The sequence below is a fragment of the Pelobates fuscus genome, chromosome 2 (assembly GCF_036172605.1).
Source record: "Pelobates fuscus isolate aPelFus1 chromosome 2, aPelFus1.pri, whole genome shotgun sequence".
Lineage (NCBI taxonomy): Eukaryota > Metazoa > Chordata > Amphibia > Anura > Pelobatidae > Pelobates > Pelobates fuscus.
In genome coordinates, this window is record NC_086318.1 from 31,981,626 (window position 1) to 32,125,804 (window position 144,179).

The 144,179-nt window shown below is 42.4% G+C and overlaps 4 protein-coding genes across 6 annotated transcripts in view; 2 read left to right on the forward strand and 2 right to left on the reverse strand.

Annotated features, from left to right (window-relative positions):
• Window positions 1–232: 232 nt before the first annotated feature.
• LOC134586121 (adhesion G-protein coupled receptor F3-like) lies at window positions 233–51,794 on the forward strand. Its single transcript, XM_063441631.1, has 17 exons — window positions 233–258; window positions 1,091–1,199; window positions 2,756–2,798; window positions 9,781–9,942; window positions 13,007–13,186; window positions 15,817–15,920; window positions 24,379–24,437; window positions 24,534–24,664; window positions 31,108–31,335; window positions 33,738–33,959; window positions 34,451–34,582; window positions 36,349–36,548; window positions 37,343–37,525; window positions 38,512–39,888; window positions 41,853–41,891; window positions 50,726–50,761; window positions 51,717–51,794. Exons 1-17 carry the CDS (start codon window positions 233–235, stop codon window positions 51,792–51,794), a joined length of 3,309 nt encoding a protein of 1,102 aa, XP_063297701.1.
• A 6,376-nt stretch (window positions 51,795–58,170) lies between these two features.
• Window positions 58,171–82,382, reverse strand: MEP1A (meprin A subunit alpha). The gene is made up of 14 exons (XM_063440834.1): window positions 82,222–82,382; window positions 81,604–81,628; window positions 81,379–81,432; window positions 76,593–76,633; window positions 76,438–76,516; window positions 76,197–76,314; window positions 70,547–70,722; window positions 69,419–69,640; window positions 68,229–68,378; window positions 64,037–64,252; window positions 60,161–60,634; window positions 59,654–59,827; window positions 59,059–59,281; window positions 58,171–58,425 (listed from the first exon to the last, which is right to left on the reverse strand). The coding sequence occupies exons 1-14, from the start codon at window positions 82,288–82,290 to the stop codon at window positions 58,278–58,280; spliced, it is 2,169 nt and encodes a 722-aa protein (XP_063296904.1). The 5' UTR covers window positions 82,291–82,382; the 3' UTR covers window positions 58,171–58,277.
• A 14,372-nt stretch (window positions 82,383–96,754) lies between these two features.
• On the reverse strand, window positions 96,755–103,136 carry ANKRD66 (ankyrin repeat domain 66). The gene is made up of 4 exons (XM_063440835.1): window positions 103,061–103,136; window positions 101,533–101,695; window positions 98,491–98,719; window positions 96,755–97,755 (listed from the first exon to the last, which is right to left on the reverse strand). Exons 2-4 carry the CDS (start codon window positions 101,678–101,680, stop codon window positions 97,509–97,511), a joined length of 624 nt encoding a protein of 207 aa, XP_063296905.1. The 5' UTR covers window positions 101,681–101,695; window positions 103,061–103,136; the 3' UTR covers window positions 96,755–97,508.
• A 10,036-nt stretch (window positions 103,137–113,172) lies between these two features.
• PLA2G7 (phospholipase A2 group VII) overlaps window positions 113,173–144,179 on the forward strand; it is a 43,814-nt gene continuing 12,807 nt past the window's right edge. Inside the window, exons 1-7 of one of the 3 annotated variants that reach the window (XM_063440836.1) lie at window positions 113,178–113,282; window positions 125,357–125,492; window positions 131,835–132,012; window positions 133,855–134,016; window positions 135,560–135,710; window positions 137,839–137,932; window positions 138,812–138,880. In XM_063440836.1, coding sequence (XP_063296906.1) covers window positions 131,950–132,012; window positions 133,855–134,016; window positions 135,560–135,710; window positions 137,839–137,932; window positions 138,812–138,880 — 539 coding nt within the window. In that variant the 5' untranslated portion in view covers window positions 113,178–113,282; window positions 125,357–125,492; window positions 131,835–131,949. Of the gene's footprint in view, window positions 113,283–125,356; window positions 125,493–131,834; window positions 132,013–133,854; window positions 134,017–135,559; window positions 135,711–137,838; window positions 137,933–138,811; window positions 138,881–144,179 lie in introns of all 3 variants that reach the window. The other 2 variants (XM_063440838.1, XM_063440837.1) reach the window with 2 other exon arrangements.

Below are 144,179 nucleotides of genomic sequence, written 5' to 3' on the forward strand. Positions count from 1 at the left end.
TAATTCACTGGGAAATTGTGAATGTCAGACTCAAATAGGCAACATTCTAAAATTCACCTATTTGTCTTCAAATCTGTAATTCGCTGGTTAATTCTTTACAACTTTCAGTTTAAGGAATAATTCTCCAACCCCTAATGTATCCCTAGAAAGGAAGCCAATTCCATCAAGTAACGATAGCAGTAAATATAGAATACTCTGGCTATATAGAAGAGAAGAGAATTTACTGGACACAATGAATTATCTTCCTGCTTCTGTAAGGTTTGTTATTCAAATCTAAATGGAAATTCTTTGTATACAATCCCTTGGCAAACAGTATTTAATATAGATGTAAACATACAGTTGTTTAACAAATCATTAGGATCAGTTTGCATGTCATAGTCCAGTAATTATGGTTTGAGTGCGCAGAGAACTCTCCCTGCACGCAACCTTCTATATGGAGTTCCATTTACCATCTTCGTTTGGAGGGAAGAGCTTCTAAAACAAGGTAAGACATTACTGAAAAATCTGCAGCCCACCAGCTGTTTCTTAGCTACATCCCCCAATAAAAGACATAGTGGTCTCTAAACACTCCAAGGTGAGGGGACTTGACTAAGTTTGGTCTAAATTTTCCAAAACCACTGATTAGATTTAGAAATGCAGCTCTTAAATAAAAACACTCTACTCCCACAGCTGTCTCTTTCTGAGTGCTGAAATTTAAGGGACTCTCAAAGAACTTACCCAACCGATGATCGCTCTGCTTTGATGTCACGGTGCCAAGTAATGCAGAGAGAAATTTAGCCTCGATTTAATATTTTTGGATAAGCTTTTTCAGGTGATCACAATCTGTTCACAATTTCCAAGAAAACAAATAGAAAAATTGCCGCAGACTTACACGATGACTTCTGTAGATAAAGCATTTGTATACAATGTATCTGTACGTGCACATTGTTCGACTGTTTTTCCTTTTTTGAAAAAAGTTCAATTAACAGAGCACTAGAGCACTAGATAAGAACTTCTTGGTAAACCCACTGTGCTGTAAGATATGATTGAAAATTTAAACAAATCTCAATATATGCTATATTGACTAACTGCACGTTGCATTGTACTTTAGGATGAAAATCTCCTTTCTAAACATATTGCTCTGTTTATCTTCGATTCGCTTGGGTCACTGTGTTTGGAGCATTGATGATGGCAACATTATATCCGATTCTCACTATGAGGTAAAACGCTTCTATAGATGGATATTTCATTAATATAGAACTTTGTGCTATATGTTGGTATGGGGAAAAAAGACCAATACATATTCACACATTACTTTAAAGTCCCAGTAATTACACAAATATTTTGATAACTAAAAACTAAGACAATAATTATGGTCTTTATATTTGAAGATATTTCTATTCAAATGCTGATTAGTCTTGAAGTTTTAAAATTAGTTTTATGCACAATAACCTCTAGCATTTCAACTGCTTTGGCTAGAAACTTGGCACAAAATTGATTTGTATAAAATGCCATCTACTTGAAGGTACACTCTAAGGTGCATCAGTGCATCACAGGTAACGTCAGGTTTACTTATAACACAGCATACATACATAGCAGCAGATTTGGCTGCAAACTCCAAATCTGTATCCATTCGGTTTGTAGAGCTCATTTGACATACTCTTTATGAACTAGCAGATAAATTGAAGTTAAAACAAATTAGGGCTCAGAAATGAGTGATCTATTGTCAAACTATCAAAATAAATAAATTGGCCCTAATTATTATTATTATTATTATTATTTTATTATTTATGTAGAGCCAACAAATTCTGTAGCGCTGAACTTGTGATGTGCTAGCAGACCTTACAGGCAAAAAAAACAGGCAGGGGTCTCGAGCATACCTTAATAATGTGGATGACTAATTTACTAAACAGTGAATTTTGGAAATTATAAACTGAATTGCAGAATTTTGGCCTGAATATTTTCCCCACAACTCACTGTTTAGTGAATCAACCCTGAAATATATATTTTTCTCAATACTTGTCAGTACAACATAAGTACCTATCAAGTAAAAAAATGCGTTAGTGTCTGCATATATATATATAAACTGATGCTCTCTACAGAGAAAAGCAAATGTGCCAAAACAGAAAACTATTCTCATTGTACTGTTAGAATTTTGTAGCGGAAGGTGTGTGCAAATAACAGTTTTTAACATTTTCTTTACCACTCCACCATGGACTCACAATTAGCCATCGTCTTTTTGGGGTGATTTCTTTAGTTGAGTTGACAATAAGTGTCAATGCAAGAATAAGTTCCAGTGTGAAAGTAATTTGTCTGAAAAATAATGATTCTTAAAAGATCAGGAATTCCCTTATATAAAAGGGTTTTTCTATTAGACAGTACACAGGTACGCAAGTAAATTGAAATGATTATGAAACTTGCTATTTATACATTTAGAAGTCCCGCATTCATAAAGAAAGACTACGTGAAATCAAAGCTGTATTCTGATTGGTTGTTTACTGTTTTCAGCCAATCAGAATAGAGCTGGGTTTCACTTCTAGGTCAGTGACTAACAACTGCGCAGATAATAATAAAATAATGTCAGATTGCTGTAAAAAGTTCAAAAAAGTTTTCGTATATGTCTAAAAGTCACAAAAAGGACTCTTCGATATAAACTGTATGTAGTCTAATAACAGTCTAATGCCAATTAATTCAACCAATGACCACTTTCTTGAAAAATTGAATGACACTACGTCCATCTTTTTAACGTTAATCTAAAATGCATCATTTTACCTAGGGACCAGATACAGAGAAGCAAAGGGAGAAAAGGCAATTGTTATGTAAGTAGTAAATTTCCATCTAAGCCAGCAATGGCTATCCCTTGACACTGCAGACACCCATGAATTAATGTACTTTACCTTCGCTTTGTGTCAAACTATTTAGCAGTTGGATAAAAAAAAAAACAATACTCCCACGGCATCCTTCATAACTATAAGAACTGTCATTAATAATTGTTATTATCATTATATGGATTTTCATTTCTCACATTAAAAGATCTTCGTAGGTCCGTACCTTTAGCTTGATACATGTGTTCGATAGACACCACCATAGCGATGCTATTTGTTTTAGTATTTAGTGGGCAGTTGACACAGACAGTTGACACAGTAAACTTTGCTTACAGGAGTGAGAAAATGTGAACTATTTTTTTTGTTAGTTTTTTTTTTTGCCCCCTACACCCTTCAAGCACAACACAGCCTCTCCATAAACACAATGGGCACATCAGGACTGCACAGACATATAGATACAGGAAGTATTTTAGAAGGGGAGAGGGGAAGCAGACAAGGCTGGGCTGCAGAATGCTATAATATGTATTTATTTGCCAAAACAAGTTATACAATAGAACAAAAAAATAAAAGAGGAATCTGTCCCTATAATCGAAAGTTACTAAAAATCTCGAAGATACTTTATTGATACCAAAAAATGTTACTATAGATACACTGCCCCTTTAAGTAACTGTATGACTAATACAGAAAAAATAACGGTATTTGATGCAAGGGGCGTACAAAAAGGGGATAAGGGGAGTAAGGAAAGACACAAGAAAAAGTGGTTCACATAAGTGGGTCACATAAGTCCAAACAAATGATCTGGAGCAAAGCTGAGAGTAGCGATTTCCAAAATCATGATGTAATAAAAAACAAAACAACAAACAAATCTAATTGGAAAAACACAGGCGCAAAAGTCGGAAGCCACAATCGGCGTTGAAACTATATGATAGAATCAAGTACTGCTGCCTGAGAGAGGATCTATTAGAGGTGTAGACGGCTGGCTCAATGTCATCTAAAATATATAAAGCTAAACAATGTCAAAAAAATAACATCATCGGAGCCTATACGAGCCTGACAAGCCTCTAAATCAGGCAAAACGTGCGTCGGGCTCGACACTCTCCTGACATTTTTCTGACACCTACAGTCAGGTCCATAAATATTGGGACATCAACACAATTCTAATCATTTTGGCTCTATACACCACCACAATGGATTTGAAATGAAATGTGCTTTAACTGCAGACTTTCAGCTTTAATGTGAGGGTATTTACATCCAAATCAGGTGAACGGTGTAGGAATTACAACAGTTTGTATATGTGCCTCCCACTTTTCAAGGGACCAAAATTAATGGGACAATTGGATTCTCAGCTGTTACATGGCCAGGTGTGTGTTATTCCCTCATTATCCCATTTACAAGGAGCAGATAAAAGGTCCAGAGTTCATTTCAAGTGTGCTATTTGCATTTGGAATCTGTTGCTGTCAACTCTCAATATGAGATCCAAAGAGCTGTCACTATCAGTGAAGCAAGTCATCATTAGGCTGAAGAAACAAAACAAACCCATCAGAGAGATAGCAAAAACATTAGGTGTGGCCAAATCAACTGTTTGGAACATCCTTAAAAAGAAAGAAAGCACTGGTGAGCTTAGCAGCACCAAAAGACCCGGAAGACCAAGGAAAACAACTGTGGTGGATGACCGAAGAATTCTTTCCCTGGTGAAAAAAACACCCTTCACAACAGTAGGCCAGATCAAGAACACCCTCCAGGAGATAGGTGTATGTGTGTCAAAGTCCACAATCAAGAGAAGACTTCACCAGAGTGAATACAGAGGATTCACCACAAGATGTAAACCATTGGTGAGCCTCAAAAACAGGAAGGCCAGATTAGAGTTTGCCAAACAACATCTAATAAAAACCTTCACCGTTCTTCAACAATATCTTATGGACAGATGAGACCAAGATCAACTTGTACCAGAGTGATGGGAAGAGAAGTGTATGGAGAAGGAAAGGAACTGCTCATGATCCAAAGCATACCACCTCATCAGTGAAGCATGGTGGTGGTAGTGTCATGGCGTGGGCATGTATGGCTGCCAATAGAACTGGTTCTCTTGTATTTATTGATGATGTGAATGCTGACAAAAGCAGCAGGATGAATTCTGAAGTGTTTCGGGGAATATTATCTGCTCATATTCAGCCAAATGCTTCAGAACTCATTGGACGGCGCTTCACAGTGCAGATGGACAATGACCCGAAGCATACTGCAAAAGCAACCAAAGTTTTTTAAGGGAAAGAAGTGGAATGTTATGCAATGGCCAAGTCAATCACCTGACCTGAATCCGATTGAGCATGCATTTCACTTGATGAAAACAAAACTGAAGGGAAAATGCCCCAAGAGCAAGCAGGAACTGATGCAGTAGACAGTTGCAGTAGAGGCCTGGCAGAGCATCACCAGGGATGAAACCAAGCGTCTGGTGATGTCTATGCATTCCAGACTTCAGGCTGTAATTGACTGCAAAGGATTTGCAACCATGTATTAAAAAAGTAAAAGTTTGATTTATGACTGTTAATCTGTCCCATTACTTTTGGTCCCTTAAAAGGTGGGAGGCACATATACAAACTGTTGTAATTCCAACACCGGTCAACTGATTTGGATGTAAATACCCTCAAATTAAAGCTGAAAGTCTGCAGTTAAAGCAAATCTTGTTTGTTTCATTTCAAACCCATTGTGTTGGTGTATAGAGCCAAAAAGATTAGAATTGTGTCGATATCCCAATATTTATGGACCTGACTGTACGTCTGCATCCCTCTCTTCTCTACGGTACCTTCGCTGTGGTCTAGATCCTATAGCCCGCAATAACCCAGTGATTATTTTGGGTAACCCTAGAATTTGGCTGATTGATAGCCACCTCTAGCTATTGGGAAGCAATATACTGATCAGGGTACTTTTTAAGCTTAGTCAATTGGCATTATACTTTATCATCACTAACTTTTGATCTTTTGGCTCTGTAAAGTCTTGTTCTTTCATAACTTATTACTTTACTGTTAAAGGTGTCCATGAAGGCACTGTTCCTTTCTATCTTATCTCTTTATATCCATCAGGTACTCTCTACTTAGTTATTTAGTCACTCTACAGGTTCACTATTTAGTAGATCCTGCCATATATTCAGTGACTGCACGGATCGAGTTGTATTTTGGTTGTGAGTGCTGCATGCTCTACCTAATTGCATCACTCTTAACATTATTTAGTCAGCTCAGCACTGTAGTATCTATCTGATGAATAAGTAATTTATCTTGTTGACTAGTTCTTACATTTCGAGCCAATATGTCTGTGCAGAACTAGACGTTATTCATATTGAGTCATACTAATTACGGCACCCCTTATTTAATTAAGCAGCCACCAAAGATTATATTAGGATATTTCAAGTCTCCAATTCTTAGTCTACACTGGCTTTATATTGCTCCGTGCTAGGCTCCTGACTATGAACCAACATGTTACTAAGTATCATATTACACATTGGACTCGTTTAGCGATACATTCTTGCAATATATCTAGCAAGCAGACTCTTACTTATCTGCAGCCAATTTGAGCATCCTGTAAACGAAAGTTAGTTTACACTATAACTATTGGGACGTTTTTGTGACCTTCAGTGTATAGGCTTCCGATGATGTTATATTTTTGACATTGTTTAGCTTTATATATTTTAGATGACATTGAGCCAGCCGTCTACACCTCTAATAGATCCTCTGTCAGGCAGCAGTACTTGATTCTATCATATAGTTTCAACGCCGATTGTGGCTCCCGACTTTTGCGCATGTCTTTTTCCAATTAGCTTTGTTTGTTGTTTTGTTTTATTACATCATGATTTTGGAGATCGCTACTATCAGCTTTGCTCCAGATCATTTGTTTCGACTTATGTGACCCACTTATGTGACCCTCTTTTTCTTGTGTCTTTCCTTACTCCCCTTATCCCCTATTTGTACGCCCCTTGCATCAAATACCGTTATTTTTTCTGTCTTAGTCAGACAGTTACTTAGAGGGGCAGTGTATCTATAGTAACCTTTTTTTGGTATCAATAAAGTATCTTCGAGATTTTTAGTAACTTTCTATTATAGAGACAGATTCCTCTTTTATTTTTTGTTCCATTACCCTAGGGTTACCCCCTTGTCTGTTCCCTTTATTTTTGGATAACCCTTCTGGCCAACTTTTCTTTGTGAAGTTATACAAAAGAGAGAAAAAAATCTATCTAATTATTTTGTCCAAAAGCTATTAAATGCGGTGTAACGGATCGACGGGCACCCCAAATGGGTACCTCCGTTAAAGGATGCTCCTAGCGTTTCCTGAGGACTCCAAGCACTGCAGCAGACACCACAACCACCGAATCGGAGAAGCATATGAATGCTCTCAAGGATATGAATGCTCTCAAGCATATGAATACTGTAAACAGCCGAATAGGAAAAACCCTGCGAATAGGTTTACACTCCTAGCAGTCAAACTGGAACAGCATACAATAAATCCTCCCCCAATAATGAGATGACACTTCACTTTGAGGGTTAAGCAGGAACTCAACTGTGCTGGCACACCCAGCCTGGTTTTTATTATAGTCTTGCACATACAGGACCGCCCACACGGAGGTATAAAATAACCAATAAAATAACAGTTACAACCCACAGTAAAGTCCTTCCCTCTGAGGCTGAGAAATACAGTTTTATAAAACATATCACAGCGACCCCAAAACATGCAATAACCCCATAAAACGTATAACCGGGGGATCTGGGTGAACCACATATCCAAAATTCACCCAGATCCGTTCAGTAGTTTGGAAGATACAGTTTAATGCAGATTCCGCAGAACATATACAGGCTATATGAAAAATAATTACTGTATAATATGTCCCCTGTTGTAAGCCCCTCACCCATCTGCGCTGGTGAGGGGCTTAGTGTCTCCCCTTGGTGGGCTATGTTTCCGCTGGGGAGAGGGAGTAACTAGCTCCTCTCCCTGAACCGTAGACTGCTGCTGGGAAGAGGGGGTAACAAGCTCCTCTCCCTGAACTGCAGACTGCCGCTGGGGAGAGGGGGTAACAAGCTCCTCTCACTGAACCGTAGACTGCCGCTGGGGAGAGGGGGTCAAGAGCTCCTCTCCCTGACACTCTCTCTGCTGGTGGAGAGGGGGACCAACTGTCTCCCCCTTTCAATATATTGTCATTGAAAGGGGAGACAGTTGGTCCCCCTCTCCACCAGCAGAGAGAGTGTCAGGGAGAGGAGCTGGTGACCCCCTCTCCCCAGCGGCAGTCTACGGTTCAGGGAGAGAAGCTTGTTACCCCCTCTCCCCAGCGGCAGTCTGCGGTTCAGGGAGAGGAGCTTGTTACGCCCTCTTCCCAGCAGCAGTCTATGGTTCAGGGAGAGGAGCTAGTTACTCCCTCTCCCCAGCGGAAACATAGCCCACCAAGGGGAGACACTATGCCCCTCACCAGCGCAGATGGGACCGTGGTCTCTGCGCCCAAGCTACAGGTAGTACGGACAGTCGGTCCTGCTCCCCTGCGGCAGAGTATTCTACCGGGAGGGGAGAGTCTTGTTTCCCCTCCCCAGCGGCAGCCTAGCCCACCAAAGGGAGACAGTAAGCCCCACAACAGCGCAGATGGGACCGTAGTCTCTGCACCTGCACCACTGGGGATATGGACAGTCTGTCCGGGTCCCCAACAACAGGACAATGTATTGGAAGGGGACCCAGTCTGTTTCCCCCTACAACCAGAGAGGGCGTCGCAGGGAGAGGAGTGTGTTACCCCTTCTCTCCAGCAACAGCTTTGTCCAACCAGGAGAGAGAGCACCCTGGTTACTTTTCCACCAGACTATGGATTTACAACTGGGCACATGTGACAGGAGAACACCGGGACAGCTACACCGGGTGAGAAAGGCCGACCGACTATCAGAGCCCCAGACCGATTGGAGGTCTGGAGTCTGGATAGTCTCTTTGGTAAAAGGGGAGAAATGTAGCAGACTGGGCCCTGTACCAGAGTCTGCCTCAGTTTCCTGGAGGGGACTGCTTGCTCGCCTCCTGCCCAGTGATTATGGTCCCGGGAAGATGGGACCCTTTATACCTATTGACTGGGCATAATGGATTATGTATGACCTGACTGGCCCTTTAAGAACCATCTGGGGACATACTGTGGAGTTACTGGGTGGCCACCATTTCATGTATCAGAGACACATGGTGAGAACAATGGATGAAGCACATGGTGAGAACAATGGATGGCGGCCATTTTAACTCACAGACACTGTTTGGACTTTTCTACACGATGCCATCTCGACGGTCTTTGGTGCACAAAGACATCGTGCAGTAGTTTTGGATATGTGGTTCACCCAGATCCCCCGGTTCCGAGGATATACATTTTATGGGATTATTGCATGTTTTGGGGTCCCTGTGATATGTTTTATAAAACTGTATTTCTCAGCCTGTGATAATTAGATTTCCCATTGTGTGAGATAATTGTATCACAGGCAGAGGGAAGGACTTTACTGTGGGTTGTAACAGTTATTTCATTGGTTATTTTATACCTCCCTGTGGGCGGTCCTGTATGTGCAAGACTATAATAAAAAACAGGCTGGGTGTGCCAGCACAGTTGAGTTCCTGCTCAACCCTCAAAGTGAAGTGTCGTCTCATAATTGGGGGAGGATTTATTGTTTGCTGTTCCAGTTTGACTGCTAGGAGTGTAAACCTATTCGTATAGTTTTTACTATTTGGCTGTTTACAGCATTCATATGCTTGAGAGCATTCATATGCTTCTCCGATTCGGTGGTTGTGGTGTCTGCTGCAGTGCTTGAAGTCCTCAGGAAATGCTAGGAGCATCCTTTAACGGAGGTACCCAGTCAGGGTGCCCGTCGATCCGTTACATGTGGAAAAGCCTACAAGCCTCTATCTTCTTTATTCTTATTAATGTAAGTGTTATATGCTGTAAGTAATGTATACAAAGAGCTGTGCAACATATTTCTTTGTTTTTTTCCAGCTGCATCGAACCCGTCTGAATATCTGTTATATACCGATATCCTGGTAGAAGGATACTCCGCAAATGCAGCTGAGAGCTATATCACAACACAAATAGTGCCCATAACCTTCGCCATCAATTCTACAACAAGCGTCAATATTATCCGGGTTAATATTACTACGGGTGAGTCATACAATTATGTCACATTCATACACTGACATAAGCATAAGTAATAATCCCACAACAAAAAAGGTATCCCACTTAAACAGAACACTCACAAAACAACTCCAAAAGTGATGAAAAAAATGGATACTTAACATTACAGGTTGTTTGTCTCAGAATCTCTCCTATACTAATATACCGGTAGTCAAAAAGTACAACAAACAATATATGGAGATGTAGCAAAACGACAAGAACAGCAAAGTGACGTAGTGTACTACTGCTATAGTAAATTAAATGTGAACACTTATTAATTCGCACTCGCAACAAGCCAAAAATAAATAGAACAGTGAATGTAAGTTCTGTAGAAATCACACAGGAGACAATAACAGTGCAGAGGAACGTTTCTCCACCAGTGTACGTATTGCACTATTCTTGTCTCCTGCTTGATTTATGGAAAATCAAGGCTGCTAATGGTTTGTTCCTGTTTGAGGATTTGTCCTGTCATGACTATAGAAAGCTTTCATTCGGTTTTGGCTTGTGAGTGCAACTAATAAGCATTCACGCTCAATTTACTATAGGAATACTACACTATGTCACATTGTTCCTTGTAGGTTTGTTGTACCTCCGTTTACCTTTCGTTGTATCAGTAATTATTTTTGAATGGTCTATGGTGTGCAGGACAGATACGTAAAAGAGATATCCCCAGATACTGTAGAAATACAGCTTATTAGCCAACCTTTAGCACAGAAAAGCATCATGGAAGTTTTAGTTCCAAAGTAGCTGGGTATCTACCTTGTGGGCACCCCTCCTGTGCTATATATGACTTAAAAAGGTCTTCTTATCTGAAAATATCAGAAGAAGTGATTTAAATATTTCTACACAAGTCAGCCGCAACATTAAAACCACCTTCCTAATATCATGTAGGCCCCCTCGTGCTACCAAAACAGCTATGATGCAGCAAAGCACAAGACCTCTGAATGTGTCCTGTGGTATCTGGCACCAAGACATAAGTGGCAGATGTGTTAAGTTCTACAAGTTGTTAGGTGGGGAATTTGGAGGCCAAGGCTCTTTGTCATGGACTCTTTGTCATGGTTCTTAAACCATTACTGAGCAATGATTGCAGTGAGGCAGGGTGCGTTATCCTACTGAAAGAGGCCACTGCCATCAGGGAACACCATTGCCATGAAGGGTGTATGTGGTCTGTAACACTCTCTATGTAGGTGGTACATGTCAAATTAACATCCACATGAATATCATGACCCAAGGATCCCCAGCAGAACATTGCCCAGAGCATAACACTTCCCATGGTGCATCCTGTTCCCATCACTTCCCCAGATAAACAACGGACACCTAGCCATTCACCTGATCTAAAATAAAATGTAAGTCATCATACCAGACTACCTGCTTCCATTGCTCTGTTGTCCAGTTCTGATGCTCACGTCCCCATTGGAGGCAGTTTCGGCAATTGACAGAAGTCATCATGGGCCCTCTGACTGGTCTGCGGCTACACAGCCCCATCCGCAGCAAATTGCAATGCACTGTGTGTTCTGACACCTTTCTTTCATAGCCAGCATTACATTTTTCAGCAATTTGAGCCACAGTTGTTATTCTGTGTAATCAGACCAGATGGGCTAGATTTGGTCCCCACATGCATCAAGAAACCTTGGGCGCCCATGACCCTGATGCTGGTTCACCCATGACACTGATGCCGGTTGTCCTTCTTAGCACCACTTGTTGTGGCTACTATCCACTGCATACTGGGAATACCATTTTTGAGATGTTCTGACCTATCATTATTTGGCCCTTGTCAAAGTCACACAGATCTTTTCACTTGCCCATTTTTCCTGCGTCCAACACACGAAATTTAAAGGGTCACTATAGTGTCAGGAAAACAAAGCGGTTTTCCTGACACTATAGTGTCCTGAGGGTGCCCCCACCCTCAGAGTCCCCCTCCTGTGGTGCTGAAGGGGTTAAAACCCCTTCAGCAGCTTACCTTTATCCAGTGCCGGGCTCCCTCGGCACTGGTGACCTCTCCTCCCCCACCGACATCAGCTCCCTCTGCCGACGCCAGCGGAGCCGAATGCGCATGTGCGGCAAGTGCTTTCCTATGTACGCTCTGCGCGATGGAGGCATAATATGCCTCCAGCATTGCAGATGCGCCTCTAGTGGCTGTCCGGAAAACAGCCACCAGAGGCTAGCTTAACCCCAAATGTGAACATAGCAGTTTCTCTGAAACTGCTATGTTTGCATATGAAGGGTTAAAACCTGAGGGACATTGCACCCAGACCACTTCATTGAGCTGAAGTGGTCTGGGTGACTATAGTGTCCCTTTAAGAATTGTTCACTTGCTGCCTAATGTATCCCACCCCTTGACAAGTGCCATTGTAACAATATAATCAATGTTATTTACTTCAGCTGTCAGTGGTTTTAATATTGTGATTGATGTTGTATATGTAAGTATATACAATGATACTGTACATATAATCAGACTCCTGTATTATGCTCAGGACAGCCCCAAGACTAATGGGTGCTGGGTGCAGAATCCTGCCTATAATCCTGTCATTTGTTCTGATTCTAACTTTGACTGCTAAAAAATCTTGCACCCGAAAATGTGTGGGATGGATATTCTCACCATACTGACACTTTTCAATTTTCTCAGTGCTAAAATATATTTACATATTCTCACCCTACGAGTCGTATATCTGTGTATTCATCATTCTCGAGTCCTCTACAAGAAGCCTGAGTTTCCTAGAACTGCACTCTTCTGGACAGAGATCAAATGTCCCACTTGAAATTTGCTGAAGCCACTCTCCCAACTAGGGACTGCTACTACTTTCACTTTCCACATCCTTTCTATCTCTTCTCGAGTCCTTGGTATTTGTCCATCTTCTCAAATTCCTTCTTCCTGATGTTATAGTCACTGGATAATGCTGCATCCACCACCGCTGCAGTCTTCTATTCCTTTACCACCATGATGTCTGGTCGGTTGGCCAATATTTGCCTGTCGATCTGGATCTATATATAATTAAATAAGTAAAAATTCATGTTAATCACCTTAGTTCTTGTTATTTCCATGTATTTTCAGAGTGCAATGTCACAGATACGGTTAAGTCTTGTGCTTGCAAACCAGGCTACAAATGGAATATTACAGTGTGCTATACATACCAAGCCTGTAACAACTCCAACTCCTTCTGCTCGTGTCTCATTGTTCTGGATGATAATATTCCCTTTTGTGAGCAGCAGATAATTGTAACTGCAAAGAATGGTAAGTCTTGATGATTGGAGTGATAATGTTTGGAAATCAGTGCTGCGGACCTAGCTGTGAAGTTCATATATTTTACCTTTAGGAGGGTAACTAACTTTCATCTTTATAATTTAGATTCTCTGTGTAACTTTGTGAATATTGAGAGTTCTCGTTACTGATACATTCATGTCTCTGTGATACACTAGTGCAAACTAGGCATGTGCATGGGGAAAATTTTTGGTTCGGCATTCCCGAAATTCGGGACTTTCGCAATTCGGGACTTCGGCAATTCGGCACGTCAACACTCGGAACTTCGGCAACTTCAGCACTTCAGCCCTTCGGAACTTCGGCACTTCGACACTTTGGAATTTCGGAACTTCGGCCTTTCGGAATTTCGGGACTTCGGGACTTCTCTTGCACCCGCTTAGTAGATAACTCCCTAATTCCCACGGTATTAGGGAGTTATCTACCAAAAGGCTGAAAGACCTAAATTGGTCTTTCAGCCAAATTAACTAATACTAAGTAAAAATTACTTAGTATTAGTAAATTTTGCTGAGCGGCGGGTGGGGGCCATAAAGTAAAATGATGGGGGGACCTATTGTCCTTCCCCCCGTCCCCCACCCCTGAGCGGTGGGTGGGGGCCCTAAATACTAATAAGGGGGGACCTAATGTCCTCCCCCCTGGCCCCCACCCCTGAGCGGCGGGTGGGGGCCCTACAGTAAAATAAGGGGCGGGACCTAATGTGCTCCCCCTGGCCCCCACCCCTGAGCAGTGGGTGGGGGCCCTAAATACTAATAAGGGGGGGACCTAATGTCCTTCCCCCTGGCCCTGGCCCCGACCCCTGAGCGGCGGGTGGGGGCCCTAAATTGGAATCAGGGGGGGAGCTAATTTCCTCCCCCCTGGCCCCCACCCCTGAGCGGTGGGCGGGGGCCCTAAATACTAATAAGGGGGGGGACCTAATGTCCTACAACTATGGCCCCACCCCTGAGCGGTGGGTGGGGGTCCTAAATACTAATAAGGGGGGGACCTAGTGTCCTCCCCCCTGGCCCCTGAGCAGTGGGTGGGGGCCCTAAATACTAATAAGGGGGACCTAATGTCCTCCCCCTGGCCCCCTCCCCTGAGCGCCGGGTGGGGGCCCTAAATACTAATAAGGGGGGACCTAATGTCCTCCCCCCTGAACCCCACCCGTGACCGGCGGGTTGGGGGCCCTAAATTGGAATAGGGGGGGCACCTAATGTCCTTCCCCCTGACCCCCACCCCTGAGCGGTGGGTGGGGGCCCTAAATACTAATAAGGGGGGACCTAATGTCCTCCCCCCTTATTCAAATTTAGGGCCCCCACCTGCTGCTCAGGGGTGTGGGCAAAGGGGGAGGACATTAGGTCCCCCCTTATTTTACTGTAGGGCCTCCACCCACAGCTCAGGGGTGGGGGCCAGGGGGAGGACATTAGGTCCCCCCTTATTAGTATTTAGGACCCCCACCCACAGCTCAGGGGTGGGGGCCAGGGGGGGAGAACATTAGGTCCCCCCCTTATTTTGATTCAGGGCCCCCATCTGCCACTCAGGGGTGGGGGCACGGAGGGAGGGCAATAGGTCCCCCCTTTAGTTTAAAAGCCCCCACTCGCGCGGCGTGGGTGGGGGCTCGGGAGAGGGGACCTTTTTTTTTTTACAGTGAGCAGCTACAGGGCATAATTTACTAATACTAAGTAATCTTTACTTAGTATTAGTAAATTTGGCTGAAATACCAGCCTTTTAGTAGATAACTCCCTAATACCCTGGGAATTAGGGAATTATCTACTTATTCATTCCTGTAATTACATGACTGGCCAAGTAACTTACATTTTATATGAATATGTGTTACTTGATTGTTGTAAGTGTTGCAAATGCTTACAGCTGAATCCTGGCTATGTTTGTATACTTTTTTATTTAAAATTGTATACAATGTAACATTCTTCTTCTTAAACTGGGTAAGTATATTAGTACTTAGGCAATACTGTGCTTCGGAACTTCAGCACTTCTGCACTTTGACACTTCGGAACTTCGGCAACTTCGGCATTTCAGCACTTCGGAACTTCGGCACTTCGACACTTCGGATATTCAGTAATTTTGGAACTTCGGGACCTCGGCAATTAGCCAGTTCGGAAATTTGGACATTCGGAAGTACCCGAATGTCCGAATTGCCCGAAATGCATCCGAATTCATATTCGGACCGAAAGGAATTGCACATGTCTAGTGCAAACACATTTAAAATGAAGTTTCTCTTTTAGCTAACAGGTCCATCACACTACCATAATTACGTAGAACTCTATGCATCTATTGATTTTGCATTATTATGGTATTTTGCTTATTTCATTAGTCATGCGAGTAAGTAATTGCAAAAGTTGGGGTTGTAAGGTCTAGCAAATAATGAAGACCCACAGAAACTAATAAATTCAGTTATTGCTACAGAAATATGAAATAATTATGGATCATATTAGCGAATTATTCTGTTGAAAAGTGAATTTGAATGTAAATCTAGCCCTTAGTCAGCAAGTAATACATTTTTTATGTGAAATGCATAGGGTAATCTTTGACCAGTGAATTGCTATATAGGAAAAATAATGTAATTTAAATAAAAACAATGTTGATCAGTGTAATTTCTTTTACATTTTCAGTTACCCTAAAAGGAGCATTTACTTTTAATAAAACATTTACAACAGATCTCCAAGACCCAACCAGCCAACTCTACAAAGCAATGGAATATAATATTACACTGGCCGTGAGTATGTAGCAGATATAATATATTCTGTAACATTGGAATATTAGGGAATAGTTATATATTAGTGACATGAAGTTCAAGATTCTTCCCATTGCAGTTAGCTGGGGATGGATATGTAGTTACACTTAAAGGGAAACTATAGTCACCAGAACAACTACAGCTTATTGAATTTGTTCTGGTGTGTAGAATCATTACCTTCAGGCTTTCTGCTGTAAACACTGTATTTTCAGAGAAAATGCAGTGTTTACATTACAGCCTAGTGATAACTTTACTGGCCACTCCTCAGATGGCTGTTAGAGATCCTTCCTGGGTCATGGCTGCCTAAAATGTATCCAAACATTCAGTATCTCCTCCCTCTGCATGCAGACACTGAACTTTAATCATAGAGATTCATTGATTCAATTCATCTCTATGAGGAGATGCTGATTGGCCAGGGCTGAGTTTGAATTGTGCTGGCTCTGCCCCTAATCTGCCTCCTTGTCAGTCTCAGTCAATCCTATGGGGAAGCATTGTGATTGGATCAGGCCACCACTGTCAGCAGACTGCTTGTTTTTCTGAGTCTAACAGCATGCAGAGTTACAGCTTCATGCTTGAATAGAGTAAGATTTTGCTATATTTATGGAGGCATGAGGGACCCAGGGGAGCTATATGGTGGTGTTAACACTATAGGGTCAGGGATACATGTTTTGTTTTCCTGACCCTATAGTGATCCTTTAATTTTCTGTCAAAGAGAAAAAGTAATCAGGTGGAGAATCCAGTAATAGACGTCATATTATATCATGTAGTGTTCTAACTCAATGTGTGATAAACTATCTGCAAAACGAGAACACGATAATATTTATTTGTACCCTCCTTTTATTCAGAGACCAGAGCACCCTACATTGCTATCAGATTGAACCCCCATATTAGTGGAGCTTGAGGGTTCACCCTCGTCTTCAATTCCATCTGACTGAAGCAAACATGTATAACTACTACAATAGATAGAAACAAAATATATAATGTTCTTGTCCAAATCAGCAAAGCCGATAATTTAGTGGTGCTTGATCCATCATTCTGTAATTTCCAGACGATATTCATAAGCCTTTATAGACCGCACTCAATGAGTGCTGTCAAATTCTTGCAGAACCTCAACCGAAGAAGGGAGAAATGCCCGCTAATGTGTGGATTAAAATAGCACAAAATAAGTTCACAAATTACATGGGGTTAGAGTGGGGAGAAAAGAAAAGACATTTGGATGTGTTTCAGATATACATTGAGCTTCCACAACAATCCAAAACTAAGACACTATATACCATGTAGTAAAGAAAAGAATAGAGAAACACCAATCTAAATTAGTAATAATGAACTCCCACAACCATAATATATAAAGTTCACATGTGTTTAAAACCATGGAAATACGGGATAATTGCATTAACTCTAACAACTTGTATGTAAAAATATGTATAACTGGAGGTGGCGGGGCCTGACTTGCAAGCTAGCCAGACGTGTTTTCTTGGAGCTCCTACCAGGGCACACTTTACCCCGACAAAATCTGCACAAAAACAGTGGCACACAGCTCAGAATCAAGAACAGAAGGCATCTCTGTCAAGGGGGACACGAGAACAGAGATAACACAGCTTTCCAGTGTGTTTTACTGTCTGGCCCTGCAGGCCTACAAGGGTTGCTGGCCCGTTGGTTGGGAGAGACAGCCGATCTCGCACTCGGGACCACAAGCCCTGAGCAGCATCTAATACTGCTCCGTTACCCCTATCCCCCTCCGCCCCCCGTCTGGACCGGTGGGAAATATCCTGATCCCCACTGGGATTTCTACCCACTCTGCAGTGGCTCACTTGCTCTCTATCACCCTAAAACCACATGGTACATCAAAATGGCAACCGAGTTGAGGCCTCCTCCACACTAAGCAAGTCAAAGAATGCATGGACTGAATGCAACGCTTTGAGGCCAGATTCAACAGGCTGTGTAGGGATTTCTAGGCTTGTCTGACAGGTCCTCCCTGCACCCTCACCCTACCAGCCTGAATCCACAGAAGATCGAAGTCTCGGGCTATGGCTGTGCTTAACCCACCACAAAGCAACACCAAGCTGAGACCAGTGGGGCAAAACCCTGACGCAATGCCGAGAAAGGTGAACCAGAGTAAGAAGCATCGAGCACTTCTTGGAAAACAACAGCCCGGTCCCACTGAAAGTCAATGCCCTCCTGGGCCACAGTTCCGCAGGGGACAACTCCACGCACACTGCTCACAATGTCAGAGAGGCCTTGCTCGATGCACTAAGCAGAAATCTGACCATGAGCTATGAGACCAAGCCCGGTTCACGGTACGGCAAGAGCCCGCCGAGATTGGCACACTGGACTGTGTTTCAATATGGGGTTGGTGGGCTACTGATAAGTGGAACTCCCATTCCTACTCTTATCAGGTCACTGTACATATCATAAGGGGCATAGGTTGAGCCTGGAGATGACGCTACGCAGCTTAATATAGGCAGAGATGCGGGTTATTGTCAGGATTACTGTTGATCCAGCACGCAGAATAGTATCACACCTAGGACTAAGGATAAAGTTTAACCGGACTTTAGAATGGCCGGATTTAATGTACCTGAGAATCATTTGTTCAGCATATTTAATTTTCTTTATCTTTAGTTCATACCACATGTCTCAGGAGAGGTTTACTTGCATACTAAATTAATTCTTGTTTTGTGTTTCATAATGTATGTCTTGCCTGATCTTATAGGATTCTATTGATTACTATGCATGCCTAGACAGTGTTTTAAATGTCCTGAAACCAGTGAGAAACAACCTCCTAGATATGTTAGTTTAGCATGATGTCAGTATTGTTATTCCTATTATTATTATATCATAAAATGTGCAAATTTTCTGCCTGCAACGACAAAGCTTTGTGAATTGAAATTTCTGGCATTTGCTTTTGGGGCATGCAAACTATCTGTATTTTCTTGCATTTTAAAAATAAAGAATATTAAACCAAAAAAAATATATATATATATATAAATGTATATATATATATATATTTGTGTACGGCACATTACGAGGACGTTAGGCTATGATAATAAAAGAAGCAGTATTAGTAATGGCAAGTCAGTTGAGGTGTGCCGAAACTGACGTGAGGTTAGGCCTGTAAAAGAGGGCCCACCTAGGAGAAATGATAAATTGAGGGTGCGGTGGGTGGGGCACTTCCGGGTTCGTCGCTGAGAGGTAGCTGGATTGTAGTACGTTATATAGGGCAAGTTGTGCCTCCCACAATTACAGGCCAAGCCTTCTATTTGTGTACGGCACATTACGAGGACGTTAGGCTATGATAATAAAAGAAGCAGTATTAGTAATGGCAAGTCAGTTGAGGTGTGCCGAAACTGACGTGAGGTTAGGCCTGTAAAAGAGGGCAAAAATGATTAGAAGCGATTTCTGATAGTACAAATACGCCTATTTATATACAAACATTATTTAGACATATATGGAAAGTCATTCTTATATCATTTCCAGGTTTAGGAATGTACCTATTGTATGCAGGTGACTTCCAACTTCCCGTGTTCTAATGATGTGTGTCGGTATGTGGGTACCTGAGGCAGCTGAAGCTGCACCAACGTGAAAGGAGTGACCAGTGAATGCGTGTGGGCTATGTCTGAACCTGAGAAAATAGAATACGAATGAAATGCGTAAATTGTTTGGTTGTTAGGGCTTCCCTTGAAAGGCCAACAGTGAACTGGCAGGTTGGAAGTGAATTTGGACATCATCAGACTATCTAAAAGTGGTACGGGACACTATTTGGTAAAGGTAGGATATTATTATAATTCCTACCGGAGGACCTGTTAGGCTTGTTTTGGTATAGGAAAATGGATAAGACACAGTGGTGTTTACTATTGGAGGCAAAGCTTAGAATGGTTGCTATTCCAGAAAACTTTAGGTCTCAAAACGCGTAGAAAGCCAAGTAAGCTGCTGATTTTATAACAAGGTTGTGGTGTATTCAAAAGGGGTTGTGTCGAGAATATGGTAGAAACTTTAAACAGTTACTGTCTCTTGGAAGTCTTTTAATGGGATTGTGTGCTGATAACCTGTGAACCCTCTTAATATGCTTTTAACTTTGTAAGACGTTGAAAATGGAATTTAGTTGGGATGTTGGTTAACATGTAGTGTTGTATGCCTGTTGAGTAGAGTTTGATAGTGTTGTATGCTAATTTAAGGTAAATATGGCCAAAGAAGTGAATGCAACAACAGTTCCAACAGAAAACATTTATTATGTGCTAATCACGAACAACAACTTTAAACCATTTGTAAGTTTTAGAGTAGCCTTACCTCGTAATAGTCGTCAGGCCTGCCTGAGCAAGAAATCTACTATGCTGTAAGAGAGAACTTATAACATAATTAGTACTGGGACGCTGGGAGACGCCCTGGGTTGCGGGCTTGCTGTTGGGTGATACTTGAAAAATTCCCTAAACGGTGTTCGTATTGTATTCTCTCCGAGCCTGTCCTGAGAGGGGTGCTGGTAACTGACAGAAGATCTCCTAGTATAGAAGCATTAGAGATGCTAAGGAAGAGAAGCAGATGCTTGGTCAGTATAGTACCATATAGACCTGCAGTGACCCAGCTTACTAACGTAGTGCCTACTGGCGAAATTGTATTAGCTAGCTTATGTTGGTGACAGGTGACGCCCTGACTACTTGCCAAGTGGCTTTGAGAGGCTCTACCTATGATTTGGCTCGTGGGGCCTTTGTGCCACTGAGGTGGGTGGCGGGGTGTTGGCCTCTCGGTGACCGTAAGAGAATGTAATATCGATTGGCCGTGACGGGTGAGGCCCTAACTATGACGTGATGCAAGGCTATAACTATGCGTTGGGCCGATTGGGCACGAACCTCCGAACGGAAGGGCTGACTGTATGCCTTGCGGGACCACTTTGACTAATAGGCGGAGAGGCCTACCGGACCATACCTAATTTGGCGAGAGTTTAACTTACTTCTGATCCCACCCGGATTTTTTAGTTCCCGCACCTGCTGATTGTCCTGAGCAACGTATACTGTAGTTGAAAACGAACCTACATGACCCGTATATGTGGCCTAATGTTACGAAGAATTGACTTGTCCTGATCACTAGAACTCTTACCTGCTGCATTTGTATTTAACCTAGAAGGAAGGAATATCTTATAACAGGAGAAAATAAACATAATTAATTGTCATCTTAAATATAAATGGCGTAGCTTAGTTAGCAATAATTAAAGCCCCAGACAGAAGCTGAGCATGGCATAACCACAGTTTATCATGTTTATATACACAAAACACACAATTGCTTTAAAGAAAAATACTTTAGTAAATAAAATTACCCTGTCCCAGTACAGGTTAAATATGTGTATGTCCAAGGACAAAAAGACCAGGAAAAGAACACGATGAAGGAATATATCAGCGCTGTTTAGGCGGAATAAACTACTACTGCTATGACAGAGCGTAAACCAGCGTGGTACTACCTGATATGATACCACAAGAACCTAACGATGAATGTTCACTTTAAAACAAACGACAGTTTGTATAAAATAACCGAGAAAACTGTATGAGAGTGTCTCCATTACCGGCTGCTGTAAGCATACAAATGGTTAACTATATGACTTTAAGTGGACGGACACTAGACGTTGAAAGAATGTAACTGCCGGTACTTCCTGTAACTAGTAACGTGCGCTGGGGTAACCCTATTAGGGCTTAGTCAGAAATGTTCATGAAAACGTAATAACACGCTATAAAGGCCAACGATAGACTGGCTGCCCGGCAAATGCTAAAATGGGAATACGGCAAGCTTCATTGGCACCCTAATCATTATGGCGTTAAGAAGAAGCGGGCTATAACTGAGCGCTTAATGTAGTACGATAAATAAACTGAAACCTCTAATAAAGTTTAACCAGAGGGAAGAAAAATCAACTTAAATTGACATCTAATATGAATACAGCCTAGTGTAATCAGGAACATGAGATGCAGGAGACAGAAGTGGGCGTAAAATAAACTTATTTAACAACCTTACATAAACCAAAACACCTAAGCAACGATTTAAGAAAAAAAACACCGTGAAAGTATGACCCCAATCGCTCTAAAACACCCTGATTAGGATTTTGCTGTTCGTATTAATTTAGACATAAATACAATGGAAGGCTGATTTTAAAGAAAGACACATAAGTATCGGAATAGAAAGCATAGAAATTAAGGCAAACTGACAACTAAACAGTCACAGATGGTACAGTTGCTGACGTCAGTTAACCGAAAGCCAGACCACATGAATCTGCAGTGGTACTTGACGACCGATTAACGTGAGTGTGATAGCATTAAATGAAAGTTTTAGACGAAGATGTGAATGACGATAAGTACAGGGAAACGTGCGAAAAGACAGAGTATAACTAATGGTGTAGCCGTACGATTGCTGGCTGTTTAGACATACTCCCCAGGCAGATTAGTATATTTTAAACGGCGTATACAAATAACTGTACTAAGAAAAACACAGTAGATGACAATAGTACAAACCTTCTAGACGGCTAAATGAAGAATCTTTGACAATTATAAACTATAAGATAATATCAAAAGCATACAGCTGCTGTTGTATGAAAGTACATAAGCGTATGGAGAGCGTGTGTGCATGCTTTTATTACCATAACTAAAAAAAAAAAAAAAACAAAAAAAAAAAAAAAAAAACCAGGGGTATACATTTGCAAATAATTGCCATACCATAAAAGACTAAATATACCCAGAACCATAAGAATAGCATGAAACGTAACTTTTAATGTATACTGAGCGTGAATGGCCACGGAATGGCCCGTACGTAAGTAGAGGGGTTAAATTAACGAAACGTATGATCGGCTGAACGAGGCCGGTAGGTGGCAATAATGAAAGAGGACCTTTACCGCCGCGTACCCTGTGAGTACGTAGGGGGCTAATATGCTTGTAACACGTTGCCGGGGACCCCGGAGAGTCATAAGGTTCCCCAGTTAATGGAACCCATGGCGTGTTTGCCGCCCCGACTGACAACTCACGGTTAACTCGGGGAGATAGCCTTGTGGAGCCGCCGCCAACCACCCGGTGGTGATAAAGCCGAAGCAACCCGGCTATGCCTGAAATACAGGAGTTTATACTAATTGACCTGTGAGAGAAAAGACAACATAGAACCAACAAGCGTTTAAAATTCATAAATTGCTAGGTATAAAATGTTAGACATGAAAAGGATAACAGAATTTAATATTACTAATGTTACTACTATTATTATAATTATTATCATCCTCATCATCAACATCATCATGATTATCGTGCTAAAGGAGTCTAATTTAACAGAGTATAACGTAGGAGAGGTTTAATTAACTGCCGGCAGGCGGGAAACAAAGTCAGGATAATACCGAGTTTGACCATAAAATAACCGACCATAATTAACCCCTTAAGGACCAAACTTCTGGAATAAAAGGGAAACATGACATGACACACATGTCATGTGTCCCCAAGGGGTTAAAGAATTAAAGTACAGAATTTAACAATGACTTATCTATAACTGGCGTGCGAGTGGAACAAGTAGCAGGATGAAAAGATATGCTGTTTTTTAAGTCATCTACAAATTAAAAACAGTTTTGCTGAAGTGTACCATCAGAAAAATTCATTGAGTGATATACTGACATTTAAAATGAATTAAATTTAACACATTTGAACACAGCCACAAGGTGGCGATATTCCGCCATACACACTGCCTGAATTACGGACGGACAGTAACACCAGCCTGCTTGCGGGAAAAGCAGTGCTAAGAATGACACATACTAAGACAGCCTGGAACCACTATGTAGGAACGAATGTAGGTATAATGGTAATTATGATTGCAGCGTTTGGTCGGAACCGCGAAGCCGGTATGCGGCAAGAATGCCAGAGGACCTTATGCGCCGTGCCCTGTGTGATTACGTGTGGGGGGGGTCCCTCTGAGCACAGCTCGAGAGCGGAGAGCCAGAGGGACGAAGGGGTTCCCTAACTGATTTACCACGTGGCGGTGGACGCGCCCGTGGGGTAGCTCACGGTTTTGCCAGCCTCGTGGAGAGGACAGGCTTCTGGTACCGGCCTGAGACTCGCAAGGAGAAGGAAACTCGCCCGTTGCCGCGTCTGGACCACGTGAACCGGAAGTAGACCGAGGCACTTCCGGGTTCGTCGCTGAGAGGTAGCTGGATTGTAGTACGTTATATAGGGCAAGTTGTGCCTCCCACAATTACAGGCCAAGCCTTCTATATATGTGTGTGTGAATAACTGGTAGACCAATGGTACCTTGGACATAACGTAAAAATATTTTTCAATATTTGAATGTTGTCGCTGATTAGTGTATACCCCCAATGAAAAATATATAATTAAATGCATCCATACTTGCATTGTGTTATATCTACTATATATTATTTGGTATTTTATGGTGGTGGATTGTCCCTTGAAATAATCTATTCTTGCATGTTCTCCTCAAACAGCTCCTCAATGCTTATGCAGCAAACTCTAATCTCTTGGAAGTGTCAGTGGCTGGATTCAGGTAACTCAGTTTTACTGATAACTTACCAATTGAAGTTATTTACTCATATATACTGTGACTCTTTATTTTTTATGTATTCATTATCCTGATTCTAAGCCCAGGAAGCATCATTGCAAACTATAAGATGATCGTAGCAGGTTCTATATCTTCTCAGCTACTTGCAGCAAATAATCTGGCAGCCACGCAGTCCATTCCCACTGTCGTTTCATCTCAAATGTCATCATCAGGTAACCACAGCATGTTTGCTATTACAGACTCTATACAATATGGTGGGAGGTTAGTGGTATGCTTGCAATGTTGTAGTCATTGATCTCAGCTCTTGGCATTCGTAAACAAGTGTGAAAAGCATTTAGGGGACACAGAGGAACCTGCCCTTTGATTTCTCTGCAGGGCAATCCAGCGACACTAGTATTAGACTACTACGCACCACACTTAATTTGGCCTGGATCATTGTTGTTATCAAGCTTTGACTCTCTTTCCTTTTCCTTTCCATCTAGACACTTGTCTCCTTTGGTTTCCCTGTTCATCTTTATTGCTGCTATTTGTACTTTCCCCCCTCAAACCTAGATTTTATTGTCCATTCTAACCTTTACTCCGAAATCCTACAGTGTCTTTTTTTTTCTCCATTCCAAAGTATTTTTTCTTATGTTAAACTCAATGGAAATTATTTATAATGAACAATTCAGGGGCAAAACTGAATACGTAGACCAATCACAAGGAATATCTCATTCATTCCTATCGTGATTATCCCAGATTTTATTAAAGACACGGAGGCTCCTATTATGCATATCTCTTTCTTTATTACTCTCAGCAGCAAAGATAGAGAAATATAAATATATCAAAATGAAAGAAAAAACTGCATAGGCACACAGGCAACCAATCACAAAACAGAGGAAGTGACTATAAAAGGCCTGTGTCACCCACAATCCCCCTCTTTCTTTGCTGCTCTCAGACCAGATAAGTACTCTTTGTTCACTCTCTGTCTAATGTGTTATTTATTGAATTTTTTTTATTGTTTTTTTCTGTGATTTATGTTTTTTCTGGGGCTTCTGCTTACCTTTGCCCCTTCCTGTGCCTGCGTGGTGTGCCCTGCTTAGTTTTTTCTCCCCTGCCAGCCGGTCGGTTTTTCACCGCCGTCCTCACCCTCTCCTACCCTCTCCTCTTCTCGTTGGGTGGCCTCCTGGTGGGTGGCCATGGGTGCTGCGGTCGGAGAGGAGTTTGCATGCCTCCGCTCCTCGCGACGGTGGCTCCCTGGGTGCAGACGGGTCGGACCGCATGTGTACCATACACGCGTCCCTCCCCTGCACTTTCTACTTTTCCCGAGGTGCTTCTACCTCGTGCGGCGGCCATCTTGGATCGCGGTTTTACCGCGATCTTCCTGCAGGCTTCCTGGGTTCCCTCTCCTCCTGCCCGGCCGTCCTCCCCTTGCTCTGTCGGCCTCTGAGGCTTCTTCTTTTCCTGGGCGCTCCACCATTCAGGTACTCTGTTTAGTGTTATGTTTAATGTTATATATTATGCCTAATTAACCGTTTTCTTTTCTCCTATGGGTTACTCAACCCTGTCCTGCTACGTTTACGCTTTTAGTTTTTTCTTAATGTGTATTTACAGATTTTCTCATACTACCTCCCTGTTTCTGACTTTGTATTTTGCCATATTTAATGATGGGAATTGCATGAATGTGTACAGATCACATGAGCCTTTACTTTACTAATTGTTTTTCTTCCCAGAGGGACCTGATCTTTCTGAATATTTATTTATTTAGTTTAAATGATTATGTATTCCCTTTATATATTATTTCAGTTTCTCAAGTCTGTTTTTATCTAATGGACAATACATTTTTCGTTTTACATAACAACCCTCTCCCTATGACGGCTGAGGGTGATTGGCCTGGGTGCCGTTTTAATGATTTTCCTCAGGGGCAGCAGAGCTGACTGTCAGACATTAATAGTCTCCTATATGGCGTATCCCATGCCTTGAATGTTATCTCTATCCTGGGTGCGGAGTCGTCTTCGCTTTCCCAGTATTTCTGACGCAACTCCCTTAATGCCCCCTGCGGCTACCTCTGCTCTACTGGGTATGGGCCCCTCCCCCCCCCCCCCACCGCCTCGCCCGGGGCCCATAAGGCTACGGCGAAGGATTTTCACCTCATAACTCCCACTCATTGACGCAGGTCCTGCCTGCTATGACGGACTCGCTGAGGCGGTCAAAGATGGCGCGCTCCCACTGCGCATAAGAGCCCCTGGTCGGGCTAAAAAGACCAATGTGGATACGGGCTAGACACCGTACTGAGAGGTCGGTTACCGACCGGAGTGAGGAGAAGGGTGATGTGGTTATGGTAGGTGCCTTCCCATGGCGACCCCTACTGGAGCTACTACCCTCTCAGGTGCTCCCGCTCGGGCGGGTATTAGGAGTTAGACCCCTTTTGGGCCCTCTGGGTACGCCACGTTTTCTTTAACGAATCGGGCTGATACCTTGATACCTCTGGGCTCCTCCCTGGAGAATTTCAGAATTTGCTTATGAGAGCGGTGGGGAGGCTGTTCAGGTGCAGATTTTTTGTCAAGGAACCGGGGTTTTTCTAAGTGAAGACGTTCACGGTGATTGCTAAGCCCCAAGTAAATAGAAATGGTTTTGGTGGGGCCGGGCGTGACGGGAGCCGCCCGTCTGGCCGTGATTTACGGGACTCGTTCCGAGAATGCCAAGCTCCTTACTCCCTATGCGGGATTTCCACGAACTCTGGACTCCACTCCTCCCCATCCAGGGGGAGTATATATTAAGCCCCTGCCACCCCGTGGTTACTCGTCGGGCGGACTCCCTTCTGGTGGATACCCTATGTTCCCCTCCTCCTCATGGACGGATGGTGGACAGGTTTGGCCCAGTTTCCGCTAGAGATGCTGCCCTCGTAGTTTCTCTGAGCGGTGCGGAGCTACCGTCTAGTGTTTTTTCTGTCTTGACCTGTTGGCATTTTGGCCCCATTGCACTTGCCTGTCAAGGGGACAGGTATCGTGATTCTGATCACGATCTGCTCGCATTAGGGAAGATTCGAGGGTTACCCTGTAGTTACCAAGCTTCAGACCAGTATAGTCTTGGTACCTAAATGGTGGGGAAGGGTTTCATCCCGCTCTTCTTCCCCGACCTCTCTTTGTTTTCCCTTTGGTACCACCACTTCCGCTGATGGGCATCCACTGCCTCCGTGATCATTTCTAGGAGTCGGTTTGATTGGCACATCTGGAATTGACAGAATATCTTGTTATGGTTCCTATGAACACGGAATACGGGTTTTTTTCCCAGTTTTTGCCTGGCGAAGGAAACGTTCGAGACGTTTTTGCTAGGGCTACTGTTGGGTCTCTCATCGGCTTCTGGATGCCCCACCAGGAAGTACCCGTCTGAGTGTCTACCTGGATGACATCCTGGTCATATCCCTGTCCAGGTACCAGTTACGGTTGCGTGTCAACTGTCCGATCACGATGCTTCGGAGTTTCCATTTATTAATGAGCGGTTAGGAGCCAGTTTTTCTGTAATCCACACGGTCGGTGGAGTTTTTTCTTCGGTTTCATGGTGGAACTCTATCAGACTGTTCCCGTTCCTTCCTGGCTCCGAGATCTAAGCCATTATGAAGTTTGTCATGTAGACTTTTAGAACAGTGGTCATGGTGGTCAGGCTTTTAGTGAGGGTGCCAGACCTGCCAATGGCTTCCATCCAGGCTACGTCTCCAGGACCACCTCACTTTCTATCCCTTCAAGTCGGTAGGATTTCTATCTCTGTCCGGGTCACTGTTATGAGGCAAGGCGGGAGTTGGACGACGGGTCCAAGATCTATCTGATTCAAGGCTTGGCTCATAGGTGGACCTGGATCAGCGGGACCCTCTGTGAGCCGTGAAACTTTGCTTCCAGAGACTAGTGGTCCGAAATCGAGAAGATGTTGCACTCTGACTATTGTAAATCTTGGCGGGAACATTTTATTTTCGCGGTATTGCCCCGGTCGCGCATACGACTGCATTATGTTTTGAGTGGGCTATATGCCGGCGATGGGTTCCATTGACCAGCTATGGGGCACATAACGCACGCGTGGCTAATCGTAGCATACAGATTCTGGTGATTTTTGTCTTCAGAGTCTCGGTGACAGCAGAACACGTTCCACCTGGACACTTCTAGGTCCGCTTGGACTTCACGCTTATTCAAGAGTTTATGGGGACTGGCGCGTACACGCTTCTGCGTTTTTTCTCGGTTTGTAACGGTTTTAGAAGCGGTTAGAGGTAGATCTATTGGCACCGTGCCTTTACACCTCGTTGCCGAGGTTTTTACGACTGGAAGGAAATACCCAGCAACTGTAGCGATTGGCGTGTTCGTTCTGGATTGACCGGATATTTGGATGTATGCATTCCCTCCGTTCGATTTGGCTGCTCGCGGGCTCTTGCACTTGGCCCAGCACTAGGTGGCTTTGGTATTGATTGCTGATCTGTGAAGGTCGCATCCATGGTTCCCTCGATTACTGAGAATGGCGATGATTTGCCAGGTTTGATTCCAAGCGTTCAGAACCCTTCTAGACCGAATGGGACTACACTTCGTGGATCGAGACCTTCTACATCGGATGACGTGACTCCTTTCGGGACGTTTGGGTTATCTTGGCCGTTCTGCGATCAACTCCCCGTCTCCTCTGTAAAACATGGATGCCAGGTAATCGACCGGCCTTAGGTCAACATGACGAGTGTGGTCCGGTTGATGCATGGGACTACCACTGGTTTTTCCATATCTAACCCTGGATTTGGAATTTTTCCTAGTCGGTCAACAACCTTCGTAGATCATCTATATAGTGGATTCACCTTACTAGTCACCTGGAGCTTAAATTTTTACCATACGTTCAGGACGTTTTTGACGCTATGGCCGGTGAGGTGTCTGGGAACTTACCTGGAGGTTACACAACCACTACGTTTTCCGGATCGTGCACTTTGTTTCTTTCCTTTCAATGCTCCCCACCTACTGGTGTCCACTCTTACATTGACGAGATGGGTTTCCTGACTACTATGTTGGCTGGTATCGACATGTCGTTTGTTGCATCCCACTTGGTACACGGGAGTATGACATCCGGGGCCTTGGAGGGCGGTTGTCGTTTGAAGGATACACTCCGGGCTGTTCTCCAGTGGCGAGTGCGTTTCGTGACTCTATATTCCAGACCGATTGATCACATTGCATCTCATATGGTGGCTCAGCTTTGAACTTGCATAATAGGAGCCTCTGTGTCTTTAATAAAATTCTCAGATTTTACTATTAACATGACGTAAAGTCATGATTTTATTAAAGACACGGAGGCGAGTATTATTCCCGTCCACCCTCCCGGTGTTGGGTTTGAGATGAGATGCTGTTGGACTTACAGGTATGTGGCAATCCAGTCTGTTTGTTGTATGTGTTTATTGTGTATATATACTGAAGGAGTTTCAATTTTCCATGGTTTGGTTCTAATGGTAATTGTCTCTATTATAGGTTTGGTTTTCCTAGACTGCACCTGACGAATTTATTTGGTGAGTTTCAGTTTGGAGTTTGGATTTTATCATATTTCTCTCTCTTTTGTAGCTTGGAGTTCGGTTTGTTGCCGTTTCTGTTCTTACCGGTGTGTGATGTCGGTTCATGTTTCCTGGTCTTCGGTTCGCAAGAAAGAGGGGGATTGTGGGTGACACAGGCCTTTTATAGTCACTTCCTCTGTTTTGTGATTGGTTGCCTGTGTGCCTATGCAGTTTTTTCTTTCATTTTGATATATTTATATTTCTCTATCTTTGCTGCTGAGAGTAATAAAGAAAGAGATATGCATAATACTCGCCTCAGTGTCTTTAATAAAATCATGACTTTACGTCATGTTAATAGTAAAATCTGAGAATTGTACAGCACTATGGAATTTGTTGGCGCATTATAAATAATAATACAAAATTAGAACATTCCATTTCCTACTCTCCAATAATGTAGGGGATATACTTTGAGATTTTATAAAATAAGGTTCATTGCTCTAGATTACTGTATAAGTCATCCAAGATCTTGAAGGCATCCTGTCCTTTGATGTGCTTTCTTCTCTTTGAATGAATGCTATTAACCTATTACTATACCTCACAGGTAACCTTCTTCTGTAGTTGATAAATTCCATCCAATGCTTGTATAGTTGTCTGGATATTTTGGTTATAGCTCCCTATCATGGATCAGTCTACAAGTTAACAGGTGGAGACCTATCTGAGCCCAAGGTTTCTCAAATGTCATGGACAGTTGCACTTTACCACTATGGGTTGGTGGAGTGCTTAGAAGTTCTTTGGAATGTTCTCGGTGTTATATCTTTATCCTGCTTTTTAAAGTAAGAACTTTGGCCTCTCCTAGTTGGATGGAAGCAATGTAGAAAATCAAGTTTCTGCTCTAAAACTTGTTGCGATATTTTTCCATATAATATGTAAAACTGGCTTAGAACCAAAAAGTGTCCATTTATAGTGGTGGTTCTTAACAGTTTTTCCACTATTCATCAATTATTTATCTTGCCGTTTCTGTTCATCTGCAAATCAAATACATGGAATCATTTATGTGCAACCTTGTGAATGTTTTATGTTATCTGTATACCACAAACAATAATGAACGATATGTAACTTAGATTGTAAAATGTTCACTTGGCCAGTGAATATTGGAGTAATGGTGTTTTCCAGGAATCGCCTCCATTCGCCCCCAGGATCTCCAGGTAAAATACTGGGATACATTTCAGCTGACCTGTCAAATCAGCGATACAGTGACGGATGTGAAATGGAGTCTTATTAACGATAACACCAGCGAAGACATCTACACCGGAGGAGGGAATGTCAAGATTTCCAATATGTTTCAATCAGCTAATGCAACTTCAACACTCACAGTTTACAAGGCAGACCAGTATTGGCATGGTAAGCGATCCTACACAGAATTACTGCATATCATGGACGGAGATATCTCTCCTCGCAGGAGAGACAACCCAACCATGGCCACACATGCTGTACCAATGGATGTACATAGCCCAGCTTGCTAAATAGTGAAAGTGAACACGATATGTCTGTTGTCAGTAAGCAGTATGGTACATTAGTAAGTACAGGGAAACCATTTATCTATTTAACCCTTGCTGTCAATGGTTTAAGGGATACGTGTGTTTTCCTGGTGAGAGAGAGTCTACCTGTAGCTGCAGGCCAACCCTCAAAACAGTGTACCTCAAGGATACATTTCAGGCAGGTACATGTTTACCCTATAGTTTACCCTTGAAGGGATACTAGAACGCTGACATTGTGATGCCCTTGCAGACTCTCATTTGTAAACACTGCCATAATGCTTCTCTATAAGGAAACGCTGATTGGCACCGAGTGGAGGAGCATTGCATTTGGCTGAGATACTCAGTAGCCCAGTGCATCAAAAAATGACAGGTAAATAATCTCCTTTATTTGACATTTACGGAGGCCCATAAGGAGAAACGTCCAGCATTAGAACTTTCTTTTTCTACTGCTAGTTTTAGAGTTCTGCTTTGATACAGTTATTGGATGTGTAAACCTTTTTAGTAAATTCATATGGAGAGCAATAATGGCATAAACTTCCCTGGGTCTATGACAGCAAAAAACTTTACTGCATCCCTGAGCGTGAGATGTATTTGTGTTTTGCTACCCAATATGGATCATTGATAAAGATTTTATCTGGTCCCTTTCTCTCCCTACCTTTACCTATACAAGCCTTTTTCCCCATCAGGAAGTATACGATAGTACCTGGTTAAAGCCATGAAACTGTCAATGCTTCTTGTCTGCGAGACTATTTTAGATTCCCTTGAGCAAAATGTGTACCTTTTATTCAACGAAAGTCATGTGATCCACACCAGTAACCCACATTCCCTCTGAAGGTGATCCTAAATTTGCAAAGCATAATGAGCACCTCTTTTCTGCCTTCAAGGGATTTTAGGATAAAACAACACAGCTTTTTTTTAATAATTGATAATTTTATTATTTTCATTTGGAAGACATGTAGACATGGTGATTATGGGTGGGGTTACAGAATGAAGAGGTGGTGGGGATAGCATTGCATAACATCATATGTGACATTTGTTTCATTGTTTTACATCGGTTGTACGTTGTACGTTGTTATTAGTTAACAGTGCTATCATTTACTGTGGGTGGGCTCATGTTGGTAGCTCATACCCATATCCGGGGAGGGAAGACATGGGGTAACATATTCACATATATTAACTTTTATAAACAAAAACATATTTACAGCCTATGTCGTAATATGAGTGGTCTTTGGTGTCTTTTCCGTGTGGGCTATCGGTTGGGTCTATCTCGAGGGTGTGTTACTGAATCCTGTGTTTGTCTCGGCCCTTCTCTTTTGGGTGTGTGTTTTGTACTTTTGCCACATGTCATATATGTGTACATTTGTGAGCCCCGTGTGTCCTTGAGTTCCTGCGAACCTTTCATATGTCACATTCGTGGATATGAGATTGAGAACTTCGTTTGTAGACGGGGTCATGATCGATCTCCAGTTCCTAGCACGATAGTAGTAGTCGCTCCAATAAGTATGAGGAAGGCCAGTTTTCTATTTGGTTTTGGTAGATTTAGCGGTAAGATGTGTAGAAGATATGTTTCCACAGACGGTGGTATACGTGTCCCTGTACTATCTTCGATTATGTCACCTATTGTGTCCCAAATTGGTCATATGCGTGGACATGACCACCATATGTGTAGTGTATCTCCTATGTCTCTCTGGCATCTACAACATTCGTTGTCGACTGTGTTGTACATTTTGGAGAGTTTGTCGGGTGTAAGGTACCACCTGTACATTAGTTTCCTGGAAATCTCCAGGTGCGAGGCACACAACGTCATGCCCTTGTGGGCCCTGAAGGCCACGTTCTACTCTTGGGGGGTTAGTTCCCTGTCTAGGTCTTTGTGCCATTCTCTTTGGAATCCCCAGGGGTGTGGTTGTGGTTCCTCTAGTAGTGTGACATAGCAAAAGGAGAGTTTTTTTTTCTGTTGTTTCATGCTTAAGCATTTGTGTTCAAATTGTGTCATTTGAGCTTCTTTGCTCTCTGTCTTCGTGTGTTGGCTGTTTCCGCGAAGTGTGTGTTGCATTTGCATGTGTGAGAAGTGCAACGTAGCATTCCATCCACTAGCTTCTGCACATGGAAATTACTACTTCCTTAATTCAAACTCTCATAATTGGGTAAATGGAAAAAGATGTTATAGTGCAGGAGGTGTATTGAAGAATATAGACAAGGAATAGAAAATTAAACTGCAGTTTATATCATTTATGGAAAATCCACATTTTTGTTTTTGTTTTTCAGGAACGTACATCTGCCAGTTTTTCAACAGCAGTTTGGTTCATGAAGCCAAATCCCAAGTAAATGTTACCCTTCTTCCCACTGAGATTATTGTCAACCCCATTCAGATGAGCCTGTCCCCTGGAGACATGTCCCAGCTCGTATTAGAATGCTGTGTGTCGTTTGACTTGGAAGTATATAATGTTACGTGGGTGTACAACAGTGTAACTCGAATTGCACAACTTGGTCAGTGTATTTCATAACTTGCAAAACATGCCGTTTTGTACCTAAAGGGTTTATTTATGATGTTTCACTTGTGGTGCAATTGTAACCAAGTTAGGAAAAAAAATACACATTTCTCAGATATTGTGGATCAATTATTATTCATTTTATTACTATATTTAAAGGGTTTCTCCAACTCTTTTTTGTTTGGGATAGAATAATGTCTTCTCCCCCTGCCCTATTATTTCCTCTCTGGGTTTCCTATTTGCACTATAATTATTAACTTTAATTTAAATATACACATTTTGTACAAAATAAAATTTTGAAAATTTAAATCAAATAAAAAAATAAAGAAAACAAAATACAAAAAATAATAATTTAAACAATTTTCTTTTTCATAGTTCAAATATAATGCAATGTCTTTCAAGTCAAGTTTGCCTTATTTGTAATTTCTATCTCACCAGTTCTCCCCAAAAAGTATGAGTAATAAGTTTATCCTTTACCTGGATTTGTAGGTAAGAGGACTGACTTAGAGTGTTATTCACTGATTCCTCCTACCCCGGCTGCTAACACGAATTACACCTGTATATTTACTAACACGGCTGGACAAACAAAAGATAATTCAATTTCCATCACTGTTATTAAAGGTATGTACAGTGAATACATTTACCGTGTGAATGAATAGGTTAAAAGGGTTGGATTTTCCATTGTGCCATAGCAAAACATACCTACAGTCATTCAGGGTTTGACGCCTATTCCCAGGAAGGGACACATGCACCCATCTCCTTCAGCCACTTTGACTGTTTAGACGCCGGCCGCGATAGCCCCGCCCCTTTTCAGGACGCAGCGCAACTTCGCCGACGTCATGCCGTCGATTACGTCACGGCCCGCCAAAAAGTTCGAATCAGGACGTTTTGGGGGCGTGGACATAATTTAAAGAGCCAAGGTATAAAAGGTACTTACTTACAGTGAGTCATTGCCCTGTCGTGGTTCCAGCTTGTCTGTTCCCTCAGTGCTATTTCTGTTGTTGATTTTTGGTTCTTGACTTGGCTTTGTATCTTGACTTTGCTACTTTCTCCTACCCTTGTACTCGGCTTGGCTTTCGCTTACCTGTCTTCTCGTTCCCTCGACCTTGTTCCTTACCATTCTTTGTCCTTGTGACGTTAGTCCGACCACTCTAAGGTACGGTATATGCCTTTCTAGTTATTAGTACTCTACGTGGTGGATCCCTGTCTCGATCCTGTCACCTCCATAGTGTGTTGCCTTGGATGTCACAGATGGCCACTCATTCAGTAGTTAATCCAATGCAGATTTTATTTGACACGGAAAGGGATCATTTTGACTCCAATAGTCTTTATTAAGCCATAATAATTTACATACTACACAAAATCATGTATTTATTATACTGTAGAACCCCGCTATGGACAGCACAGACTTCCATAGTGTGCAGCCCATGTACATCTCCATGAACACTGGAATATTGGTTTTGACTTACGACTATGACGAAAGATTGCTCCTCACTGAGACTTGGTGATTTATCTTGGGCAGAATTGCAGTTCAGACACGTTTGGTCCATTTAGGTGATTGGATGAATTCCCAAACTCCAAGCTGAAATGTACCAGAATCACTGACCAAATGAACAGCGTAATACGGAACATGTTCGGTTACATAAAAATGATGAAAAAAAAAGATGATTGATGGCTACGGGACAGTCACTAAATGTTGATTTTATTCACAATAAATAAATAGAGAAATTGAGGGGGGAAAGGAGGAGCAGTATAAAAAATATTGTATTCATAAATTAATTATTTAATTATTTAATAATGTATAAATATAGATTTATTAATTTATTTATTTTTACTCCTCCTCCTGTTTTTACCTCTCTTGGTTACGTTTTCTCACTTGATATGTGAACAGAATTGTGGTAAAATGCTCCTATCAGTGTACTGTAAAATATATACATGATATTATATTATGTTATATGATATTATATGATATTATATTATATTATGTATATATGTTGCAGCACACTGATTTGCCCATATTGATGCTCTTCTTTTTGTCTCGTTTCTAAATCAGAATCCTGAAACTGACATTCGACCAAGCCAAACTGACATTCGAGACGAATTCTCTTACCATGCACACGTCTAATCTTAAATCTTATTTCAAAGGCGATAGCTTTCCATCTTGCTTTATTTGTCACTGCCCTTCACTCTATACATTAAATTACTCAGTACATTAGTTTGTAGGTATTATATTCTTTGTGATACAACGTACGCGCATGATATAATTACTTCGCTACCAATAAGATGTCACAAGGTTTTCACCCATAGAGGATCATCTCTTCGTTATGATGTGCAATACTAGTAAATTGCATTCAAATTGATGTGCAATTCTCACACTTCCCTTTTAGCTGAAGACCTATTTTGTAAGATAAATGTGAGCAACAGTATTAGCTGGAATGTCACGAAAGCTGGTGTTACAGCTGTGTCAAACTGTCCAAGTGGAATGAGTGGGACTGTAAGTCGAACCTGTTCACCAAGCGGAGTGTGGATGGATGTGGAGGATAACTGCATTAGCCAGCTTCTACAGAACGTGCTACAAAATGCACAGGTAACACACATTCTATACACTATTAGAAATTGCAAGATCCCTAACAAAACCACCCTGTAAGGCCCCTCAATACGCAACCATAGACACGTGCAATGATCCATGCATATACATGGACACACACAAAGAGATATACACAAATACACACTGCCAGACAAACCCAACAAATTCACTGCTATACACACACATGATATACACTGCCATATACACATTTGTACACTTTGCCATGCACACAACCACACAGAACTCCAATTTACCTCCCTGAGAGAGTTATTTACTAAAGTGAAAATTCAAACTGAATTTCAAATTTAAGATCAAAATATCTGAAGTGGAAAAAATATCTAAGTGAACTTTGCTTCAGTTCAACTACTCTGGCCTTAAATATTAAATTTACTTTGCATTACTTAAAATTCTCAATTTAGTAAAATAATCCTGAAATTCTTATCTACTGCTCTATATACTGAATTTGAATCACATACAGGAGGATGCTGTAGGCTCAAACAGGCAAGAAAGCAAGAGCTACGAAATTGTAAAACAATTACATTGTAAATTAAAGAGACACTGTTGGCACCAAGATAACTTCAAATGATTGGGCCATCAGTGAATTGAGCATGATCTATAAACCAAAAGCACTTCATAAAGCTAAAGTTGTTTTGGTGCTTAGAGTGTCCTTTTATTTTACGAGGAAGGATTTTACAATTGACCATATCTAGGCAATACACACATATAAACCCATTGTTGATAGATGATTGTATTCCTTATATTCTTTTCACCTAGTTTTCTACTTGTTTTAATAGACGTTGGATCAAGGCCTTGGAGATTCTCAAGTAGTAGTCCCGGAAATAATTAAACAATTATCCAGTCCCAATGGAACACGTATCACCAACACAGCAGAAGTGTCAGCCATAGTGGACATTCTTCAAACTGTCTCAAAGGTGTCATTGAATGCAAACAACTCATTTGGTATCAATGTTATAGCAGTAAGTACATAATGGCAGTGGTCCACTTGGCTATTCACTGTCACCCATTTGGCAGCAATAGAGGATGTGCATGCTACTATGTTCAGTCTTATATATGAACCTTTTTGATTGCTGCTCTACCAAGTTGGTAATTGACCTAACTTTGCCAGATTTCTATACCTATTCCCTGCCTAGCTGTACCCCAAACTTTACAGAACTCCACCCATTTCCTCAGTCTCTTTTTGCTCCTGCCTAATTTCAGGGTTGGGTAACCCAGAGCGACACACATTGTGTTCATCTTAGAAAGACATGTCTAGAGGCAATTTCCCATTTATGGGGTGCAGGCAATGCCCATGTCAATGGAATCCAGGTCGATAAATGCTGTTACCAGTAAGCAAATTGGTCATCTACAGAATGCATTAATTAAATCAAAGCCTTTTGTGGAAAAATAATTTAGAACTTTAAAAAGTTATTTTAAAATGTATTTTCTTCTTTTTATAGTTTTGGATTTTTTTTTTCAACTGTGATTTAATTTTATCATATCACTGTGGGCATAACACGAAATGTTAGTGGCTTACTTCAAGACTAACTCCTTTGCCATCAGACATATATAATTAGCTGACCCAGAGCAAGAATTCCTAGCTGGATCATGTTCACTCTGTGCGTATTTCAATGCATTTAATGTCAATCATTGGCTAAGAGATCAGCTGTTGCTCTTGGCTAATGAATAAGCGGGAAGGATCAGCATTTGGCTTCACTGCAGAAGTCAGTTGCGTTTCAGCAGCCATTGTGGGACCCTTAGTGTCTGGTTGACCAGGTAAGAAGACAAACCAGCGTAAAACTGTTTGTGACTAGCGCCAGGGTAATCCTACAATCATAAACACTGCATCAGGCTATAGTGGTTGCGAGAGTTGGAATAACCTTTTTAAGGTTACAACTATATAGTTTCTTGAAACCAATAACAGCTTATATCATTCTGACTTTGTAACTGTAAGTCTTTTTTACAGAATTTCCTCACTATTGCAAGTAACCTCACAGATCCATCCTACTCATCGTTTTGGAATCAGGGTTCCAGTCCTCGTACTTCACAACTCTTGAAGTTGGTAGAACGTTTTAATATGTTGTTGGATGCTGACAATGCAACATTTCAAATATTCCTGCCAAATATCCAACTGAAAGGCAGTTCATACTCAAAAGGAACCTCAGTGGCTAATTATGAGAAGACATTTGATTTAGACCTTGATGTCAGTATGTCAATAGAAAAGCAGACTATCTCGTCACTGCTTGGCCAGAATGATGTGACCATTACAAGTGTGGTAATGAGCACAATTGGAAATCTCTTACCCACAAACACCAGCAAATTTAACAGTCCCCAGTTAAACAGCATAGTTCAGTCCACTGCTATAAAGCTGTCAGACTCTGGCTATTTTTCCACCGATATTGTGATGATGTTTGAAATTAACACCACAAATGATAAATATTCGCAGCACTGTGTATTCTGGGATTTCTCTGATCCAGATTCAGGAGGACGTTGGTCAGATGCCGGCTGCACATCTAATGTGAAACATAATAAAACCTACTGCAGCTGCAACCATTTGACTTCCTTCGCCGTGCTGATGTCCATAAGTGTAGAAGCATTGGCTTCAATAGAAGAGATTACGTTGGCCGGGCTTGGAGTGTCCATACTTTCTCTTTGCATCTGTATTTGTGTTGAATCATTTGTCTGGAAATCTGTTGTGAGAACCAACATCTCTTATTTCCGACATCTCTCTCTGGTCAATATTGCTTTGTCCTTAATGATTGCTGATGTCTGCTTCTTGACAGCTGCATTTCCATCCATCATAACTCATAGCTACGTTTGCCTAGCCATAACAATTTTAAACCATTTTTTCTACCTGTCCCTGTTCTTCTGGACCTTCTGTCAAAGTCTAATGCTTCTACACCAACTCCTCTTTGTTTTTCATCACCTAAGAAAAAGGGTTTATATTTCCTTTGCCTATTTCATGGGATATTTCATCCCGGCAACCATAGCAGTGGGTACTTTTTTATATTTTACGCCAAAAGGTAGATACATGAATGAAAGTGTATGCTGGTTAAACTCAAACACTGGAGCTATTTATGCATTTGCTGTGCCAGCAGGATCAATCATCGTGTTTAATTTTATCACACTGGTGGTAGTCATCTCCAAGTTGTCACGACCCTCAGTCTCGGATGCCAACCATCCAGAAGACAGGGAAACAGCTAAAAGCATTGTCAAGGCGATAGTGGTTTTAACACCTGTTTTTGGACTAACTTGGGCTTTTGGATTTGCGTTGTTAACTGATCTTGATAACCTCACTAGAAAAGTATTCACGTATGCATTTTCGGGAATGAACGCTTTTCAGGTAAGCAGATTTTTGTATATATTTTTTTGCTTCTTAGTTTATATACATCAACACTTCGCCATTTAATAACACAATATTTTTTATCTTAGTCATTTTTTATTGCGCACCAATTTATATATCGATTATTATTCTAATCTTTCTACCAGGATTTTGCTTGGTTGCTGCACAATAATTATGATACACATTTACTTACAATTCAGATTGCATGGCGCCCCCTTGCTATATGTGTTTTTAGTTTTTATTCTTTAAATTGTTATTGTTATTCTTTATATTGGTCTGTGTATATGTCTATGTGCAACCATATTTGTATGTATCTCTTTCTTTAAAATGATTTAGAACTTTAGAAATAATTTTTATATTTATTTTCTTATTTTTATAGTTTTGGATTTTTTTTCAACTGTAACTTCATTTTATTATATCACTGTGACCAGAACATGAACTGTAAAATAATGTGCATTATGTGTTGTAAGAGACATCAGCTGTTGCTCCCAGCTAATGAATGAGCAGAACAATCAGCATTTGGCTTATGCATTTCTGCATACGCCAGGTATGGTTCAGCAGCCATTGTGGGACCCTCGGTGCCCTCCTGGTTCTGCTAAAAGGGTAAACCAGTGTAAAATAATTTGGAAACAGCACTAGGATAATCCTACCATCATAAACTCTACAGTTCGCTCTAGTGGTTGTGATGGTTGGAGTAACTTTTTAAGGTTTTTTTTTGTGTGTGTGTGTGTGTGTGCGTGTGTACGTGTGTGTCTGTGTGTGCGTATGTGCGTGTATTCACATGTAATGTGCAGGTTTGTCTGTTTCTATTTATGTCTGTCTTCGTCTTTATATCAGTCTGTGTATATGTCTATGTTAACAAACAAAAAAGGTGTAGTTTGTGATGCTAAGAAACAGCTGCTGGAACACACTAGTGGGATTTAATCACCACAGTCCCACAGTAAGCATAACACAAAAATACAAGAAAGTGTGCAGCCCACACCCAATTACCCAATTTGAAATGTAAGATTTGATATGCTTTTTAATAAATAATACTTTGGATATATTTCTAAAATTGGTGTTTTGCCTGCTCTATTTCCCTCATTTTTTGAGGTTCAAGCTCCAGCCTTGTGGACTTCAGAGGAAACTCCTCCCTAAGCGCTTTTACCTGAGCCAGTTTATTCATTAACAGGCTCCAACTGTGAGTGGGACCATTAAGACTGCTGTATTTGATTTATTTTACACTGCAGTATTATACTATGACCTTTTTTGTTTATTATGTATAGGAGCTATGTTTATAGAGACCTATTACAATAAGGTATTTACCCTTATCTTATATATATACCTTGGGATATACCACTAATATATTACTGTGTGTATTTATCACGAGCGCTGCACACTTTCTTGTATATGTCTATGTGCAACCATGTTTGTATCTATATTTGTGTGAGTATTTGTGTGTATCTGTTTACATATATAATTTGGCTGGTCGGATGAGTGAGTGCCTGTCTGTCGGTCGTTATATTTATGGAAGACCAAAACAGGTCTTCGTATTTGCCCTTGACTGAAGGCATTATGGCTCCCATAAGATAAAATTTACACCCCTGATTAAATTATATTTCCCAGCCAAACATGCTAATGGCAGCTACGTTTCTCATCAATAATTGAAAGCCGTATGTTTTGATCTCTACTATCTAATAGCAATTAACATGAGTTTGGAGCATTTTTTATGACTTATTTACTGGTACATGATTTCAGTGACTGCTTCCTTTCCCAGCTGAAACAAGATGGTTCAATGAGACTTCCTGTAGACCCATCACTAATAACAGATGACATCACAAATTCATGTATTACATATGTGCACAAAGTAGTGAAAATATTTTTTCCATATTGGGTAATTTTGCTTAAATTTAAAGAACTTAAGAATTTATTGGTCCATGTTTTATCTCTATTTAACAATATTGTGTGTATTTCCTTCAATACAGGGATTCTTCATATTACTGACGTGTCTCACAGAAAGAAAGGTAAGCTTGCTGACCCATCACGTATACATATAAATTCTATGACACTGTTTTGGTCACTTTAATTCATAATACTAATAGGTGTAAGTCCCATGTAACCCTAACTATAAACTCTTTAAGTCAGCTTTCTTCCTTAACTGTAATTCTTAAACAGATTGTACTGTAACTTTGTTTAACCATAGTGTCACGATTCGGGGAACCCAACACACTAACACACACACACACACAAAGAAAATGTGCAGTACCGGACCTTAGAGTGGCCGGGCTAAGCACACACAGAATAGTCAGGAGACAAGCCGAGTAAGGGGAACCAGAAGACAGAATAACGAGAAACAAGCCGAGGTCAAAGGGTAGGAGAAAGTCACAAAGTCAGATTAACAAGCCAGAGAGTACGTAACCAGAAACACAAGTTCAGTATCAATACTAGTAAGCAAAGACCACAACAGGGCACTGAGAGACAGGAAAGGTAAGTGTGACGAGAGCAATCTCGCCACATTGCATTGGAGAAGCCTGGCTGCCCGCCTGCTGCCTTTGGACTATGGCCCTGGGAGATTGGGCCCTTTAAAAACAGTATTCCGCCATACCAAAGTGTATGTCACTCATTCTGGCCCTTTAAATACAGTGGGGTTATTTGGTACTTGCCCTGTGTGAGCTGTGGTAACCCAGATAGCTATGCCATGGAGCCTATTCGTGTGATTAAAGACTTTGGCTCCATGGCGATTAAACTGTATTCGGTTGGTCTGAGTGCCATTCACCTAATAATGTGCACTCAGACCTGAGCTATCTGGGGATATGTGAAATGTCTGCGTGTTATGTGTAAAATGTGACTTTATGTATTTTAAAGTGTTTTATGTCGTTTTGCAACCATGTGGTTAATGGAGTCTGCCTCTAGTCCTGGATAATTGGATTATTTGCCCCCCATTGTCTCCAGGATAGAGGGCCCTGTAAAACCATGCTTCCAGAAGGTCAAATGCACATTTGTACTAACTTTTGAACCCCTGTTCCAATTCGTATGATTCTTGAGTATGTTGTTCCCCTGAATGGATTGATTGTGAATATGTATTTTTATGCGAATGTGATGTATATTTTGGGAGTTATGAATGTTGTGTAAAAACTGTATTTTCCCTACCTATGATAATTGTATTTTCCTGTGTGTACAGATAATTAGTTTACAGGTAGAGGGGAGGGCTATGTGTGGGATGTAACTATTGTGTGATTGGTTAATGTACGTTACTGTGTGTGTCCCTCCCCTTCATGGGAGCACCTAATAAAAAGGGCTGCAAGCTAGCAGCCAGAGAGTTCTATTTTTACCCTCAACTTGAGTCCTGTCTCTTATTGGGGGAATCTGCTACAAGGGATTGCTATGCTAGGCATATTCCCTTGCTATAATCACTGAGCTCTTGTAAGAGCTTGTTCCTGCTTCGTTCTGAAGGGAGATAGCTGCAGCCTGCGGTGCTTATGGTGTCTGGTGGAGTGCTTGGAGTCCTCTGGAAGCGCTAGGAGCATCCATTAACGGAGGTACCCAGTCGGGGTGCCAGATGATCCGTTACATTGGTGGCAAGCGGTGGGATGGCGTCCTAGTGCGAGGAGAAGCAGCTCAGAGACACCGGTAACGTGTGGAGTTGTGCAGCGTCCCTATCTTCAGCAACATAATGGAACCAGCAGTGGCTACAGCAAGCATGGCGTATAGCTACTCCGTACTAGAGTTTGGCACGATGGTAGGGTTGCACCTGAAGTTTTACGGACCCAATCCAGAGGAGAAATACGTGCGGTTCGTGTGGGACATGGTGACCCGGAACCTACAACACAGGGCGTTGAGGGAAGGCCAGTGGGCACGTTGGGAGAAACTCCAGCCACAGGTAGAGTGGGACGAGGAAGAAACCGAGGTGGCCGGTGGAGATGGGACCGAGGTCTCTCTACCGGCCCTACAGGGATGCTGGCCACCCGGCCCAGATGCCCAGCGGCAGTATGTTTTACAGGGAGGGGAGACAGTCGGTCTCACTCCCCAGCGGCAGAATGGGTTATTGGAGGAAGAGACAACCGGTCTCCCTCCCCAACAGCAACCAGAGGTACCCAAGGTAGAGGACCTCATAGACTGGTCCTGGGAGGACCCCCTGCAGGCAGGTGGAGATGGGACCGAGATCTCTCCACCGGCCCTACAGGGATGCTGGGCAACCGGCCCAGATCCCCAACTAGAGCTGGAGTTACAGAAAGTGGAGAGCATCGACCTCCCCCCCAGCAGCAGGACACTGTATTGGGAGGAGAGACAGTCGGTCTCCCTCCACAAAGGCGGAAAGTATGTATGGGAGAGGAGTTTGCTACCACCTCTCCCCAGCAGCGGATCATTGATGTGCAGGGAATAGAGAGCCCAGTCTCCTTTCCCCAGCAGCAGGGCACTGTATTGGGAGGAGAGACAGTCGGTCTCCCTCCACAAAGGCGGAAAGTATGTATGGGAAAGGAGCTTGCTACCACCTCTCCCCAGCGGCGGATCCGTAATGTGCAGGGAATAGAGAGCCCAGTCTCCTTTCCCCAGCGGCAGAGTGTTCTATTGGGAGAGGAGCCTGTTACCCCCTCTCCCCAGCGGCAGCTTAATGTACCAGGGGGAGACTGTAAGCCCCCCACCGGTGCAGATGGGACCGTGGTCTCTGCACTTACCACACAGGGGGTAGGGATGGTCGGTCCTGCCCCCCCACGACAGGGCTGTTTAGCCAAAGGGGAGACAGTCGGTCTCCAGCAGCAGAGCTGTGTAACTAAAGGGGAGACAGTCGGTCTCCAGCAGCAGAGCAGTGCAGCTAAAGGGGAGACAGTCGGTCTCCAGCAACCAGGCTTCAACCAGACTACTCCCGTGGTAGTGCTGGCATCAGGGCAGAGTACCGCTGGTCTCTACCCACTCAGCACCCCACCAAGGCAGCCTACCAGTCCCCCACACAGCCATGGTGAGGCACCTGGACATGGACAAATGTCTCCTCTACCCAGGTGTAGTAACCAGTTATTGTGGGTGGGCTGTATTGCTGTTTCTGTTTTGTGGGTGGGCTCCTGGACTAACAAGGGCACTGACCGGCAGGAGGTCAGATACCCTGTTAGTCTGTTTGGAAAAGGGGAGAGATGTGACGAGAGCAATCTCGCCACATTGCATTGGAGAAGCCTGGCTGCCCGCCTACTGCCTTTGGACTATGGCCCTGGGAGATTGGGCCCTTTAAAAACAGTATTCGGCCATACCAGAGTGTATGTCACTCATTCTGGCCCTTTAAATACAGTGGGGTAATTTGGTACTTGCCCTGTGTGAGCTGTGGTAACCCAGATAGCTATGCCATGGAGCCTATTCGTGTGATTAAAGACTTTGGCTCCATGGCGATTAAACTGTATTCGGTTGGTCTGAGTGCCATTCACCTAATAATGTGCACTCAGACCTGAGCTATCTGGAATATGTGAAATGTCTGTGTGTTATGTGTAAAATGTGACTTTATGTATTTTAAAGTGTTTTATGTCGTTTTGCAACCATGTGGTTAATGGAGTCTGCCTCTAGTCCTGGATAATTGGATTACTTCCCCCCATTGTCTCCAGGATAGAGGGCCCTGTAAAACCATGCTTCCAGAAGGTCAAATGCACATTTGTACTAACTTTTGAACCCCTGGTCCAATTCGTATGATTTTTAAGTATGTTGTTCCCCTGAATGGATTGATTGTGAATATGTATTTTTATGCGAATGTGATGTATATTTTGGGAGTTATGAATGTTGTGTAAAAACTGTATTTTCCCTACCTATGATAATTGTATTTTCCTGTGTGTACAGATAATTAGTTTACAGGTAGAGGGGAGGGCTATGTGTGGGATGTAACTATTGTGTGATTGGTTAATGTACGTTACTGTGTGTGTCCCTCCCCTTCATGGGAGCACCTAATAAAAAGGGCTGCAAGCTAGCAGCCAGAGAGTTCTATTTTTACCCTCAACTTGAGTCCTGTCTCTTATTGGGGGAATCTTCTACAAGGGATTGCTATGCTAGGCATATTCCCTTGCTATAATCACTGAGCTCTTGTAAGAGCTTGTTCCTGCTTCGTTCTGAAGGGAGATAGCTGCAGCCTGCGGTGCTTATGGTGTCTGGTGGAGTGCTTGGAGTCCTCTGGAAGCGCTAGGAGCATCCATTAACGGAGGTACCCAGTCGGGGTGCCAGGTGATCCGTTACATTGGTGGCAAGCGGTGGGATGGCGTCCTAGTGCGAGGAGAAGCAGCTCAGAGACACCGGTAACGTGTGGAGTTGTGCAGCGTCCCTATCTTCAGCAACATAATGGAACCAGCAGTGGCTACAGCAAGCATGGCGTATAGCTACTCCGTACTAGAGTTTGGCACGATGGTAGGGTTGCACCTGAAGTTTTACGGACCCAATCCAGAGGAGAAATACGTGCGGTTCGTGTGGGACATGGTGACCCGGAACCTACAACACAGGGAGTTGAGGGAAGGCCAGTGGGCACGTTGGGAGAAACTCCAGCCACAGGTAGAGTGGGACGAGGAAGAAACCGAGGTGGCCGGTGGAGATGGGACCGAGGTCTCTCTACCGGCCCTACAGGGATGCTGGCCACCCGGCCCAGATGCCCAGCGGCAGTATGTTTTACAGGGAGGGGAGACAGTCAGTCTCACTCCCCAGCGGCAGAATGGGTTATTGGAGGAAGAGACAACCGGTCTCCCTCCCCAACAGCAACCAGAGGTACCCAAGGTAGAGGACCTCATAGACTGGTCCTGGGAGGACCCCCTGCAGGCAGGTGGAGATGGGACCGAGATCTCTCCACCGGCCCTACAGGGATGCTGGGCAACCGGCCCAGATCCCCAACTAGAGCTGGAGTTACAGAAAGTGGAGAGCATCGACCTCCCCCCCAGCAGCAGGACACTGTATTGGGAGGAGAGACAGTCGGTCTCCCTCCACAAAGGCGGAAAGTATGTATGGGAGAGGAGTTTGCTACCACCTCTCCCCAGCAGCGGATCATTGATGTGCAGGGAATAGAGAGCCCAGTCTCCTTTCCCCAGCAGCAGAGCACTGTATTGGGAGGAGAGACAGTCGGTCTCCCTCCACAAAGGCGGAAAGTATGTATGGGAAAGGAGCTTGCTACCACCTCTCCCCAGCGGCGGATCCGTAATGTGCAGGGAATAGAGAGCCCAGTCTCCTTTCCCCAGCGGCAGAGTGTTCTATTGGGAGAGGAGCCTGTTACCCCCTCTCCCCAGCGGCAGCTTAATGTACCAGGGGGAGACTGTAAGCCCCCCACCGGTGCAGATGGGACCGTGGTCTCTGCACTTACCACACAGGGGGTAGGGATGGTCGGTCCTGCCCCCCCACGACAGGGCTGTTTAGCCAAAGGGGAGACAGTCGGTCTCCAGCAGCAGAGCTGTGTAACTAAAGGGGAGACAGTCGGTCTCCAGCAGCAGAGCAGTGCAGCTAAAGGGGAGACAGTCGGTCTCCAGCAACCAGGCTTCAACCAGACTACTCCCGTGGTAGTGCTGGCATCAGGGCAGAGTACCGCTGGTCTCTACCCACTCAGCACCCCACCAAGGCAGCCTACCAGTCCCCCACACAGCCATGGTGAGGCACCTGGACATGGACAAATGTCTCCTCTACCCAGGTGTAGTAACCAGTTATTGTGGGTGGGCTGTATTGCTGTTTCTGTTTTGTGGGTGGGCTCCTGGACTAACAAGGGCACTGACCGGCAGGAGGTCAGATACCCTGTTAGTCTGTTTGGAAAAGGGGAGAGATGTGACGAGAGCAATCTCGCCACATTGCATTGGAGAAGCCTGGCTGCCCGCCTACTGCCTTTGGACTATGGCCCTGGGAGATTGGGCCCTTTAAAAACAGTATTCGGCCATACCAGAGTGTATGTCACTCATTCTGGCCCTTTAAATACAGTGGGGTAATTTGGTACTTGCCCTGTGTGAGCTGTGGTAACCCAGATAGCTATGCCATGGAGCCTATTCGTGTGATTAAAGACTTTGGCTCCATGGCGATTAAACTGTATTCGGTTGGTCTGAGTGCCATTCACCTAATAATGTGCACTCAGACCTGAGCTATCTGGAATATGTGAAATGTCTGTGTGTTATGTGTAAAATGTGACTTTATGTATTTTAAAGTGTTTTATGTCGTTTTGCAACCATGTGGTTAATGGAGTCTGCCTCTAGTCCTGGATAATTGGATTACTTCCCCCCATTGTCTCCAGGATAGAGGGCCCTGTAAAACCATGCTTCCAGAAGGTCAAATGCACATTTGTACTAACTTTTGAACCCCTGGTCCAATTCGTATGATTTTTAAGTATGTTGTTCCCCTGAATGGATTGATTGTGAATATGTATTTTTATGCGAATGTGATGTATATTTTGGGAGTTATGAATGTTGTGTAAAAACTGTATTTTCCCTACCTATGATAATTGTATTTTCCTGTGTGTACAGATAATTAGTTTACAGGTAGAGGGGAGGGCTATGTGTGGGATGTAACTATTGTGTGATTGGTTAATGTACGTTACTGTGTGTGTCCCTCCCCTTCATGGGAGCACCTAATAAAAAGGGCTGCAAGCTAGCAGCCAGAGAGTTCTATTTTTACCCTCAACTTGAGTCCTGTCTCTTATTGGGGGAATCTTCTACAAGGGATTGCTATGCTAGGCATATTCCCTTGCTATAATCACTGAGCTCTTGTAAGAGCTTGTTCCTGCTTCGTTCTGAAGGGAGATAGCTGCAGCCTGCGGTGCTTATGGTGTCTGGTGGAGTGCTTGGAGTCCTCTGGAAGCGCTAGGAGCATCCATTAACGGAGGTACCCAGTCGGGGTGCCAGGTGATCCGTTACAGTAAGTATTTAAATCCTTGCCTTAATCCTGATTGGATAACTTCCAATCAGTATTAACAAACACACGTGGGGGATATCTATACCCCCCACTGTGATTGTTGCGCTGTAGCTTTAACGCCGGGTCACGTGAGTGACCCCGGCGTTCTGATATTAGTGCCGGCTCCCAGCATGCAGCGTTAGACATGCTGCCGCTGGGAGGAGGAGAGGAGGATGCGAGCGGCGTGTCAAGGGGAGAGGACGCTGCTCGCTGACCGGTAAGGGGAAGGGGGACCGCGGGCGGCGACGGACCGAGGGTGAGTGCTGCGAGAGGATTGCAGCCTCCCCTCACAGCTGCCCGCGGAACCCTTACACATAGATTCTAAAACTAGACTCTATACCAGGGGTAGTCAACCTGGTCCCTACCGCCCACTAGTGGGCAGTTTGGAATATCATGTGGGCGGTGGTGGATTCTGCAGAAAATGCCTGGTGGGCCTTGATGGCCGTGGGCCAAGGCCGGCAGGGGAGATTCTTTTCATCTCCCCTGCCAATCAATGCAGAGCCAGCCTTGCTTTAAGCCCTCTCGGGCTGGTGAGGAGATCAAAGATGCTGACATTTAGTTCCAGCAGAGAGAGGGAAGGGCCTGGGAGGCTCTGTGTTCCTCCTGCAAGCAGGCTGGTTGGAGCTTTGCTGCGTGTTACCATGGCAATGCTCTGATATAGTGCTGTGCTCGCAGGAGGACAGGAGAGTCAGGCTAGAGTGAACATGCCACCACTGGACCATTAGGGCTTGCAACATTATGTCCCCCCTCCCTAGTGCGAGGAAGAAGGAAGGGGGAGACATTAGGAAAGATTTTAACATCTTACACACAGCATAGACCCTATGCACCCTTCATACACAAACACAAACTAGACCAGTCACACACACACAGACTGTCCCCTCACACACACACACAGACTGCCCCCTCACACACAATACAAACCTCACGCTGACACACACAAAGACTGCCCCTTCACATACACACACCACCCCCTGACTCACACTGCACCCCTCACACACACAGCACCTCTCACACACACATCACCTCTAACACACACACTGACAACACACACACACTGCCCTCTCACAGCAACTCCCCCTCACACACACACTGCCACCCTCACACACACTGCACTTCGGAAATACACACACTGCCCTCTCACACACACAGCATCCTTCACACACAAACAGCAACTTTCACACAAACTGCACCCCTCACACACACAGCACCCTTCACACACACTGCACACTTCACACACACTGCACACTTCACACACACAGCACACTTCACACACACAGCACACCTCACACACACACTGCACCCTTCACACACACTGCATCCTTCACACACACACTACACCCTTCACACCCTTTACACACACAGCACCCTTCCCACACACACACACTGCACCCCTCACCCCACACACTGCAACCTTCACACACATACAGCATCCCTCACACACACACACACACAGCACCACTCACACACACAGCACCACTCACACACTGCCCCCTCACACACAGTGCACCTTTCACACATACTACACCCTTCGCACACAAACACACACCCACACAGCACCATTCACACACACACAACACCTCACAAACACACATAGAAAAATGTAGAATAGAAAAAAGGGAAAAAATAGATTAATTTAAGTAACTATTTATTTTATTTTTTTAAATCTCTCTTGCGCCGTACAATTAGTTATTGCGGCACTGGTGAGCACTAAGGAAATTTTACCATCAACAAAGATACAAAAGTGGGCAGTAGGTATTCAAAGCTGACTATACCAACTCTATACCAACCATTACCCTAACTTGAGTTTTAGAAGTAGAAAATCGTTAGCATCTAATCAGAAACAGCTCACACACATACAATTTATCGAAATATCCAACTATTCTTCACCTACAAGAGTAGATTGAAAATGCCTTTACATATAAAAAAAATTTACTTAAAAAATCTACAATGAGATGAAATGTAATTTTTTTCCTTATACATTTAGGTGAGAGAGGCCCTCTGCAGCAAGGAATCGTCAACTGTAAGTTCTATTTTTAATTTTATTTAATATTCAAAGTAAGAAAAACATTAAAATAACACAATGTTATATTGGAAATGTCAATGTTTGGTACTGCCAAAAATATTTCAAAATGTGTCACTGAATAACCATGACTCTGGAAGCATCTTAATTAAAACTCATTATTCTGTTCTTATGCAATACCTGTAAAATGGGGAATTGAATTGACCCCTTAAGGACCAATCACAGTCTATGCTGAAATCATAATCAGTTGTTTATTGCATCTTATACCAGCATGGGATGACCTCTTTAACCCCTTAAGGACCAAACTTCTGGAATAAAAGGGAATCATGACATGTCACACATGTCATGTGTCCTTAAGGGGTTAAAGGACCACTAAAGTCAAGCAGGCAATTTTATCTCAATAATGATGGTCCTGTCCTTTTAATCCTGCACTGTAAAACATTGCAGTTCAGAAGCTGCAATGTTTACCATGCAGGGTTATATCCACCTCGAGGCTCTTTCACAGCTCTTTCACACCACCTCGAGGCCTTTTCAACCAGGCAATTTTATCTCAATGATGATGGTCCTGTCCTTTTAATCCTGCACTGTACCATGCAGGGTTATATCCACCCTGAGGCTCTTTCACAGCACTGACCAAGCAAAATTCGGTCACTTGAACAGGAAGACATAGGAGAGCATTGATTCAAGATTGGATGCACAAGAGGCACTCACCGTGCATGCGTATCTTGCTCCCAATGCTCCACTTTTCCAAGTGTTGGATTGGACACTGGCAGAGGAGACCATGACATCATGGGAGGTGATGTCACTTTTATTGTCTTCGTTATTTACTGCATACGAGGGGTGGGGGATGGTAGGGGTCCTGAAAATACATAGGGACAGAGACATTAAAGTAACACTTTAGTGCATACACAGAAATTGGTTCTTATTTTGTTTTTATTTTATTAATTTAATGTAGACATCATCAACAACCACCCTGAAGTCCGTATCTGAAGTCCAGAGTAAAACAAGCTCTTCTGTGAAAAAAGAAAAATAATGGTGAGTGCTACCTCCCTGTCTGAGGGGTTTATTCAGAAATCCTGGCCTTTTAGGATTTGAGTTTAGCACATAAAAGGCACTTTCACTTTCTCAAGTTCTCCTATATTGAGTGGAAGAACGAAGCATTAAAGGTATTATCCCATTATGTCCAGACGGGTTGATTTAGCAGGAGAGGATGACATGATTTTCCCCACAAATGAAAGACCTGGGATGTCAATAAACCGAACATCAAAGGAGAAGTCTGGAAGAGGGTTGGGAAGGTAAAATATTAAGTCAGACAGATTGATAACTAATGATGATGCATCTGATGATCAGGCCAATGTATGGGAAATTCATCTGAACGTACTGAATGACAATGGTAAAATGTGTAATAGGTTTACTGAGTCTCTTTATTTTAGGCGTTTACTGTAGCCTCTTTGGTGCATTATATTAAAGTTGTCATGGTCTATAGGCAACTCTCTCATTTGCACAAGATGCCTTTGGTCTTCCGATAATAAACTTCTGTGCAGGGCTGGCCCAAGACATTGTACTGCCTAGATCCAAGTATGAAATTCTGCCTCACCCACCCCCCCAAAAAAAAAAACAACATATATGTTTCTGCAGTGGTAGTGTCTCTCTGTGGGTGTGCTGGAGATGAAGGGTATGTCTGTGTGTTTGCTGGGGATGTAGTGTGTCTGTTTGTGTGCTGCGCTGGGGATGTAGTATGTGTTTGTGTGTGTGCTGGGGATGTAGAATGTTTCTGTGTGCGTGCTTGGGATGTAGTATATGTCTGCATGTGCTGGGGATGTAGTGTGTGTCTGTGTGTGCAGTGTTTAGCCAATACACTTACCTATACACTGTGTCTGTGTATATGCATGTGTGTCAGTGTTTGTATACGTTTGTCTATGTATCTGCATGTGACTTCATTATATTTATCACTTATAGGATCTACAAACGTGAGAAGAGAACCAAAAGCAACTTCTCGACAGATAATGCAATTGCTTCTGGACAAGACATCTAACAACTTTATTACCTCCAAACTGTGAAAACAAAGTCATGCAATAAAAACCACTCAAATAATTATTGTATCCAGATTGAGTTTTCGGTGTTCCTTATGTGAGTGCCAATAATTATTTCTTCTTGTCTTCTGTTTTTCCTGCTACATTAAGAATAAAGCATTGATCTCAAGCCTAAAAAAAACCAACATGACCCAAAAGTCAGTGTGAATATAATAGATAAGTGCCATTAATGGTAAAAGAAGATTGAAATGAAAGGTGGATATATAAATATAAATAGATTTAGAAGGTGTTGGAGGATAATATGGAATAAAAAGGAAGATGATAGATAGATAGATAGTGTTCCCTGTACTTGTTTGCGGCTAAAGATGGCAGCCGCCACGTGTTCGGCCATACGAATGGCGGCTACCCAGCCGACCGCTCAGAATGTTGTTATAATTGCGGTTACAGAAGTGCAAACAGAGGTGAAAGAAGTAAATGAGCAGCACACGCCTGTCATGGCTGGTCTGGCCATTTGGTAGTTTGTTCGGTATACGAAATAGATAGGTCTCAGGTGTTCGTATACCGAACTATGGAGTATATCAAATAAGCAACAAAATTCACAGCCTGTCAGGTATAGGGAATCTGTCACAGATAGACAGACAGACAGACAGATGATAGATGGAAATAAATGAATGAATTAAAATGGTTTGATAGAATTTTTATTATGTTATTTTTTATATAACGCCATCAAATTCCGCAGCGCTTTACAATGGGTGGGCGAACAGACATGTAGTTGTAACAAGACAAGTTGGACACACAGGAGAGCCCTGCTCAATAAGCTTACATGCTAGAGGGAGTGGGGTAAAGTGACACAAAAAGGTAAGAATAGTATTAGACTAGTGACAGTTGTAAGAGAGGAATCGGTCGGTTCTCCATAAGTTTAATTGATACGCTTTTATGAAGAAGTGGGTTTTTAATGATTTTCTGAAGGAGTGAAGACTGAGTGAGCATATGACGGAGGAGGGAAGAGAGTTCCACAGGAACGGTGCAGCCCTCTAGAAGTCTTGAAGGTGAACATCAGAGGTGGGAGTACGGACAGAAGAAGTCTTCAGCAGAGGGTAAGGGCCTAGACGGGACATACTTGGGTATCAGGGAGGATAGATAGGTGGGAGCAGCATTATGTAGAGATTTGAAAGCAAGAACCAGAATTTTAAATTGAGCCCTATATCTTACAGGAAGCCAATGTAGGGATTGACAGAAGTGTGAGGCGTGGGAGTCACGGGCGGACAGGAAGATGAGCCTCGCCGCCGCATTCATTATAGACTGTAACAGCGCAGGTTGGGAGCACGTAAGACCACTGAGAAGTGGATTACAGTAGCCAAGGCGAGAAAGGACAGTGGAATGGACCAGCACCTTAGTCGCATCTGGCGTTAAGTAGGGTGGGTTGCGTGCAATGTTTTTAATATGAAAACGACAGGATTTGGTGATAGACTGAACATGAGGCTTGAAGGAGAGGTCGGAGTCAAAGAGAACACCTAGGCAGTGAGCCTGCGTGGTGGAGTTGATGGTAGCACCATTGACTTGGAGGGAGGGAGACACAGGAGTAACAACACTTGAGGGAGGAAAGACCAGAATTTTAATTTTGGTCAAGCTTAGTTTAAGTAAGTGGGCAACCATCCAGTTAGAAATAGCAGAGAGGCAGTCAGAGACACTAGTCAAGAGGGACATGGAGAGATCAGAGAGGACAGGTAGATTTGTGTGTCATCTGCATAGAAATGATATTGGAAGCCAAAGGAGCGAATGAGTTTACTAAGGGAGGCAGTATAGATGGAGAACAGTAGGCGACCAAGGACTGAACCTTGGGGGACACCAACAGAGAGGAGTTGGGGAGAAGAAGCAGAGCCAGAGAAAGAAACACTGAAAGAGCGCTGGGAGAGGTAGGAGGAGCACCAGGAGAAAGCAATATCTTTTAGACCAGTGTTGCGGAGGATGGGAAGAAGCTGCTATGATCAACAGTGTCAAAAGCCGCAGACAGGTCCAGGAGAATTAGGATAGAGTAGTGACCACAAGATTTTGCAGCAAGTAGATCGTTGAATACTTTGGTCAGTGCCGTTTCCACAGAGTGCTTAGCGTGGAAACCAGACTGAAGCAGTTCTAGCAGAGAGTTGGACTCATGGAAGTCTGTCAATCTTGAAAACACAACTCTTTCAAGGATCTTGGATGCAAAAGGCAGTAGCGAGATAGAACGGTAGTTGGATGGGGAGTTAGGGTCAAGGTTGGGCTTCTTTAGAATTGGGGTTACAGTTGCATGTTTGAAGGGCGATGGAAATATACCAGAGGAGAGAGAGAGATTGATAATTTTAATGAAAGGTGGAGAAAGAGAAGAAGACAGAGTACGGATGAGATGCGAGGGAATTGAATATAGGGAGCAGGTGGTGGGGCAGAAACCTCTTCCAATGTAGCAGGTGCGAATGAACATAGAACAGCAGCGGGAGGGAAGTTAGGGGAAGAAGAAAGATGAGAGATCTCTTCCCTGATTGTAGAGATCTTGTCAGTGAAGTGAGTTGCAAAGTCTGAAGCAGTCAAGTTAGTAGGTGGAGGAGGAATAATAGGGTGAAGAAGAGAGTTAAATGTGTGAAATAGTCGTTTGGGTTCGTGGGAGAGTGTGGTTATGAGGGTATTGAAGTAATTTACTTTTGCAGAGGAAAGAGCCAAGCTGTATGAGCTCAGCATAAATTTATAGTGGAGAAAGTCAGACGCACAGTGAGACTTTCTCCAACAGCATTCAGCAGTTCTGGAGCATTTTTGGAGGTATAGAGTCAGCTTGGTGTGCCAAGGTTGTTGTTGGGGGTGCCTGCGGCGTTTAAATGTAGAAGGTGTCATGATGTCTAGTTGAGAGGAGAGGGTAGAATTGTAGAAGGAGGTTGCAGAACTTGGACAGGTGAGGTTTGAAATACCGTATATACTCGAGTATAAGCCGAGTTTTTTAGCACATTTTCTGTGCTAAAAACCCCCAACTCGGCTTATACTCGAATCAATAGTCTGTATTATGGCAATTTGCATTGCCATAATACAGACTGGGGGAGAGGGGGGCTGTCAGAGCTGTTACTTACCTCTCCTGCAGCTCCTGTCAGCTCTCTCCTCCTCCGCGCCGTCCGTTCAGCACCTCGGTCAGCTCCCAGTGTAAATCTCGCGAGAGCCGCGGCTCTCGCGAGACTTACACTGGGAGCTGACAGAGGGAGCTGAACAGACGGCGCGGAGGAGGAGAGAGCTGACAGGAGCTGCAGGAGAGGTAAGTAACAGCTCTGACAGCCCCCTTCCTCCCCCCCACTGAACTACCAATGCTGGACCAGCAGGGAAGGAGAGCCCCCCTCCCTGCTATGTATCAAGCAGGGAGGTGGAACGAAAAAAAAAAGATAGTAATAATAAAAAAAATAATAATAAAAAAATAAATAATAATTAAATTAAATAAAAAAAAAAATAATAATAATAAAAAAATTAAAATAATAAAAAAAAAATTGCCCACCCCCCACCAAGGCTCTGCAACACACACACACACACACACACACACACACACACCACTCATACACACACACTGCATTCATACACACACTGCATTCATACACACACACGCTGCACTCATACACACACACACGCTGCACTCATACATACACACACGCTGCACTCATACATACACACACGCTGCACTCATACACACACACACGCTGCACTCATACACTCATGCTGCACTCATACACTCATGCTGCACTCATACACTCACGCTGCACTCATACACTCACGCTGCATTCATACACTCACGCTGCATTCATACACTCATGCTGCATTCATACACTCACGCTGCATTCATATACACACGCTGCATTCATACACACACGCTGCATTCATACACACGCTGCACTCATACACACACGCTGCACTCATACACTCACACTGCATTCATACACTCACACTGCATTCATACACTCACACTGCATTCATACACTCACACTGCATTCATTATACACACACTGTAAATAAATATTCAATTAATATATTTTTTTTAGGATCTAATTTTATTTAGAAATTTACCAGTAGCTGCTGCATTTCTCACCCTAGTCTTATACTCGAGTCAATAAGTTTTCCCATTTTTGGGGGGTAAAATTAGGGGCCTCGGCTTATATTCGGGTCGGCTTATACTCAAGTATATACGGTAGGTAAAAGGAGAGTTTTGAAATTAGTGGAGAAATGCTCTAGGTCAAGACATTGGAGGTTTCTGTGAGATTGATGTCCAGATGGTGGTGTAAATTGGGTCTTAGGTATGCCAATGTCAAAAGTCAGCAGATGGTGGTCAGATAGAGGAAAGGGAATATTGGAGAGATTAGAGACAGTAAAGAGGTTGGTGAAGGCTAGATCAAGAGTGTTTCCTGCTCTTATAGAATGAATATAGGGATAAAAAACTAAGGGAAGTGGGTGGATTGGCACATGTAAAGATAACATTTAATGGGCGGGAGAAGATTAGAAATAAGTTAATAAGAGGGGAAGATGCATCAGAATAAAAGGCAGTGATAAAAGGAAGATTTAAAAAGAGATAAAAAGGAGCCTGAATATGGAGGGAGACAGATAGAATTATGGAGGGAGAAATAATATGGGGATGGGGAAATTAAATAAAGAGGATAGAAAGAAAATAATGAGGATGGGAGAAAGATGATAATAGGATAGATGTGATGAAGAGGAGAATAGACAAATTGGAGATGTAGGTTAGGAATAAGAGGGTGCTGAAGCATAAGGGGCAGCAATAAATTGATATAAAGGGGATTAGATGAGACTCAATGGTACAAGTAAGGATGGTGATTGAAATAAGAAGGATTCAGAGAAGTAGGTTTTGTGGCAAAAAAATGAGGGGGGGATGAGAGGAAAATTATCGTGGGTTGTGGGTCAGTATGAATAAACTGCAGAAGATACATGTTAGGTGATGAAATTAGGATGACGTAGGGTGAAGAAATACAAGATATATAGAAAAATAGCACTAATAGTAATATTACTATGATTAAGTGTTATTAGGTGAAAAGGCTGGATAGCTTTGCATTATTTTCTTAGAGCTTTCTGTTGTATCTCCTGCTCTATCTTCACTCTTTAAACATGTGTTTATTAATTCATTGATGTGCACCGGTTTAGTAGACCTTAAATGGATTTTAAGTTGGCCATAGTAGGACATGTTTGCTGGACAGTTTAGATATAAATTGTAAGTTTTGGTTATGAAGAAATGTACCCCCACTGCACATAATAGTATGCAAATAGATGACACACTACACAGGGTTGTTATTGTTTTTCTTCTTTGATACATGCTGATATCTTCTTACTCTTTGCGCAAGAGTGAATAACTCAGTTTAAAGTATATTGCACTAACTTAAAGTACACGTTTTACATATCAGCAATCTATTGATATTACTTGATTGAGGAACAATAAGATATTTATTTGTTCAGAAATAGACACTTTGTGAATTTTATCTTCTGCTTATTACTGCAATAATGGAAACTGTCAACATTATGGTCCCAGCCAGTCCACCGATCATCATTCCAATGACGTGGGAGTGCATTTGTGATGACTCACACTGTTCCCCACTGTAGAAAAAGGCCTGGCTGGAGGAGCATCTGTGGAGAGAAAGGGAATAATGTCACTTTTTTTTGTTTGTTTGTTTGTTTGTTTTATGTTCATGTTTAATAAGGAATCAAACTGATCCGTATAACCAAAAACCAAGAACCCTGCTGTGGAGAGATTTTTAGCACTCTTACTGAAAATTAGAAGAACTATAGGGACTACAGGTGCCAGGTACATCCTAGACAAGGACTGGTGGAGATCACTTAAGGAAGCTCTAAACTCTGGGATTTTACTGAATCTTCTGTTAGGTGATGGGTTTTTATTTTTTACTGATTATTTGAGTCCTTGAATACTTCTGATTTCAATAACATTTTTGTCCAATTTTCAATAAACTTTCCTTATTTTTTAGGGACTTTCCATTTTTCCTCTTTTAGTAGGGGTTTATTTGGAATTAGCTATAATTTCACAGAAAATGCAATTATTTCACAGCTGAGTATCTTTTTAATTTATTTTTTGTTATGTTTTAATATTTTTAATGCATTATCATTATAGTGAATTAAAAAAAATGAGGATGATTTGCAGTTAAGAGTATTAAGAGTATTAAGAGTAAACTACTGATCAAATCCCACTCAGCTGCGTAGAGCTAATCAAATGCATTAATTACATTATACCACCCAACAACATACCTGCAGCTAGCTCTTCCTTTTTCCATGACACAAGCACCTCCATTTAGGCATGGGTTGGGATTGCATGAGACATCCAGGGGCATCAGATGGGCCTCATAATTAATAACATCTCCACTGTCCTGTAGGGCACGCTTTCTCCTGTCTGGGATAGCTCCATGTTCTTCAACAGCTGGCTCTGGTTTTGCTCTGATAGGGACCTCACTCTTTATTAAGTATGTTAAATCTGTAAGGAAAATTAATAGCAATTAGGAGATGAGAAGGCATAAAGGCAGTAAAAATAAGCTTTGAGTTGTCAGATGAATGATAGGCACTAGATTGCTCTGTGAGTTACAAGCTCTAAGGCTCTGTTTGTTGGACAATAATAAAATGCTGTTTGCACTGTAAGTGGTCATTTACTACTCTGTAGGCAGTGAGCTGCCACATGAACTGTTCAGCCAAATATAAGATTAATTAGTTGAATCGCGATCGGCTCACTGCTCTGATAATAGTGAGTTGCACGTTTCTTAAGTAGTAATTAAATGTTCCTCACACTTTTATGAAGTTATACGTTGTTGTTTTTTCTTTCGGTCAATACTAACCTTTTCTTAAGACCTACCATTAAAATTCAAAAAAATTATGAGATCATCATTTTTCAAAAAGTTCCTTCGCTTTAAATGGGTGTGAGCGATGAATGTGGTCCATCCATAGTCTGCTGTTCTGTTGCAGTTGCAACTGGGGTCATATGTTCCGATAATTGAGGGTCTCTCCCAACGTGATATATTATTCATGGCTGCAGGAAAGCACATAGACAATCACTGTTTCAATGCAGAGTAGAAAATGTCTAAATTAATTAAAATTGTTTGTTTCTAATATTGAACATGAACATGTTTAAATTGCAAGCCTTTGGACCATGATTGCCTGGTTACAAGAACATAGAAGGCAGCAAGGACATTGGAGATACGCTCCAGTGGGCATTATCTGACTGTTCTTGGATGAATTTTGATGCAAAGGGATTTGTGAATCAAAATTACATTTGAAACATGGTTGGAAAAGTCCCTGTGGCACGTCTATAAGAATGTGGCCCAATTTTGCAGCAATTCCAGCACCTGAAAGATGCACTTACATTCAATTATTTGAGACGCAGATGTTGTGAAGCTTCTACTTGATGACATCCTTTGAGTGGTATCAGGGTCCTGGTCAAGCACAGTGATCAGGGCTTGTCTGTTTAAAGCAGGCCATTCCAAGACAGCATCATCTTCCCCACTGGCCATGTGAAAGGAAATCCCAGTGTAGTCATTGTAAGTAGAACCAGGTTGGCCATGTGGATATAAGCCTACTCCAATACCATAGCCCTCTGGACTGTAAAAGCGGGGGCTGACAATGCGATCTCCTTTAACGGTACCAGCCAGGATCTGGCTGAAGTTGCGGATTTGCCATACTGCATGTGGACATGGGGTTTCCATGAGCGAAATGTCATCAACTGAAATGCCACCACTGGTCGTCTTGTCATCACCCTGGATTCCTTGGAAAACGTAACGGAATTTTTTATTTGCGTTCAGGTTCACTTGTCCAAATTTCCAGTCATGGTCATTATCACCTAAATGAAGACACAAAATAAAAGAGTAGGATATATTAGGATCTAAAATGTAGTGAAATATCTACAAAAATTCCACTTAACTTATGGCTGGGATGTTACATGACTACAATTCCGCTATTACCACTTCTATTCTGCAAATGTAAATGGAAAAACACCTAAAATGTTAATGTGTCATTTGAAATTAACACATCTGAATTATTTATAACAAATAAAAGTGTTGTGTACACTTAGGGTATGTACTTAAAATGTATATAATTTTAAAGATATAGCGCACTTTTATTTGTTATATGTTTTAGGAGTGTACTTTTATGGGCTATCATACGTTATAGGTGCAGCTTTTTTTTTAAATACTTGTTATGAATTTTCATATTTTTATAATAATGTTTCACAAATTTGTGCATGTCCATTTGTTTTTTATAAGGGGGATGTGGCAAAAGTACAGCGCCCCTGACTACAGCAAGCATGCTGTACCGCCACACTATGGAAGAGTGTGACGCTATGATGAAAATGCGGCTGGAGTTCTACAGACCCAATCCACCTGAGAAATCCGTGCAGTTCGTGAGGAACCTAGTGTTCGAGACCCTGCAATACTGGGCAGAGAGGGAAGGCCAGCTGGAATGTTGGGAGGAACTCCAGCGGCAGATACAGTTACGGGAAGAGGAGAGCATCGTCCTCCCTCCCCAGTAGGAGTGTACCTTGCAGGGAGTGGAGAGCAGCGTCATCCCTCCCCAGCGGCAGGGTGAGTTTCAGGAAGTAGGGACAGTCGGTCCTGCTCCCAGCGGCAGTATGTTTTGCAGAGAGAGGAGAGCATTGTCCTCCCTCCCAGCGGCAGTGTACCTTGCAGGGAGAGGAGACAAACGGTCTCCCTCCCCAGCAACCAAGTGTGTTACAGGGAGTGGAGACAATCGGTCTCACTCCCCAGTGGCAGTGCGAATCCCAAAGGAACTGAAGGTGTCGTTCTTCCTCCCCAGTGGCAGTGTGTATCCTTGGGAGAGGAGACAGTCAGTCTCTCTCCCCAGCAGCCAAGTGTGTTACAGGGAGTGGAGACAATCGATCTCACTCCCCAGCGGCAGTGCAAATCCCAGGGAGCTGAAGGTTTCGTCCTTCCTCCCCAGCGGCAGTGTGTATCCTTGGGAGAGGAGACAGTCGGTCTCTCTCCCCAGCAGCCAAGTGTATTGCAGGGAGTGGAGACAATCGGTCTCCCTCCCCAGCGGCAGTGCCAATCCCAGGGAGCTGAAGGTGTCGTCCTTCCTCCCCAGCGGCAGTGTCTATCCTTGGAAGAGGAGACAATCGGTCTCACTCCCCAGCAGCAGGACAATTTATTGGGAGTGGAGATGGTCAGTCTCCCTCTCCAGCGGCAGCATGTGCTTCAGGGAGAGGAACATATCGCCCTCTCTCCCCAGCAGCAGCTTACCCTTCCAAGGGGAGATCGTATTCTCCCAGACAGTACAGATGGGACTGTAGTCCCTGCACAGGACCGGCCGGGAGGCTGAATAGCCTGTCCAGATCCCCAACTACCCTTGCAGGAATACCAGGAGGAGGGGGTAAGTGCTATTTCCCCTCCCAAGCCAGGTACCAACCAGGCTACCACAGCAGAAGCGCTGACATCGGGGCAGAGCGCAGCTGGCCTCTGCCCCCCAAGTACCTGTTTGTTGTGGGTGGGTTATTCTTGTACTTGGTTATGGTGGGTGGGTTGTCCGACTATCTCAGGCAATGACCGACAGAAGGTCAGGTACCTGGTTAGTCTACACCCCAAAGGGGAGATATGTGGCGAAAGGGACCTCGCCACTGGTTTTTGGAGGGGCCTGTTTGCCAGCCTCTTGCCATGTGACTATGGCCCCTGGGAAGTATTGCCATTTAAAAAGTCTGCTTGGGCTTATTGGATTTTGGGACACTTTTTCTGCCCCTTTGAATCCATGGGGAGGTGTGCCTCTTCCTCTCCCCCGTTTCCTGTCCCAGGGACACTGCCAGTGGAGGTTCAGTTCTTTAGAATATTAGTTATGTATTTTAATGTGTTTTGTTGCAGTTGTGACTTAGTGATATTTTCTGTACCTGGAGATAATTGAGTTTACTACAGTTACTTAAGCCAATTATCTCCTGGATAGAGGAGAAAATTGACAGACCGCACAGCCCAAATCTATGGAACTGTTTTGGGCAGGAACTCCACCTAACTTTTAAACCACTGGAGGGAATTGTCTGATTTTTGAGTATGTTTGTATTTGGAGTATGCTGATTTATGTACTTTTTATGGAGATTGCATGTATAGTTTAGGAGTTATGAATATTGTATAAAACTGTATATTTTCCTGCCTGTGATAATTTAGTTAACCCGTTGTGTACAGTAATTATATCACAGGCAGAGGGGATGGTTTGTCTGTCCTAACTGGGAGTGTTTAACTGTATTATAATGTATTTAATTGGCTGTGCCACAAAACCATGTGGGTGGTAACATTGTGTAAAAACCTGTATAAAAGAAGCAATAAAACCACAGCTCTGTATGTTCCTGCTTACACTCCAAACTGTGTGTCATCCAGTTATTGGAGGGAAGAATATTTGTTCCTGTGTCTGCTGTTCCAGCTTGCAGGAGATTCAACTGAGAAAGTCCTTGTAAGGACTAGAGCTAACTCCCCATTGAGGTGCATTGTGTATGTCAACATTCAAGCTACATTAAATATTTCTCAAGTAGAAAATAACATTTAATTATTTGGGTGTATGTCTGCCAGCAGATTACACGGCTAGAGTTTGCAGTTTTTTTATACCCCAGTGTTGTTGAAATGTTGACAATGTGGACATAAATTGGTTCCAGCAATATTTTGTACATTAGCAAATATCATCGATGGGTATGATAACTGCACTCTGTCATGGTTCTACGTGTCGAAAATTAAGCTTATGCCTTTTTCTAGTAGAGGGACAGTTTAATGACTGGATTATATAGCTGAAGATTCTAGGATAAATGTTTGTGAAATTGAGCAAGATGACAAAATAATATAGATAATCCCTGCTACCTTTACATGGGCAATTATCAGAAAAGAAAGGCACATTTAAAAACTGGGGGAAAAGATCTTTATATTTGGTATCTAGCGGTGCCTCCTTCTGTAATCCAGTGTGACCAATGGATTCCTTAATGCAAGAGTGGATATATGTACCCATCTAGCTGCTGTGTCTTACAGCTAAGTTTTAATGTGGGACATGTAGTTCAATAACAGCCGGAGGTCTACCTTTTGGCCACCCCATATTAAATAGACACAAAAGTTTAAAAAAAAAAAACATGCAAATTCATTCCTGACTTTATTCCAAAATAGACATCTCTGAGTATGTGTGGAAAGTAGCAGATAATAAGCAGATGTTTCAGAAATTAGAATTTTATATTGTAAAATTATTACATAACAAAACCGAATGTTACCCCATAGTGTATGGATCTTCTTCATTCTTCTGACATTGCCAGAGCCATCATCCAAACGAACCCAAATGACAAGTCTATCTTGTGGGCTTCCATTCATCTTGTAGAAGAACTGGAGACACTGTTCTGTCCTCTTGGGGTAAAGAATTCGGGATTCCAGGAGCGCAGTACGGTCAACGAGACCAGCACTGGTAGTGAAGTGCATAAAATACCCAGCATCTGCCAAAGGAGACAGTTTTATTATTTACCATTTTATTGTTTTGTGTTCTTTGTTTTGTTTCATAACTTACTAAATCAAAAACAAGAAACATAAGCCCAGTTCAGTATTTCCAGTGAAAAGTATAATACAGATTACTTAATTATTAGATACTGTAAAATGACCACATGTCACATGTCAAGAACGAGCCAGGCCCAAGGGTTTCTTTTATACTAGATGAACGCGATGTTGCCCTCCCACATCACATTGCCGATAGTGTAATGCCAATTTGTTGTGGCTGTGTTTGATATATGTGTCTGTGTGCAATGTGTGTGGTAGCTGTGTATGATATAGGTAGCTTTGTGTGTTGTCTGTCGGTAGCTGGGAATGATGCCTGTGGCTGTGTCTAATGCATATGGGTAGTTGAGTAAGATATATGTGACTGTATGTGGCTAGCTGTGTATGAAGTGTGTGGATTGCTGTGTGATGTGTGCGCCTGTGTTTGTGGGTAATTGTGTGTGTTATGTCTGTAGCTTTATGTGGGTAATTGTGTGTAGTATTTGCAGCTATGTGTGGGTAGTTGTGTGTATGTGATGTGTGTGGGAGGCTGTGTTTGTCGTTCCTTCATCTTAATTTTAGGTAGGGGGGTGTTCCAGTGGGGCAGAGATTATGGTCTCACTCCCTGGTGACCTGCTGGGGCTGTGATGCTTCTCCCTAGTGGTCTGGTGAGTGAAGCTTGTGGTCTGCACCTTGTGCAGGTGTAGATCAATGTAAAAGCTCCTTCCAGTCAGGTGCTGACAGGGAGTCCTTAAGAAGATATGCACACCACCCACTCCCTCGCACTACTGATAGGGTGCAGGGCCAGGAGGGAGCTCTTTTGATGTCCCTACTAGCCCCTGCTTCAGCCTATGAATTAGCAGCAAAAACAAAAAAACACAAGCATTCCTAGTGGGAATTTGTGGTACTGCAGTGTATAAAATCATAGCACATTCAGTAGAAGATCAAGATTTTCCTCTCAAGAGGGGCTAAGCCTGACCTCCGAGTGAGCCAGACGTGGTATGCCAGGGCTCCTGACAAATTGGCTGAAAAAGAAAATAACCTGATGGACACGGCTGCCAGACTCACCTAAACATGTACCAAAGGCCAGGGGAACTCGGGCACCCCGACAGACACCTCACCCAAGCATCTCTCACAAGGAAAACCAGGTATCCTTGTTGCGGCCTACCTGGCCCGAGGGGAAACAGCCAGTCCCCTTGTGCTTCGGGCCGGGATCTGGTCTTGTGGTATATATATATATATATATATATATATATATATATATATATATATATATATATATATATATATATATATATATATATATATATATATATATATATATATATTGCTTTTTCTAATTTAAAATATTGGTCCTTTCAGAGTAAAATGTTTAATTATAGAGTAAGCATACTCACATGCAGACACAGACAATCTCACTGATATACATAAGCTCATTGGCATATAAACACAAGCTCACTCACTAGCAGGCACACACACACACACACACATACATACAAGCAAGCTCACTCACTAGCAGGTGCACACACACACACAAGCTTGATGATCTCAGCCATAGAGGCAGGGCAGTCAAGGGGAGACCGGCACGGCGTAGGAAAAAAAAAACGTGAGTAAAAACACTATTTTTAAACACACACACACACACCCCATGACACACACATATACCAAGACTGACACACACACATACCGTGACAGACATGCACACACACACACACACACACATTGACAGACACACACATACCATGACACAGACAGACCATGACACTGACACACACACACCATGACACACACAGACACACACACCATGACACAGACAGAAACACACACACACACCATTACAGACACACACACCATGACAGACACACCATGACAGACACATACACCATGACAGATGCACACACCATGACACAGACAGACACACACCATGACAGACGCACACACACCATGACACAGACAGACACACACATATACACTCACACTGACAGCTGGGTGTGATGGCGGCCGCAGGGGGAGCTGTGCTGGTGGCCGCCGGGGAGCTGTGCTGGTGGCCGCAGGGGGAGCTGTGCTGTTTAAGCAATCCTGCCCCTGCCCTAACCCTACCCCTAACACTACCCCTACCATACCCCTAACCTAACCCTACTCCTAACCCTACCCTAACCCAACCCTAAACGTACTCCTAACCCTACCCCTAACCTGACGCTAACCCTACCCTAACCCTAATCTTACCCCTAAGCTAACCCTACCCCTAAATCTACCCCTAACCCTACTCCTAATCCAACCCTAATCCTACCCCTTACCCTACCCTAACCCTACCCTAACCCTACCCCTAACCCTAAACCAACCCTAACCCTACCCCTAACCCTACACTTACCCAAAGTCCTGAAGTTCCAAAGTTCCGAAGTGTCGAAGTTCCGAAGTTTCGAACTGCCGAAGATCCAAAGTGCTGAACCCAACCGAAGTGCCGAAGTTCTGAAGTCCCGAATTTCGGAATGCCGAACCGAACCGAACATTTTTCCCATGCACATCCCTACATATCACCTCTAAGGCTATGTTTTTCCAAACTATAGAAATTTAAATTTGTTAACCTATCTTCATAACTAAAGTGTTCCATTCCTTTTAACAATTTTGTTGCCCGCCTCTGCACTTTTTCTAGTGGAATAATATCCTTCTTAAGAACAGGTGCCCAAAATTGCACAGCATATTCAAGGTGTGGTTTTACCATTGATTTTTAAAGAGGCAAAATAATAATTTTACCTGAGAATTAATGTCCCTATTTATGCATAACAATACCTTACTGGCCTTATCAACTCCCGATTGACATTGCACCCTGTTGCCTAGTTTGTTGTCTATAACTATTTAGAAATCTTTCTCACTAAAGAGGAAATCCACTTTTCAAAAATTAGCTAGAATATTTTTCCCAGATACATTAAACATCTTACCTATTAAGAACCTGCTTGCATTTAGTTACTTCTGCAGCTTCAGATATGGCCAGCAGAGGGAGCTGAGAATCTGAAGTAAGCAACTAAGAAATGAGCCAGTCATCTATGACCAGTCTGTAATATTGCACCACTTAGTTAACAATTTACCACTGCCAGTGAATTATCATGATAGCTGTTGCTACTAGATTTCTGCATGACAAAAATATTAAGTTAGTCTCAATCGAATCAACCTAAGGACTTTTTTGGTCCAGATGAACCAAATTTCGTTCCTGGCGTTTCGGTTTGGATGAATTTTTATTGTTTCAGGAAAAACAAACACCTTTTTTCCCTCTATTGTCCACTCCTCACATGGTCTTTTAGTGACAGTCCACTGAACATCAAGCATATTTATCCCCCATCAATCACCTCAGATGGAACTCCAAATCACAAAACAAATGACCGTTCCGTTTGTTTTGTGATTCGGCCATGTGGTGATTCAGAGTTGAAAAATTTGGACAAATCTCAGAAATATATTCGAATTGTGATGCGTTTGAAGCCGAACGCAGAAATCTAGTGATTACTTTCTCCTGATGTACTTGTGTCTTTTTTAAAAAGCTCGCTCATTAGACTTTCTTCATGTTGCTCCAACAAATATAATTTCCAATATTATTAAACTTGTCTTTCGAGGACACACAATGCTTGGCTGGGCCAACCAGTTTATCTGTTAACCTAGCTCTGATTACAGCAATAATCCATGATTTCAAATACTGCAATCTTGCGCAAGTTCATAAACATGAACTAAGTTCATAGTACAAGAATTCAAAGCCACGCTTGAAAAAAACAGCTTACATTTTGTGGTTTTTCTCCCCCACTTATCTAGAAAGGATTAGACCTGTTTGCCTGCACAGCAAGTTCAAAATTAATATTTATGCCTGCTGTTAAGTCATTCTGTGTGACCTTTGCTCTCAGATTGAAGGCTTGTGGTGTAAACTCAAGCAGATTAAGACAAGTTCATCCTTATTACCTCTACAGCGTCCAACTAACGTGTGGTCATCGGATAATCCTGGGCTACTGATCTGATGCACCCAATCCGCATTATCAGTCGTTCCCTGAATCATCCCGCAGATGTTAATGAATTCAAAGGAACATTGATCAAGGAGCGTGTGAGGTGTCGCTGGAAAAGACAAAATATTTAGGTCAATATAATAGTAATTAACAAATATCAATAAAGAATTAGTACCAGAAAGTACACATTTATAGGAATCAAAGTTCTAAGTGTGGCCTCGAGTGCATATTTTATGTTTGTCCATCTCAACAGTACTCCTTATCGACCATGGAAAGATGGAGCAAAACTACCTGGAATTAATTAAATCTGTGATCTGGAGGTTTGAATATGTATAAATAAAAGACTCCAATTGATCTCTGCCAATGACTGAGATGAGAAGCTTTACATATTAATAACAATCAGATCTACTGGGGTGTGAGAGTTATGATTCTAGAAGCAATATAGACAGGGTAATACAAAGTTTTAGTCTCTGGTTTTTATTCAATAAACAATGAGTTGGATTTTGTTTGAGAACCTAGTAGTAAGCAGAAGTCAACGTACTCTAAGTTAATTATGTATCAGTATTAAGTGCAATAAATGGATGGAGTACTACATAATAACATATATCTAGAACACTGCACATCAAGGAGAGAGATAAATCCTAAAGACAAAAAAAATTAATTATTGCAAACATCAGCAGGTTTGACGGCATGGTGGGAGGTGACTGGTCAGCTGGTAATGGGGACGTGCCAGTGACATAAAGCTCATCCCGGGTGATGCTCGCAACCACAAAAAAGGCATGTGATTACAGATCACCTGTAGCCAACCGGGGTCACTCACGTGCAGAGAACTGCTAAAACCTTCTCAAAAGGACAGAAATAACCTGGAGAATCCTTATGCAGAACAAATAATTAACACTACTCCCTTAGATAGACAGACAAACAGGTACAGTATCAGTAATAAGGAGAAAACTGAGACAAGATGAAGAGCCTAGTTTGTCAACACACCACATGTCCCTGTTTAACAAATCACATCCTAAATGTGTTTTTTAATAGCAGCAATAGTAGATAGCAACAAAAGAAACTTGTAGCTGGTGAGAAGCTTATGGCCCGCGCACCATATTATTACCCACTGTAAGAGAGTTAATAGATTAACCTAATTGTACTTACTGCAGTTGTACATGCGATTCAGACGCTCCAGATCTAATGCAGATAAATCAAGACGCTGACCAATGATGTCATTGAACGCTGGGATCTTGGCTGTGATTGTAGGGACGTTTGGGTTCTTGTTGAATGACAAGGGGCCGTAATGCATTACAGATTCATAATCATATGGAGTATTCAAGTCGGTGATAAATCCATCATCGTACGTATTGAAATTGTGTTGCAAACCTGCACAAAGTAAGTCGGGGTGTATCTATATTATTGAAAGGATTATTTGTTCTGGCAAAATGTCTTTAAACCATCATTAATGGAACACTCACCATAACAACTTTACCGACATACTTTTTTTTAGGAATGGGGAGCTACTGATTGGCTTAGAGCATCAGCTGACCACTCTAGCCAATTAGCGGGGGCCCTGCCTGACAGCACTCTGCACTTCCTGAAACTCAGTTCTCAATATCTTACCAGCATCGGACTTGTAAAATGTAGGACAAATTATATATTTTACTCATTGGATTGTGACTGCAATTAGCAAAGTAACAGTCTTTGAAGTCAATTACAATGAATTTTGATGTTTTTTTTTTAATACAATGCCATTTGGTTATTCTGGCCATTGTTCCTGGCCACCAACTTATTTCTGTAAGATTATTAAGTAGAACTTTTATTTTTTGTTTAATTTCTGAAATTGTATGTAGTTTTTATCTTGCTTAATGGTTCCTCATATGTTTTACCTTTTTTTTTTCTTGAGAAGTAAGCTTTCAAAATGCATTACTTAGCAGCTAATCAACAACACAAGGGTTTCCAATGTAATTCAACGTGACTCAAATTGGCTTTTTCAAGCTTGCTCCTTGTGTCCCATATTTGGTTATTATGGAATGTTATTAATATGTTCTGGCTTCAAGCTCTTGCATTTAACAAGCTTTTTGTTAGCCAGCTTTTGGGAGAAAGTTAATATTAATATAAAAAAATAATACAATATTTGTTGACTACAGTTCCAAACTTTTCATCAATTTTTATTGAAGTAATTTGGATTAACCATCCATTTAACTCGATAATACTAAAATAAGCCTAGCTAGGTCTGCATCCATCTATATTCGGAATAAATCAAAACATTAAAACTTAAACAAAACTGACCATCAGTGATTTCATTCCACCAGATTTCAACATAGTCATCTCTGTCTGTTCTAGACTGCTCATGATAAAATCCCAAAGCATGGAGAATTTCATGTTCCACGACTGCCTTGTGGTCACATCTTTCACCAATGGAAAGATCCTGTCCTTGGGGCAGTCTTCCAACCATTGACCAGCATCTAAAAAAAAACAAGCAAGGTTTACTATTCTTATTATGTATCAATGTTGAAAGCAAAATTTTGCCTCCCAGGATTCTATTCTAGAACCAATGTCTAAAAAACAGCCCTATCACATCTCAGTCAGTATACTAAGAGCACACAGAGAGAATGAGGAAAAAAAATAATGTTTCTAAAATGCAATGTGTGCCTTTGCTGTGCCAGGACTGAACTAGATTGTGATGTCAGTTGCTAATATAAATTTCAAGGAAAATGGGACATTACATGAAAAAAGTTAACACAGAGTGATTTCCAATGTTTTATTCAATGTCGTAATTTCCTAAAAGATGAACCTTCCCATTTAAAGGTTTTAACATATTATTCAATGCATCACTATAAAAAAAGAATGGCATATCTTGGTCATATCTTGAAAGTATAAAGTCACAAAAAGGATTCAGTGTATGAAGGCAATAACTGACTGGTTAGCTTAGCTAAATTAGGAAAAATGTGATTGTCTTATTTAAATTTAATTTCAGAAATTTGCTAGAATAGTTCTGAAATGTTAAATGTGGTGAAAGTAGCCTCACCACTGGCTTTTGGTAGGAGCCTGTTTGCCAGCCTCCTACCCTGTGACTATGGCCCCTGTGATCAAACTTGGTTTAAATCACTGTTTGTGCCTTTTTGGACTTGTGAAGCAGCACTTCGAACTCCCAAAGTGGTTCGAAGCGCCACTTCGAATTACCAAACAACAACAGAGACCACCCTGGAGCTTGTTAACAGCTATTAACGACTTGAAACATTTCTCACCGCAGTGTTCTAATTGTTCGTCTGGGTGGCCGCAATTCCTATGGACAACCACGAGGTGGCGGCCGTCTTGTTCACATGAACGCAGGCATCAGTGTTTGGGCATGAATCTCATGGAACTAAAATCGGATACAAAAAACTCCCGAACACCGCTGGACTTCCATCATCGCCTGCGTTCAATTCTATACAACTTAGAAGGGCACTGTTCGGTGAGATCATTCAAGTGGATGAGGGGGACAAGCACCAGGGTAAGACTATTGACTCTGTTCGGTAGTTTGTTTCGTCAAAATACCAAACTAGACCGACCGCAAGCACTGATTCTCTGCAACTGTTTTGGGCATGGGTCCATGACTGCGGTCGGTCAAATAAGTGACTTCCATAAAATTCCTGAACCCCTGAACTGATCTGGGTGATTTTTGGATATGTTGGTCAACCAGATCAGGCTATCAGGGGGTCTGCGGCGGTTAGGGGGTCTACGGTACTGATGGTGTCCGTTGCGGTGCTTATGGTCCTCACCATCAGCTAGGAAGCATCGACTGGTAGAGGCACCCAGTCAGACCATATTTTTTTTCTGTACTATTTTCTCCTTACATTTTACCAATATTTATTGCAGATACATTTCATTATTATTTTATTATTTATATAGAGCCATCAAATTCCGTAGCGCTGTACAATGGGTGGACTAACATACATGTAATTGTTACCAGACAACTGGCCGTTCAGGAACAGAGAGGGGGAGGGCCCTACTCAATGAGCTTACATTCTAGAGGGAGTGGGGTATAGTGACACAGAGGGTAAAAGTAGGGGTACGAAGTAGGTTGTTAGAAAAGTATTAATTGAGGGCTTAGTAGGTAATTTTTGACAGTTGCAGGAGAGAAGTCATGTAGGGTGGGGGATGAAAACCTGCTAACAGTTTAATTGATATGCTTTCTTGAAGAAGTGAGTTTTTGAAGTGGAGACTGGGTGAAATTCTTAAGGAGAAGGGAAGGGAGTTCCACAGAAGAGGTGCAGCCCGGGAAAAGTCTTGGAGGCGAGTGTTAGAGGTGGGAGTACGGACAGAGGATATACGTAGGTCTTTGGCAGAGCGTAGGGGCCTCGACAGGACATACTTGTGTATTAGGGAGGATCGGTAGGTTGGAGCAGCATTATGTAGGGACTTGTAAGCAAGCACTAGAATTTAAAATTGAGCCCTATATCTAACTGGAAGCCAATGCAGGGACTGACAGAGCGAGGAGGCGTGAGAGGTGCTTGCGGACAGGAATATGAGCCTCGCTGCCACATTCATTATAGATTGCAGCGGTGCAATCTGGGAACATGTAAGACCACTGAGAAGAGTATAGCAGTAGTCCAGGCGAGAGAGAACAAGAGCATGGACCAGCACCTTAGCCGCATCCGGGGTTAAATAGGGGCAGATGTTTTTGAGATGGAAGCGACAGGATTTGATGATTGATTGGACATGAGAGGTGAAGGAGAGGTTGGAGTCAAAAAGGACACCCAGGCAGCGAGCCTGCGAGGTTGAGGTTATGGTACCACCGTTGACTTGGAGACAGACAGACACGGGAGTTGTAACACTTGAGGGAGGAAAGACCTGAAGTTCTGTTTTGGACAGCAGGGATGGACTGACAGCCTTCTGGGCCCCCGGACAAAATTTGATCCAGGGCCCTACGAAGACAAAATATTAAAGGAGCACTATAGTGCCAGGAAAACAAACTTGTTTTCCTGGCACAATAGGGTCATTAGGTTCCCCCAACCTGCTGGGCTGAAGGGGTTAAACTGTTTAAGAATAGTTTGACAACTTACCTGGGGTCCGCTGGGATATGAGGCTGTAGTAGGGCATAGGAGCAGTGGTGTGTGTGAGTGGTGCAGTGTGTGTGTGTAGGGGGGGAGGGGGGGGGTGTAGTGAGTGAATGTGTAGGGCAATGTATGTGTGTGTATGGGGAGCAGTGTATATATGGGTGGGCAGTGTGTGTGTGTATATGGGTGGGCAGTGTGTGTGTGTGTGTGTGTGTATATGGGTGGGCAGTGTGTGTGTGTGTGTGTATATGGGTGGGCAGTGTGTGTGTGTGTATATGGGTGGGCAGTGTGTGTGTGTGTGTATATGGGTGGGCAGTGTGTGTGTGTGTGTATATGGGTGGGCAGTGTGTGTGTGTGTGTATATGGGTGGGCAGTGTGTGTGTGTGTGTATATGGGTGGGCAGTGTGTGTGTGTGTGTATATGGGTGGGCAGTGTGTGTGTGTGTGTATATGGGTGGGCAGTGTGTGTGTGTGTGTATATGGGTGGGCAGTGTGTGTGTGTGTATATGGGTGGGCAGTGTGTGTGTGTGTGTATATGGGTGGGCAGTGTGTGTGTGTGTGTGTATATGGGTGGGCAGTGTGTGTGTGTATATGGGTGGGCAGTGAGTGTGTGTGTGTATATGGGGGGGCAGTGTGTGTATATGGGGGGCAGTGTATGTATATGGGGGGGCAGTGTATGTATATGGGGGGGGCAGTGTATGTATATGGGGGGGCAGTGTATGTATATGGGGGGGGCAGTGTATGTATATGGGGGGGCAGTGTATGTATATGGGGGGGCAGTGTATGTGTATATGGGGGGCAGTGTATGTGTATATGGGGGGGCAGTGTATGTGTATATGGGGGGGCAGTGTATGTGTATATGGGGGGCAGTGTATGTGTATATGGGGGGGCAGTGTATGTGTATATGGGGGGGCAGTGTATGTGTATATGGGGGAGGCAGTGTATGTGTATATGGGGGGGCAGTGTATGTGTATATGGGGGGGGCAGTGTATGTGTATATGGGGGGGGGCAGTATATGTATATGGGGGGGCAGTGTATGTATAGGGGGCAGTGTATGTATAGGGGGCAGTGTATGTATAGGGGGGCAGTGTATGTGTATATGGGGGGGCAGTGTATGTGTATATGGGGGGGCAGTGTATGTGTATATGGGGGGGCAGTGTATGTGTATATGGGGGGGCAGTGTATGTGTATATGGGGGGGCAGTGTATGTGTATATGGGGGGGCAGTGTATGTGTATATGGGGGGGCAGTGTATGTGTATATGGGGGGGCAGTGTATGTGTATATGGGGGGGCAGTGTATGTGTATATGGGGGGGCAGTGTATGTGTATATGGGGGGGGCAGTGTATGTGTATATGGGGGGGCAGTGTATGTGTATATGGGGGGGCAGTGTATGTGTATATGGGGGGGCAGTGTATGTGTATATGGGGGGGCAGTGTATGTGTATATGGGGGGGCAGTGTATGTGTGGGCAGTGTATGTGTATATGGGGGTGCAGTGTGTGTATATGGGGGTGCAGTGTATGTGTATATGGGGGGCAGTGTGTGTGTATATGGGGGCAGTGTGTGTGTATATGGGGGGCAGTGTGTGTGTATATGGGGGGCAGTGTGTGTGTATATGGGGGAGGGGGGGGGCAGTGTGTGTATGGGCCTGCTTACCTGTACAATGTGATGTTTTTCTCCCTCCATCTTCATCAAGCAGCACTCTGGAGGCCAGGATCCTCTTCTAACTCTCCTCCATCCACGCTGTCAGTGTGCTCCGTGTGAGAGGGAAGCAGGGGTTGTGATGTCACTTCCTGCCCCGCCTCCCATCCTCACACTGAGCACGGAGCAGGGAGAGAGAGACCTGGCAGTGAGAGCAGGTATAATGCTGCCAGGTCTCTCACGGAGTGGAGTGGGGGGATTGATGGGTTGCAGGGGCCCTTGGAGTCATTATGGGGTGTAACGTGGAGTCATTATGGGGTGTAACATTATGGGCTGCAACCTTCTTACAGCATTTTGCATAACTTACTTCTGCTGTGGAGATCTTTGATCTCCACAGCAGAAGCATGACTGTGCTGCCGGGCCCCCTGACTGACTCGGGCCCTCGGTCCATGACCGATCTGCCCGACCTGTCAGTCCGCCCCTGTTGGACAGGTTGAGTTTAAGGAAGTGAGCAGCCATCCATTTGGAAATCGAAGAGAGGCAGTCAGAGACATGAGTCAAGATGGGCGGAGAGAGATCAGGAGAGGACAGGTAGATTTGCGTGTTATCCGCATAGAAATGATAACGGAAGCCAAAGGAGCTGATGAGTTTACCAAAGGAGACAGTAAAGATAGAGAACAGTAGTGGACCAAGGACAGAACCTTGGGGGACGCCGACAGAGAGTGGTTGGGGAGAAGAGGCAGAGTCAGAGAAAGAAACACTGAAAGAGCGCTGGGAGAGGTAGGAGGAGCATCCGTAGACCATAATTATGGAGAATGCGAAACAGCTGTTGATGATCAACAGTGTCAAAGGCAGCAGAAAGATCAAGGAGAATTAGGAATTTTATTTGGATAAATATTTTTTCTTTGGGTAGTCTCTTTTTATTCAGCAATTTTAGATTTAGTCCACCTCCACTACTAATGTCTGGCAATTTTGTATCAGCTGATTAAGTCTTTTGCATCATAGTATTGTAAATATATATATAAAATATGAGTCTTGTCTTCAAGACATAACATAGTTGACTTCAAAATTGTATTCACTTTGGCTTTTTTGGCCTTAAATATTTAAATCCACTCTCAAAGAGGTCCAGGCCCATCAGCTTTCATTAAGGTGTTCACTGAAGCAAAGGATAATTGACAGATTTTAATTTTCCTGATGTATTGGGTGTTCTACCATTAGTTTTGATAATAAACGATGCCAACATAGTTTCGCCATCACTTACCCACCAAACTTCTGGAAATGGATAAATGATGCTTCTCCTTCATAAGGTTTAAAGTCAATACATGATTTAAGGCGGAACATTTCAAAAGACTGAAGAATCACTCCTTTTGCATTCAGGTCTAGAAATGAAACATATACCTTAATGTAGAGGTCCTAAATTACATCATATAATACACACATGTTATGTGATTTTACTGGTTTTGTTTAGCTAATGAATAGTTGTCAAAGTAAAGATATTTTACCCAGATTGTCAGCCAATATGTATGGAATAGGGAAGGTCCATCTGTAGGACTCATTGCGTAGAGCATTCCTCACATTGCTCTGTCAGAAAACAAAAAGCTCAATGTAATATCTTTTTGTTATTATATAGTATTTATGTTATAAGGAACATACTTACTGATAACTTAATATCGCCTTGAAACAAGTTCTCTCCATATTCTGAAAAAGGAACAATAAGAATTGTTTCACTTCTTTGACACAAACCCTTGCTCAGTACTATAGAGAATAAAGAAATATTGTAGACTCATGCAAACTAATTGTGATCCAACCAAATTGTGGGTGACCAGCGGATCATCTGAATTCTGTGACTTTGAATGGGCATATCACAAAACGACCAAAATGGACAATGGACGAACATTGTTGTTTGTTTAGTGATTCTGAGTTCCATCCATGGCATCAAAAAAAGAGATTATTAATGGCAGGGTCGGCGCGTCTTATAGGTGACTTAGGCAGTCGTCTAGGGCACACCAGTCCAACGGCACCAGATTTAAGTAAATGTAGTGTGGCAGGGCTGCACGGACCGCGGTACAGGAGCTTCTGTTTCCTAAACCCGGTTGCCGGCGGACTGACAGGAAGTGCTCACTGAGTGGTCCTCGGCCAAGCTACAGAGGTAGAAGGCACAACAGGGAGGGGGACCACTAAGGGGGGGGAGGCGGAGGACCACTAAGGGGGGGGGGGTAGGAGGGGGAGGACCACCAAGAAGGGAGAGGGGAGACTGGAGAGGACCACTAAGGGGTTTGGGAGAGGGGGGGAAAGGGAGGACAACTAAGAGGGGAGAGAGTACCACTAAAGGGGGGGAGAGTAGACTGTAAAGGACCACTACAGGGGGGGGAGGGAGGACCATTAAGGGGTTGGGGGACAGGGAGGACCACTAAGGGGGGGGGAGAGAGGAAGGGCCACTAACTGGGTGGAGGGAGAGGGAGGACCACTAAGGGGTTGGGGGAGGAGGACCACTAAGAGAGGGGGAGAGGGAGGACCACTAAGGAGGGGAGAGGGAGGACCAATAAGGGTATTAAGGTTGGGAGGGAGTGAGATGACCACTAAGGATGAGGGGGGGGGAGTGAGAGGACCACCAACGGGGGACTGGAGAGGACCACTAAGAGGGGGGGAGACCACTAAGGGACTGGGAGGGGAGAGGATCACTGAGGGACAGGGAAGAGAGTGGAGAGACCACTAAGGGACAGGGTCAGGGGCAGGTGAGAGCTCTATGGGTGGAGGGGTAGGGGAGATCACTATGGAACAGGAGAGATCACTAAGGGACAGAACGGGTGGGGAGAGCACTAATGGAGTGGAGGGGAAGAAATACCACTAAGGGACAGGGGGCCAAGGGAGAGCACTAAGGGTCAGGAGGGGAAGAGAGAGCACTAAGGGACAGGAGGGGAAAACACTGAGGGACAGGGGGGGAGATCACTAATTGATAGGAGGGGAGACCACTATAATAAAAAAAAAGAGATGCTCCCCTCTCAGCCACTATCCTGCCCCACAAACCCTCTCTTTTGCACTATACACACAATGCATTCTTACACATACACAGAAACACACAATGCATCCAGTGGTGTATCCTGGTTTTGTGCTGCCCTAGGCAGGACAAAACTCAGGCGCCCCCCACCCCCCACCCAACCCTTTCCCCCGCCCCGCCTTCTAAACACACACACACACACACATTAATTGACAGATACGCATACATTAGCTAACAGACACACTCACACTCACTAACAGACACACTCACACTCACTAACAGACATACACACACACACACTCACAGACATACATACACACACTCACAGACATACATACACACACTCACACTCACTAACAGACACACTCACACTCACTAACAGACACGCTCACACTCACTAACAGACATACACACACACACACTAACAGACACACTCACACTCACTGACATACATACCCACACTCACACACTAACAGACACACTCACACTCACTAACAGACACACTCACTGACTAACAGACACACTCACACACTAACAGACACACTCACACTCACTAACAGACACACTCACACTCACTAACAGACACACTCACACTCACTAACAGACACACACACACTCACTAACAGACATACACACACTCACACACTAAAAAAAACGTTATCTGATTGTAATGTTAAAATCTGTATCTGTCTATCTGCCTGATCTTATTTCTTAATTTGTAGAAAGAAGCTATTACAAAGTCATTTATTATACAGATCCCCCCCAAAAAGGTAGCGGGTGAGTCTCAAGCAAATGAATGGCACAGATCTGTAGCAGATAATCATGTACAGCTGATTAATATTCTATTGACCATGTGCATTCTCTAGAGGTATGTAAGATTAGGCATTTTTAGTACTTTGATGACAGAATTAACTACAATCAATTGTTATTTTCATTAGAGCATTGATTGTGAAATAGTTTAGAGTTTAAACAATTCCAGTTTCTATTTTCTACAGTATACAAGAATTATATCAAAAACACTGTGTCTTGACAGAATGGCTACAAAACAAAATGAAGGAAAGATGCTGTTTTGGTACTTTTGCCATTATTTAATTACCGTATGTAATAATAATAATATTAATAATAGAACTAAAGTGGTTATATATGGCCACAATTACTTTGGGCACAGCTTTTGACAACCTGCACACCTTTTGACTTAGGGGTTTTACTTTTGCACATCCAAAGATTTCCAGTAGCAAAGCAGATTCGCTGCAGATCTGTCACAGTTCTACTTCAATTAGTTATACCCTCTGTAGAGCAAAGCCCCCCCCAGCCTCCTTACCTTTGGGAATGCTGGGGGGGTTCTCTATCTCCCTGGGGTCTAGTGGGGCTGTCGGTCTGGCTGCTGGGCTGTCTGCTGGGCGGGCGGCGAGGGAGCACTTCCTCTGAGCTGTCTGCTCAGCTCCCTCGCGCGCCGCACAGTGAGGCTGGGAGGCGGAGCCGGAATATGACGTCATATTCCGGTTCCCAGCCTCACTCTGCGGCGCGCGAGGGAGCTGAGCAGACAGCTCAGAGGAAGTGCTCCCTCGCTAGCCGCCCTCCCGCCAGTGCCGCCCGACCGCCTGCCTTGTCAGTTAGCCGCAAGGCTAACAAGGCATTTGCCGTGGGCATTTGCGGGCGGCTTTTTTTGCCGCCCCCTGGAAAATGCCGCCCAAGGCAAATGCCTTGTTTGCCTCGCGGCTAATATGCCCCTGAATGCATCCCTACACACACACAGAAACACACAATGCATCCCTTACTCACATACACACAGACACTGCTTCTCTTACACACACAGAAACAAAATGCATCTCTTACACACACTCAATGCACCCCTTACAGACACACTGATTAAATTGCATACACAGAAACACACACTGTATCCCTATACACACCCACTACATCCCTTACTCAAATTGGTATCCCTATACACTACATTCCATAAGAACACACACACATTACATCCTCTACAATAACACATAACACATCCTCTACACACATACACTCCACTCCCTGTGAGCGAACTCATGGGTGAGCCATGTAGGTGGATTTATGGGCGGGCCTTGTAGGGATACTCACAGTCAGGTCCTGGGGGCCCAGACCTGGAGCTGTGTAAGGGGCCCCAAAAATGGAGCTGCTTACTGTTCGTTACTTGTTGTGAACACTGTTACAAACAGTCTCCAGAGATCCGCTTCTACACCAGACCTGTGGAGCCAGACTGCAGCCTGAGTCCATTATCATCCTCTTGTCCTCATCTGGTGGTAAGTAGGCAATCCAATATACTGTATTATTATTGGCACTAATCTCTCATTTACCTCACATTAAAGGGCCACTATAGTCACCAGAACCACTACAGCTTGATGTAGTGGCTCTGATGTCTATAGCCTGTGCCTGCAGGCTTTTTAATGTAAACACACTGTATTTTCAGATAAAAGACACTTTGTGCAGAACTGGCTTTGGCCCATATGGCAGGTCATATGGGTAGGGCATTGTGATGTCACATGGTGGGCAGAACATATAGGGGGGAGAGGGGGATGGCGGCAAATGTTTGTTTGCCTAGGGCGGCAATGATTGAGAGTTAGGGGACAGCCATTAAATGATTTTATTCACAGATCAAGTCAGAAGTGACCAAGAAATATATAATAAACTGTATCAATTTGGATATTTTACTGCTCTTACTTTTTTTTTTTACCTCTATTGGTTACTTCTTCTTACTTGATCTGTCAAGCAATTTATATTTGTAGCACACAATTTATGCCCCCTTTTGCTTCATTCAAATCATATTTCCTTAAATGATTGCATGGACGAAAGTAATCTGAGCCAAAATGCTGCATGGACAAACTTCTGTCCACTAAAACAAAAAAAAAGGTTTGGACAAATTGATTTGGTCAAACAAAATGTTTCCACCATGCACAAGTATAATATATAGTCTATATCTGGTTTGTTGGGTGATGTGGGTTAAAGGCAGTACTATTGTTTACAAAGATCTGTATTGGTGTATGTGTGGCGTAATCTAATTTAATTTAATTTATGTGTGAAAGAGGGCAAGGAGAAAGGGATGACGCTTGAAGCTAGGTAGATTCAGTCTCTGGAAGGTCAAGTTATGTAAATACAAAACTTCACAAATTTTACATTTCAATAACTAGAATAGCACGTTTCATTAATGAGACCCACTGGATGTTCCTTTTTTCATTTGCACTTACACAGAAACATTTCAACACAGTTATCGACAACAATTACGTCTCTGGGTAGTATATGCCGGCTTATAAACTTTGCTCTTTTAACCCCTTAAGGACACATGACATGTGTGACATGTCATGATTCCCTTTTATTCCAGAAGTTTGGTCCTTAAGGGGTTAAAGGTAATTATGTTCAGAAATATACAACAGTTAGACAGCTTCATTTGAAGGAATACATTCTTACTTACTTTGGTTTATTTGGGGAATATCTTCAACTAATTTTCCGGCATCTATAAGGTCATCTGTAACAAGTAAAACAATCAGTTATCCTAAGATAAGGGTTCAGTAGTCCCAGCAATTTAAACTATAACTGAACACAGATTCATTGGATAATATTTCGAATTTTAGGTTTTGAAGGTTTTGTGAGTTTAACACAAAGAACGATTGTCTAATACAAAATGATTTCCTCTTACCGTTAATGTCTTGTCTGTTACTGATCTGCGTGAAACGAAGAAAGGAGAATATTTATTGCCTCTTACATACTCGCTATTCTACATTTAAACTACCAGTACAATAAGGTCATCTAGCCCCATTTACAATGCAGAGTTTGGAGGTATCGTGCAGAAACATTGTTCTTAATCAATAGTACTTATTAAAGAGTCGACAGTGGAGTTGACGGTGAAATTAGTAGAAGCAATCTATGCCAATGGCAGTGCCCAAGTAAAAAGATCCTGAACATCTGTACGATTGTCAGGAAATACAATGATCTTGAGGATTGGGATTAAGGCTCTAAGGCTTCCTAGCAATATTTTAAATTATGACTCTCAATCCAAAGATTCCCTATATCTGTTCCAGAACATCTTCCAAAGTCCATCTTTTCAAAATGAAAAAGTGAAGCTTTTTAAGATCTTCTCACATGAGTAAAGTAGAACAATGAATAACCCAGTTCTTCAGGGAAAAAAAAACAGTTATGGTAACAGAAGACATGCCAACTAGTCAAAAAATAAAAAGATCCTACACACGTGCTTTGCCAAGGGTCCCTTGGCCTGGATTTGGAAACTTATACTCAATAGTACTTGGAAATGTCTTACCACAAACGCTGTTCCATAAACAAATAAAATAGCTAGGCAGCAAAGCTGGGCAAGTCTGTAGGGGACCATCACTGCTGCATGAAGGAAACAGACTGGTTCCCATCCGTATCATAACATTTATAAAGATGGCTTGAACTTTGCCCACTCACTATCAGTATAAAGTTGGTCAGTATAAAGTTGGACTGTATTCCTGAATTATCACAGGAATGTTGTATATCTTGCAGCTTACTTTATCTCAAAGAGTGAATAAGTCATATAAATAAGTAACACACGGATGTATATTTAACTGATCCACTCTCGTGAATCTCCGTCCATAAACTTACCTCTGCAGATAAATTGAGCAGTTTGAGAACAAGCCAACAAATTCCACTCTCTTTTATTGATTTTGTAGAAAACATTTATACTAATACTGCAAGAACTAGAATACAATAATAATGAAAAAATGTATTGTACTATGAGGCAGCAGCCCACAATCATATAATCATCTCTGTACTGGTAGCCAAATGGGACAATTGCGCCCCTGTCCTCCTTGCCACCCCTTTCCCACTAACAATGCATACAGGCACATATTAATGCATATTCATACATATAATAATTCCGCCACATTGTGATGCACACATTAATTATTACTATATGACAGTGTTGTGATATAAACATGGAACATATGTGTAAATTATGTAAGGGGATAGTTCATGCACCATAACCACTTAATCTAAGTGATGTTGTTATGGTGCGAGGAGACCCCCGAGTGCACTCTAGGTGTTAAAATGTTCTCAAAAAGTGTCCCTGCAGCACCGATCTGATCTCCCCCAAGCCTTCTAAAATCTCAGTTTCAGAAAGTGGGGAGTGCCGCTGGGCAGTTGGTGCCGCTAATTGACTCACCATTCAAAAAACTGGCTTGGGAAAGGTATGTTTTGTTCTAAGCCAGTTTCATGAATGGGGAGTCACTAATTGCCTAGGAGCATCAACTGACCGCTCTTAGCCAATCAGCGGTGCCCCTGCCCGGCAGCACTCCGCGCTTCCTAAAACTGAGATTTCAGAAGCTGGATGCCGTCTGGGGGGAGTTCAGATTGGTCCTTGAGGCACACTTTGAGGTTAAACCATTAGAGAACAGATTAACCTCTTGAGGCAAGAGTGCACCCAGCACAGTATTGTAGCTATTTTTGTATATCAGCAGCACAGTCATCAGCAGCATTTTTCCAACTGTTCTTGTTGTCCGAATGGCTTTCTTGACTCCTTTTCTGTACCAAAATTCAGCCATTCTTTGCTTGCTTTCCTTGCATGCATTTCTATGTGATTTGATCGCTGTAAAAGTCCTTGTATGGTAACAAACAAGTTGGATAATTGTTTTGAACACTCACATTGTTATTACTGCTTTGTAGAGAAGCAATAAATACCTTTTGTGACAAGACCAATCTCACCACTGTGCATTGGAGGAGCCTGGTTGCTGAAGAATGCTGCCTGCTGCCTTTTGACTATGGACCGGCATTTAAATACTTTATTTTCCTATGCAGAAAGGTCTATTCATGTATTTATGCCCTGGCGTTCGGCAGATTCTCGGATTTACTGAATGAACTCATTTAACCCAGATAGCTATGCCACGGAGCCTATTCGTGTAATAAAAGACGTTGGCTCCATGGCAATTGAACTGTATGGCTGTTGTCTGAGCGCCATTCAGTTATAATGTGCGCTCAGACCTAAGCTATCTGGGGGTATGTTGCATGTCTGTATTTTATGTAATAAATGTAACCTTGTGTATTTTATTGAATTTTACTGTATTTTGGTACCATGTGGCTAATGGAGTTTTGCCTCTGTCCTTGGAGATAATTGGATTACTTCTCAATTATCTCCAAGATAGAAGACTCTGTGGAACTGGTTTTGGGCAGAAAAGCCATGCTTCATTTGGTCGCAAAGGACTACGATCTATCTTTTGAACTAATGGACCAATTTGGCTGATTTTGACATATGTTTGTAATTGGAGTATGCTGATTCTGAAAATGTAATGTGAATGTGATGCATACTTTTAAAGTTATGAATAATGTGGAAAAACTGTATTTCTCTGCCTGTGATAATTACATTACCCATTGTGTAAGGTAATTGTATCACAGGCAGAGGGGAGGATTTTGTGTGGGAGTGTCTGAGTGTATTGTAAGTGTTTATTGGTTGTTTTCCAAAACCCTGACCGTGGTACTAATGTGTAAGAATGTGTATATAAGAACAATAAACCCACAGCTCTGTCTGTTCCTGCTTGACCGTCAAAACGGAGCCTTGTCTCGTTCTTGGGGGGATTTACTGTATGCTGTTCCAGTTCGACTGCTAGGAGTGTAAACCTATTCGTATGTTTTTTCCTATTCGGCTGTTTACAGCATTCGTATGTTTGAGAGCATTTGTATGCTTCTCTGGTTAGGTGGATTGGTGTCTACAGTAGCTGCCTGTGTATCTGGAAGAGAAGATCTACTAAACGGCGGTTTGACCCTTTTATGCCTGGGGGTGACATTACACCTTTTTAACCGTTTGGCGCTTCTGCTTGGAGTTTCTTGGAGTGATGGGAGGAGCTACACAGCTGATTTCTTTCTTTACATCTCGTGATTGTATTCAAGCTCATTAAAGCTTTATGTGTCAGAACAATATTATGTAATTTTATTTATCTTTTCTTTGTACATTTTGGCATTCTTCGGGACCAAATGGGAAGGTCTCCAGGGGAAGCTGTCAACATATTTTACAGCTTTCAGGGTAAATATTAAGTTAAATGTTCATTAAAGGGACATTATAGTCATCAGAACAAGTACAACTTAATGTAGTGGTGCTGGTGTCTATAGCATGTCATTGAAGGATTGTTAATGTAAACACTGCCTCTTCAGAAAAAAAAGCAGTGTTTACATTGGTGCCTAGTAACACTTCTAGTGGCAGTCATTCAGGCGGCCACTAGAGGTGCTTCCTAGTCCAGTTGTGCACAATCTGCATGGAGACACTGAATGCTCCCTGTAGAAATGCATCAATTCAAAAAGAGAAAGAGACTGGATAGGGATAGAAGAGAACTCCTCCCCCTTCCAGTCCCTATACCCCAAAGAGACACTAGTTCATAGTATAATGGCAAAAATGTGCCTGTATAGAACTAACATGAAATATATGAAAAAATAACAAATTTTTATTAATCCCACTTAGGGAAAACAAATAAAAAATCAATACTCAGTAGTGTATCACACAGTGATGAACTAAAATAGGTATAGGTGTATCAAAACGGTGATAAAGAAATAAGATAAAATAAAATAAATATTAACAGTAGTTGTCTAGAGTTTGCTGTGCAGGCTCTGCACTTATTATACTGGTGTAAACCAGTGGCTGGGAGTAGGTTTCTAGGGTAATTAGAGCATATATTGGTAGAGATAGTCCAAAAATTGCTGTACACACTCAGCACTAACGTACTGGTAATAGTAAGCTACTGAAATTAGGTTTGTAGGGTAGACAGTGTATCGAAGTGTCAGATGTAGTTAGCAACAAAGTCTAAATAAACCACAGTGGCTCTATTGATGTACCAATTGTAGCAAAATAGAACGGCTAAAACGGCTACTGTATTCCCCTCGTAAGTGGCCAGAATACGTAAAGGGAATAGTTCCGTATAAAGTCGCTGGTTACACCCCTTCACGGTAAAGTATAACAAAAAACCCAGTCAAATATGCTCGTAGCAGTTAACTCAATTAAAATGGGACAGAGGGTATGGGTATGGGGAGCTCGGTAGTCTCACCGAAAAAGCTCATAAGGTGAGACTATTGGTATGCGAAAAAACGTTACTCCCTAGTAGATTCCTAGTCAGATTACAGCTAAAGTACTAGGTACACTAAGGTAGCCAAAAGAATAATAATTGGAAGCCAGTGCCCTGAGAAGATCTACTGGATCCAGGGCACTGGCTTCCAATTATTATTCTTTTGGCTACCTTAGTGCACCTAGTACTTTAGCTGTAATCTGACTAGGAATCTACTAGGGAGTAAAGTTTTTTCGCATACCAATAGTCTCACCTTATGAGCTTTTTCGGTGAGACTACCGAGCTCCCCATACCCATACCCTCTGTCCCATTATAATTGAGTTAACTGCTACGAGCATATTTGACTGTTTTTTTTTGTTATACTTTACCGTGAAGGGGTGTAACCAGCGACTTTATACGGAACTATTCCCTTTACGTATTCTGGCCACTTACGAGGGGAATACAGTAGCCGTTTTAGCCGTTCTATTTTGCTACAATTGGTACATCAATAGAGCCACTGTGGTTTATTTAGACTTTGTTGCTAACTACATCTGACACTTCGATACACTGTCTACCCTACAAACCTAATTTCAGTAGCTTACTATTACCAGTACGTTAGTGCTGAGTGTGTACAGCAATTTTTGGACTATCTCTACCAATATATGCTCTAATTACCCTAGAAACCTACTCCCAGCCACTGGTTAACACCAGTATAATAAGTGCAGAGCCTGCACAGCAAACTCTAGAAAACTACTGTTAATATTTATTTTATTTTATCTTATTTCTTTATCACCGTTTTGATACACCTATACCTATTTTAGTTCATCACTGTGTGATACACTACTGAGTATTGATTTTTTATTTGTTTTCCCTAAGTGGGATTAATAAAAATTTGTTATTTTTTCATATATTTCATGTTAGTTCTATACAGGCACATTTTTGCCATTATACTATGAACTAGTGTCTCTTTGGGGTATAGGGACTGGAAGGGGGAGGAGTTCTCTTCTATCCCTATCCAGTCTCTTTCTCTTTTTCATATCTATTCTATAGGGTTATGCCCTGATACCCTGCAACCGAACCAACTCTAGTGGAAGGTCTTCTGACCCTACACTGGCTGTTGAGTCTCTGTTGAATGCATCAATTCAATGCATCTCTATGAGGAGATCCTGATTGGCGCAGCATGGCATTTTGTTGCGCATGCGCAAAAGCCTCCCAATAGTTTCCTAATGTAAACTATTGGATTGGCTGAGATCATCAAGACTGATAATCTCAGCAAAGGAAGCAGGGCCAGATGTGACGAGAACAGTGCAGCAATAAAAGTTAACTACCTTATTTCTCCACTCTCAGTGGGGCCAGGGACCCTAATAGGTAGTTCAAAACTATAGTTTTAGGAAGACATGTTTGAGTGGTGGGAACTTATTGTTGGATTTAATATCTAAAATAATGTTTGCATGTTAAGGAGAACATATCTAAGTCATGGGTACCCATAGAAAACGTTCGTAGGGCACAAAGATAAAATATGTATAGTCATGGTCACAAATAGGAGACAACGGAGAAGTACCTGCAAACTCTTGTCCAATGCTGCAAACATATTTATTACTTGTATTTGGCCTCCAAGGGAAACCAGAGCTCAGCCCAAGTAGCCATAGTATGAACCACAAGTAGCTGTGGTAGGTCACATGCCTTTTCGGTCACATGCCTTTTTGTAGACTTGTGCACAGAGGGCGAAAACTCTTTATATATTTATTACTGCAGGTAACACTGAGAAACATTGAAAACTGTATTAACAGTCCTCGTAAATGATAAACAGAATTCCAGGTATGAAGAGTGTTTGACTTGCGATGGCATTTTCAGAAAGATAAACAGTTCATATTCTCTACATTAGAGGAAGCTTCTTTCACACTTTAGTAATGCAGCAGATGAATGAGTTGATGGATGGATGGGTGGGTGGATGAATGGATGGGTGGATGGATGGTTAGATGGGTGGTGGGTGGATGCATGGATTGGTGGATGGGTGGATGGATGGATGGGTGGATGGATGGGTGGGTGGATGGAAGGATGAATGGATGGGTGGGTGGATGAATGGATGGGTGGATGGATGGTTAGATGGGTGGTGGGTGGATGCATGGATTGGTGGATGGGTGGATGGATAGGTGGATGGGTGGGTGGGTGGATGGAAATAGTGAGTCTAAGGCTCTCCCCTGCCAGCCCATGCAGGGCTGGTGCTATCAGTGATCTCCCTCCCCGGCCCACAGGCACATTGCTGGCAGCCGGTGGGGGAGGGCGAGGGAGAGAGAACCCGGGGGAACTCTTACCTGCAGCTCCGCCAGATTCTCCTCTCGCGTGCATGGAGCGTTGCCACGGTTACCATTGCAAAGCTCCGTTCTCGCGAGAGTGAACTCTAACCTGAGTTGCAAGTTAGAGTTCACTCCCCCACTAGAACCACCAGGGATTGGAAATAAAGCAATGTCTCCCCCTGCCTCAGCAAAGGTAAGAAGGGAGGGGGGACATTAACTATATTTATTAAATATAATTTAAGAAAATATATATCTTTAATCTGCCCCCATCCCCTCACACAAACTATAACCCCCTACACACTGCACCACACACACATTTTCAGCCCCCCCTTACACACACATCTCCCCCTTACACACACACAGCCCCCCTTGCACACATATCCCCCCTTACACACACAGCCCCCCCTTACACACACAGCCCCCCCTTACACACACATCATCCTTACACACACAGCCCCCCCTTACACACATCCCCCCTTACACACACAGCCTCCCCTTACACACACATCCCCCTTACACACACAGCCCCCCTTACACACACATCCCCCTTACACATACAGCCCCCCTTACACACTTCCCCCTTACACACACAGCCCCCCTTACACACACATCCCCCCTTACACACACATCCCCCCCTTACACATACAGCCCCCCTTACACACACATTCCCCCCTTACACACACAGCCCCCCTTACACACACAGCCCCCCTACACACACTGTGCCACCATAAACACAAACAACCCCCTTACACACACTGCCCCCATACACACACTGCACCCTTTACACACAAACACACTGCTCCCAATACACACACTGCACCCTTTACACACAAACACACTGCTCCCAATATACAAATCGCTACCCCAAACATACACTGCACCCCTCTCACACACGCAATACCCCTGCATACACATACTGCAACCCTCATGGATAAATGGGTGGATAGTTGCTTGATGGATAGATGGATGGATGGATGGATGGATAAATGGGTGGATAGATGCTTGGATGAATAGATGGATGGATGGATAGGTGTGTGGATGCATGGATGGATGGATAGGTGTGTGGATGCATGGATGGATGGATAGGTGTGTGGATGCATGGATGGATATATAGATAAATTGATGGATGGATAGGTGTGTGGATGGATGGATGGATGGATAGATGCTTGGATGGATAGGTGGGTGGTTGAGTGGTTGGGCAGATGGATTGGTGGGAGGATAAATAGGTGGATGGGTAATTGGATGGATGGACAGGCATATAGACTGGGCCATACCTAGCAATAGGCATAGTAGGCAGCTTCCTACAGCTGCCTGTCTACAAGGGGCACATACCTTAAGTATAAATATGCATTTTGTTTCCATTTTTCATTTACTAGATTGTAAGTGCAGTTGTTTTTGGGGTCTTCTGTTTTCTTTTTTATTTACATATGGGAAAGATGTGTACTATCTGATACATAGATACATAGATACATAGATACATAGATACATAGATACATAGATACATAGATACATAGATAGATAGATACATAGATAGATAGATAGATAGATAGATAGATAGATCTACTTGCCATTCATACACACTAGCAACCAGGGGAGGGCTGGTTAAATTTGGCCTGGGGCTATTTGCAGAATTCCAGGTATGAGGAGTGTTAGACTTACAATGACATCTTCAGAAAGATTAACATATTTTCACTATATTCTCAAACAGACAACCAACCTTTCAGTAGAAGAGACCATTATCCAGTTTGGTTTATTTTAAATCAAGCAGTATTAATATCTCTTTTACTAATGTTTCACACGGCTTCGCTGAGCCGGATCCAAAAAGGAATAACATGACAACTAGTTAAAGGGTTACTACAAGCATCAATATTGTAATGGGCCATATCGTGTTGTAAAGATATACCTCTTACTTGGGTCACACCAGGTGCCAAGCTCCCTCTGCTGTCAGAGATGCAGAAGACATTCTTAGGTGGAAAGCATCAGCTGACCACTCTCAGCCAATGAGTCATCAACTGTGCACGGAATACACTGAAGTGGCCCTGGTGCTTGGAGTAGCCCTTTAATTAGTGTTATTTGTTTTATATTCTAGTATTCTCATGTGAAATGCATTCAATTAGCTATAAATTCTGTAGAACTCACAACGGAATGCCCAATCTTGGCCCAAATCATTAACCTCGAAACATTCTGCAACCCAACTATTTTCCCAACTCATCTATTTTCATCTCTTATTAGCGATCCCTTTGTCTTCCCAGGTCCCATGTTAGTGAATAAAGCCCTAATCACAAATGTGCCAGTCCTGCTTCGCGCTGCCATGGTAATAGACTCTTTGCGGTTGCTATGTCAGGATGCTTGGAGAACGGTTTTGGAAGAGTCCCTTTGATATCAGGTGATTCCTCCTTCCTGTCACAGTACAGTGTTTGACGTCTGTTCTTCCTGTGGTATAATGCAGCTGCAGTCATGCTAATGACTGGCATGCTGCTGTACATTGCAACTCACATCAGGCACAGGCATTTGTTGTATTTTCCTGTGTGTCTCTCTGGGTAATACAAAGAAACATCTTTTAACTAGTGGGACTGACATTCCAGCAGTGTGTGACTCCAAGGCCCATCATGCTTAGCAGGCCAATGGCCATCAGCTCTGGCCCATTTCATGATCTGCAAGAAACTACATCCCATGGCTTTAGACTACAACACCTATCCCGCTCAGCTATCCATGGGTGGAAGGCCCAGCTGAGCATAGTGGGAGTTGTGTTTGGAGTTGGTATGCCAAGAAATCCTCAATTTTTTTGCCTTTGCATTTGTTTGCCATATATCATTAAGCGAGAAGCCTGAATCTCTGTGTGTATGTGTGTGTGTCTGTATGTATGTGTCTGCATGTGTGGGGGGGCAGGGACATATGGGGTGGGAGGTAGATGTATGGGGGGCCCAAGGGCAATTTTCGCACTGGGGCCCCGTGGTTTCTTGTTACGCCTCTGCATACATAGACATAAAGACACAATCAAGCAGTCATACAGAGACATATAGACACAGTGATACAGAAACATACAGACACAGTCATACAGAGACATAAAGACATAATCAGTCATACCGAGACATATAGATACAGTGATACAGAAACATACATACACAGTCATACATAGACATACAGATGCAGACAAACAGTCATACCTAAACATATAGACACAGTCATACACAGACATACAGATGCAAACAGTCATACAGAGACATATAGACAAAGTGATTCAGAAACATACAGACACAGCCACACATAGACATACAGATGGAGACAAACAGTCATAAAGAGACATACAGACACACGCATATGGGATATACATACTCAGTTGTACAGTCATTCAGAGACATGTGGACACAACCATACTGAGACATACATACACAGTCATACAGACACAGACATACAGAAACAAGGCACAGTACTGGCTGGCAGTGAAGGTGGGCTGGATGGTGAGGAGTTTAATCCCAAATAACCAAAACGTAAAAAATAAACTCCTATGAGCAATGCTGCATCATCACGGCAATGGTGAATCATTGTTTCATTTTAACTTAGTAAGACATAGTTCTGCTATTTTAACCAAATGATTTTCAGTATGGTCATCTCCAATCAGCTGATTATTTGAACAACTTTCGTTTCCTGATTTGTATTGTTTTTACAGTGTTGCTGTGCAGGATTCCTCCTGGTTTCTCCACATGGTAGGGCTGGCAAGATGGGGCAGGAGGGTAATTAACCTCAAAGTCATGAGCATGGGAGAATTGTCACCTCAAACCATTCTTCTGAAAGTTTAAAGCACAACTGTCATCAAATTCTTACTTCTCGTTTTTTAAAAGTTTATTACAGTTAAAGAAACAGTGATATTTTGTTTCTATTATGTTTATTTTGGAGAAAATTTCACATTTTTACCTGATTGAGCAAACATATTCAGTCAGATTCTACTGTTTGTCTGACCAACTGCTGCTCAACGTAACTTGCCTGCTGCTGTGATTGTTCTGTGAAACTAGGTAGGAATAGTTCAGGATCTTTGGCAACCTGACACTGTGTGGCTTTGTGCATGGGCTGGTAGCCTGTGTTCTCACTGTCCTTCAGGCCTTTTTTGGCCCACTAGGAGATTTCCGGTGGGCTGCCATAGCTCAAGCAGACAAGGCTTCCATGATACAATGAGTATGATGTGCCTGGAAGTGTTTGCCAGTGACGGCACGCTGAGACAGCAATAATGACATTTACACAGGACAGTTGTTGTAGGTGGCAGTGGAGCCAGTTGAAGAAATACACAGATCTCTGTGATTGTTTAATCCTTCGGTGTGGTTCACAATGATAGTGGGTGCAGGGATGTATGTTGGCACACCTTGAAAATCTACCAGCCTCCATCTGTCTATATCAGGGCCGGTGCAAGACAATTTTGTGCCCTAGACAAGATCAGCAACTTGCACACCCCATACCCCTCAAAAACTAAAATTGTCAACTTTGTGTGTCTTTCTTCTCACAGACCCTGTGTGTCTCTCTTTCTCGCCCAGCTTTTTTGTGTGTCTCTTTTTTCCCCACTTTTTTCTCTCCCTCTCCCCCCCCCCCCCCCCCCAGCACCAGCATCTTTGTGGTGTCTTTGCATCAAGCCTCTCTGTGCGTCTCTTCCCCCTAGCCCCTTTGTGTGTCTATCTTCTCCCCACAGCCCATCTGTGTCTCTCTTTTTCCCCGATAGTCCCTATCCGTGTCTCTCTGCCCCCCATGCGGAACTACTGCCGGGCCCGCACACTAAGGGTCCCAATGGGTATTTGTCAGCAGGAGCACGGTCAAGTGCTGTGGCCTTTTCACAGCGCGACCTGGCCCCTTGCTTATCGGCAGCAGTGGGAGGAAGTGACAGCCTGTCACTTCCTCCCAAAGAGATAGAAGACGCACAGGACATAGTAAGAACAGGCAGAAAGGAGGGGGACTGGGCCAGGAGAGCCAGCCTCTAACTCCCAAGAGCCTTAGCCTGCTACTGGACTCTAGTGAAGCCACCCTCCTTCAAAAGGTAGGAAAAAGGGAGGGTGGCAATAAAAGTGTACATTTTGACAAATGTGTGGGTGTTTATTTGTATGTGTGCCAGTGTGTGTGTGTCTGTGTATCGGTATGTCTGTCAGTGTGTATCTGTATGTCTCTCAGTGTGTGTCTGTGTATCTGTCAGTCTGTGTGCCAGTGTGTTTCTGTGTATCAGTACGTCTGTCAGTGTGTGTATCTGTATATCTGTCAGTGTGTGTCAGTGTATCTGTATAACTGTCAGCTGTCAGTGTGTGTCTGGGTATCTGTATGTCTGTTAGTGTGTGACAGTGTGTCTGTGTATCTGTATGTCTGTCAGTGTGTATGTGTGTCTGTGTGTCAGTGTGTTTGTGTATCTGTATGTCTGTCAGTGTGTGACTGTGTATCTGTAAGGCTGTCAGTGTATGTGTCTGTGTGTCAATGTGTGTATATGTGTTTCTGTATATCTGTCGATGTGTGTGTCTTTGTATCTGAATGTCTGTCAGTGTGTGTGTCAGTGTGTCTGTGTATGTGTATGTCTTTTACTTGTAGGAGATTAAGCACTCTTCCTGTATAGTGTGGCTTTAAACACACAAACACTGCTCTATGCTAAATACAAGCATGGGAAAATAGTAGAACCCCAGCAGTCATTGTATTGTGGTAGTTGTACGACAGATGGAGATCTACTTTTGGGCCATCCTTGCAATAGGGGGGCCCAAAAAAATTCTTGCTCCAGGGCCCTCTCCTCTTGTGCGTTTCTTTTCCCTTTCCCAAGCCCTTGTGTGTATCAGTTCCCCATAGCCACATTTGTCTCTTTCTCCTCCTAGCCCCTTTGTGTGTCTCTCTTTTTCCAACCCCTATGTGTGTCTCTTGATCCCCCCACCCAGCCTTCTGTGCATGTCCCCTCAGCCCTTTTTTGTACCTCTTTTTGCATGACACTGTATCAGATACCTTATTGCAATGCTGCTCCCTAGGGCGATCATTCTCTTAAAGGAACACTATAGCTTTAATAATTAAAGCTGTATTTGTAAAACTATAGTGTACCTCTTCCCCTGCTCCCCCTCCCTAATACTGGTGAATGAATGGTTCAAATCCTTCAAACATTTGCTTGATTCCAGCGCCTAGGTCTCTCAGCACTGGAGACAACCTTAAAGGGAAACTATAGCACCAGAAAAACAAACTTGTTTTCCTGGCAGTATAGCTTCCTCCTTCTGTCAAGGTCCCCTCCCGTGCTGGTAGAGAGCCACTAGAGGAGGACTTAACCCTAGCAGGCAATTATTGCAGTTTAGAAAAACTGCAATAATTACATGCTCAGTGTTAAGGGTGATGGGAGTTGGCACCCAGACCACTCAATGGGCTGAAGTGTTCTGGGTGCCTGTTGTCTCCCTTTAACCATACAATGTAAACGTTGCGGTATCTCTAAAACTGCTAAAGGGACAGGGACACTGCACCCAGGGACACAGCACTTCAGACGTGGTCTTGGTGCCGATAGTGTCCCTTTAATAACAGCTTGATATGTTAGAAAATGCTATTAACCATCTATTTACTTGTTTTTCATGTTTTTTGTTCAGGTTATACGTCTGTTTGAATCACAGAAAGCCAGCAAGGCTTGACTTCATACTTTTCCAAATGATTTAATTCTGTGGGAAAAAAAACTATACAAAAGATTTATCGACAAACATTTTCATAGCCTTTAATGGTGACTTCTATAGAGAAATCATTTGAACAGGTTTATTGAGAAATCATTTGAACAGGTGTTTTGTAACAGTATTGCAGTTTGAAAGCGTATTAAATCGAGACCTTAGTGTAAGATTTTTTATTTTTTTTATTTAATATTTCTTTATTAAAGTTTTACAAAATACATATACGTTTGAATACATTTTCAAGAACAAAATCCAAAAGGCCAACACATTTAAATATATATTGGCATAAAGGCATATACATGTACGCCTAGAAACCACAGTGTAAGCCAAAATCCAAACAAAAACAAATGAAGGTTTTTACAAAATGGATATACAATGGGGTACATTTTCAAGAACCAAAGCCGAAAGGCTAACATACTCGAAGGTATCAGTGTGTAGACATATTTGTATATGCCTAGAAACCAAGGTATAAGACAAAAGAAAAACAAAAACATTGTCCCTGTACTCCCTACCCCCTCCCCCACCTTCCCTGTCTTCCCTTACACTTCCTTGTGTATAAATCTGATTGTTATTTACACATAAATAAATGTATTATTTGAAACTCAGAATATTAAAGTCACTTAACCTGGTAGTTAAATATATTATCTGTTCCAAAGAACACATTTCCTCAAATCAACCAACCCATTCTTGGAGAGGAGGAGGGTGTGAATGTCTCCAATGTTTTGGAATTAATAATGTGGCCGGGTTTATTGCTTAGTGTAAGAGTTTACACAACTGAATCCCTAAATACACATCAGCTGCAGGTCGTGCTATTATTCTACATCCGATGCCGTGCTACTCTGGTAGAGTTAGAGCTTACTAAGCAGACACAGAGGTAATATGTAAATACTAAGCAGACACAGAGGTAATATGTAAATACTAAGCAGACACAGAGGTAATATGTAAATGTGGCAAAAGACATTCATTTTGAGCTATAGTGAAAACACTAGCAGATTTCTCTCTTACATCTTATTTTGCCTTACATTCGGGGCCAATACAAACCATTGTGTGGAAATCTATTCACAAACCGGACTTTACATAGGACACGAGGCCATGCGTTTAGACTGGAAGAAAGAAGATTTTGTCTAAGGCAAAGGAAAGGTTTTTTTACTGTAAGAACAATCAGGATGTGGAATTCTCTGCCTGAAGAAGTGGTTTTATCAGAATCCATACAGATGTTCAAATAGCTACTAGATGCATTCTTGAAAAAACAGAATATTCGAGGATATGATCTTTCAATGTAGGGTAATAACTGCTTGATCCAAGGATAAATCTGACTGCCATTCTGGGGTCAAGAAGGAATTAGTTTCCTAGCTTGTTGCAAAATTGTGCTTCAAACTGGGTTTAAAATTTGTAAAGCTCTTCCCTATTCCCACTCTCTACACCACCTGAATACAGTACACCCTCACAGACAGTACACTCCCACCAACACAGAGTACACCTTTGCATACACTCACAGTGCAGCCCTCACTAAGCTAATGGAAGGAGGAAGGGAACCTACCTGACTATCTGATTGACATCCCGGGAGGTGTTACTTAATTGCTTCATAAAAGTGTCTGTTTCTCACAGACATAGTCACTTTTATAAAATGCACTTACGATGAGCTAAAGTGCTTTCTGGTTTGGAGGAGTCCTTTAATCCCGTGTCAATATTGTTCTAAAAAGATTCATAGACTGAAAGTGTAAGTGTCAATGCAATCTTTACTGGGTATAAAAGTTTGCCAGTTGCTCATTTTTTTAATTTATTTTTTAACTGGTATCTTACACACTGAACTAAATCTCTAAAATTGGAAACATAATTACACGTAGGTAACTAAAATAGCAACTCTGCATGCCTACATTTGGTCGAGATAAGTGGATTTTGACTATACTCAATTATTCAAGTCACTTCAACAGAATTTACAGGGTTCAATAAACCAGAATAATAATTATAATACAGGGAAGCGGATAGTTCCTCTTAAAAAAATGCCTCTCAAGTTGACCAAAATGCCACTTCAGTTCGGGAGTGCTTTCTGAAGAACAAGGAACTCATAACACAAATAACCTGTTGTATCACTGACACGCGTATTCACCAAACTTAGCATTGTAGTGAATTATAATCCAAATAGCAAAATAAAGGTCTAAAACAGACAAGCTGTGTCTATAGTGGAGTTGGAGGTTTTTTCCTTAAATTGTGCAGCTCAGACTTCAGTTTGCTACAACTCCAAATTTATTGAAAAGGCTCTTGAATGATGTCCACCTGACTGAGAAGCAGAGGAACGGTCTCACTTTGGGACTCCTGTGTTGCCGTTCCAGATGTAAGCATTGTTCTATATATGTCCTACATTACTGAAAACCTGTATGGGTGTTCTAAAATGTATTCATGCATTAAAAAGCAGAAAGTATAGGGCTACATGGATGGCTGGGAGTCACTTTTTCAGTAACTGATGCCGATGACCAGCGTATCTCCAAACCTTCTGAGTCCTACATGGGAACTTCTTGAAGTTCTGAAGGAAGTCATTTAGCATTAAAAGAACGTGTCTGTGACCGTCAATAAATTCCTTAAGCCATCTTCTACCCAATACTATTCCTTCATTTTTGGGGTAGAAACCAGTGATTTGATGGGTTTCTTCTCCGTTTTTATTGAGCTTTGGATCAACATTTGTTGAGAAGAACCTTTTACATTCCTTTGTTTGTCACTTGCTTTTTTATTAACAAAGCGAGCTTTCAGAAGTTCGCTCTTCTTGGACTCCCAATCCTCATCTACCTCATCCAAAGGCTCTGCTTTCATTTCTGCTGTTAATCGATAGTCATTGCATTCAACTTCTGCCCTAGATAAAAAAAAAATAAAAAAAAACGTTTCCAGTACTATAAGTTATTTGAATTAACCTTCATTTATGGGACATCTGAATAAATTCTCGCAGGCCAAAATCTTCTAAATTTCTCTAACACACAACCAATTTAGTGTTTATTTGTTGAGAAAATCAGCTGGTTTATATGCTTGTAATCAAAAAGCAGCCATTAAGATTGGTTATACCAACAGCATGTAGATCAATGCAGCTAAACATATACTGGCAGAATTCCATTGTCAAACACTGCCTGTGCCTATTCCACCAGCACACTACAAAAAGGGGCACTCAGTGCATGCGCAACTCATCTGCCATCTTTTATGGAAGTTGCCCATAAAAGGTTTATTTGCTAAACAGTGAATTGTAGTAAATGAATACATAAATTCTGAAATTTAGGCTTTTAATCTAAATGTGCAATTTGGTTTAAAAATCACTGTACAATGAATAACCCCCTTGGTGTTTCCATACACCTAACTTTTAACATTCTACAAGTATTTACTGAAAACAACATTACGTGTCTGTTAGTCAACCCATTGTACAGCGCTACGGAACTAGCTGGCGCTATATAAATAATAAAATAATAATAATACTACATACACCACATGTAATGATACATGATAGACTTTAGTAGTTATATGTTCTCAAATATCGAAATAATAGTCTTAGTAGTGACATTTTCTTAAATATGGTCTTTTATTCCCCATGGGAATTACTTACGTCTCCAAAAACTTCAGGCAGTCTTTATGGCCGTATATTTGTGCTATTCTCTTTGGAGTGTCCCCATGCATGTCGGCAGTGTCGATAGGAGCATGCAAGGCATGGAGAGTTCGCAGAACACTCAGTTTCCCAGACTCTGCAGCAAAATGAGCTGGTGTCCATCCGATGTCAGTCCTCAAACATGGCCGGGCTCCATATTCAATTAACAGCCTGACTGTATCCGACTGTCCTGACCGGTACACAGGAAAATATGTATCAAAGACTTTAATAGATTTACTTATCATGTGGAGTATTACACTTTGGTTCCATATTTATAACAGAATATATTTGGACCAAAACATACGATTTGCAAAAGATGCCAACTTGGACTAGTTAATATGGGCTTTCTGAGCATTTTTACTTGCCAATTTCATCACCAATTTCTGCTGAATGTAGGGGTAAATAGAATTTTTTGTTTCACACACGTTGAGTTTTTACTGTGAATTTTAAAGATTTCATGTGTCTTACAGTAACTCTGGATTTGTAATCTGTTGCACCATTAGAATACAGAAATGTCCTACGCAGGGCAGTCCTGTCCTTGGGTCCCAATGGGGTCATGGCCTAAGGCCGTACTTTGACACTTTGCTGCCTCTGTACACTTTAATTAGTTTGCTGTATGGGGCAATGGTCACCTATTTGCATATATATTGTGAATTCCGGTATATAAATATATATATATATATATTCATTTATTCAGTTGCGGGCCCCTTCTGGGATTTACAATGAAGAGGGGACCCAGGAGTCTGATCTTCCTCTTCTCTCCTAGCTCTCAGACCTGCTGCTGGAGTTGGAAGGTCAGACTCCTGGGCCCCCTCTTCATTGTACAAACATGCTGTGTCACCGGACCACCAGGGAATCTAGTGTCCCCCCCCTTCCTGGACACAGATAAGAGGCAGGGAGGGGTAAATAAGTACAATCAATTTCTTTAAAAAAAACTCCTCCCTTCCTCCAGCAGTTATCAAACATCACAAAAACACACAAATTACATGCACTACAGAAACATAGACACTGTATCCACTACACACACTATATCTACTACACAGACACTGCATCTACTACACACACTACATCACTACACAAACACAGACACTGCAACTACTACACATACACTGCTTCTACTTAACACACTACATCTACTACACAGACACTGCTTCTACTAAACACACTACATCTACTACACAGACACTGCTTCTACTAAACACACTACATCTACTACACAGACACTGCTTCTACTAAACACACTACATCTACTACACAGACACTGCTTCTACTAAACACACTACATCTACTACACAGACACTGCTTCTACTAAACACACTACATCTACTACACAAACACAGACCCTGCAACCACCACACAAACACTGCATCCATTACACACATCATATCTACTACACAGACAGGTCTTGGGCCAGCCCTGACCTCACATATATATCTTTGCAAGAATTTTGCAAAGTACAGAGTCAAATTACAGATATGCTTTCATTCTGACATGCCCCTTTGCTTACTATAAACAATTGACACTAGCTGTGTTACCATACTGACCAACGTCAAACAATAGCGATAATTATATTAAGTATAAAACTGGCCACAACGTGTAATGTATGTCGTCGGCCCCAAAGTGGTCAAGATATAGTTAAAAGATAATAAAGTACTCATATTGGCAGCCATGATTAATCAATGATTGGCCGACCAACCAGGCAGACTGTCATCCGGGAATGTTGAAATCACTTTAAATTCCTGACACTTTACACTTTAGTCAAAGGAATACTCAAAGCACCATAACCAAAAGCACAAAGCACATTAAGTTCCAGGAGAGCCTCGGAGCTCCACGGTAAAAGTAGTCAAACTGTTTTTTACTTGGATTCTACTGGGCTAAAGTCACCCACTCCATGGAGATAGGAAGATATCTGCTCTGAGCTAGTCTGGAGGTGCATTGCTTAGCTCACCTGCCAATCAGTGAATGGGGGTACATGTGGAGGTAGTGCCATCATATTGTTATAATACATGTATTCTGCTCCAGTGTGTCTTAAAGGATCCCTATAGTGTCAAGAAAACAAACTCATTTTCCTGACACTATAGCATCCTTAGGACCCACCCACCCTCAGGGTCTCCCTCCCTTGAAATCCCTTCCAGCGCCTTACTTTAATTCAGCGCCGGGCTCCTTCGGCACTGGTGGCCTCTCCTACCCCGCGGACGTCAGCTCCCGAGTGGCAAGAGCTGCGCGCCCATTCAAACAGGCCATAGGAAAGAATTTATTAATGCTTTCCTATGGACGTTCTGCACACTGGATGTGAATTTCACATCCAGCGTCGCAGAAGCGCCTCTAGCGGCTGTCAGGAAGACTGAAACTGCTATGTTTACATATGAAGGGTTAAAACCTGGGGGACCTGGCACCCAGACCACTTCATTGAGCTGAAGTGGTCTGGGTGACTATAGTGTCCCTTTAACAGTTGTGCTAACTAACAATGGTAACTTCATTTTACTAACAAGAAACTCAATTTTATTAAAGATATGGCTGCCACATATGCTATAACGAATCAAAATATGTGTCAAAGTCAGATAATGATTGTAGGAATAATTTACTTGATCTAGCCCTGTTCTATCTGGCTTTAGTTAGTTTTCATGTCTACTTTGCTACGTACACGGGGTGACTTCGCTATCTAAGAACATCAGTTAGAACCAATTAGTAAATATTGGTAATTGTGCATATTTAGTGGTTATGAAAACGTCTTTGTTCACTGCTTCCGTTCTGATTGCTAGTTTCACTTTGGATGAGTCATATTTAAATATAAATAATCAGATCAACCCTTCAAGGTTTGACCATTGTTTGCAATACTTGTTCTGGCTTCATTATATTCTCCACCAGGAACAAATGTATCTGGATTGTATTCACGCCCCAATATAAAAGACTATATTTTGCGTACTACTTGTGCTCGCCCAAGCCCAATACTTGGAGAGAGTGAGCTTGTCTCCACCCGTACGTCTCACGGACACTCTGTACCTTTGGCTGCAGCCCAGTGTAGGGCAGTCCTGTCACTCCAGTCAATGTCTTTATGATTAGGGTCAGAGATGCCTTTCTTCAGTATCTCAGAAACCAGGTCGTAATCCCCTAACGCCGCAGCTTGGTGGAGCTCCGTCATGTCAGCCATTTTGTGATGTTACAGCTGGAAGGGTTACACACATTATATATTAGATATTTACAAAAATACATTGTACGCCCAGTGCAGGAAAACACAGTCTTTAACCATAAATAAAGACTGTGTCGGGATTTCACCGGGACTGTCACCATGTGGGGTCTTAGCAAAATATTCCAAAACTTCAGAAGGTGGCTGAGCCACTTTAAATAAATAGATCAATGTTAATTGTATGTGGTTTTTTGTTTGTTTGTTTTTTAACAAAGGCAGTTTAACACATTGAAGTTTGAGGTGATTAGTAAATACAGAGTATGGTAAGTTCAGGGGAATTTATCAATATCTTAACTCCTTGGTATTTGTGGGAACAGGCTCTTAGGTTCTTAGTTCTCTAAATAAATACACATAGAAAGTACACATACATACTTCCCAGTTGTCTCTATTTAGGAGGGACAGTCCCTATTTTGGACCAAAATCCTAATATCCCTCTTTTGTAGGAGCTCCATATTGTTAGTGTCTGAGTGTATAACAGAGCTCCACAGTAATAATACACCCAGTAATGTATCTGAGTGTATAACAGAGCTCCACAGCAATAATACACCCAGTAATGTATACAAATGCAGAAAGATAAGTCCTGCGCTCACTCCCATCACTGGGCGGCTGCAAATGACCACAGTACACATCAGCCCCAATATATAGTAAAAACCAAAGAGAAACAAGTTACCTGCGCTCTCTCCTTAATCCCTATGTATTTTTAAACAAATGGAGGTTTTTTTTAGTTACCTCCAATGGCCATGAGAGATTATTTGTTTAAAAATACATAGGGATTAAGGAGAGAGCGCAGGTAACTTGTTTCTCTTTGGTTTTTACTCCCAGTAATGTGTCTTTAAACTACAATAAATGTGTTTAGATATCAGGCTGTGCAAATAAGACATATTGTTCTTGTTACATTTTATTTGCAAAAAATGTTATTAGTCACCTAAGATTTATCAGAACCACCCCACCCTTGGCCACACTCCCTCTCACACCTTGAAAATTAAAATGTCCTTCTTTGAAATGTTGGGAGGTATGCACATAACATTCACATAAAAACACAGTTGAATTTAAATTGTAATAGGTTTTTCTAACAGCCAACAGTTCTAAATTGCCTCATTCTATTTTTTTATACACGTGATAAGCCCTTGATAAATGGGCTGCATAACATTTTACACAATACATATTTCTAATAAATGATACTGCCATTCTACACTGTTTTAATAAATATTAATCGACAACGTAGCTTGTAACATGTTTTCCTCTTTAAAAATCTCTGATCTCCCTAGAACTTTCCTGACTACTGCTACAGAAATAAATTTTTTTAAAATGACACGTTATAAACATGGAGCTGTGTTTACGTACGTCTTGCCTACGAAGAATCGCTGTGTCGCCTGATTTAGTTGATGGTCACACATTTGGCATGCTTTGGAATAGAAAGAATATAGGGACAGTCTGCAAAGCTTTAGAGCGTTTTTGTTTACAACTGTCATGGAAACTTGCTCCACCCCAGTGCAGTCCTTTTAAATCCTTGGCAGCAAGATGCAGCTACGTCAAACCATATAAATGAGCTACACAGTATTCATTTAGTAATTAGAATTGAAGGGGTGTTTTGCCTATAAAATATGGCAGATTAAAAAACATTCCAGGAATATTTTGTCTGTGAGTAATCTCATCATTAAACTCTGCAAAATGTTAAAGGAACACTATAGTCACCTAAATTACTTTAGCTAAATAAAGCAGTTTTAGTGTATAGATCATTCCCCTGCAATTTCACTGCTCAATTCACTGTCATTTAGGAGTTAAATCACTTTGTTTCTGTTTATGCCGCCCTAGCCACACCTCCCCTGGCTATGATTGACAGAGCCTACATGAAAAAAAAAACTGGTTTCACTTTCAAACAGATGTAATTTACCTTAAATAATTGTATCTCAATCTCTAAATTGAACTATAATCACATACAGGAGGCTCTTGCAGGGTCTAGCAATCTATTTACATAGCAGGGGATAAGAAAATCTTAATTAAACAGAACTTGCAATAAAGAAAGCCTAAATAGGGCTCTCTTTACAGGAAGTGTTTATGGAAGGCTGTGCAAGTCACATGCAGGGAGGTGTGACTAGGGTTCATAAACAAAGGCATTTAACTCCTAAATGGCAGAGGATTGAGCAGTGAGGCTGCAGGGGCATGTTCTATACACCAAAACTGCTTCATTAAGCTAAAGTCGTTCAGGTGACTATAGTGTCCCTTTAACAAAATACCAGAATTTGTTTTAAAATTGCAATTCATATATCACAAAAAGTAACTGAGAGATACGTTTTGATATTTAGCTATATGTAAAACAATTTCTCTGATACCCTAGCTCAGGCATAGGCAACCTTCGGCAATCCAGATGTTTTGGACTACACCTCCCATTAAGCTTTTCCAGCATTATGGGTGTAAGAGCATTATGGGTGATGTAGTCCACATCCTCTGGAGTGCCGAAGGTTGCCTATTAGTGATGTCCCGAACGGTTCGCTGGCGAAAAGTTCCTGGCGAACATAGCGTGTTCGCGTTCGCCACGGATGGCGAACATATGCGATGTTCGGTCCGCCCCCTATTCGTCATCATTGAGTAAATTTTGACCCTGTACCTCACAGTCAGGAGACACATTACAGCAAATCAGCAGCAGACGCTTCCTCCCAGACCCTCCCACCTCCTAGACAGCATACAATTTAGATTAATTCTGAAGCTGCATTCATTTTTTTGTTCATTTTTTTTGTGTTTGTGTTTATTATACATTATCCTCCATAGCCAGTAGCCTGTGTTTATTATACATTATCCCCCATAGCCAGTAACCTGTGTTTATTATACATTATCCCCCATAGCCAGTAACCTGTGTTTATTATGCATTATCCCCCATAGCCAGTAACCTATGTTTATTATACATTATCCCCCATAGCCAGTAACCTGTGTTTATTATACATTACCCCCCCATAGCCAGTAACCTGTGTTTATTATACATTATCCCCCATAGCCAGTAACCTGTGTCTATTATACATTATCCCCCCATAGCCAGTAACCTGTGTTTATTATACATTATCCTCCCATAGCCAGTAACCTGTGTTTATTATACATTATCCCCCCCCCATAGCCAGTAACCTGTGCTTATTATATATTATCCTCCCATAGCCAGTAACCTGTGTTTATTATACATTATCCCTCCCATAACCAGTAACCTATGCTTATTATACATTATCCTCCCATAGCCAGTAACCTGTGTTTATTATACATTATCCCCCCCATAGCCAGTAACCTGTGTTTATTATACATTATCCCCCATAGTCATTTATCGTTGGACCTAGGCAGCATGATGTCTTAGACCGGCCCAGAGAGTGAGTGAGTGAGTGAGTGAATAATATAATATATGTTCAGAAACATATTAGTAATATATGTACATCGGGTTCATGCAAAGAGGGTGAAAAGGAATTAAAGAAAAACACACTTATTGCATCAAATTTGCAAAGCCAAACTTTTAAAAGCTTTCCTCATTTCTTTCTCGGGATGAGGAATATATCGGTTGTAGACTGAGGATTTCCATCTGCCCAATCTTTTAATAATATGCACTGGAGCGTCAGTGTTGAAGGAGACCGAAGCTGCCCCTATTCTAAATGAAAGACCCGAGACATGGATACAACCCAATCTTAGGAGTAGTGTTCTTATGTAGAAGATGAATTTAGCCGTAGTCAGAGGGATTCAGTGAGAGTAGTGGTGAAATGTGTGTGGCATGACTGAGTGTGGGTAAGTAAGAGTCAAGTATTTTTTTTTTTAAAGATTCTTTATTTTTCATTTTTCAAAAAATAAGAGGAAACATTTTCACAGAAGAGAAAAAAAGTAGGGTTAGGAGTATGGTTATAACAATATGACATTACAGTTGTTCAGTTGGGTGTGGGTGTGGCACAATCGAATATGGATGGTGGTTATTCAGGTTGTGCTCTTGAGTTGTGACTTGGTCGTTAGTGAAGCCTCTCGGGTCGTTTTTGTTCTAGGTGCGATTGGTTGTGTTGTGGCCTGAGAGGTTAGGCCTTGGTAGGGTTCTTCAATTTTGGTCATGTGAGGATGTGGTTGTGCTTGTTTGGTGGCCATTGGTCGTGATAGTGGTGGCGTTGATCTTGTGCCTGGGGGGGTTAGGTGATGATTTGTTATCATCAGTTGTCGGCTGTTGGGGGGTTGGGGAGGAAGGGGGAGGTGGTGTATAGGTGGTGAGGTATGGGGGTTCATTGCTGCCCTCACAGGGTCTCCCCCGGACCCCGTTGGATGTGCTGAGTGGGTAGTGGGTTGTATGTTGGTGTTGTTGTTGCTCTGGGTGGGGTTGACGATGTGGGTGTCTTGAAGATGGGTTTACCATGGTGTGGGGATGTGGTTTTCTAGCCATGGGTCCCAGATTTTGTGAAAAGATTTTGGGGAGTCATGTATCAGTGCTGTTATTCTGTCCATGTCTATGCTGTCCGTTATTTTGTGGAGGATGCGATTGTGGGTTGGTATGTGGGGTGTGAGCCACGTTTCGGCTATTGCTCTTCGGGTGGCTAGGGTTATTCTGGCTATTAGTTTGTTTTCGCTTCGGGTGAAGGGGTCTATGGGTTTGGATAGTAGAAGTGCCCAAGGGTCAAGGGGCATTGGTCTGCTGAGGATTTTTGTGAGGAGGTTTGTGATGGATTGCCAAAGGGGGACTAGCTTGGGACATGTCCACCAGCAGTGGAGAAAGGTGCCGGTGCCTCCGCACATTTTCCAGCAGAGGTTTGTTGTGGACCGTTTCATGGCCATCATGCGTTGGGGTGTGAGGTACCATCGGAAGAGCATTTTATAGGCCTGCTCTTTGTGGGTGACGCATATTGTGATTGATTTAGTGGCCGCCCATATGTCTGCCCATTCTGTGGGGTCTTGTAGGGGGCCTAGGTCTTTTTCCCATGCTACGATGTATGGTAGTGTTACTTGTGAGTGGTGGGTTGTAAGCGTGAGGTACAGGTCTGATATTTGGCTTTTTCGGGATGGTGAGTGGAGACTTTTTTTTTCGAATTCGGTAAGGGTTGACGTGGCGGCGAGTCTGATTTCGTCTGTGGTTGCGAAGCTACGGAGTTGTAGGAATCGGAAGTGATCGAACGTTGTCAGGGTGTCGGAGTTGGGTATGTCTGTGAATTGTAGGAGTTTGCCGTCGGGGTAGAGATGTCTTATTCGGCTGATTTCTCTTTCTTCAAAGTGGGCATAGTGTTGTGGTGTTAGGCCTGGTGGGAACATCTTGTTGCGTAGTATTGGAGTGAGGGGTGATATGCCAACGGATAAGTCAAATTTTTCTCTGAGGCGGTCCCAGAGGTCAAGCGAGTAGGTGATTGTTGGGGAAGTGGGGGGGGTAATGGTCTGTGTTGTCTTGGGAGCCACATGTATTGGGAAGGGTGATCGCGTCCGAAGATTAGGTGTTCGAGGTCTACCCATCGTTTGTGGGTTGGCGGGAGGTGCCAGTGTTGTATTTGTGTCAAGTGTGCTGCATGTAGGTAGTGTGTTAAGTTGGGTAGGCCTAATCCGCCTGACGGTGTGGGGACATATAAGGTAGCTCGGCGGACCCTAGGTTTCCTTCCGTTCCATATAAAGTGGTCTATTGCTGTTTGTAGGTGTTTGAGATCAGTTTTTTTACATGGGATGGGTAGTGCTTGGAACGCGTAGAGGAATTTGGGTAAGAGGTTCATTTTTATAGAGGTGATTCTACCTAGCCATGAAATGTTCAAGGGTTTCCAGCGTTGAAGGTCTGCTTGTGCTTTGCGGAAGAGTGGGGAGTAGTTAGTGGTGTATAGTGTGGTGGTGTCATTGGTGAGTTGTATCCCTAAGTAGGAGATTGCTGTTGGGCAAATGCGGAATGGGAATTTGCTTTTTAGGGTCTGAAGTGTGTCGTCCGTAAGGTTGAGTGGTAGTAGCTCGGATTTGGTGGCATTGAGTTGATAGCCCGAGATTTCAGAATATGTTTGTAGTGTCGATAGCAGTGCGGGTAGGGACGAGCAGGGGTTGGTCAGTGTCAGGAGGACGTCGTCCGCGTTTGCTGCAACAGTAAATGTTTCGTCTCTGATGTGTAGTCCTTCTATTTGCTGATTGTGTCGAATGGTTTCCAGGAGGGGTTCAAGGGATAGGGCAAACAGGAGGGGGGAGAGAGGACATCCTTGACGAGTGCCGTTTAGGATGGGGAAAGAGGGGGGGGATATATTTGGGATTAGTAATTGTGCTGTTGGGTTGTGGTACATGGTTTGTAGGAAGTGGACTAGTTCGGGCGGGAATCCGAATGTGTTCAGTACCTTGTAAAGAAAGGGCCATAGGAGGCGGTCGAATGCTTTCTCCGCGTCCAGGGAGAGTATTGCTGTTGGGTTCTGCCTGTGGTTGGCTAATCATATCAGGTCTATAATTCGTCTCGTGTTGTCCTGTGCCTGTCTCAGTGGTATGAAGCCGACCTGATCTGGGTTGATGAGTTTGTTTAGGAGGGGGTTTATTCTATTTGTCATGACTTTAGTCAGTATTTTGAGGTCTTGATTTAGTAGGGAAATGGGGCGGAAGTGTCCCGGTTCGTCGTGTGGTTTGCCTGGTTTAGGTATCAGGGTGATGTTTGCTTGTGTCATGTCTTGGGGTAAGGGGTCTCCTTTGAGCATTGCGTTGAAGACTTTACAGAGCTTGGGGATTAGAAGGTCGCTAAAGGTTTTGTAGTATAGGGCTGTTAGGCCGTCTGGGCCTGGGCTTTTGTTAGGTTTTAGGGTCTTGATTGCTGCTAGTAGTTCTTCTGGTGTGATGTCCGCTGCTATGTGGGTCCTGGCTTCATCGGTGAGGGATGGCAGGGAGAGCCGTTGGAGGAAGGAGTCTGTCTGGGAGAGGATGAGTTTAGAGGGGGGGTCCGGGGAGTGGTTGTAGAGAGTTGTGAAATACTTTTGAAAGGTTGCGCCAATTTCATGTGGGATGTCAGTGAGTGTTCCGTCGGGGGTGCGTATTTTAGTGATTCGTTTTGTCTCTGTGAGGGTCATAGCAACAGCACGCAAAAAACAATATAACCGGCAAATAATTGATACCCTGACCGAACTAGACCGCCTAGAAACACTACACAAACAAGACCCAAACCCCTCTTACCTCGAGCAACTCGCAACAACTAGGGCCCTACTCAAGAGTCTCTCCCTAACAGCCACTACCAAAGCGCTAGCCTGGACAAAACAAAAATATTACGAGAAAGGAAACAAGGCAGACTCCATGCTAGGAGGTCGGGAGGGGGAGATAACTTTTTTTTTTTTAACTTATTAATAAAAAACATATTTAAATTTAAAAAATCACACTAACAGCCCCCCTCACACACACACACACATCACCCCCAGGCACACACAGCACCCAGGCACACACACAGCACCCAGGCACACACACACAGCACCCAGGCACACACACACACAGCACCCAGGCGCACACACAGCACCCAGACACACACACAGCACCCTCAGACACACACACAGCACCCTCAGACACACACAGCACCCCCAGACACACACAGCACCCCCAGACACACACAGCAACCTCAGACACACACAGCAACCTCAGACACACACAGCACCCTCAGACACACACACAGCACCCAGACACACACAGCACCCAGACACACACAGCACCCCCAGACACACACATCACCCCCAGACACACACATCACCCTCAGACACACACAGCACCCCCAGACACACACAGCACCCCCAGACACACACAGCACCCAGACACACACAGCACCCAGACACACACACAGCACCCAGACACACATCACCCAGATACACACATCACCCCCAGACACACACAGCACCCCCAGACACACACAGCACCCCCAGACACACACATCACCCAGACACACACATAGCACCCCAAGACACACACAGCACCCCCAGACACACACAGCACGCCCAGACACACACACAGCACCCAGACACACACAGCACCCAGACACACACAGCACCCCAGACACACACATCACCCCCAGACACACACATCACCCTCAGACACACGCAGCACCCTCAGACACACACAGCACCCCCAGACACACACAGCACCCCAAGACACACACAGCACCCAGACACACACAGCACCCAGACACACACACAGCACCCAGACACACATCACCCAGACACACACATCACCCCCAGACACACACAGCACCCCCAGACACACACATCACCCCCAGACACACACATCACCCAGACACACACATAGCACCCCAAGACACACACAGCACCCTCAGACACACACAGCACCCCCAGACACACACAGCACCCTCAGACACACACACAGCGCCCTCAGACACACACAGCGCCCTCAGACACACACACAGCACCCAGACACACACACAGCACACAGACACACACAGCACCCCCAGACACACACAGCACCCCCAGACACACACAGCACCCTCAGACACACACACAGCACCCCCAGACACACACATCACCCCTAGACACACACATCACCCCTAGACACACACATCACCCATCACCCCCAGACACACACATCACCCAGACACACACAGCACCCCCAGACACACACACAGCACCCCCAGACACACACACACACATCACCCCCAGACACACACAGCACCCCCAGACACACACAGCACCCTCAGACACACACACAGCACCCAGACACACACACAGCACCCAGACACACACAGCACCCTCAGACACACACAGCACCCTCAGACACACACATCACCCCCAGACACACACACACACACACAGCGCCCTCAGACACACACACAGCACCCCCAGGCACACACACAGCACCCCCAGGCACACACACACAGCACCCAGACACACACAGCACCCAGACACACACATCACCCCCAGACACACACATCACCCCCAGACACACACATAGCACCCAGACACACACAGCACCCAGACACACACATCACCCCCAGACACACACAGCACCCAGACACACACAGCGCCCTCAGACACACACACACAGCACCCAGACACACACAGCGCCCTCAGACACACACAGCACCCAGACACACAGCACCCCCAGACACACACACAGCACCCCCAGACACACACACAGCACCCAGACACACACAGCACCCAGACACACACAGCACCCAGACAAACACAGCACCCCCAGACACACACAGCACCCCCAGACACACAGCACCCAGACACACACAGCACCCCCAGACACACACACATCACCCTCACTCACAGACAGCACCCTCGCTCACACACACACACACACACACACACACATATATATATTTGTATGTTAACTCACTTAAGGTTATTTTTATATATATATATATATATATATATATATATATATATATATATATATAATAACCCTCAGTGAGTTAACAGACAAAGAAAATTAGAAACCTAGAATGTGACGGCAGATAAAAACACCCTCACACACAGCACCCCTCTTGCATACACACACACTGCGCCCCTCACACATACAATAAGTCCAAATATATATATATATATATATATATATATATACATACATATATACACACACACACTACAGCACCCCACTACACACATTACGCTCCAGATACACGCTAGATCCCTTACCCTATATGCACTCTTTATCCTCTATACACACACACACACACACACACAATCTCCACACACACACACACTAGATCTCCTACACACACACACTGCACCACCTACACACACACTACATTCCTTGTCAGCAAACACATACAACATTCTCTAAACACACCCTCTCTACAACCCCTACACACACTACGTCACCTATACACACACACTACAGCCCGTATGCACACACTCGCTACATCCCCTATAACACTATGCCCCCTATACACACACTCTCTACAGACCCTAGCCACACATATTACACCACAAACACAAATGAAATGGACCTATTTACACAATACCACACCATACTCTACACACACGCAATCCCACAAGCAGGCTCCAAACGCATGCACCATACATTTTCCTGGCCCTTTTGTCCTCTGGTATCCCACTTGCGGAGACACCAGAGACAATTTATAAGCAAACACAGCGCAAGCATGTTATTAAATTTGCTTGCGCTCCGCAGCACAAATTCAGGGCCTTTTTCTAATGCCAGAGCTCTACAGCGGGGCTCTGCGCATTGAACCAACTTGCTCACTTTGAGGGGGGCGTGCTTGTTATTAGTGATGACAAAACACACTCTCTCTGGCCCCGCCCCCTACTTAGGGGGCTGCTTTGATTGAAAAATGCCCGGGCCTAATTTTTTTCCCAGTCCGGCCCTGAACTCCACTCATTACACTCTCCCTTTACACATACCTAGACCAAGCACAGGACATACTTGAAAATGAGAGAAATCTCAATGTATCCATCCTGGCAAAATATTTTATAAATATAAATAAATAAAATGTCAGTGTTGCCATGATTGGCCAAGTTCATGAGATCTCTACCACATGATCTGCAACTCTTTATCTGCCGGATCTTAAGATCACAGGCGATGGTCTCTCTCTCCTTCTCTGAGAAGACTGGTTGGAGGGGCGGCATAAATGGCAAGCCGCCTGGGCCCCTTCTGGTGTCAGGACCAAATATGTGTAAGTCTTTTTATCTGACCCCCAGTTCAAAATGATTAGCACATCAGGTGATCCACTCCAAAACGACCTTTATTTGAAAGATAGGTTTGTCATCTCTTGTAGGGATACACCAAACAAAAAGCAATTACAATACTTGTTCCATCAAGACACCAAGGAAATGCTCCGATTGTATTAGACGAGAAGAAGGCAAACCTCAGAACGGCTCAGCAGCAAAAAAATAGAGAAAGCCAAGGAGTTGGGGGTGTAGATTTCTGCTTATTTTTTGTGTTTATATAAAGAATTCCATAGATTATCATCTTCGCTGACTTCTCAATACTTGGCTATTCTACAACAATGTGTCACCATTTCCCATTCTATTAACTAAACTAAGTATCCTTGGTAAATAACAAGGTATTTGTGAATATCAGACCAAAATAACCAAATTGGGAGAGAAATAAAACATCCATCTGAATTTAGCTTTAAAACGTGCACTGTAATTGCCCTTTGCCCACAATTTGTGTTTAGTGAATTCTCTCTCCTGCCAGGTATGTGTAAAGGGAGGGTGTGTGTAATGAGTGGTGTTAAATGTTGTTAAATAAATCCACAACCCGGTCTTTGTGATACCTGGATCCCAATATTCTGTTTGCCCTTTTACTGCAGTGTCACTCTGGCACTTTAAAGGTTAAAACAGAAACGGCACGATGCCAGTCAATGGGGTTCCTTAGAAACACAAACTATTTGAGTTCCCCCTCCCCCCCCCTCCCATGATTAACCCTATCCAGCCGCAGTCAAGGCACACCACGTGTTAATAGGAGCCACACTGGGTATCAGCAAGTTGCTGTGTGATTGTAAAGTAAGGCAGGGTTCAGCTCCTCCTTTTTAGGAAACAAAAGTCAGGAAAAAGCTGCCAGTCCCCTCCCCTGTGACACATTGTAAGCATTGTCCCAATCAGCTGTCACACCAGGCACAGTGCAACTGTACAGGCAGCAGGCAGGAACTGCAGAGGGACAGCTAAAGGTAACCATGGGGGCTTCATTTAACCCTGACAGCACTGGGATCATAGATACTGCAATACGTGGGGGAGCTGAGTTAGACAGGGAATAGACACGGGTGATCAGAGAGATATTATTTTTATTATGTTTTACAACCAATAAACTCTCTCCTGGGCAGGTTATGTACTGTATAAACAGATGTGTGTATTTACTAAACTGTGAATTGTGTGAAGTTACCTTTAACCATTTAATCTAACTTGCACAGTATGGAAACTCATATTTGTTGGAGATATGTTTGTACAGGGAGTGTATTTCATGATAAGATATATTTTATTTTGTATTATGGAATTTTATATGGGAAGATCTGTAAGTATTGCCAAATGCCTATAACAAAATCAGTAAGTACCCTGGTCCTCCTGGTCAGAGTGATATATACTTAGTAATAATGTAACCAGTCACAGCCTTGGTTCTCCTGGTAGTAGTGATGTATAGTTAGTGATAATGTAACCAGTATCAGCCTTGGTTCTCCTGGTCATAGTGATATATACTTAGTAATAATGTAACCAGTCACAGCCTTGGTTCTCCTGGTCATAGTGATATATACTTAGTAATAATGTAACCAGTCACAGCCTTGGTTCTCCTGGTAGTAGTGATGTATAGTTAGTGATAATGTAACCAGTCACAGCCTTGGTTCTCCTGGTAGTAGTGATGTATAGTTAGTGATAATGTAACCAGTCACAGCCTTGGTTCTCCTGGTCATAGTGATATATACTTAGTAATAATGTAACCAGTCACAGCCTTGGTTCTCCTGGTAGTAGTGATGTATAGTTAGTGATAATGTAACCAGTCACAGCCTTGGTTCTCCTGGTAGTAGTGATATATAGTTAGTGATAATGTAACCAGTATCAGCATTGGTCCTCCTGGTCATATTGATATATAGTTAGTGATAATGTAACCAGTATCAGCCTTGGTTCTCCTGGTCATAGTGATGTATAGTTAGTGATAATGTAACCAGTCACAGCCTTGGTTCTCCTGGTCATAGTGATATATACTTAGTAATAATGTAACCAGTCACAGCCTTGGTTCTCCTGGTAGTAGTGATGTATAGTTAGTGATAATGTAACCAGTATCAGCCTTGGTTCTCCTGGTCATAGTGATATATATACTTAGTAATAATGTAACCAGTCACAGCCTTGGTTCTCCTGGTAGTAGTGATGTATAGTTAGTGATAATGTAACCAGTCACAGCCTTGGTTCTCCTGGTAGTAGTGATGTATAGTTAGTGATAATGTAACCAGTATCAGCATTGGTCCTCCTGGTCATATTGATATATAGTTAGTGATAATGTAACCAGTATCGGCCTTGGTCCTCCTGGTCATAGTGATGTATAGTTAGTGATAATTTAACCAGTCACAGTCTTGGTTCTCCTGGTAGTAGTGATATATAGTTAGTAATAATGTAACCAGTCACAGTCTTGGTTCTCCTGGTAGTAGTGATGTATAGTTAGTGATAATGTAACCAGTATCAGCCTTGTTTCTCCTGGTAGTAGTGATATATAGTTAGTAATAATGTAACCAGTCACAGCCTTGGTCCTCCTGGTAGTAGTGAAATATAGTTAGTGATAATGTAACCAGTATCAGCCTTGGTTCTCCTGGTAGTAGTGATGTATAGCTAGTAATAATGTAACCAGTATCAGTCTTGGTTCTCCTGGTCATAGTGATGTATAGTTAGTGATAATGTAACCAGTATCAGCATTGGTCCTCCTGGTCATATTGATATATAGTTAGTGATAATGTAACCAGTATCAACCTTGGTTCTCCTGGTAGTAGTGATGTATAGCTAGTAATAATGTAACCAGTATCAGTCTTGGTTCTCCTGGTAGTAGTGATATATAGTTAGTGATAATGTAACCAGTATCAGCATTGGTCCTCCTGGTCATATTGATATATAGTTAGTGATAATGTAACCAGTATCAGCCTTGGTTCTCCTGGTCATAGTGATGTATAGTTAGTGATAATGTAACCAGTCACAGCCTTGGTTCTCCTGGTCATAGTGATATATACTTAGTAATAATGTAACCAGTCACAGCCTTGGTTCTCCTGGTAGTAGTGATGTATAGTTAGTGATAATGTAACCAGTATCAGCCTTGGTTCTCCTGGTCATAGTGATATATACTTAGTAATAATGTAACCAGTCACAGCCTTGGTTCTCCTGGTAGTAGTGATGTATAGTTAGTGATAATGTAACCAGTCACAGCCTTGGTTCTCCTGGTAGTAGTGATGTATAGTTAGTGATAATGTAACCAGTATCAGCATTGGTCCTCCTGGTCATATTGATATATAGTTAGTGATAATGTAACCAGTATCGGCCTTGGTCCTCCTGGTCATAGTGATGTATAGTTAGTGATAATTTAACCAGTCACAGTCTTGGTTCTCCTGGTAGTAGTGATATATAGTTAGTAATAATGTAACCAGTCACAGTCTTGGTTCTCCTGGTAGTAGTGATGTATAGTTAGTGATAATGTAACCAGTATCAGCCTTGTTTCTCCTGGTAGTAGTGATATATAGTTAGTAATAATGTAACCAGTCACAGCCTTGGTCCTCCTGGTAGTAGTGAAATATAGTTAGTGATAATGTAACCAGTATCAGCCTTGGTTCTCCTGGTAGTAGTGATGTATAGCTAGTAATAATGTAACCAGTATCAGTCTTGGTTCTCCTGGTCATAGTGATGTATAGTTAGTGATAATGTAACCAGTATCAGCATTGGTCCTCCTGGTCATATTGATATATAGTTAGTGATAATGTAACCAGTATCAACCTTGGTTCTCCTGGTAGTAGTGATGTATAGCTAGTAATAATGTAACCAGTATCAGTCTTGGTTCTCCTGGTAGTAGTGATATATAGTTAGTAATAATGTAACCAGTCACAGCCTTGGTTCTCCTGGTAGTAGTGATGTATAGTTAGTAATAATGTAACCAGTATCAGTCTTGGTTCTCCTGGTAGTAGTGATGTATAGTTAGTGATAATGTAACCAGTATTAATATTATTTCTCCTGATCGTAGTGATATATACAGTGAGGGGAAAAAGTATTTGATTTTGAACGTTTGCCCACTGACAAAGAAATGATCAGTCTATAATTGTAATGGTAGGTGTATTTTAACAGTGAGACAGAACAACAAAAACTAAACAAAAAATCCAGAAAAACACATGTCAAAAAAGTTATAAATTGATTTGTATGTCAATGAGTGAAATAAGTATTTGATACCCTATCAATCCGCAAGATTTATGGCTCCCAGGTGTCTTTTATACAGGTAACGAACTGAGATTAGGAGCACTCTTAACCCCTTAAGGACCAAACTTCTGGAATAAAAGGGAATCATGACATGTCACACATGTCATGTGTCCTTAAGGGGTTAAAGGGAGTGCTCCTAATCTCAGTCTGTAACCTGTATAAAAGACACCTGTCCACAGACTCTCCACCATGGCCAGGACCAAAGAACTGCCCAAGGATGTCAGGGACAAGATTGTAGACTAACGCAAGGCTGGAATGGGCTACAAGACCATCGCCATGCAGCTTGGTGAGAAGGTGACAACAGTTGGTGCGATTATTCGCAAATGGAAGAAACACAGAATAACTGTCAGTCTCCCTCGGTCTGGTGCTCCATGCAAGATCTCCCCTCATGGAGTTTCAATGATCATGAGACTGGTGAGGAATCAGCCAGAATTACCCGGGTGGATCTTGTTATTGATCTCAAGGCAGCTGGGACCATAGTCACCAAGAAAACAGTTGTTAACACACTACAACGTGAAGGACTGAAATCCTGCAGCGCCCGCAAGGTCCCCCTGCTCAAGAAAGCACATGTACAGGCCTGTCTGAAGTTTGCCAATGAACATCTGAATGATTCAGAGGAGAACTGGGTGAAAGTGTTGTGGTCAGATGAGACCAAAATCAAGCTCTTTGGCATCAACGCACTGTGTTTGGAGGAGGAGGAATGCTGCCTATGACCCCAAGAACACAATCCCCACCATCAAACATGGAGGTGGAAACATTATGCTTTGGGGGTGTTTTTCTGCTAAGGGGACAGGACAACTGCACCGCATCAAAGGGACAATGGATACTTATTTCACTCATTGACATGCGTTGGACCCCAGGGAAAGTCACCCTCCTGCACCTAAAAGGCAGGAAACAGGAGGGTGACTTAAATACTGTGTGTGTTTGTATGTTTCTGTCTGTATGCCTGTCTGTATGTGTGTGTGTGTCTGTATATGTGTGTGTGTGTGCCTGTCTGTTTGTATGTGTGTCGTGCGTGTGTCTTGCTGTTTGCATGCGTCTATGTATGTGCCTGTCTGTTTGTTTGTATGCGTGTCTGTATGTATGCATGTGTGCCTGTCTGTTTGAATGTATGTATGTCTGTGTGTCTGTATGTATGTCTGTGTGTATGTGTGTGTATGTGCAGAGACGTGTCTATTGCGTGGGAACCAAGGCATCTGCCTTGGGCGGTACTATGCAGGGGGCGGCAAAAAAATCCGCCCCCAAACGCCCAGGCAGATCCCTTGCTTGCCTCGCGTCCTGGGGGCTCAAGAGCTGGCCGGCCACTTTTGAGCCCTCCCAAGGCGGGCAGCGAGGGAGCATATTCATCTGAGCTCTTCCTGCTCAGCTCCCTCTACGCTGCTTAATGGAGCCGAAATATAACGTCAGACCGGCTCCCGGCATCACTAAGCGGCGCGCGAGGAAGCTGAGCGGGAAGATTAAAGCTCTCTCGCCGCCTACTCAGTCTGTGCGCCCCCTGCCTGCCCAACTAGCAGCCACAAATAAGGTTTTAAATAATTTGTGTTGGGAGAAATGTGTATGTGTGCGTCTGTCAGTCAAAGTGCGGCCTTGACAGGAAGGGGTGGGGAAAAATTTAATTGGTTTAGGGGGGGATACACCACTGTGTGTGTGTGTGTGTGTGTGTGTCAGGACGGGGGAGATAGGGAGTAGAACAGATCAGTTTTGCACCAGGGCTCCATGGAATGTGTGTACGCCACTGCCTATAAGCAGCAGGATGTCCTGGTTCTGCACACGTACTATAAGATATACGTTCCCCATAGGGGGTGCAGTATGATATTAGCAATAATCAGCATGGTTTTATGAAACATAGGTCATGTTAAACTAACCTAATTTCATTCTACGAAGAAGTAAGTAGAAGTATAGATCAGAGTGTTGCAGTGGATGTGATCTACTTGGATTTTGCCGAGGCATTTGATACGGTTCCTCACAATAGGTTAGTCTTCAAACTAAAAGAAATTGGTCTAGATGAATATTCTTGTTCTTGGGTAGAACATTGGCTTAAGGATAGAGTACAGCGAGTTGTCATAAATGGTCAAGCTGGACAAAAGTGGTAAGTGGTGTCCCTCAGGGTTCTGTTTTGGGACCGCTTCTATTTAACATATTTATAAATGATCTTGAAATGGGCATTGAAAGCCATGTATCAGTGTTTGCAGATGACACAAAACTTTGTAAAGTACCGTAATACAATGTGAGCAGGATATTGCCTTGCTGCAGAGGGATTTGGATAGTTTGGGGGACTGGGCACTAAAATGGCAAATGAAATTTAACGTAGAAAAATGCAAAGTTATGCACTTCGGGGTTAAGAATGCACAAGCAATTTACACCCTAAATGTTAGTGAACTAGGGATAACCACACACGAGAAGGATTTGGGAAATGTTATAGACATCAAATTAGGTAGCAATATGCAATGTCAATCTGCCGTTGCTAAGGCCAGTAAGGTTTTGTCATGTATAAATAGGGGCATAAATTCTCGAAAATATAATTTTGCCTCTTTATAAATCGCTGGTAAGACCACACCTTGAATATGCTGTGCAATTTTGGGCACCTGTTCTAAAGAAAGATATCATGGCACTAGAAAAAGTGCAGAGACGAGCTACAAAATTGATAAAAGGAACGGAGCATTTTAGTTATGAAGAAAGGTTAAAAAATGTAAATCTCTTTAGTTTGGAAAAACGGCGCCTGAGAGGGCATATGATAACATTATACAAATATATTCGGGGCCAGTACAAACCATTATCTGGAAATCTATTCATAAACAGGGCTATACATAGGACATTTAGGCTTGTAATATTTATAAAGCTGGGATAAGTTTTTGGACCTCCCGGCAGGTGTGCTGCATGATCTGCAACTATAGTGTTGGGATGAGTACTTAAGATTTACTTTAATTGTTCTGTTTGATCCACCACCTCTTTAAATGAATCATATAACTCAGGATTTCCTGCTAGTTGCCATATGATCTGTAATGTCTAAAACTGGTATGAAGTGTAGGATTTCCTAGTAGGTGTGTTGGCACTGTAGTGATTCCTTAACCCCTTAAGGACCAAACTTAAGCGAATTAAAGTAGTCTGGGTGCTGTGTCCTTTTGCACTTTACATGTTTACATTGCAGCTCTAAGTCTGCCCTCTGTGGCTGTCTAACAGACCACCACAACGACTTTTGGTCAGTTATCTGACGCTCAGGGCCGGTGCAAAGCATTTGGGGTACATAGGCGAAGATGCATTTTTCCACCCCCCAAAAACATCTGCACCTGTGTGCCTCTTAACCTCCCTTTTGTGTTTCTTATCCCGTCTTTAAATATCTGACTCCATTTAGTGTATTTTATCTCCTATTTTTGCCTTTGTGTGTCTCCTATGTCTCCTCTTTGTATGACTCTTACATCCTCCCACATTTTGTGTGTCTTACTCCTCCCAGACCCTTTGTGTGACTCCTTTTCTCCCAGCCCTTTTGTGTCTTTTACTCTTCCCAGCTCCTTTGTGTGTGTCTCTTTCCTTCTCAAGCCCCGCTGTGTGTTTCTTTCACATCCAGCCCCTCTCCCCGTCCCTTAATGGTCCCCTCCCTTCTCTGACCCTTACTGTTCCTCTCCCCTCTCTCCTCCTTTCCCTGTCCCTTAGTGTTCCTCTCCCCTTCCCCCTCTGTTCCCTGTCGCTTAGTGTTCCTTTCCCCCATCCCTCCTTTTCCTGTACCTCAGGGTATTTCTCCCCTCCTCACCCACCCACATAGTGGTCCCCTCCCCTTCCTGGTGTGCCACCTACCTTTCTTGTAGCGTGGCTGAGCGGAGCTAATCCCGGTACAGTGAGCTTTTCATGTCAGTCCTGCCAGGTACAGGAAACAGAAGTTCCTGTACCACGGTACACTCCGCTTGGCCACGCTACAGTCAGGGGTGTATAAACACTGACAGTCACACACACTCAATGACAAACACACAGACGTCTCTGACAGCCAGACTCACTTATCTGACACACTCATTCATTGACAGACACTCACACGCACACTGACAGACACACACACACTGACAGACACACACACACACAAACTCACAGACACACATACTCGAACACACACACACACTGACAGACTCACATGCGCACACACACACTGACATACACACTCACACACACTGACATACACACTCACACACACTGACAGACACACTCACTCACACACACACTCATAGACACACTTACACACACATACTCACATGCGCACACACACACACACAAACTCACAGACACACATACTGACAGACACACATACTCAAATGCGCAGACACACACACACACAAACTCACATACACACATACTGGAACACACACACACTGACAGACACACATACTCACATGCGCACACACACACTGACATACACACTCACACACTGACAGACACACTCACTCACACACAAACTCATACACACTTACACACTAACAGACACACATACTCACATGCGCGCGCGCGCACACACACACACACACAAACTCACAGACACACATACTGGAACACACACACACTGACAGACACACATACTCACATGCGCGCACACACACACTGACATACACACTCACACACACTGACAGACACACTCACTCACACACAAACTCATAGACACACTTACACACACACACTAACACACACACTAACAGACACACATACTCACATGCGCACACACACACACTGACAGACACACATACTCACATGCACACACACACTGACACACGCAAACTCACAGACACACACACACACTGACATACACACTCACACACAGTAATTAATAAAGTAATTAATAATAAATTAAATTTAAATTTCCCACCCAGCCTCCCTACTTGGAGTGCTGGCGTGGGTCTCTCATTAGTGGTCCAGTGAGGCTGCTGGGAGGCGTGCGGCTGAAGTGGATTAGGAGGCGGCGAGGGAGCTCTGATCTCTCTGACCGGCTCCCTCGCAGGCTGTTTTCTGATGTCGCGGGAGCCGGAATATGACGTCATATTCCGGCTCCCGCGGCATCAGCAAAAGGCGTGTGAGGGAGCCGGTCAGAGAGATCAGAGCTCCCTCGCCGCCTCCTAATCCACTTCAGTTGCACGCCGCGCCGCTCCGGGGATCCAGGAGGTGACCAGGCAGGAGGGAGCACTTCCCTCCTGCCGGTCACTGGAATTTTGCGCCCCCAGAGCCAGTGCGCTCTAAGGTGGCCGCCTGTGCCGCCTTATTGACGCTCCGGCCCTGCTGACGATGGACGTCCTTACGGACCTCCAGCGTCAGTGTTTCCCCATAGGAAAGGATTGAATAATTGCATAGTGTCTCCCCTGCCGGCGGCCGGGAAGGAGCGTGGGGGAGCCTGATTACCGGATTCAGGTTAGTGGCTGAAGGGGCGCGAGGGAGGGGGACACTCCAGGAACCTATTGTGCCAGGAAAACGGATTTGTTTACCTGACGCTATAGGATCCCTTTAAGGCTCTCTTGTTAGGTGTACTATAGAAACAGTCATAAAACGTAGTTCTTAGAAATTACATTCTCAGCCAATGAATTTCAAAATACGTCTGACATTGATACATCCAACACACACGTCGATAATTCTGCTGCTGGATCTTTCAGTTAAAGAGTTACTCCAACCACCATGACCACTTCTGCTTTTTGAAGTGGTCAATGTGAGAGGAGTCTGGGTGTGCAGTGTTTCTGCTTGACACACAGCATAACGAGTTATTAGCGCACCCCGACAAACGTGACTTAGGCAGCCCAGAACTTCATTCCGGGCTGCCTAATATCAATTCTGTGCATACAGAATAAATCTGTCTTCAGAGCCCACTATACTCTATACACATAACAGCTTCTCCCTTGCAGGCAGTGCTCGTCTCCCCTCCCTTACTGACTGAAGCCCTCCCTATCTAATTATTATTATTATTATTGCCATTTATATAGCGCCAACAGATTCCGTAGTGCTTTACAATATTATGAGAGGGGATTTAACTATAAATAGGAGCATGACAAATAACCTTACAGGAACAATAGGTTGAAGAGGACCCTGCTCAATCGGGCGTACATTCTATAGGAATCTAATGCACTATTGTGTTTAATTCCCCTCCCCCCTTTTCTTTTCCCTACCTCCCACTCCTCCTCCCCTTGCCAGCTCAAAGCACGTGCATGCGCCCTGAGCTGGTAAATTGGTTCAATCAAAGACTGCTCTATGAGAAGCTCTTGATTAGACATTGGCACGGCTCCCATGACGTCACACAGGGCTGAACCAATCAGTGCCTGAGAGCTACGCCCAGTGTTGGATTAAGGTAAGTAAACATTATTAAACATCATTTTAAAATGCTCTGTGATTGTAGTTGTAGGGGTGGATATATAGAATAATGCCAATAGGGCATTCTTCGAATGATGGTGAAAAGGGGCTGGAGAAACCCTTTCAGATACATCTGAAGAGGAGGAGTCCGGGGCAGCCTGGTAAGTATTATAAAGGTCGAGAATGGTATGAGCTCTTACTGTGGGATGGTGCCATGGGCCTCCAGTGTTTATGGTGCCTATACTGCCCCTTTAAAATATCAGGGATGTAAGCGATACACCTTGGAATATCACGTACTAATTGCTATGTATGCATTAATCTAACAGTTTAGTCTACATACCTCCTGTAAAAATCAAGCATGTCTTTTTTGGTCACCTGACTGACTCCTAACGCCTTGCATGAGGACATCTAGCATTCGTAAACTCCCCATAGGAAAACATTGAGTCAATGCTTACCTGTGGGGAGGGGCTAAAGCGCTCGGCATGCTGGTCGCACTCGCTTTCTGCTAATCATGAGTTTAATCAATTTGTGTTATGCAAATAGCCACCATACACATTCCTTGAAAAGAAACACAAATTGTTTAGCTTCCCTCATTGCACACTGTGCTTAATGTATTATCGATTATCTCTTGCTCTGTTAATTGCTGCTAGATCCTACATCAGCCTCCTGTGTGTGATCAAGTGAATTAAACGAGCAAGAGATAGTGCCTTCTAAAGTAAACAAACTGTGCTGTAAAAATTAAACCTCTTTTTGATGGAGGTTGTGTGAGTCACAGCCAGGGCAAGTGTAGCTAAGGCTGCTTAAAGGGCATGATAGTGATAGAAACACAAAATGTGTAATCCTGACACTATAGTTCTAAAACCACTGTTTAGGTGGTCGCCCCCGCTACCTCTTGCTAGAAAGGTGATTTTTCCATAGGATTGGATGAGATCGTCAATTCTGGTGATCTCAGCCAAGGAGGCGAGGAGGGAGCTGTGCCAAACACTGCCCTGGCCAATCAGCATCTCCTTAAAGAAATACATTGTTTCAGTGCATCTCTATGGGGAAAGTTAATGCAGAGCGTGGAGACGCTGAATGTCAGTGCTGCACACTATGTTCTGCTGACCATAGTTCTGCTCTGTTCTTTTCTGCTGACCATAGTGTCCCTTTAAACAAAACAAGTTGACTCCTAAATGGCAGAGAATAGAGCAGTGAAGTAACAAGGGCCTGATCTATGCACCAAAAGCTAAAGTTGTTTAGATGCTCTGTGTCCCTTTCAATGCTCCAGGTAGGAAATCCATTTATTAACCAAACATAAATCCTGCACCGTATGAATGCTACATACTATAGGACAGGAAAAATTGGTAGATCTGGCAAACCTAGGTAGAGACAAGATGCGTTGCCTGTAATGCTTTAATTTGCTCTGTATTCATAGAAACAATTTGGTTCTCCTCCAGGCATTTTAACATTTGTCATCCAAAGCCACACTGTCCATGACCTATCCCACCGCAATGATAAAGCAACACCAATCTATAAAAATAGTCTGAGGTTTTCGCTTTCCAGAATGCATCTTGTGATTGTGGTCGTGAAACCATTATTAACCTCCGACCGACCAATGTCTTCCACATGTAGAAGTGTTGGGTTTGTTTTAAAGGGCCCACTTGTTTCCATTGACATTATCAGTATCATTTCACCCACAGATACCAATAAGAGATGCAAGCGATACCCAGAGGTTTATTCACTAAATAGTGAATTAAAAATCATTTGGGAAAGTTCTCAAAAAAATCAGCCAGCTTAGCTCTTCTGCATTCATTTTGTTATTTAGTATTCTATTGCCAGTGTTTAGTGAGTAAACCTTTTTTAAACTTGAATTTGTTGAGTATTTATTTATTTAGTATATACGGTTATATGAGGGTTTTCCTTTTTATGGTTTATTGAGGATTCACAATCATGATAGGACAATAAACAATAGATAAAGTAACAGCAGCTGCCAGGACTTTGTTACATTTGATTTGTTACAAAGGAAAACAGGAATTTCTCAGTAAATATTACCTTTGTCAAAAAATATCCATCTCAACTATAAAGAGCTGTTCATTTTAGTGAAAAAAAACCCTCTGTTGTCAAAATAATGTAGGCAAAATGAGCGTTCTATAGCTTAGCTAGTTCAGGCTGAATTTTGCTAAAATACACTGTTTAGTTAATAAACAGCTTAGTGGAAGTTGATATGAAATTGATAGGAAAATGCAGAAGGTAGCTGTAACAGGGAACTGGGGATTCCTTCCTAATATTTACTGAGAAATTCCTGTTTTCCTTTGTAACAAATCAAATGTAACAAAGTCCTGGCAGCTGCTGTTACTTTATCTATTGTTTATTGTCCTATCATGATTGTGAATCCTCAATAAACCATAAAAAGGAAAACCCTCATATAACCGTATTTACTAAACTGTGAATTGTGGAGAATTGACAAGAGAAGACGGGCCTTACGTCAGCAAGTTTACTTTTTCTTATAATAATAAACGTACAGAGCTCCAGTGGCAGATGGAAGAGCTGCACCCACCCCTTCCCCCTGCACAGTGCAGGGTCTGCATTGTACAGACCGCCCTCGCTGCCTGAAGGAGGACATCCCCTTCCCCTAGCACCCAGGCAGGCTGCCTGCCGAGGTAAGGCCCTGGTCTCTGGCTGTCACTAGGCCTCTGCTGTGCATTTTATTACGGGAAGTGTGGCCAGGGTTTCTTGGAAACCTGATGCTCCTGACACCGAGGCCTAATTTAGTTATTTGATTTCAAAAGATTAATCCGTGGCTGTTGTAGAACTGCAACTCCCATGATACTTTACAAGTCTTGCCATTGGCAAAGCACCAAGGGTAATGTAGTTTAGCCACTTCCGCTTTTAGCCAGTACTGGTTTAAGTTTAGTATAGCCTTGCTTTACTGTGTAAGGGTTGGTTTGCATTAACAATGGTTTAGTTTAGCAATTCATCTGGACATTCGCTAATAATGCATTCCTCCCAAGTGTCCCTATTTAGGGGTGACAGTCCCTATTTAGGGGTGACAAATCTCTCTGTATCTTATTCCTATCCTAATGTCCCTCTTTTCTAGGAGCTCCGTATTGTGAATAACAGAGCTCCACAGCAATCATACTCCCAGTAATGTAAGCTCATTGAGCAGGGCCCTCAACCCCCTCTGTTCCTGTACGTCCAGTGGTCTGATCTTAATTATGTGTCTGTTAGTCCACCCATTGTACAGCGCTACGGAATTTGTTGGCGCTATATAAATAATAAAATAATAATAATAATAATGTGTCTGAGTGTATAACAGAGCTCCACAGCAATAATTCTCCCAGTAATGTGTCTTTAAACTACAATAAATGTGTTTAGCAAATCAGTCTGTGTAAATAAGATACATTGTTCTTGTTCTAAGTTATATTTTAGTTGCTTAAATCGTTATTAGTAAGTCACCTATGAAGTCTCACGCCCCTTACTTACACCCCTAAAATTAAAGTGTCCCTCTTTGTCCATTTGAAATATTGGGAGGTGTGTAATATTGTTTCTAAATAATATCAAAAACTGTTTCTGATGTGTGGACAAGTACCATGATGCACTAGTGCTTTAAACACCCAAGGAGTATAGGAGCTGATTTACCCTTAACTAATTTAGTATAGGAGCTGATTTACCCTTAACTAATTTAGTATAGGAGCTGATTTACAGGTTAGCCCCTGCCCTGTCATCACTTATGGATTGTTGGTGCTGTTTTACAGGTTAGCCCCTGTCATCACTAATGGAATGCTATTGTAACATAGAGAGTTAACTATTCCACTTTATCAGAATATGTTTCACTTCATGCTCAGTTACTAGTCAGACCAGTTAGAAATAGCCTGTGTATGTGTGTTTAGTGGGCTCTGCAACTAAATATTGAGTGTTTTTTATAATGTATCCAGATCCAAATGGTGGCATTCTTTTTCCCTTAAAGGAACACGCCATTTTATATATAATATATATTATATATTTTATATATAGATATATATAATTATTTTAATTTTTTTATTTATTTATTTTTAAACAATTTAATCTGCTGGGGAGCTACAAAAGTCAGGGGCTTCTCGTTCAGAGATCTCTGTGCTGGAGTGTGGCTTTCCTATGCTGCTAAATGAGATGTAGGAAAGCCCATTTAGAAGGGACAGCAGGCGCTATCTAGCCCAGCACGCTTGCCTCTTCGGTGAGCTCTGCAAAGCTAGCAGAAGTGGAAGAAAACCTCCCCGATTGTCCGACAGCCGGGAAACACTTCAGCAAACTACATACATACCATCATTATGTTGCATTTATATTACATGACTATGCCAGGAAATTGGGATTCTTTTAATCTTAGGATGGTACCAAAACGTGTATCCTGGTCTGCCAGAGATTAGTGAGAGTTACACTCCTGGGTAGTAGTCTCTATTTCCAGCTGTCACCACTAATTCAATGTCTCTAACGATTTTGATAGAATGGCCAAGGACTTGGGGAGGCAGGAAGTAGTCCTGTATCCCATTGTACAGCGCTGTGGAATCTGATGGCGCTATATAAATAATAATAAAATAATGTGTCTCCTCAACGCCTTTCTTTCCATATTGCTGTGAGGAGAGGGGCAGAATTAATAAATAACTCCCAATACTCTGGGGGCAGACAGGAACATGTATGTCTGTGCATTGCTCTGAGATTATCTGTGTAATAAACTTTATTCATATACTTTCTACTTTCCATATCATTCTAAATAAATCACCCAAAATATTTTATATTCATAACATTCATTCTAAAACATATATGCGTTTATTCGACTTACCAAGCAAACCGCAATACATAAGTAAAAAAAAAAACAGAATATTCTGCTTAACAATGTTACAGTCAGAGAGACCTTCATTGGAGAGTAAGCTTGTTTATCCAGAATGACCGGAGGACACTAGAGCAGTGAAATGTGGTCATTTGTCTGCTGTTCTATTATAGACTCGACTATAATCACATCAGAACTTTTAGCTAAAACTCTGACCACATAAGAACACATATGAAGACCCTCACTCCTCTTAATATACTTTATACCCCATTCCAGACTTCTCACGGTACATCATAGCAAATTACCATCTGTTCTTTTTAACCCGTTAGACACCCATATCTAATATGAATAGGAACATATAACAAGTAATATTCTACAATCCGCCCCGCACTGCGTCAGTCAAAGCATGCATTACACAGAATAACGCATGGATGAACACAGGGCACTTCGGGGCCCGAAAACATGATCTGACTTTTAAAATAATATATCTACCATTTTCCCCAATTCTATAAATTGATCTTGGGGAGTATATGAAAATTGATACCCAAGGTAGTATACTCAGCTTTTCTCCTTCACCGCACCAGTTTCGCCATGGCTGAGATAATCAGTCTTGATGATCTCAGTCAATCCAATGCATTCCCATAGAAAAGCATTGGGAAGCTATTGCACATGTGCGGAAAAATGCTGCAGTAGTCTGCAAAGAGATGCATTTCTATTGGGAACATTCGGCGTCTTCATGCAGAGTGTGGAGACGCTGAACGTCAGTGCTGCAAATTGTTCAGGACTGACCCAGGAAGCACCTCTAGCAGCCATCTGAGTGACTGTCACTAGAGGTTTTGCTAGGCAGCAATGTTTACCTTAAAATGCCTGCAGGGACAGACTATAGACAACAGAAGCATTACACTAAGCTATAGTGTCCCTTTAAGGCCAGAACAGCTGAGCTGGAAGCATAACTGATTCAGAGAATCTTTCCAATTCATCTATTTCAGCCTTCAATCTGAAATTCACTTTCAATTCTCACTGTAGTGAATAACACCGTAGGTATTGTATAAATATTTGTTTACAATATGCATTGATTGAAATATGCACTTATAACATAAGACTTTTTATACTCTATCACTCTGCCTAGCTGGAGGGAAACATTGTGTTGGTGGTAAAATTTCATGTGAACTAGTTACAGAATATTATTGCTGAAATATCTGTGATCAGGGGATCTAATTTCCTGAGATAATATCCAAACAAGTCAGAGGAGCTAAAACATAATGCAGTCACTGCTCCCATTGTAGTGTGCAAATCGGGCTTTGTACCTGCTCAGCTTGTTCTGTACGGGACACAAAAGACTCAGAGCTTTAAATGGTTGTTTATTGTACTGTGTGTCTATACCGCGCTTTCTGGTAATATACATTTCTAGTTCTTTAACCCCTTAAGGACCAAACTTCTGGAATAAAAGGGAATCATGACATGTCTCCACCTGCTGATCTATTTAAAAAAAAAAAAAAAAAAAAGTCTAGAAGTCATTTTACATTTCTGACAAACTAAGTTTTTTTGGGGGCAGAATGAGATGTAAGCTGTAGTCATGTACAGGCATAGCTCGCTAATACAACAGGTTAGGTACCAGACCACCGCTGTAAAGTGAATCACAGGTTTCTGTGGGTTTTTCTATTTGCTAGCACATGGGGGAAATAAACCTTAAAACCTGTTTATGCCATCATACCATATATGTATTATACATGATATAAGACAGAACTACGTGACGGTTACGATGTCTGTATTGGTTGTAGGGTAATAAAGGGCATAACCCAACATACTAATTGATGGCTAAATCGGATCAGGCCTCAAAGAAGAAGGCACGATACCGATAGAATTACCCACACATCAGTAGATATTCAACAGAGAAAGCTCAAAGGAGCCAAACAATAATAATAATAAAAACACATAAATATATACACAATAATGACAAATATTTTATTAACTCCCAATGGTAATAATGGACATACAATCAGTGATTAACGTGAAATAATGTGATACATAGATCCTTAAAATAGGATAGCTAATTAGCGTTCGATAAATCAAATAGAATTCTCCCAATCCGGATACAAAGTAAAGCCGCTATATTGATTACATTGTTGCAATATGTGAATTGCAGAAGTCCTGTGTATCCATGATATATAACGTCTAGTAATTGTCACCTCTAGCTTGTATATCCATAAATGGATGATACATTCATCAATTCTACATTTATTGGATTGTAACAAAGGGTGAATCATGAGATTGATCCGATATAGATTCCCATAGGGAGTGATACATAGTTACTCTAATTTGATATTAGAAGGAGAAGTATGGGGGGTAGGAGAGCACCACATATAAACGTATATAAAAAGCTTCCTTAGATAGAAAAGAGTTTCAATCCCCTTCAAATTCTCTTATATGGTATAATACAAAAAGTTGTATAATAATAATAATAATAATCACAAAATAACACCCGAGGCAAGAGACTGCAGTTAACCCCAGGTTGCTGAGATAAATTGCTACTGGGTCTCCTAGCCGTAACAATAGAAGTGTGTCCCAAATAAATGCCCCTATTGTGGTATTACATAAAACGTGAAATGAAGATGCAATATTAGGAATCCTTGAAGGAGTATAACACAGTAGTAAGAGTATGAGCAGAGATTGCTAAAATATTTAAACTGAGCAATTATATGTTAATGTGCAATGATAGAACGAATAAATGCTATCCTACATACGTGGCGCTGACAGGGTAATTTATATATATGCAGAAGAAGTAAATCCACCCCCCTTAAATCTGCTTCGAGGCAGCCCCCTTCTAACCAAAACTAGCTACAGAGTAGTCACTAGAGCAGTCATAGGCAACCTTCGGCACTCCAGATGTTTTGGACTACACTTCCCATGATGCTTTGCCAGCATTATGGGTGTAAGAGAATTATAGGGGGTGTAGTCCACAACATCTGGAGTGCCGAAAGTTGCCTATCCCTGGACTAGAGCAACAGCTATGAGAAGTCCCGAGTCTACACTCAAGCTAGACATGTCCCTAAAGATTAGTCTATCCAAAACTAAAAGCAAAAAGCGAGCATTCGCTCGACTCGCGCTTCCAAAAAGGAGGGAGGTGAATAGGAAAGTCCTTAACAGATAGGACATAATCCCCAATAAACCTCCAGTATCAGTGGTCCAGTGGATTTGCTTGCACAGCTCCTCCGGCTGCAGGCTGAGTTCACTCTTTTCTTCCCGAGAGCACAGCGCTGTTGGAGCATTGTCATGGTAATGCGCGGCAACGCTCCAACTTGCCTGCTCGTGGGAGCATCTCAACCTCCCGGGTCCTCCTCCTATCCGTCAGTCTTCTGAGTCCTAACTCCCTCCGTCTCTGGGGATCTTTTTTTTTATGTTTACAGCTGCAGAGTTAAAACCTGGGAGACTTGGCACCCAGACCACTCAATTGAGCTGAAGTGGTCTGGGTGCATATAGAGGTCCTTTAACTAACTGCAAGTCCACTCAGTCATTTGTGTAGCAGTTGTCTGACCTTCATTACAGTGATAAATCATAAAGGGGGCACTAAAGGCACCCACCCACTTCATCTTAATGGTCCGGGTGCAGCTGTTTTCTTAGTAGCCACTAGAAGTGATTCGCCTGTGAGAACCGAATCAGACTTCTCACAGCTAACCTCCATTCGATTGCAATAGTACAGTGCAGGTCTCGCTTGCACTTTTCAGAAGAGTCAGGTAACATCGCAGGAAGTGGATCGAGTGGCTGCAGAGACCGGGTTCCTGAGTTAAACCCTTTTATTTCGATTTTTATTTAGATAGAGGAGCTTGATTCTAAATGTGGCAGGAGAACACCATAGCGTTAGGAAACAGGTGTGCACACACCAAATAACTAGTATAAATCACAATCAGGGCACCATCAGGTCTATTCAAGGTGAGAACTCACACAGGGTTATTCACTAAGGTGAGAATTCAAAGTGCATTTTACATTGAAGGCGAGAGTAGCTGAAAGGAAAGATTAGCTTACTTGGAGAATGTTTCCTGTTCGGCTATTTTAACCTTAAATTTGAAATTCACTTTGGAATCACCTTGAATTCTCAGTTTTGTGAATTCAAACTGCATTTTGAATTTAGCTGTGACATATATTTGATATCATGTAACAATTTACCAGCACTGAGCGTCTGCATTGAATTGCCCTTCAGAGCCCCCCTTGGACAAATCAAAATCACTGAAGACATTCCCCCAGCACAATAAACGAGACAAAAAGACAAACCGTATTGATGACAGCACTGCCATCAAACAGAGCCACGAGTTGACATGACTCGTGTAACCAAGGGCTGTTCACAAGGCTTGCTCAGTCTAAAGCGAATCCTGCGCTGGGTGAGAATCTTTCTGTTTTCACAGTCTCTGTCTATCTAACCCATCCCACGCCTGTTATCGCATGAGTAATTCCAAAACCTGTCCAACCCCTTTAATACATAAATAAAACTTTCTGATCAGGAATTCATTAATTTGAACTTCTGCTAAATATTATGATTTATGCTGATTATTTGTCCCATCAGGGGGACACAAAAAAAACAACTCCTCCTGTTGTCATTGAATGTTAACTGCAAGCAGATTTGACATGATTTCGAGAAAAAAAATGCCAACCAGTACATTTTTGATCTACAGGATTCTAAGAATCAAAAAAATATAAAAGTGTATTTAATGAGCCGTGCAGAGGGTTAGAAGAGTAAGACAAGAAAAAAATGTTTATCACTCACTAACCATATCTTATAGTCACTTTTCAAAGCTCTAAGGCAGGCTTTCCCAAACTCCGGCCCTCCAGATGTTGCTGAACTACAACTCCTATAATTCCCAGCCTATTTATTTAATTCATAGAATCATGGGCGTTGTAGGTCAGCAACATCTGGAGGGCCGGAGTTTGGGGAAGCCTGCTCTAAGGGGTGCAACAAAATGTTAATCTCTGCAGCAGGACTGGTATAAACAATACGCCCAAATTTACTGTAGGACAGCTGTAATTGGGCCAATTGGGAGCAAATAAATACTTTATTTTATTTCTAATCATGAGTGGAATGTTCCTGTTATAATAGAACGGACAATTATCAAGCGTTTTTATGTTTACTAATTCCCTATATTTAAGAAAATATGTTTGTGATGTCTAAAAACTAAACGTTAATGTAGAAACCCACACCTCTAACCTGTCATTTCTTTAATTTGGTTCATTTTTATAAATGTTTCCCTTTTCTGTCTTTGGGCATAGTGTGTCGTGGAGGGAAAAGAAAACAATGGGATTATATTAAAACGTGTCTCCATGAAATACGTGATTCAATGACAATACAAATTGCAGTCTACGTTTATCTAAAACACTATTATCACCATTGATACATCCCTGAGGAACAGCCGTGTCCAAAAATGAAAAGCATACTAATTATTTTATTATTTTTACATAATTGTGTATATATACATAGTGTGCCTTTTTAGGTCACTTTATTGAATTACACTTCTTTGTCATATTTCTGGATACAGTGCAGATAAACCCAGAAACATTGCAACACTGAAAACAGTCATACATGTGCCACACTGTGTTCTTATGTATAAATAGGACAACTTTATACATGGTCTACGGATACAAAGTTAAAAATATGACTAAGTAGAAATTGATTAAAATTAGAACGTGCACCATTATTTATACACACCCCCCAGTTATTTTAATAACCTCCTTATGTGTTACTGTATGCATTGTCTGTGTCAGTACTTACCTGGATTGTGACTTATTTTGCTAAATCTTTAATATCCATTTACCTGCAGAATCCAGGTAAGCTGTTAAACCAATCGCAAATAATTGGACATAATTTCCTGGCAGAGCAGCAGGGCACTACTGGCACCATAACCACTACAACAGGCAAAGTGGTTATGGTGCTTGGATTGTTCCTTTAACCAAAATTATTGGTCATTTCCGGTGTTTTATTCCGTTGTGTAATTTACAGAGAATAACTCACATGTAAAGCATGCAGTTCTCTGATCTTTGCGTCTTTCTGTCTTCTAATCTGCTCTTTAGCATTGCTCTGAATGTTAGCATACTGTAACTGGAACTAACTAGAATACGTGCCGTTATAAATTATTAAAAGGGCTTGCTGTTTTTGTTTCAGTCTTCAGTGTGAAAACCGATGCATGTTAATGTAACTAAACCCAAGTAATGACTATTTGCATGTTTTAAAGGGAGAGAAAACGGTCCGCCCTGCCGGCTGCTGTGTACCCAGGAATTCTAAATCGCCAGCGAGGATGGGGAGTTCGAGCAGCGTCCAGTTCTGTGGAATTCCCAACGGGAAAGGGCCGCACACGGTCGGCTGTACTGACCTTATGAGTGATCATACCATTCAGGTATCAAAATTAATCATTGAGAGAGAATATAGGTGTGTGCAATATTTTATAGCATGCAGTACCTTCCTACCAGGAGTTCGGGGTAGTGTAAAAATCTAAGAAGGAAACAAACTGATCAGAATCAAAGCTCCATTTTCATGCACTGATCAATAAGCGATGAAACGTGTATTATGGAAAAATGATGTCTGCAAGGGTTCCTGGGATCATCATAAGCCTTCACAACAAAAATCTCTTGGTTATTGGATGCCTACAGGACCTTTTAGATGGCATACCTTTTCCATAACACACTGTTCTCTGTATTGTAATTTTTATTTTATATTATTTGCAAAAAAATAAATTAAAAAATTGTTCTTTAAAAGTGTCTTTCTTTAATTGAAAGTTTGTTTACTTCCAAAACTTCTTCTTGAGTGATGTAGAAAGAGATAACGTTTGGGTAGAGAGAGAGGGTTAATGGCAGTAGCAGAAGCATGACACTGTAACTCCTATCAATCTCAGGCAACCCAGGACTAAGATTTTGTGCGTCCCACTATTTATTCTGTTTATTCACAAGGTGGCTTGTGACACATTATGGCTTGTGACACATTATGGCTTCACCATCACACATGACATCACACTATGTAATACAGAATTGAAAAGCTATATAAATAACGGCATTTCATGTAAAACGCACGGTTTCTTAAAACGGTGCCTTGCTTATGTATATAAATTACACATACCTCGTGAACTCGTGTTATGGTGATTTGTTCTGTTACAAAGGTTGTGTTTTATCTCTTCTCTTGTGGGTAGGCCTTATTTGCAGACTGTCAGCATTCCTAAGTCATTCAATGCAGTTTTACAATAATGAAGTGGAATTTAAATCGTTATGTAAAGTAAATGTGTCATAAATAACAATCTACAGGTTGCATTATTGAAAAAAAAAAAAAAAAAGCAGAGAATTGTAAAGATTTCACCAGAGAACTGGAAATATGAGGCCCAAAATAGCAGATTTCTAAAAAGTTACAAAACTTGACAATGTTTCCATCTATTCTAGTTTGGCTAGATTTCATTGTTCCATGTACCCCAGTTTACTGAGTAACCGCATGTGCACATACTGATGATTATTCCATCGAGATGTCTGGCGTACACTTGTTTACCAATCTTTTTTCCACCAGCACCAGCTAGAACAATGGATAACAAGACTTGTTAAAATAAAAAACATACAATCATAAGTGCAGGTCAGATGGATTCTGAGCATATTCTGCCCATAACTGTGTAGACTGTAGTCTAGGGTAGTGTTATACGTAGTGGGTAGTGTCATGGAAGTGGTGTTTGTGCGTTATTATGTTTGTTCAGCCTGTTTATGCCTACTGCTTCCACCATGAGCCTGTCTATGGCTTCCCCCACTTCTCTGCCCCCTGTCAGGGAGCCCAGGTATGCTTCTAGAGTGCTTATAATTTGAGGTAGAAGAGGAACGTGTGATATTTGCAGATTGTGGTTTTTGTATGAATTATATCATGTGCAAAAAAACTAATTTGTTTTTGTTTTTTGTAAATGTTTACTGCAGGGTACGTTTCTGCGTCTCTTCTACCCTTGCTCAAACAGTGGAGAACATGAGGATGCAGTATGGATTCCCAAAAACCAGTACTATCTAGGTCTTGCGGACACCCTCAAATTAAACCGCACTGTGGGCGACTTTATCTTTAGTCACTATTTTGGTAAGACGCCGAAAATATTTGCAAGTTTTTTAAAATGATTCTCTTAAGATCTGTTTACATGTTAAATCAGAAAGTAAAAAAATACATTGCCACGGTTATTCACCAGAGTAGCGTTTTTTTTTTTTTCAACAGTTTGCCAAAAACATATTGACTTCAGGATGTAATGTAAGAATAAAGTGTAGAGTGCTTGTTTTTAGATTCTAATGGGCAATGTGTGACTATCACCAGATGTACTCTGTCTTCCAAATCATTACAATTATTGAGCGCCAACTTATTCTGCATTAATGTACCATAGAAAACAAGACAAACATTTCATTCTATCAAAACGTGTATGATATACCAGAACCGTGATTAAAGAGAGCCCTGCCCAAACGGGCTTCAAATCTAAAGGGTTTATAACGTACGTGCATGTACACACCTTCATATATGAATCATATATATTGTGAGTATAGAGTTTGCCTTTATTATTGATTATACTCATACATTGACATTGGCATTAACTGCTTACTTTCAATGAAGCAGTTGGGGTACCAACAGACCATTGGCTCTGTTTTAAATGGAAACTGTAGTTTGTTTTCCTGGCACTATAGCTTCCCCCTCTGTCATGGCCCCATTAATAACCCCTTCTGTCACTTACGTGGGTCCAGCGCCGATGTCCCTCGTCAGCCTGCGTGGGAGACCTAATGTGCATGCGCGGCAATGGCAGCTCTCGCATTAGGATTTCCCCATAGAAAAGCATTATTCAATGCTTTCCTCTGGGGATTCCTGTGACGCTGGATGTCCTCATGCACAGGGTGAGGAGGTACAGTGTCATTTAGGCGACCAAAAGTCACTTTCGCGCACGGAAATCCCTCTTAATCTCGGAGGAGTTAACTCTAGCAGGTAATTATTGCAGTTTATTAAAAAAAATCGCAATAATTACATGCTCCGGGTTAAGGGTGATGGGACACTGCACCTAGACCATTTGAATGAGCTGGAGAGGTCTGGGTGCCTACAGTGTCCATTTAAACAGGGGTTAAAGTGTTGAAGAGTTGACCGTAAGCAGAGAGTATCTATCACTGGTCACCCATCTCAAGCAAAGGTTAAAAATGTCCTTAAATCTACTTACGATGGATAGTGATAAACTGAAAGTATCATTAGCCCAATTCAATTTTATTTATTCAAAGGGTTAACCACACGTGTTATACTTTAGCGGCTGTGTGAAGCTGGTGCCCTACAATTAGCACACATAGATAAATCCACTGTGTTTCATTAGTGCTACGTTTGTGCTGTTTTGTGCCGTAAAAATTAAGATTTGTACTGCTTTTATTATTAAAATAACTTCAATTGTTGTTTTAAGTTATTACCAATATAAATCAAGCTTACCATACAGGGATATGGTGAGCTTGACATTCTCAAGGGGTTATTCACTAAACACCACATTTTGAACACATGGACAATATCTGGTGATAATTACTGAATTCTGACTGCAATGACAGTTTGCACATTTACTAAAAGCCAATTCCGGTCGGAATTTGGTGGGTCCAGATGCCTTTGGCATCCGTTCGAAAATCAGCGCTTTTGCATTGGAATCCTATAGAAAGTATAGGATTCTGAAGATTCACAAAGCACCGATTTTTAACAAAATTCGGTAGGATGCACATTTGCAAGTTATCATAGTGAATGGGGGGCATTTCTACTAAACTTTTAAAAACTAGCGACTGGGGAGCCATTGCTCCCCAGTCGCTAGAAAGGCTCCATCCCAGGCCTGTGAAATAACAGGGGGAGACATCTTCATGTCTTCACTTATCTCAAGACTTGGCTGTCAGACAGCTCTCATTGGTTGGCATACTAGCAAACAATCAGAGCACCCTTACTTATATTGCATAGTGCAATGTAATAGCTGACATAGTGTCTGAAAACCTTCGGTCAGTCCTGCTGAAATTCAGACTATATTCAGGAGTCTGAATTGGAAAAAATGCTGACATTGTTAAATATTATGAACCACGTCCAAATGCATTCAGATTTAGTGAAACCCCCCTCGGTGTTGAATAAAGTCCCTCAGTAAATAGGTCACTATGTTAAATCATGTCTCCTTATCAGAATAGAAGTATTTCTAGCCTCACTGAAACATGTTTCTTGTCTGTAGGTTCTGTAAAATGTCCTGCGAGATTGAACGCACCTTTCAAGCCAGGGGAGAAGTACCCTCTGATTATATTCTCACACGGCCTCGGCGCTTTCAGGTATTTGTATTGTCAAAATAGTGTGTGCTAAATGGTCATTCATTTGTATTGTTTATTTCCTGATCATTGTAAATGCAGCTCTAGATCGCTAGCTGTTACGGTCTAGAAGGAATGCTGGTTATTATAGTAACACTCCAAGCACCATAACCACTACAATGCTAGTGAGGTGTAAGTAATCCCCCAGTGTAAGTAGTCACTGGGTGTTGTTGGAGCAGGTGGTGCAGGGTTTAGCTCATTGAGAGTGACCATCAGCCAATGAGCTGGCCCGGTAGAGATGGATTTAGCTCAGGAGAGCAAACTGAAGCTCTATGCAGGAGCTCAAGCGGACCTCAGGTAAGTTGTTAAACCATCAGAAAATGGTGTGACTGCATGCATACATTGGTGGGGAGCACTCCTGACATTGTGTTGTAGTGGTTATGGTGTACTGAGTGCTCCTTTAAAGCATAGGATATGAATTTCTCTAAATACTATGTGATCCAGTCACAGACCTTCTTAATTACTTCAAAGACAAAATATCTGGGTGGGGAAGGTATATCGTCTGTTTAGATAAATGTCACAACCAAGAGGGACATTGGGGAAAAGTTGTGATCTGTCGTGCAGCAGTGAATGGAATAAACAGGCCAGGCTAAGTGTGAATTGTTCCGAATGCAGTGTTTAACCCCTTAAGGACACATGACATGTGTGACATGTCATGATTCCCTTTTATTCCAGAAGTTTGGTCCTTAAGGGGTTAAATCCAGGGCTTAAAACCCAAAGACAAAACACAGCATTCGCACAGTCATTCTTACAATTGATTAAACATTCATTTTTGTTTATATTCCTTGAGATTTGGGAATCTGTGGCATCTGAATAGCTAACATGATTTCTGTTTCTATACAGGACCCTGTACTCGTCCATCTGCATTGGCCTGGCATCACAAGGCTTCATAGTTGCTGCCGTTGAACACAGGTAATTGTCAGGATATACATCGGTCTGCCATGACATCAGATAGAGAGACTATGATGCCATATTCCCTATTCACATTAAAACACAATAGGAGTCCCAAAAGATATATTAAAAGAGTATCAAAAAATATTCTCACAATACCTTTGGGGGAAAAAAAATCAAGAATAGCCCTGAAATATATAACTACAAAATTTAGGGACGGTGGAATATCATTCCCAGATGTAAATCAAGTACATGACGCAATCATGTTTTCCCATATCCTAGAATGGAATAACTATAACAATCAGGATAATATGTGGATAGATCAAGAACAAATCTCGAGTAATATTTCGGATATTAAACTATTATATTGGATTGATCCTCCAACATTTCACAAATTAAACATTAAAAATAAGATAATACTGGACATTTTTTCTAATTTACAAACTTTAAAGAAAAAGTTACAGATTAAAGAATATCTAACTATAAATTCACCAATTGAAATAATACAAATATATATAGAGGACATTAACATTAAAAAATGGAAAGATAATGGTTTCATAAAATTAGCAGACATTCTGAAACCAGATCTTAAAATAAAAACGTTTCAACAAATTCTTATAAATACAGTAGGTTTTGATAATGAACTGTTCACATATATCAGAATCAAACATTTTTTACAATCTAATCCAATTCACAATATTTCACTTATAGATAATATTCTTAATATAGAACAGAAGAATAATATGGTTTCAAAAATAAATAAGGTTCTATATAATAGATACAATAAGGGAAAAATTAAATCTATGCTCAAATGGGAAAATGATATCGGAAAGGAGTTCTCATTGGACCAATGGAAGGAATCATTTAATTTGCTCACGAAAGCGATACATAGTATAAGTTTGTATGAATTACAGATTAAATTGGTCCATAGGTGGTATATGGTTCCAGCAAGAGTTGCAAGATTCCACTCTTCTACAGATCCTCTTTGCTGGAGATGCTTAAGATGTGAAGGAACATTTAGACATATATGGTGGGATTGTCATGCTCTCGATCCTTTAAAACGAGCGACATCAACAATAATTAATATTATTCTTAAAAAAACGGTGGACCTTTCTCCACAATTATTTCTCCTACATATGAATATCCCTACCAAAACTAAAAACACAAAATATTTAATAATTCATATCTTAATGGCAGTTAAAACCTGTATGACTCGATATTGGAAAACTATAAATATACCCTCATGGAAAGAGGTGGAATATCAAATAGCATACCAACGTCTAATGGAGAAACAGATATATAGAAATCTTGATATGACAAGCAAATATATCAAGATCTGGGAACCCTGGGCAACTGAGATATCCATTAACCAATAATTAATAATATTCTAAAAGAAAACTGGTCTTTAACACTATGGGTTTTTATTTATTTTCTTCCCCCTTCTCTTAATGCCCCTGATGCACTGTGTGAATGAGTACGTCGTTTTTTATGTTTTTTTTTTTTTTTTCTTTTTTATGTATGTTTTTCGTATAGTCTGATAAGATACGGTTAGGGGAGCTATGTACCAATTTATTGGTTAATATAGAATACGATAACTACCAGATATGGATCCTCCATGGCCGGTCTTACGTTAATAATAATAATACAAATAAAATGAATATAAATGAAAATTTATAGAGAACTTCCTTTTTGCATATAACAACATATGATGAATTGGCATCTTTCCCATTACTAAGCGATGGATACTCATGGGACAGAAGCCTCTCTGATGTTAAAAGAAAAAAAAAAAAAAAAAAAAAACACAATAGGAGAAGCAATCATATTATTTTATTACATGTTTTGCAGCTTGTTATACATTCAGCAACATACAACCAATGCACGAACACACAAACACAGTTAGATAACACAATTACAAGGCACTATGTTTTTTATAAAATGTTTTGGTATGGAACCAATTTTAGATCTAAGAAATAAAAGTAACTGTATGCTGTATAGGCACAGCCCCGGCACATTATGTCAATATACTTTCTTATAGTACGCTATAATAGTTATGGAGCGTTGAGTGTTAAACCTCAAATTTCTTAATTTCTCCTCGGGATCAGAACTAGATCATTTCTAACTCCTCTTTGGTTTTTCCTTGAAGGTTTTTTTGAGAAGTACAGTTCTGTGACATTTCTGGATTTGTGAAACACTTTCGAGGCAATACTTTCACATACTAATTCACTTCCTTCCCCTAAGATAATGTTCAGAATGGAGCTTTGCCCTGCAATGGCTCTGCAGTGTGTTATACGTGCAGATTGCACTCAAAGAATTTACTGTGTTCCTTTTTAAGAGATTATTTCAGATTTTACCTGATTCTTACCTCTTAGCTGTTCAGGAATTGGATTTTGTATTTAAAGAGACATTCCTGGGACCATAACTGGATTGTAGTTGTTGTGGTGTTAGAAATCTTTGAGTGCTTTCCCTCTGATTTTTTTTGTCTAACTGTTTTCATGTGGTCTGGTAAAAACCCAGTGTTTCCTATGAGAGACCATTCTTCTGCATTATCCTTGGCCAAAATGCTTTGTTATGGTGTGTTTGGTGTTAAATTAAAAGGAACCTGTTTGCTGAAATAGTGTAATGTGAGCACAGCATTATTATGGTCTAATCCATACAGTAATTTCATTATCTGAACATTTCTATCCCCAGAATAGCCCGTGTCAGACACCTGTATTATTGAATCTGGATCCTTAACATATGAAACAAAATCTAACAAATTGTGATGAATAATGTATCACAATAGAGGAATTAATCCCTTCATGCAGTGGGGCCAAGCAGACTGCGGTAGAGGAACTTCTAATTCCTCTACTTGGACTGTCACGAAAGCTGTTCGGTGCTCTCACTGAGCACTTCCTTTCAGACCGGGTAGAGGATAAAGACTCCATGACACCATGGCCCGCTCATTATTATTATTATTATTATTTTATTATTTATATAGCGCCAACAAATTCCGTAGCGCTGTACAATGGGTGGACTAACAGACACATAATTGAGATCAGACCACTGGATGTACAGGAACAGAGGGGGTTGAGGGCCCTGCTCAATGAGCTTACATGCTAGAGGGAGTGGGGTATAGTGACACAAACGGGTTAAAGTAGGGGAATTAAATAGTTTGTTAGAGAAGGGTTTATTGAGTGCTTGGTAGGTCATTTTTGACAGTTGCAGGGAAGGAGTCAAGGGGTGGGGGATGAGAAGCCTGCTGACAGTTTAATTGATACGCTTTAACGAAGAAGTGAGTTTTCAAAGATTTTTTGAAGGAGTGGAGGCTGGGTGAAAGTCTGATTGAGGAGGGAAGTGAGTTCCACAGAATAGGTGCAGCCCTAGAGAAGTCTTGAAGGCGAGCGTCAGAGGTGGGGATCCGGGCAGAGGATAGGCGTAGGTCTTGGGATGAGCGCAGGGGTCTCGACGGGACATACTTGTGTATAAGGGAGGATAGGTATGTTGGAGCAGCATTATGTAGGGATTTGTAAGCAAGTGCCAGAATTTTGAATTGGGCCCTATATCTAACTGGAAGCCAATGCAGGGACTGACAGAGCGTGGAGGCGTGGGAGGTGCGACTGGACAGGAAAATAAGCCTCGCAGCCGCGTTCATTACAGATTGCAGCGGTGCAAGCTGGAAACATGTAAGACCGGTCAGAAGGGGATTGCAGTAGTCTAGGCGAGAGAGAACAACAGCATGAACCAATATCTTAGCCGCGTCCGGCGTTAGATATGGGCGGATGCGCGCTATGTTCTTGAGTTGGAAGCGACAGGATTTGACTATCGATTGGACATGGGGAGTAAAAGAGAGGTCAGAATCAAAAAGAACCCCTAGGCAGCGAGCCTGCGAGGTAGAGGTGATAGTAGCGCCGTTGACTTGGATGGAGACAACAGGAGTAGCAGCACTTGAGGGAGGAAAAACTAGAAGTTCTGTTTTGGACAGGTTGAGTTTAAGGAAGTGAGCAGCCATCCAGTTGGAAATAGCAGAGAGGCAGTCAGAAACACGAGTCAAGGTGGGCGGAGAGAGATCAGGGGAGGACAGGTAGATTTGCGTGTCATCTGCATATAAATGATATTGGAAACCAAAGGAGCTGATGAGTTTACCAAGGGAGGCAGTATAGATGGAGAACAATAGGGGGCCGAGGACAGATCCTTGGGGGACGCCGACAGAGAGGGGTTGGTGAGAAGAGGCAGAACCAGAGAAAGAAACACTGAAAGAGCGCTGGGAGAGGTAGGAGGAGCACCAGGAGAGAGCAGTATCCCGTAGACCAAAGTTACGAAGAATGTGAAGAAGCTGTTGATGATCAACAGTGTCAAATGCGGCAGAAAGATCAAGGAGGATTAGGATAGAGTATTGGCCGTGAGATTTAGCGGCAATTAAGTCGTTGGATACTTTGGTCACAGCAGTTTCGACAGAGTGACCAGCGCGGAATCCAGACTGAAGGGGGTCAAGCAGAGAGTTGGAGAGTCATTCACACTACATGAAGTGACTGGCAGGAGGGGGAGTGCTGTTTGCTCTGCTCCTGCCAGGACCAGACTGGGGATACAAAGCAGCACTGGGAAAAATGTATTCCAGCCCCATAATTAATTGAGTGCATGCATTTATGTGTGTATGTGTGTATGTGTGTATGTGTGTATGTGTGTATGTGTGTATGTGTGTATGTGTGTATGTGTGTATGTGTGTATGTGTGTGTGTGTGTGTGTGTGTGTATATATATATATATATATATATATATATATATATATTATTGGTATCTTGTTGTTCTAATTATAAATATTGGTCATTTCAGGGTAAACAATTGAATTAAACAGTAAGCATACTCACATGCAGACACAGACAATCTTATTGATACACATAAGTGCACTGGCATAAAAACAGAAAGCTCACTGACAGACAATGTCACTGACACACACAGACAAGCTTGCTGGTACACACACAGACAAAATTACCCTGATACATACACAAGCGTACTACAGACAAACTCACTTGAATACACACAGAAGCTTGCAACAGATAAACTCATTGGTACAAACAGAAGATGACTACAGACAATCTTCTGTGACACACACACACATGCTCACTGACAGACATACACATGCTCACTACAGACTAGCTCACTGACACACATACACAGGCCCGGACTGGCCATCGGGCATACCGGGCAATTTTTTTTCACAGTCCGGCACTGCGACATACACATGCTTACTACAGACAAGTTAGCTGACACATGTTCACTACAGGCAGGCTCACTTGCACACACATGCTCACTGCAGACAATCTCACTGGGACACAAGCTCACTA

Bases quoted from the DNA above. Each gene is read 5' to 3' on its own strand.
- LOC134586121 (XM_063441631.1), top strand. From the start codon at position 233: ATGAATTATCTTCCTGCTTCTGTAAG. The intron at 2,799-9,780 runs GTAAGTAGTAAA...GTTTTTTTCCAG, and splicing joins GGAGAAAAGGCAATTGTTAT to CTGCATCGAACCCGTCTGAA. The intron at 24,438-24,533 runs GTAACTCAGTTT...CCTGATTCTAAG, and splicing joins GTGTCAGTGGCTGGATTCAG to CCCAGGAAGCATCATTGCAA.
- ANKRD66 (XM_063440835.1), bottom strand. From the start codon at position 101,680: ATGGCTGACATGACGGAGCTCCACCAAGCTGCGGCGTTAGGGGATTAC. The intron at 98,720-101,532 runs GTACAGAGTGTC...TGTACCGGTCAG, and splicing joins ACACTGGGCTGCAGCCAAAG to GACAGTCGGATACAGTCAGG. The intron at 97,756-98,490 runs GTAAGTAATTCC...TTTTTTATCTAG, and splicing joins TGCCTGAAGTTTTTGGAGAC to GGCAGAAGTTGAATGCAATG.
- MEP1A (XM_063440834.1), bottom strand. From the start codon at position 82,290: ATGGTCCCCTACAGACTTGCCCAGCTTTGCTGCCTAGCTATTTTATTT. The intron at 69,641-70,546 runs GTCAGTTTTGTT...TACTTTGTGCAG, and splicing joins GTGGAATGAAATCACTGATG to GTTTGCAACACAATTTCAAT. The intron at 58,426-59,058 runs GTATGTTGTTGG...TTCTCTCCACAG, and splicing joins AAAGGAAGAGCTAGCTGCAG to ATGCTCCTCCAGCCAGGCCT.